At 47.9% G+C, this 138,936-nt stretch overlaps 9 protein-coding genes and 3 non-coding genes across 15 annotated transcripts; 3 read left to right on the top strand and 9 right to left on the bottom strand.

Annotated features, from left to right (window-relative positions):
• Positions 1-10,681: 10,681 nt before the first annotated feature.
• F11R (F11 receptor) lies at positions 10,682-33,479 on the bottom strand. Its single transcript, XM_052637109.1, has 10 exons — positions 33,341-33,479; positions 14,911-14,979; positions 14,653-14,760; positions 14,291-14,437; positions 13,790-13,992; positions 13,342-13,444; positions 13,097-13,204; positions 12,865-12,877; positions 12,511-12,559; positions 10,682-12,370 (listed from the first exon to the last, which is right to left on the bottom strand). The coding sequence occupies exons 1-10, from the start codon at positions 33,399-33,401 to the stop codon at positions 12,335-12,337; spliced, it is 897 nt and encodes a 298-aa protein (XP_052493069.1). The 5' UTR covers positions 33,402-33,479; the 3' UTR covers positions 10,682-12,334.
• On the top strand, positions 19,343-19,415 carry TRNAG-UCC (transfer RNA glycine (anticodon UCC)). Its single transcript has one exon. It is a non-coding gene; the product is annotated as a tRNA-Gly (tRNA).
• Positions 33,480-34,966: 1,487 nt separating the features above from the next.
• Positions 34,967-35,038, bottom strand: TRNAR-ACG (transfer RNA arginine (anticodon ACG)). Its single transcript has one exon. It is a non-coding gene; the product is annotated as a tRNA-Arg (tRNA).
• A 20,799-nt stretch (positions 35,039-55,837) lies between these two features.
• TSTD1 (thiosulfate sulfurtransferase like domain containing 1) lies at positions 55,838-57,279 on the bottom strand. Its single transcript, XM_052637877.1, has 4 exons — positions 57,173-57,279; positions 56,824-56,946; positions 56,107-56,266; positions 55,838-56,019 (listed from the first exon to the last, which is right to left on the bottom strand). Exons 1-4 carry the CDS (start codon positions 57,246-57,248, stop codon positions 55,968-55,970), a joined length of 411 nt encoding a protein of 136 aa, XP_052493837.1. The 5' UTR covers positions 57,249-57,279; the 3' UTR covers positions 55,838-55,967.
• Positions 57,280-57,571: 292 nt separating this feature from the next.
• USF1 (upstream transcription factor 1) lies at positions 57,572-63,311 on the bottom strand. 2 transcript variants are annotated; one of them, XM_052637057.1, is made up of 11 exons: positions 63,201-63,311; positions 61,257-61,349; positions 60,833-60,882; positions 60,555-60,670; positions 60,112-60,213; positions 59,680-59,875; positions 59,344-59,431; positions 59,147-59,205; positions 58,908-59,002; positions 58,527-58,655; positions 57,572-58,306 (listed from the first exon to the last, which is right to left on the bottom strand). In XM_052637057.1, the coding sequence occupies exons 2-11, from the start codon at positions 61,262-61,264 to the stop codon at positions 58,217-58,219; spliced, it is 933 nt and encodes a 310-aa protein (XP_052493017.1). In that variant the 5' UTR covers positions 61,265-61,349; positions 63,201-63,311; the 3' UTR covers positions 57,572-58,216. The 2 variants fall into 2 exon arrangements, with proteins under 2 accessions (XP_052493017.1, XP_052493018.1); XM_052637058.1 differs by lacking the exons at positions 60,833-60,882; positions 61,257-61,349; positions 63,201-63,311 and having other exon boundaries at positions 60,586-60,633.
• Positions 63,312-65,034: 1,723 nt separating this feature from the next.
• ARHGAP30 (Rho GTPase activating protein 30) lies at positions 65,035-79,162 on the bottom strand. Its single transcript, XM_052637435.1, has 12 exons — positions 79,054-79,162; positions 74,438-74,540; positions 72,609-72,753; positions 71,342-71,424; positions 71,115-71,222; positions 70,233-70,360; positions 69,891-70,062; positions 69,708-69,811; positions 69,552-69,629; positions 68,887-69,276; positions 67,400-67,665; positions 65,035-67,307 (listed from the first exon to the last, which is right to left on the bottom strand). The coding sequence occupies exons 1-12, from the start codon at positions 79,148-79,150 to the stop codon at positions 65,700-65,702; spliced, it is 3,282 nt and encodes a 1,093-aa protein (XP_052493395.1). The 5' UTR covers positions 79,151-79,162; the 3' UTR covers positions 65,035-65,699.
• A 2,559-nt stretch (positions 79,163-81,721) lies between these two features.
• NECTIN4 (nectin cell adhesion molecule 4) lies at positions 81,722-96,240 on the bottom strand. Its single transcript, XM_052638007.1, has 9 exons — positions 96,165-96,240; positions 87,304-87,663; positions 85,788-86,078; positions 84,619-84,739; positions 83,549-83,697; positions 83,165-83,321; positions 82,655-82,730; positions 82,282-82,356; positions 81,722-81,946 (listed from the first exon to the last, which is right to left on the bottom strand). Exons 1-9 carry the CDS (start codon positions 96,238-96,240, stop codon positions 81,722-81,724), a joined length of 1,530 nt encoding a protein of 509 aa, XP_052493967.1.
• A 10,528-nt stretch (positions 96,241-106,768) lies between these two features.
• KLHDC9 (kelch domain containing 9) lies at positions 106,769-108,445 on the top strand. Its single transcript, XM_052638175.1, has 4 exons — positions 106,769-107,289; positions 107,562-107,721; positions 107,813-108,011; positions 108,279-108,445. Exons 1-4 carry the CDS (start codon positions 106,769-106,771, stop codon positions 108,443-108,445), a joined length of 1,047 nt encoding a protein of 348 aa, XP_052494135.1.
• Positions 108,446-108,761: 316 nt separating this feature from the next.
• On the bottom strand, positions 108,762-120,647 carry PFDN2 (prefoldin subunit 2). Its single transcript, XM_052637667.1, has 4 exons — positions 120,546-120,647; positions 109,887-109,975; positions 109,662-109,785; positions 108,762-109,057 (listed from the first exon to the last, which is right to left on the bottom strand). The coding sequence occupies exons 1-4, from the start codon at positions 120,618-120,620 to the stop codon at positions 108,881-108,883; spliced, it is 465 nt and encodes a 154-aa protein (XP_052493627.1). The 5' UTR covers positions 120,621-120,647; the 3' UTR covers positions 108,762-108,880.
• Positions 116,877-116,948, bottom strand: TRNAE-UUC (transfer RNA glutamic acid (anticodon UUC)). Its single transcript has one exon. It is a non-coding gene; the product is annotated as a tRNA-Glu (tRNA).
• A 68-nt stretch (positions 120,648-120,715) lies between the features above and the next one.
• NIT1 (nitrilase 1) lies at positions 120,716-123,860 on the top strand. 3 transcript variants are annotated; one of them, XM_052636861.1, is made up of 7 exons: positions 120,716-120,774; positions 121,327-121,425; positions 121,690-121,944; positions 122,056-122,159; positions 122,367-122,500; positions 122,933-123,058; positions 123,325-123,860. In XM_052636861.1, coding segments are annotated over exons 1-7 (987 nt in total). In that variant the 5' UTR covers positions 120,716-120,772; the 3' UTR covers positions 123,592-123,860. The 3 variants fall into 3 exon arrangements, with proteins under 3 accessions (XP_052492821.1, XP_052492820.1, XP_052492822.1); XM_052636860.1 differs by having other exon boundaries at positions 120,720-121,116; XM_052636862.1 differs by lacking the exon at positions 122,056-122,159 and having other exon boundaries at positions 120,720-121,116; positions 121,690-121,907.
• DEDD (death effector domain containing) lies at positions 123,770-134,502 on the bottom strand. The gene is made up of 6 exons (XM_052636864.1): positions 134,395-134,502; positions 132,636-132,668; positions 126,814-127,202; positions 126,509-126,616; positions 126,068-126,214; positions 123,770-125,328 (listed from the first exon to the last, which is right to left on the bottom strand). Exons 3-6 carry the CDS (start codon positions 127,136-127,138, stop codon positions 124,952-124,954), a joined length of 957 nt encoding a protein of 318 aa, XP_052492824.1. The 5' UTR covers positions 127,139-127,202; positions 132,636-132,668; positions 134,395-134,502; the 3' UTR covers positions 123,770-124,951.
• Between the last annotated feature and the right edge of the window lie 4,434 nt (positions 134,503-138,936).

Genomic DNA, 138,936 nt, shown 5'->3' with positions numbered 1-138,936 from the left:
GGACTCTGCACTTCCACTGCACAGGGCACAGGTTAGATTCCCTGGCTGGGGAATTAGGATCCTGCAAGGCACTTGATATGGCCCCCCAAAAAAGATTTCTGAGACATCAATAAATGCTGTCCTTTCCTTCACCACACCGTGTTATCAGTAGACTGGCTTTGCTGCATGGCAGATGAGCAGACAAGTTTTGTTTGAGAACATGTTGGCCAGGTCATATTTTAAATGTATATGTAGTTTTATTATGATATCGACAATGTCAACTAAACAAACATGCACAGCCTGAGAATTAGAGTTGATTTTGATTTGGGGCAAAATAAGGACTGCAACTCAGGAGACAGCACCTCAGATAGCTGAGAAACGGCTCCAAAGAGACAGTGAAGGAAAGCCAATATATATATATGATTTACGGGAAGGGGGCGTTCAAAGCAATCAAGCACTTATCTTACAAAAGGTTTTCTACTAGTCACAAGGAGCTGATGTCATCATGAAGGGATTTAGTGCTTTTCTGGAAATGAGATGCAAGGACTGAGATCATGAAATCATTTCCTGAAAATATCTATCTAAAGACCTGTTCCACCAGTTTCCCTGGAGCGCAAAGCGCCTCTTATTCTCCACCCTGAACTGCCTCCGGGAGTGTTGAAGGTCAATAGCTGCAGCAGCACAGGATTCTGTCTTCACGGAAGCAGACGGCAAATGCCCTCCTTGTTGTTGTTGTTGCTGCTCAGTTGCTGGCAAATGCCCTTGGCAAGCGCCAATCTGTAGTCTACAACAAATTGCCCCCCTTTGATATTCACATCAGCAAGATATGTGTTTGTTTCCCCCACCCTTGATGATCAAGTGTCTTATCAAGTGAAGGGGAGCAGAATATGCCACCCGAACATGTGCCCTTTTGGTATTGAGGAGGAAGAAATTTTCCTCTCCCCTGTTAGCTTTGTCTGGCTAGTTTAAGAAACAAATTGACATGAACCAGATTAACACGAGAAAAGCAAAATTTAATTAATAACATGTATCCAGGGGAGAGACTCAGGAAACTGGGTAACTGACTCAGGAAACTGAGTAACTCAACCAAATGGCCAAACTCTTCACCTTAAATATCATCCTCAGCTAAAGACAAAAGAGAATGTTGAGAATGGGGGCAGTGCATTATGGGACGTTACCAGGAAAAGCACAGTAAAGAAGGGTAATTGTGATGTGGATTTAGGTCATTGCCTTCTCTGTTGATAAGTTTCCAGAGATTTGGTCATCTTCCTCTTAGAGGGACAGAGAAAGCACACCCTTCCAAAAGGAGATTTCCCTCACACATGTAATCATTTCTTACAGGAGGGCAACTCCCACTTGGTTTACAGAGCCCCAGCTGGAGAAGGGATAGACTACCCACTCCAGCATTCTTGGGCTTTTCTTTCACTGGTAAAGAATCTGCCTGCAATATGGGAGACTTGGATTTGATCCCTGGGTTGGGACGATTCCCTGGAGAAGGGAAAGGCTACCCACTCCAGTATTCTGGCCTGGAGAATTCCATGGACTGTAGAGTCCATGGGGTCACAAAGCGTCGAACATGACCGAGCAACTTTCACTTCACCATGTCTGCTGTTTCTCAGAGAATAACCAGCTTAAAACAATGAATATGCCAATGAGAGGGGCTTCCCTGGTAGCTCAGCTGGTAAAGAGTCTGCCTGCAATGCAAGAGACTCCAGTTTGATTCCTGGGTCTGGAAGATCCCCTGGAGAAGGGACAGGCTACTCACTGCAGCCTTCTTGCCTGGAGAATCCCCACGGACAGAGGAGCCTGGTGGGCTACAGTCCACGGGGTCGCAAAGAGTCAGACACGACTGAGCAACTAAGCATGCCAAAGAGACATTGTACAGTGGCAAATTCTGCTCCCCTACAAGTGAAAGAGGAGAGCAGAAAAGTTAGCTTAAAGCTCAACATTCAGAAAACGAAGATCATGGCATCTGGTCCCATCACTTCATGGGAAATAGATAGGGAAACTGGAAACAGTGTCAGACTTTATTTTAGGGGGCTCCAAAATCACTGCAGATGGTGACTGCAGCCATGAAATTAAAAGACGCTTATTCCTTGGAAGAAAAGTTATGACCAACCTAGATAGCATATTCAAGAGCAGAGACATTACTTTGCCGACTAAGGTCTGTCTAGTCAAGGCTATGGTTTTTCCTGTGGTCATGTATGGATGTGAGAGTTGGACTGTGAAGAAGGCTGAGCGCCAAAGAATTGATAAGTTTGAACTGTGGTGTTGGAGAAGACTCTTGAGGGTCCCTTGAACTGCAAGGAGATCCAACCAGTCCATTCTGAAGGAGATCAGCCCTGGGATTTCTTTGGAAGGAATGATGTTAAAGCTGAAGCTCCAGTACTTTGGACACCTCATGCGATGAGTTGACTCATTGGAAAAGACTCTGATGCTGGGAAGGATTGGGGGCAGGAGGAGAAGGGGACGACAGAGGATGAGATGGCTGGATGGCATCACGGACTCGATGCCCATGAGTTTGGGTGAACTCCGGGAGATGGTGATGGACAGGGAGGCCTGGCGTGCTGCGATTCATGGGGTCACAAAGAGTCGGACACAACTGAGCGACTGAAGTGAACTGAACTGAACTGACGTTGACATAAGGATTATCTTGAGCTGATTACTTTTTAAAAGGAGCAAACAGATAAATAAATAAATAAATAAAAACATAGGAAATGTTCTGAAAACCAAGTAGAAGTCAACCTTTCGAAGAGAAATTACAGGGTGTGTGGGGGGTGGGGGGCGGGGGGTGTTGGGCGGATGGGGCAAAAGGGGCAGTTCCTCAACCAAGAACTTAGAAGGGTGGATGCAAAATTCTTTTTCCTCCCCTGTACAAGATTTTAAAATTTTGCCAATCTGATAAGGGAAGTTAGCCATTTTTAATTCCTCATACTTAACTCTATGTCCAGGAAATCATGCCTTTAACATAGCATCAAGTTGAGACTAACCATGACAGAAAGGTCTAGCGCCACCTAGTGGTAGCATGTCTAGTTGCAGGAAAGGTACTGTACCTTTTCTTCAGGGCTATTTGTGCCTTTGTACATTTCCCTACCTCTGTCAACTACAAACTGGCACTTGCCATGGGTGCTTGCCATCTACCTCTACAAGGATTAAATCATGTGCTGCTGCAACTGCTGATTTTCAACACCTCCTGAAAGGAGTTCAGGGTGGATAGCAGAAATGAGACTCTATTTGGGAAAAAACTGGCAGGACAGTTGTTCAGATAGTTAGCTATTTCACGAGCTGATTTAATGAGCACAATTCTTGTATCTCTTCATATCTAGAAAAGCACTAAAATCCTTCAGGGTGATGACTGTTCCTCATGACTAGCATAAGCTTCACAAGACTAGTAGAAACGTTATGGGAAAAAATATGTGCTTGATTGCAAGTATTTCCCCTTCACCAACATCACATATATCACCTTCCTCTTTGGAACAGTTTTTCAGAGCTATCTGAGTTGCTGTCTCCTGGGCTGCAGTCCTCATTTTGCCCCAAATAAAATTTAACAGACATGGGGCTAGCCAATTAAAAATATGCATAAAGTGAGAGTTGCAAGTTAAGTATTATTTGGGGCAGCCTGGGAGACAGCACCTCAAATAGCTCTGAGAGACTGCTCCAAAGAAGTAGTGGGGGAAGGTCAATATGTACGATTTTGGAGAAGGGGGATTTCAATGCAGTCAAGTGCTTTCTCCACAGGATTTTCTGCTAGTCAGGAGGAGCTGATGTGGCCATGAAGGGACTGAGTGCTTTTCTAGATATGAGGAGATGCAAGGACTGGGATCATGAAATCAGCTCCTGAAAATACCTATCTAAAGACCTGTTCCACCGGTTTCCCTGGAACACAGAGAGACTCACTCTCCACCCTGAATTCCCTTCAGGGAATGTTGAAGGTCAGCAGCTGTAATAGCAGGGCTAGAATGCAAACACGCCCTTCTTGTTGGTGTTCAGTTGCTGGCAAATGCCCTTGGCAAGGGCCAATTTGTAGTTGACAGGCTTAACCCTTTTACCAGCTTCATTTCACAAGTATAGCTGCTGTCTTGTCCTTTCATCCACTGAGACCCTTTAAAATATTAGAGGATCCCTTGGTTCATTTAGGCCACTATAACAAAATACTGTTGACTGGGTAGCTTATGAACAATGCTGATTTATTTCTTCAGTTTTGAAGGCTGGAAGTCTGAGATTAGGATGCCGGTATGGTTGGATGAGGGCTCTCTTCCAAATTACAGACGACTTCTGGTATCCTCCCTGGTGGAAGGAGCTAGGGAGTGTTGTGGAGCTTCTTTTCTAAGTGCACCAATCCCATTAATGAAGGCCCCACCCTCATGACTTAAACTTCTGCTAAAGACTCCACCTCCTAATACCATCACCTTTGAAGGTTAGGATTTCAGTATATGAATTTGGGTGGAACTCAAACATTCAGACAGTAGCTGAGGGCAATCTTTAGACCACCTGGACCTTAGGCTTTGTTCTAACATTGAAGGCTAGAGGTTGTCATCACCTGCTTCCCACACTAGCCAACTTCTTTCCCCTCATTCTAATTTCTTCTTTTCTCCTTTTCCTTCTCTCTTCTACATGATCAAGGCCTAGGACTAAAAAAGTTTTCAGTGTATAGGGAAATTTGACCTGCATCCATAAGAAATGCTTTCTTGAAATAGACCTCAGATCCAGGCCTGGATTCTGCAGGCACCACAGGGAGCTACAGGCAAGAGCCCCAGGTTGCATCCTCCTGGTATTGCTTACATTGAATTCCACAAGAGCAGCACCTCTGGCCTGCAGTGTCTCCCAACAAGGCATCTCATATTCTTGAATTTTCCAAAAAGCCTCTGGAGTTGTGTACGGAGTGACAGTGCTGGTGTGGTTTAGGGAAACTTTCCAGTAGCTCTTTTTCATATAGATAATTACATTTCTATAACCTTGGTAGAGGCAGAATAGTGAGTCTTTAGAATTTGGGCTCTGGAGTCTGTCCATCTGGGTCTGCATTCTGGCTCCACTACTTACCCCTATATGACGTTCAGCAAGGCACCTGCCTCAATTCCTCATCTGCAAATATGAATGGTAGACACTACCTTCCTTTTAGATGTGAGGATTAAATGAGCTAGTGCATTCAATGGTTTTAGAACAATGCCTGGCACTGAGGATTCCAGGCCAACTATCATTAGGTAAAGCACTAGAGAAGGCAATGGCACCCCACTCCGGTACTCTTGCCTGGAGAATCCCAGGGACAGGAGAGCCTGGTGGGCTGCAGTCCATGGGGTCGCTAAGAGTCGGACACGACAGAGCGACTTCACTTTTACTTTTCACTTTCATGCATTGGAGAAGGAAATGGCAACCCACTCCAGTGTTCTTGCCTGGAGAATCCCAGGTAAGGGGGAGCCTGGTGGGCTGCCGTCTATGGGGTCACACAGAGTCAGACACGACTGAAGCGACTTAGCAGCAGCAGCAGGCACCTACAGCTTCAGGTCCTGCCCTCCAACCAGATTGCTGCTCCCTAGGGAACAACTTCTGGAGTAGGCAGTGGCAGCCCACTCGTGTTCTTGCCTGGAGAATCCCAGGGATGGCGGAGCCTGGTGGGCTGCTCTCTATGGGGTCGCACAGAGTTGGACACGACTGAAGTGACTTAGTAGCAGCAGCAGCAGGGAACAATTTCAGCTGCATCAGCTCTCCTATGATTCCTAAATGTGTAAAAGCTCCATGAGGGAAAACATAAGGCTGTTTTTCACCTAAATCTGCTTATCTCAGACTCTAAAGAATGCTCATCTTTCTCACACCTTTGTAAAAAAATGTGTGACGTTTCTGCCAACAGTGACATCCCTTTTCAGCATGGACATCTTTAAAAATTTTAACCTGTGTTTCTTGGAGATGCAGATGACACCACTCTAATGGCAGAAAGTGAAGAGGAACTGAAGAGCCTCTTAATGAAGGTGAAAGAGGAGAGTGAAAAAGCTGGCTCAACATTCAAAAAACTAAGATCATGGTATCCAGTTCCATCGCTTCATGGCAAATAGATGGGGAAAAAATGGAAACAGTGACAGACTTTATTTTCTTGGGCTTCAAAATCACTCCAGATGGTGACTGCAACCATGAACTTTGCTGACAAAGGTTCATATAGTCAAAGCTATGGTTTTTCCAGTAGTCATGTATGGATGTCAGAGTTGGACCATAAAGAAAGCTGAGCCCTGAAGAATTGATGCTTTTGAATTGTAGTGTTCTAAAAGACTCGAGAGTCCCTTGGACAGCAGGGAGACCAAACCAGTTAATCCTAAAGAAAATCAACCTTGAATATTTGTTGGAAGGATTGATGCTGAAGCTAAAGCACCAGTACTTTGGCCATCTATGCAAAGAGTTGACTCATTGGAAAAGACCCTGATGATGGGAAAGATTGAAGGCTGGAGGAGAAAGGGCAGAGGATGAGATGGTTGGATGGCATTATCAACTTAATGGACATAAGTTTGAGCAAACTCCAGGAGATAGTGAAGGACAGGGAGGCCTGACATGCTGCAGTTGATGGCATTGCAGAGTGAGACATGACTGAGCAACTGAACATCAACTCCCCTCCAAAAATAGATATTGATGGGTAGCAGAATATGCCACCCCACAATATGCCACTTTGGCATATTGATTATTTCAAGCTGAAGAGACTGAGTAAAAGAGGCTGAAGAAAAGCCCTCTGCCCTTTCCCTATTTGCCTAAAAGCAGGACATAAATTTATTAAGGTGCCCCTCCACCTTTACCAGAAAGGACAGAAGTTAATCACCAGAGACAACTCTAGCCTTTAGCCCAGAGACGGTACAAGAAAAAATCTATATAACAAACCTAACATTCATGTCCCATTAGTTTCTCCCATATACTTGCTGCTGCTAAGTCGCTTGAGCCGTGTCCGACTCTGTGCGACCCCATAGACGGCAGCACACTAGACTCCTGTCTCTGGGATTCTCCAGGCAAGAACACTCGAATGGGTTACCATTGCCTCCTCCGCTCCCATATACTTACTTCCCTACAATTTGCCAATCCTGGAAAGTCTTCTTCCTTTTGTCTGGTCATTTCACTAAAACTTTATTATTCTTTTATTATGTTGTATACGCCCAAGTTGTCTTGTTAGTCTAATGACAGGACCCCAACTGAAGAACCTAGGAGGGTAGTGGGGAAATGACTTTTCTTCCCCTACAAGGTAGACTTCAAGTGTTCTGTGTGTAAACAGACTTAGGTCACAAGTCTCTTGGGAGTGTTGTCAAAATATTAGTGGGAAAAGGTGAGAGAGATACCTGGAGCCTTAGGGGTTGTCCCTGCTCCTTGCTTATCCCTCTGGCCACACTGCTGTTGCCAGGCTCCTTCCAGACCAGGATAAATGGACTTCATTCTCAGCATTCAGCCTTTCCTGTATAGGTTGATGCCTCCCCAAGGAAGGTTTGAATGTGCTCCTTCCTGGCCGCTTCAACACTTAAAACTGTGAGCTGGGCTCAAAGATAGGAAGAGCGCTGAAAACCCAGGAGCCCAGCCGCCTGGGAAGGACTCCATTCAGAGGAAGTGAATGAGGCTGCTCACTGTCTTCTCAGCCCTGTACCCCGTTCCACGGTCTTTACTGCCCACACACCGAGAACAAAATGCATGCTTCAAGGCCTGGGACCCTCTGTCCCCCATCGCTCTTCTGCTTATTTTTATTTGGCTAGCACTTAAAAATCAAGAGGTGAGAATGTTAGAGAAAGAGGACATATGTATACCTATGGCTGATTCATGCTGAGGTTTGACAGAAAACAAGATTCTGTAAAACAATTATCCTTTAATAAAAAATTATTTTCTTTAAAAAGAATGTTGGTGAAAAATCTGGCTTAAAATTCAACATTTTAAAAAATCTGGCTCTCCATTCACTCCTTTCCTGCAGGCTCCAGGGATTTAGCCCTTATTCTAATCCAGATGTTCCCACTTACTCTATTGTCTGAGTTTCTTTCTCCACAGGGATGTCACAGACCTGGACCAAAGAAATGTTAAAAGTCTATGTTCAAAATCAAATGAGGTTAGGTGCTTTAGCTTCTTTTATGATAGCTCAGTTGGTAAAGAATCCGCCTGCAATGCAGGAGATCCCGGTTTCGCTTCCTAAATCAGGAAGATCCGTTGGGGAAGAGATAGGCTACCCACTCCAGTATTCTGGCCTGGTCTGTATAGTCCGTGGGGTCACAAAGAGTGGGACACAACTGAGTGACTTTCACTTTTATGAATAAAATAGGGCTTCTCTGGTGGCTCAGATGGTAAAGAATCTGGCTGCAATGCAAGGAGTTCGATCCCTGGGTCAAGAAGATCCCCTTTAGAAGGAAGTGGCAACCCACTACCGCATCCTTGCCTGGAGAATCTCATGGACAGAGGAGCCTGGAGAGCTACAGTCCATGGGGTCACAACACTATAAGTTTTATTCTCTGGAGGTATCTTTGAGCTCACCAAGTAGACTCTATGAGCCAAGTTCACCTTTCTGATTTGTAAAACAAACAAACAAACAAAAATGTATGGAAGAAAGTTATCACTGAAATTAAACCATGACAGACATGTCCAAAAAACTTTGCAGACATTTGGTCCCTTTGATTCTTGAGGTAGATGAAAATGTGTGGAGACGGCAACTAGTGGGCAACAGAACAGTATCAGAACGGGGTAATACGTATAGCATGATCATGCTGGAGGACTTCCAGCGTTTATGTTGCTGTGTTCACCACAGAAATTGATTGTTTCTTCACATCCTCTCTCCAGCATGTTTTACTATGATATAAAAATCAAGTTGTATATATTTTCTTCCCACTCCAGTATTCCCACCTGGAAAATCCCACAGGCAACGGAACCCGGCGGGCTACAGTCCATGGGGTCACAGAGTCGGACACGACTGAGCAGTCACAAGCACAAGCACACATTTTCCCCACCACGCAACACCCCTTCCTTAAAGCGCTGAAGGGCACATTTTGAATTAGAACCAGTCTTCTTTCTTGGACATTATCCATTGATTCCAATTTTCTCCCTTGAGGCCATCCATCCCGTAATCTTCAAATATCTAACTTTATCTTGCATCAGTCTTTGATTCTTTGGGTTTGACATGGTTTTACAAGTTTCCATATGACAGTTTTAAGTCCCTTCACCATCCATACCACCTTCTATGAAGATATTCTATTTGTTTGTAATCATCATAAAAAGTCTGCCACCTATAACAGAACTTCATATAGGGTTTTAGCACTGTCAGCAACAAGTATCTCTCTGCTTCTAGACATTCTACATTTTTCCAACTTTATACATGAAGAATTGGTTTTGCAAGTCCAAAGATACAATCTTATACTTACTACTACTGAATTTCTAAGATTAAGTTTATCATTCCTGCCCACTGAGATCTTTTTGTATTCTCATTTTGCCAACTAATGAAGTTGCTGTTCTCACTCCTCGTTATCCACAAACATGATGTGCCTGGTTTGCCACTTGGGCCACAGGCAGTGACATTATCTTTCATTCCAGAAGGTGGCACTCACAAGCCCTACATTCTACCAAGAGCTTCATAATTGCTAGTCTCAATCTGTACTGTAGGTACTGTTGGGGTGTCACAATTCAGAGAAATCCCCAAGTGTCATTGCTCTCTCCTAATCCTCACATACACACCTCTAGAGGGAAAGTTAAATTCTGTCTTGAGCTCCTCCTGCTCTTTCTCATGGAGGGTCACTGTGAGAACATATGCTACCCAGCCTCTTCTGAAGCTGTCCTGAATCCCAGATCTACACTTGCCTAGGTTCCTTAGCATTTCTGGGCCTCTTTTTCCCAATCTGTGAAATGGGGATAGTAGTAATATACAGTAACTTTTTGAATGATAGTAATTATTCAACAAGCCGCTGGGAAATTCCCTAGCGGCCCAGTGGTTAGGGCCCAGGCTTTCATTGCCATGGGCCGAGGGTTCAATCCCTGGGTGGGGAACTAAGATTCCACAAGCTCCAGTGTGGCCAAAAAAAGAAAAAAATTACAAATTCCTCTTCTTAGAAAAGTTCCATTTCATACTAGATTTTTACAGCTAGTACCAAGAAAGGGACAATAAATTGCAAGAGTTACAAAATTAGAGATTTTTAAAGTGCAAGTTGTACTCTCTTCATTCGTCTCCTTTACTGATCTGTCCCATGCCCCAGCATGCAGAAATGGACCAGTCCATTTCCCACTTTCCCCATTCCCCACCTTGATCTGCAAATCCTATTAACACAGGGACAATAAACACATCCTTAATGTTCAATCATTTTATCTCTAATCAGGTTGGGTCCATGTCTAAACACTAATCTCTACAGAATCACTCTGTTCTCCAACCCCAAGTCTCCTTTTAATATAGATTATATTCATTCACATTACCATTAAGTACAGTCTAACGGTAAGTTAAAGTGAAAATGAAGTGGCTCAGTCGTGTCTGACTCTCTGCAACCCCATGGACTATAGCCTGCCAGGCTCCTCCATCCATGGGATTTTCCAAGCAAGAATACTGGACTGGGTTGCCATTTCCTTTTCCAATGGTAAGTTAAACTGAAATCTAACCACCAGATTCTGTAGAAGGATATCCCTGATCTCTTAAATAAAAGACTACAGGGAAGATTATTGAATGTCGAGGTCACTCTGGGAGTTCCAATTCTTAAAAGCTAGAACTTCAGGATTTAAACAAAATCAATGTGAAAAATAAACATTTATTAAAAAATTAGTTTTAACATTCTAAAATGAAAGCAGACGAGGTGTTTTCCAACTCAAAGGGGCTGTTGTTAGCTGGAGATGTAAATTCCAAGGCTGGTAATCACTGACTCATACTCCTCACAAGTGACCTAGGGAGTGAGGAACCATTTGCTCCAGACTCGCGAGAGCTGTGATTCACCTCTGCCTCCCTGTGCCCTTTACTCCCTTGACTCCTACCCACCCTGTCTCCCGACCAGGAAACTGAAACACACGTTGAAATTTTCATTCTTACTGAACCGTTTCACAATCTCTACTTTTATTGCCTGATTCGATTTTATTTCCACCTGGAAAGCTTATTTTTTATTGGTGCGTGACAATATGATTTGTTTTTTGTTTTTCCTTCTGGACCCCTGGATGAAAAGAAAACTTAGTTCTGGGAGGGACTGTCAGATAAGGGTACAGAATATGGTGAAACGGTGCACAGTATCCTCCACAAAATTAGCAAAATCAGTCCTAGAAGATCCCTTATTTGCCCTCTTGCTAGATAATAAATAGACTACTTGGGTAAAGGGAGAAATAGATTCAAGGGCAAAGAAGGGTCCAGATGGGATGAGGAAAGCAGGGACAGGCGTGTCTACCCCACTCACTCCTGTTCTCACTTACACCTATCCTCTAATTAAAGTAGTACTACTTTACTACTAAAGAAGTGGTTCTCCGGAGGATTTGAGAAATCCTGCCTCAGGCTCTGGAGCGCTTTTCCTGTAGCCTCTGGGAAGTGTACTAGCACATCTGGGTTGGCAGAGGTGGGAGGGTGGGCTTCTTTCCCTGGGTGAGTCAGATCACGTGGAACCTGGAGCACAGCGTCACTTCAGCCAGGTGCTCCCCTCCCACCCCAAGAGGACTCTGGAACACTTGATTTCAACAGAGAGCTAAGACCACAAACACACACACTCACATGCTCAGCAGAACTGACTGCTACACAAATTTCCATAACCCTGCAGACATATCTTAAAAGGGCAGGTCGAGTTGTTCCAACCAAGAGAAGTGTGATAGCTTGAGCTATCCCCTCCAGCTTTGTTTTCTGCAGACCAGCGTCTTGTTTTCCCTGCAGACACAGTTGTCAGTCTGCTTGTGTTCAGGAAGAGGATGGTGCAGGAGGATCCCAGTGGCACTTCCCATGGAAGACAGAAAACAGTGGCCTGCAGAGGTGGCAGAGACTCGACACCGTTTCCAAACAACCATTTCAGCTGCTCTAGTCTCCACTCGAGAAAGCTGCACAGCAGGAAGGAGGCAAGAAGCCAGGCTCCAGATTCCTATCTGAGAACCACCACATGCAGCGGCAGTGGGTACCCCACTGCTCTTGTGGTCTACTTGCGGTTAGCAGGCATCAGTCAGGACTTCTCTCTGATCCCTTGCAGGGCTGGGACAAGAAGGCTTTAAACAAGTTGCAGGCCACTCAGCCAGTGGTGGGAAAGGAAGGGAGGCAGGAAGGTGCACATGGCTGAAATTATTACAAAACACAACCTAAGGTAATAGTGGGGGCCCCTGAGGGGGCTCGAAGACAAATAAGGCATCCTGTGAAAGTACAGACATCAGGGGCCAGAGTCTGGTAGCACCTGAGTAAGGCAAGCACTGGAGAGAAGCCGGACCAGGGTCACACCAAGAATGACGAGGTCTGTCTGAACTCCCCCTGGAGAAATCAAACATCCAGGTCAGCTCTCGTCAGTGTTCTCTAGCTGCTAGATAATCCCCGGAATGCATGTGAACGCGGGCTGGAAATCCCCGCCTCCAGCCAGGGGGCCCTCCCCACCCCAGGGCAGGCATACTCACTTCACTTCGAGCACTGGGCTGGCTGTAAATTACCTTCTTACTGGAGGTCCTAAAGACAAGCCAGAAGATGGAGACACTCAGCCCCCTCAGTCCCTCTCCTTAACCTCCGCTCACTAATGTTAGAGGCCAGGACTGAGAACTTCACGGGTGCACGGAGCTCTTGGTAGGGAGGTTTGGGTGGAGGGAGAAAGGACAAGCACAGGACTGCAGTGGACGACGGTAGGAATCCAGATGTTCTCCCTACCAGGCTGGCTGCCTCCCCGTCCAACCTCTTCCCCTGGGCACATCTCAGCTTCAAACCATACACAAACACGTTCTCAACCTCAGAGAGCCCCTGGACAGCAGCTCACTCACCCTTTCTTTGCTCCTGAAAGACAAGAAATGGGACCATGAGTGTCAGCAGAGTAGGAGACGGCATGGCACAGGAAGATGGGGACCCCAGTGTGTGGCCCTGAGCCCGGGGTGACCCATGCTTCCCGGGAGGCAACCCAGCACACAAAGGCTCAGTACCAGGTCGGCACTCAGGTGGCACTCAAGAATCAGGCCCTGAAGCAGGGAGGATCCACCTTTGAGGGCAAATACTCACTGTCAAAGTAGCCTCGGTTATAGGCGAACCAGATGCCAAAAATCAAGGCTCCCAGGAGAATGAGCGTTACGAGGACAGCTGCCACGATGCCCCCGACATTGAGCTCCACTATGGGACACAAATGAGAGGTCAGGCGCCTGAATATGCCTTCGCGGCACTGACAGCACCACCAAAGCCAGGACGGAAAGCAGACCCCAATCCGCACCCCAGGTCTGAGAGCAAGCCCCAGCCACACCCTCACTCACCAGCATCCATGTGCACGGTGTCTGACTTCACGGGGGACTGATAGCCATTCTGTGCCTCACAGGTGAAATCTCCAGTATCAGAGGCCGACACGGGATCAAAGATCTAGAGGGCAGAAAATGAATTGGCTTCCTGCTTGAAGAAGCCACTCACCTCTCTTTTATGTCTCCTGACCCTCATGCCAAAGTTACCTTGTTGCTTGCTTTTTCCCCACCTTCAGAGCTTCTATCACACACATCTTTTACCCCAACCCCACTTGCACTGCCTGCGATGCAGGAGACCAAGGTTTGATCCCTGAGTCGGGAAGATCCCCTGGAGAGGGAAATGGCAATCCACTCCAGTATTCTTGCCTGGAGAATTCCATGGACAAAGGAGCCTGGCAGGCTGCAGTTCATGGGGTCGCAAAGAGTCGGACATGACTGAGCAACTAACACACACACACATCCGTACCAACTCCCCTGTCTTGAGGTTCAGGGTATAGGAAGAGTTGCTGAAGGCACGGTTGCTCTTGGGTTCCAGAGGCATCTCTACCCCATCCTTGAACCACCTGTATTCAGATGGTGGGGAACCATCTTTCTCTGAGCAGGTCAGCACAGCTCGGGTTCCAATGGTAACAGAGGAGGGGACATTGATTGTAGGCTTCGATGGAGGCACTGGGGAGGGAGAGAAGGTACTGGTCACAAAGGTGGGAGGGCTGCCTGCAGGCACAGTAGCATGACGCCCCCATCCATCAGCTCTAGCCTTCCACCCTTACTGTGCCCTTAGTTTCCCCCTAACCAGGCTCTTTTCACTCTCTGGCAGCACCAGGACTCTGAATACCCTCCTCCCCGCCCCACCGGCAACCTGCCATGAGCATGCTCACTATCCGTGAGCTCTGACGCTTAGCAGAGCCTGTTAAGGGTTAGGGAAACAACTGACTGCAAACCCACACAGAAGACCTACGGCACGTACCGAGCACGATGAGCTGGACGGTGACCTCCCCATAGGTGTTGCCGCCCTCATCAGAGACCATACAAGTATACATCCCCGTGTCTTTCCGGGTCACAGAATGGAAGGTGATGCCACTATCCGAGAAGGTAACTCGGTTCTCATAGGAAGCTGCCAGGAGAGAGGAAGCCGCGGCAGAGTGAGCTGGAGAGCTGAGAGAAGCTGATGACGGTAGCACCCAAGGCACAGGGGCTTTCTTCTTCCCACCAGCAAGGGCAATGGGAAGGCCCCGGAGACTTGAGCCCCAAGGTGTGCCCCTCCCCTGGAATCCAAGCACAGTCAATCCCTCTACAAGTAGGCGTCAGCAAGGAGATGGAGCGACTCACCTGTGATTTTGTTGTTATAGCAAACGAGACCTCTGATATCACCATGGGTAAACTTCCACTCCACACGGGGCGAGGAGAAGCCCGAGTAGGAGCAGGACAGCTTGGCAGCTGCAGGCAGAATCCAGGTGAGTTGGAGGAAGCAGCAGCAGTAAACGGACCCAAAGCACCACGTGGGTTGGATGTTCCCCAAAGGTCTGCCCCTGCTCGCCTCCCTCTCACCCCAGCCCCCACCATCCCCCACAGCCCCTCCCAACTCACGGTTATTCTCAGGAACTTTGACTACCGGTTCATAGGTTTGCACTGCACCCCTGCCCAATGCCAGGAAGCCTGAGAAGAAGAGAGGTAGGTCCATCAGGAGTGGACAGAGAAATGCCATGGAGAGGGGAGAGCAGTCCCAGCTGATGGAGCATCTCGAACTGGAACCATCCGTGCTGAGATCTCAAGGCCAAGGGATTCAAGAGATCCAAACTCCTCTCAGATTTCACACCCTCTCACCATCTTCTTCAAATGTTTTTTGCTAAACAGCAGGCCATTGTTTAATCAATGGAAATAAAACATTTATTTCTAAGGCAATGTCCTTCATTAAAAAAAAAAAAATTTCCCTCTGTGACTACCAATAATCTAATTAGTTCCTACCAGTCCAAGAACAGTTTCCCAAATGACATTTCATGGTTCAGAGAAAGCGTCTCAGCAAATAATTGTTGTCACTTGTCAGACAATCCTGGCAGGAAGCCAGAAAGCTGGAGGCAAAGGAGGGAAGGAAAGGAAGGAGCAGTTACAGGGTAATAATACTCGGCATTTTGAGGGCATTTTGCTCTTTTTAAGGTGTTTTCACATACATTACTTCGTTTGATCCTTGAAACAAGCATGACAGATCAGCAGGACAAGTATTATCATCCCAGTTTTACATGAGGAACTAAAGTAAAGAAACATGTCTAAGATCACACAGCTGGTTCTGGACCAGAACTGGGCTCGGATCACCTCAATAGAATCTCAATCACTGGGTTGGGAAGATCCCCTGGAAAAAGAAATGGCAACCAACTCCAGTATTATTTCTTGGAAAATCCCATGGTCAGAGGACCCTGGTGGTCTACAGTCCACAGGGCTGCAAAGTCGGACACCACTGAGCAACTTCACTTTCACTTCTGCCCAAAGGAAAAGGGAAAGAAAAAGTGGTGTGTTTGGTGGGGTTGAGAGAGGAGGTGAGAGATAGGCTAATTAAATAACATGGTGGGAGAGAGGCAGCAGGTTCACAGGAGGGGCCGACACTCCAAAACAAGCGCCAGCACAGGACTCTGGGTTATCAACCTGCACTTGCAGAGTTACTCTCAGTTATGCTTTCCAAGCCCAAACTGATGAAGGATGCTTTAGTCAAAATCCTGTCTTTCTTAGATAAATGCAAGCACATCTGTTCAATGCAAACATATTTTTCCTTTATTAAATTACTCATATAACTGAGTATGCAAAAGTAGGAAATCAAGAGATAACAGAGAAGTTTGCCTTGGAGAACAAAATGAAGCAGGGCAAAGGCTAATAGCATTTTGCCAAGAGAACACACTGGTTGTAGCAAACATCCTCTTCCAACAACACAAGAGAGGACTCTACACATGGATATTACCAGATGGTCAATATCGAAATCAGATTGATTATATTCTTTGCAGCCAAGGATGGAGAAGCTCTATACAGTCAGCAAAAACAAGGTTGGGAGCTGACTGTGGCTCAGATCATGAATTCCTTACTGCCAAATTCAGACTTAAATTGAAGAAAGTAGGGAAAACCACTAGACTATTCAGGTATGACCTAAATCAAATCCCTTATGATTATACAGTGAAATTGACAAATAGATTCAAAAGATTAGATCTGATAGACAGACTGCCTGAAGAACTATGGATGGAGGTTCATGACATTGTACAGGAGGCAGGGATCAAGACCAGCCCCAAGAAAAAGAAATGCAAGAAGGCAAAATGGTTGTCTGAGGAGGCCTTACAAATAGCTGAGAAAAGAAGAGAAGCTAAAGGCAAAGGAGAAAAGGAAAGATATACCCATTTGAATCCAGAGTTCCAAAGAATAGCAGGAAGAGATAAGAAAGCCTTCCTCAGTGATCAATGCAAAGAAATAGAGGAAAACAATAGAATGGGAAAGACTAGAGATCTCTTCAAGAAAATTAGAGATACCAAGGGAAAATTTCATGCAAAGATGGGCTCGATAAAGGACAGAAATGGTATGGACCTAACAGAAGCTGAAGACATTAAGAAGAGGTGGCAAGAAGAACTATGCAAAAAAGATCTTCCTGACTCAGATAACCACAATGGTGTGATCACTCACCTAGAGCCAGACATCCTAGAATGTGAAGTCAAGTAGGCCTTAGGAAACATCACTACAAACAAAGCTAGTGGAGGTGATGGAATTCCAGTTGAGCTGTTTCAAATCCTGAATGATGATGCTGTGAAAGTGCTTCACTCAACATGCCAGCAAGTTTGGAAAACTCAGCAGCAGCCACAGGACTGGAAAAGGTAAGTTTTCATCCCAATCCCAAAGAAGGGCAATGCCAAAGTATGTTCAAACTACTGCACAATGGCACTCATCTCACACACTAGTAAAGTAATGCTCAAAATTCTCCAAGCCAGGCTTCAACAGTACGTGAACCATGAACTTCCTGATGTTCAAGCTGGCTTTAGAAAAGGCAGAGGAACCAGAGATCAAATTCCCAATATCCGCTGGATCATGGAAAAAGCAAGAGTTCCAGAAAAACATCTATTTCTGCTTTATTGACTATGCCAAAGCCTTTGACTGTGTGGATCACAATAAACTGTGGAAAATTCTGAAACAGATAGGACTACCAGACCACCTGACCTGCCTCTGTGGTGTTGGAGAAGACTCTTACGAATCCCTTGGACTGCAAGGAGATCAAACCAGTCAACCCTAAAGGAATCAGTACTGAATATTCATTGGAAGGAATGAGGCTGAAGCTGAAACTCCAATACTTTGGCCACCTGATGTGAAGAACAGACTCATTGGAAAAGACCCTGATGCTGGGAAAGATTGAGAGCAGGAGAAGGGGACGACAGAGGATGAGATGATTGGATGGCATCACCGACTCAATGGACATGGGTTTGGGTGGACTCTGAGAGTTGGTAATGAACAGGGAGGCCTGGTGTGCTGCGGTTCATGGGGTCGCAAAGAGTTGGACACAACTGAGTGACTGAACTGAACTGATTACTGAGTATAGTCTCTTGACCCCTGAGGCTCCCTTTTCTCATCTGAAACATGAAGGGTTTGAACTAGATATTCTCTGAAATCCTCTAGGTTCTTTTCCTTGTTTCTTTCTCTTTTTTTACAATAGATGTATTTATATTTGGTTGTGCTGGGTCTTTGTTGCTGCATGCGGATTTTTCTAATTGCTGTGAGCTGGGGCTGCCCTTCACTGTGCACCGCACAGGTTCCGGTTACATGGCTTCTTTCTCTCGGCGTGCAGCACAGGCTCTGGAGTGCAGGCTCAGCAGTTGGGGCACATGGGCTCAGTTGCTCCACCACATCTGGGATCTTTCCAGATCACAGGTCAAATCCACCTCCCCTCTCTTGCCAGAATTCTTATCCATTGTACCACCAAGGAAGCCCCTCTCTTTCTTCCTTTCTTTTCTGGCTTAAATATTCAGAGAGGATTTTTACAGAATTTATTTCAATTTGATACAACAACACTGAATTAGCCAGGCTAAGTAGTCTCTCTCCCATTTTATAGATGAAAAAATTGAATGTCCAAAAGGTTAAGTGGAAGATCCCAGTTTTCATAGCTAGGAAATGACAGAGCTGTGATTAGCATACAGGTTACTCCTATCCCTGCTTTCCTCCCTTATTATACCATACTTTTATACATCATGCTGCTTTTCAGAAAAGCCACTGGCTCAACGGAGGCAGTGCTTCCCAGGTAGCTCAGTGGTAAAGACAGGAGCCTGGAGGGCTACGGTCCGTGGGGTCTCAGAGTCAGACACGACTGAGCACACACGCCTTAATGCAGGCAAACTCTGTACTAAAATATGATTCTTTTAAAAGTCAGGTCCAAAAAAAAAATAATAAAAGTCAGGTCCATTTTGTCTCCAAAGTACTTCTAATCATATTATTTTGTGTCTGTTTATTTGGCACTACATTTCAAAGTCAAACCTATAATCAATTGTAACAACAGGCACAGAAATTAAAGCAAATAACCTTTACTAAACTGAAATCTGAAGACATGGAAGTTCTCTGATTCAGCTCTCATCAAGGATGCTGATAATGAAATGTTTTGATTTTTTGCCGAAGTCAACTTTCTCTGCTTTGATGATGGGAATTTTTTTTTTTTAAAGATCCTTATATTTTACAATTTGCTACCTGTGATGTGCACTGAGATACTCAAAACCAGATCTCTCTTCAGGAATGAAAGACTCGTCCTGGCTGCTGGACTACTGCCAGAAGAAAGCCTGCAGCTGTCATCCCTCTCTGAGGGTAACAAGAACACTTGCCCAGGGATATGCCTTCTACCAGGCAGAACAGGGTCAAGGTACCAGCATCCAATGCCTGATCAAGAGGAGGGGGAGTTAGAATTATGGACTTTCACTGCTGTAGCTTGGATTCAATACATGACTGGGGAACTGAGATCCAGCCAGTCCTGTGGCCAAAAACAGAGAGAATCAGCAAGAAGGGACTTTTGGGGACTTCCCTGGTGGTCCAGTGGTTAAGACACTGTGCTTCCAATGCAGGGGAAGCAGGTTCAATCCCTGGTCAGGGAACTAAGATCCCACATGCCATGTGACCCAAAAACAGTGGGGTGTGGGGAGGACATATAAAGCCCCAGCTCTATCGTCCTACCTCCCCAACTTGGGACAACAATGAAGGGCTATTCCTGCTTCAAAGTTCCCTGTGCAGAAGGCTGAGGCCTTGTTGGGACTACAGTGCAGCTCAACTTCTCCCTCTGCCCAATCCTGCTTCCTTTCCATAGGTGTGGATCCCAAGAGCACTCCCTCATAAATGTCTTAGGACAGTAATTGACATCTCAGAGTCGGCTTCCCAAGAAGCCAACCTATGACACCACCCAAATAAAGAACAGCTTCTAATTAAGCTAAAAACTAGCCCTTGAAATAAAAGGCCACCTAAAAGAAGACAAATAAATAAATCACAGCATATGAATGTGATGATTATTTCTGCCTTACTTCTAACTTTAGCCAAAGTTCTTTATTGAGTCCTCTCAGATCATCAGATCTACAGTGTGTTCAGGAATGGCATGACCACATAGATTCCCAAATATACTGGACAACAGGCATCTTCCCCTTCTCATGAAATCTGACTGCTATTACCTAATCCAGGCTTCTCTTCTCTTATTTAAAATACAGGGCCCTTGGCCTCATGGCCTTCCCACCTTCCTCTGATGCAGGCACTGCTGATGACTTCCCCATGACCTGACTGCAATGCTCAGAGTTCTACTGTGACTGCCTATTGCACCCTGAGTCAAGTCCAGCCACCGGGTCCTTCCTTCCTAGTGACTGCAGGACCCCCAGTCATCCCGATCCATGGTACCCTTCTCATTCCAGAACAAGCCTCTGGAACCAGCCTGCCTGCATTCTAATCCCAGGTCTGTTACTTATAATCTGTGTGACCCGGGCAAGCCATTTTGAACCTCAGTTTACTCATTTGTAAAATGGGGATAATAACAGTTTCGACATCAAAAGGCTGTTGTTGAGAGTTGAACAAATTACTACAAATAAAGGGCTTATAAGAGTGTCTGACCAACAGGAAGCACCCAATAGGTATGATGCCTTATTATCATTATCATCTGCACATAGGTCCTTCTGTACACACTTCTTCTTCTGACTTCAAAATAAGGCATATAAGTAAATGTAAATACTTCTGAAAAAATGCTTATATTCCAGCCCACCAAACCATCTCTCCTCTATCACCGTGACTTAGCCTTAGAAAGGCAGACTCTTTTCTAGAACCACCACGTATAGACCAGCAGAGTTGAGGCAATGGATTTCCACATCCATTCTCCTCATCTATTTTATATTTTCCCTCACCTCATCACAACCTCCCTTTTGCATTTAACCTTGGACCTATACTTGGCATACAGTATGCGTGTTAGTCACTCAGTCATGTCAACTCTCTGTGACCCCGTGGACTATGGCCTGCCAGGCTTCTCTGTCCATGGAATTTTCCAGACAAGAATACTGGAGTTAGCAGCCATTCCCTTCTCCAGGGGATCTTCCCAACCCAGGGATCAAATCTGGGTCTCCCACATTGCAGATCTGTTACCATCTGAGTATACTTGGCATAATGTACATACATAAAAATGTCCTACTATTGATAATTAACATGGTAAACCAGAACAGAAGAAAGCTTCACCTTTTCCATTGTGATGTTTAACTTACCCTTAAGTTCACAACAAGAAAAGTTACAGAGCCAAAGGTATCAATAGATTTTTTGGTGCCTTCCTGTACAGAAAACCTTCACTTAATCTTGCACCCCTCTCTGGTTACAATTTTTTCCTCCCTTCTTCTCCAAACTTCTTAAAGAAGTAATCACACATACTGTTTGCAACCCAATATACATGTTCACTGCTCAGCCTACTTCAGTACATCTTTGGCTCTCAACCTGAAATTAAAATTGCTTTTACTAAGGGCACCAATCATTGTATTCTTTAATTTTAAGATACCCTGATTATAAGATAAAACACTGATTTAGTAAAAACTTCTTGGGGGAAAATTAAATATATACAATAGACTTATATTGGCTGTAAGTCACATCCCAATCTCTAAAACATTAAAATAGTCTTAGAATTAAAATATCCAGTATTTGCTTTTACAGTTACCTTCTGTGCTCTTGGTAAGATGTTTGATCCTGCTAACTACTCCACTTTTAAGTCATCACCATCTTTCCTTCATTCTGGTCAATCAAGCAACAAGCACTACAATGTCATCTCCCAAACCTCCCCAAATTTGGCCCCTCCGCCATTTTTTACTACCATCATCATCTGTTGCTTGTTGTTCAGTCACTAAGTTGTGTTCCGACTCTGCAATTCCATTGAAGGCAGCACGCCAGGCTTCCCTGTCCCTCTCTATCTCTTGGAGTTTGCTCAAACTCATGTCCATTGAGTTGATAATGCCATCAAATCATCTTACGCCCTGTCGCCCCCTTCTCCTTTTGCCCTCAATCTTTCCCAGCATCGGGGTCTTTTCCAGTGAGTCTGCTCTTTATATCAGGTGGCAAAGTATTGGAGCTTCAGCTTCGGCCCCAGTCCTTCCAATGAATATTCAAGATTAATCAATCTTGAATCCTTTAGGATTGACTGGTTTGATCTCCTTGCAATCCAAGGGCCTCTCAAGAATCTTCTCCAGCACCAGAACTCAAAATCATCACCTGGAGAATTGCATTTAGTCTTTCAGTTGTTTTCTCTGCCTTGTTTAACCTTGGCCTACTCACATCCATCCTCCACCCCACTGCTGGAGAAAGCGTTAACATTTATTGAGCATTCACTATATGCCAGGCACTGCTATAAGCACATTACATGGACTACCATTTAATCCCTACAACAATCTTAGGAGCTGGATGATACTGTTATTATCGTCTCTTTTCTACATGGGGAAACTGAGGCCCAGAGCTACAGATCCAAACCAAAGCAGTCCAGTTCCAGAGACTGGGCTACACTATACAGCCTTCTGGAAAGTCCAGATCTCACACTTGCTTCAAGCTTCCAGTGATTCCACATTGCCTGTAAGATAAAATCCAAATTTTTCAGCCAGGCAATAGTTCTAGCAAAACCCAACCTGGTGATGTTTATCATCTTCATCACCCTCTCTGCTCTTGCAATTTTCCCCCCAGCAATACAAAACTACTTAAAATTCCCAGCGAAGAGTTTCACAACCTCTGCTTTTGCTCATACTACTCCGGCTATGCCAATACCCTTTCCCCTCTTTCTTCATCTGGCCAGCAGATATTCATCCACATTATTTTCTGGAAAAAGACTTACCCCACTCCCAATCCTTCCTCCGTCTCCTTCCTAGGCTTCCACTACACCATGCAGAACACTGTCAAAGCACTTCCCATATCATAATGACATCATCTATGTGCCTGTAGGTCTCCCCTATCAAGCAGTAAACTCCCAAAGGAGCAGGAACTATATGTTAATCTATCATTCTTTCTCATCACTTAGCATTAAGTACAAATTGGTACAAACTGACACTGAACAACACAGAACCTTAACAAATCAGGTCAGAGCAAATCATTCACTATAACATCCACTTGTTAAGATAAGACCATTTTTCAAATTGACGGATGAGACACACACCCCGCCCTCCAAGAAAAAAAAAAAACTTGACTCAAAACACTAGCTTTAAAGCTGTAGCTATCTGCCTGCACAATGGTAGAGGCTGGTTTCCCGCATGCAGGAGAAGTGTGCAGAGCCAACAGTGGAAGAAGTGCCAGAAGGTTTCCTAATGCAAGGTCTAAAATGTGGGGAAATGGACAAAAGATGTGAATCCATTTAAACACCCCCAGCTCTTTGAGGAAAACTCAGCTGCTGCTGCAGCAGAGCCTGGAGTTACCTGCTCCTGCTCCCTGACTCTGGTCTCGCCAAGTCTCGCCAAGGAACTAGCCTGCAGGAAGCTCCACAGCCACAGTCGCGGCTTTTGAAGATACAGAAAGACTCCTGTGGAGCCAGAGCTGACAATTCACAGGATTAGAATCCCCCTCACCAGCCGCAAAGTGAAATCTTTGGAGAAGGTATGCGCTGACCTGATCAGAGGCCCAGAGGGAAAGAATCTCAAAGTGTAAGGACGGGTTCGGACGCCTACCAAAACCCTGAGAATAGCTACAAGGAAAACTCCTTGTGGTGAAAGTTTTAATATTTGAGATTGATTCCAGGTGAGGATCCATACGCAACTCAATGACCTGCACAGTCCTGAGATTGTCAAGCAGATCTCTTCCATCAGTACGGAGCTAAAAGTCAAGGTTGATGTCACCATCGCAGAAGCTTACATTAACATTTTCCTAAATATTGATAACCAGTTGTTAAACAAACAAAAAAACCTATTTCTTCCATGATCACAAGAGCAACCCAAGTAAGCCCAAGCCCAAGTCATCTGAGGAGACACCTGGCTAGATCATTGCTCTTTCTGCCAAATCTTCAAAATGGTTTCTGGTGTTTAAGGATTGAATTGTATTCCCTCAAAATTCATATATGAAAGCCCTAACTTCAGAAAGTAACTGTATTTGGAGACAAGCCCTTTAAGGATGATACAATTGTTAAAATGAGGCCCTTAGGACGCGCACATGCCCTAATCCAATGGTGGTGTTCTACAGAGACACTAAGAGTGTTCATGCCAATCCAATCCACATGCCCTAAACCAATGGTGGTGTTCTACAGAGACACTAAGAGTGTTCATGCCACAGAGGGAATGACCAGGTGAAGAGGCAGCAAGAGGGTGGCCACTGTAAGTCAAGGGGAGGTTTCAGAGGAAACCATCCCTACCAGCACCGTGATCCTGGACTTCTGGGCTCCAGAACTGTGAGAAAATAAATTAGCGTTGTTCAAGCTACCTAGTCTTTGGTATTTCGTTATGGTGTCCCAAGCAGACCAACACAAAGGTTCAAATTGGACATCAGCAATGGGCATTCTGGTTGAATCTCCAGTCACTATGGCCTTGACTCAAGTGTGCATGATGACATGAACAGAGAAAGAATCAACATGCTGCACAGCAAAGGAAACCACCAACAAAATGAAAAGGTGGGTCTTGCCTGCAGCGTAAGACTCACGCTTCTAAGACAGGAGGTAAGGGTTTGATCCCTGATCCAGGAACTAAGATCCCATATACCACACAGCATGCCCAAATAAATAAATAAAATTTAAATTTGTTTTTAAAAAAATGCTAAAACCTAGAGAATGGGATAAAATATTTGCAACTCACTTAACTGGTAAGGGATTAATATCTAAAATGTATAAAGAATTCATACAAACCATAGTTAAAAAAAACAAACAAAACACACTTAACCAATCTATTTTAAAAACTGTCAGAGGATCTGCATAGACATTTTTCCAAGGAAGACAGTCATACAGATGGGCAACAGGTACATGAAAAGATGCTCAACATCATTAATTATCAGGGAATGTAAATAAAAAACCATAATGAGATAACACCTCACACTTGTTAGAATGGCTATTTTCAAAAAAGACAAGAAATAGGAGATTTACTGGTAGTCCAGTAGTTAGAGATCTTTGCTTCCACTGCATGGGGCATGGGTTTGATTCTTGATCAAAGAACTAAGATTCCACAAGCTGCACCAGCAAGCTCCCCAACCCCAGAAAAGACAAGAAACAGTGAATGCTGGTGAAGACACGGAGAAAAGGGAACCCTCATGCAAACCTCATGTTGGTGGGACTGTAAATTGATACAGTCACTATAGAAAACAGTATAGTGTTCTTCAAAAAGTTAAATGTAGAAGTATCATATGATCTGGGGCTCTCTCTACCCAGGTGGCAAAGAAGAATCCGCCTGCAGGAGATGCAGGAGAAGCAAGAGGCGCAGCTTTGACCCCTGGGTTGGGAAGATCCCCTGGAGTAGGAAACAGCAACCCACTCCAGTTGTTCTTGCTTAAGAATCTATGGACAGAGGAGACTGATGGGCTACAGTCCATGGGGTCGCAAGAATCAGACATGACTTAGCAACTAACAAATCTAAGGAGAAAACAAGATGCAAGTTACCTTCCTGACAGTTGTTTTCTTCTCAGTCTCTGCCCCAATTCCTGCCCAGTCCTACAAAGACTCAAAGGCTAAGGATCCCTTACCCTCCACACAACTCGGAGCTGGAATCTAGGCTCCCGCACTCACAGACCTTGTCTTGAGTCTCAGCGGCACGTGCTTCTAGTACAGACATCCCCTTTTTCCCTTCACACTGGGGCCAACAGAGTTAGCCGAGGCTTGAGCGCACACATAATACACAATGGAATATCACTGAGTCATTAAAAAGAATGAAATCTTGCCATTTGTAACAACAGGGATGGACTTTAAGGGCATTATGTGAAGTGAATTAAGTCAATCAGAGAAAGTCCAAAGAGGCAAGGAGAGGGTGGGGGGCAAAAATGAGTGAAGAGACTCAAAAGGCACTAACTTCCAGTTACAAAATAACTAAGTCATGGGGATATGATGCACAACACGGTAACTATAGTGAATAATGCTGTACTGCATATTTAGAAGTTGCTAAAAGAGTAAATCTTAAAAATTCTATCACAAGCAAAAAAAATTCCATAACTATATATGACAGATGTACATTTACTGTGGTGATCATTCTTCAATAAATATAATTGTTAAATTATTATTTTGTACATCTGAAACTAAAATAATGTATGCAAAATGTACCTCCGTAAAATAATTTTTTTTAAAAACCAACAGAAATTTTTTTTTTGGAAGGGACCCTGGGGACCCTCTATCCCATCCTTTTCTAAATATCTAATTTTGTTGACTTTTGACTGTGCTGGGTCTTCATTACTGCACAGGCTGTTTTCTAGTCTCGGTGGGCAGGGGCCACTTTGCGGAGCGCAGGCTCGAGGGCTTAGGCCAGCAACTGTGGCCCCTGGGCTTAGCTGCCCCATGGCACGTAGGATCTTCCCAGACCAGGGGTCAAAGCTGGGTCTCCTGCACTGCCAGGTGGATTCTTTACTATTGAGTCACGAGGGAAGCCCAACAAAACTAAACAAGACCTCTGCAAGGTTTGTCCTCTGAAAGATTTAATTATGTCCAAATTCTAGACACATGTTACTGAGCATGACCAAATAAATTAAAAAACAGCATGAATAATAAGATAATAGCAGCTAACATTTCTTGAATACTATGTACCAGATACTCTTCTGAGCCCTTTACAGGTTCCATTTAACCCTTGTAACAATGCTATGAAATAAATTTTATTATTGCTCCCACCTTACATTATGCATTAATTGGAGCACAGAAATAAGTAATTTGCTCAAGGTCTCAAAGCTAGTAGGAGGTAGAGCTAGGATTCTAACCAGGTAACCTGGCTCCAGGGTACAATAAATTATACAACTAAGTAAAAATAAAAACAAACAAATAAAACTAACCATATTGCCAAGCCAAAAGTTAAGGTAGATCAATTTATTCAGAAAAATAATCCTAGTATACACATAAAGGTATGTCTAAGAATAGACTCCAAATCCTTGACAGTGCATATTATCTGAGAGGTGAGAATACAGGCAACTTTTCTATGTTTCCATGTTTTCTACCTTTGTGTAAGGGCCACGTATGTATTAAATATTTTAAGTGAAAGAAAAAAAGAGTGGGAAATGGGAGTTAAAAAGGAAAGAAAAAAAAATCAGATCACAAGAAGTAAAGAAAAATAGAACATAGCCAGAAAGGGGAGGCAAAAAAGCAAAGGCAAAAACAAAGGAAGAATGATCAAGAATAACAAGAACACACCAGGAAGCACAGGATAATGAAATAAGACTTCAAAGGTGAAATGAAGTAACAGATGGGTAAGAAACAGGAGATTACAATCAAGATCCTGTATATGAGTCTGATAAATTTCAAGGAGAGAAAAAAGGCAGGAAGAAATGTGAGCACATGCATTGGATTGTCTCATTAAAAATGTTTCCAGGAGAAAGAAAACAACCCTGGAAAGCAAGTATTAGTGTTATCATCATCCCACTTTATAGATGAGAAGACCGAGGCTTTTTCATACTTGCCCCAGTCACTCAGCTGCAAACGAGGTGGGAATCTTAGGGCGTGCCTGATTCTGAGTCTCCAAAACTACTGTACTACAGCGTTTCCAGCAGAGAAGCCAGGAAACACCACTCATCCTTCAAGATTCTGGGCCAGCGTCCCTTAATCCATTATACCTTTCCCCAGTCAAAATCAATCTCTCTCCAACTTCTAGGAATATAACCTAAGAAAATAATCAAAGGTAAGCTTAAAGATGTATATTCAAGGACAATTTAATGTTATACAGCAAAGAAAAAAAAATGCTCAGCAAAAAGTGAACAATTAAGTAAATTACAGGATAGTCATACAGTATAATACTATAGAACGGATTTTATTTAAAGCATTGTTTGCTGCTAAAAAAAAAAAGGGAAGAAAAAAATACATATATGGTCATGGTTTGCAATAATACACTCCCATCAGAGAACACAGAGAACATTTCTGTTCCTGTCCTGTCATGGAGGTAGTCACCCATTTCATTTAAAACTGATATTCAGTCATTAATAATCTAAATGAGAAGGGCTCTGTAACACAGTTTTCCTTTTTCCCACTAGAATGCCTACCTAATCTGACAAACTGGCCATAGCTCAAAGCAGTTTAGTACACAACTTGGCTTAAACACTGGTATGTATGGATTTGTTGAGCTGGTGTGACCTAAATGAATATCTGCCCACAGGGCCAAGGCTTAAGGAAAAGTCAATGGCATCAAACAGCCACTTCATTTTTTTCCAATATATTTTGCACACGTCAGCTATACCACGTGTTAATCATAGAGGAAAGATTAGAATAAAACCAGCAATCAGTGTTATCTCTAGATAACAGAATGGCATGTGACTTTATTTTCTCTATATCCCTCTGTCTTCCGATTTTCTGCACTGCATATCTATCATTTCTTAACAAAGAATTTATCATTTTGAAAAGTAACCTTTTCTCTATGTTCCCCAAACATTCTGTACTTCCATGACAGCCCCTGACGCATGGTGCTCTGTATTCTACTTAGTAAACACATGTCTGTAGTTCCTTAGAGAACGAGATACATTTGTATCCTCCCCTGTTCTTAGAGCTGTGCTTTGCCACCAAAGCAGTGCTGTGTTAATAAGGTGGTCACAGAGGGTGGAGGCATCCAGCTATCTGACAGAACCCACCAACCTGTCCCTATAAATATAGGTCAAACCCACAACAGAAAAGTTACTTCCTTATACTGCTTTATTAAGAAAACTTTGGTTTCCCCATGCAATCCTGTTAATAATTAGAATTTTCCTTAAGGTGTTTTCATGCAATGAGTTTGTTTTGATCCATTTAAAAACAAACAAACAAAGGAAGGAAGGAAAAGGAGGGAAGCGAGGAAGCCAGCCAGCCAGTCTCTGGTTTTCTCTAAGAATTCATCCAAACTTCCCCTCTAGGCAGATGAGCCTCATAGGACCCACCAGCCTCAGAATAAGCCAAAGCCTCGGAAAGCCCCCAGATACAGCATGCTCACCTCAGCTGTTGGCTAATGGTTACAAATACCTGACTGCCCTCAGAGTTTCTTAATAGCAGAGGTTATTCATTTTTTAATCACTAATCTCAGCGCAGTGCTCAGAACATAGTAAACACCAATGCTTGCTGGATTAACAATTGAATCTGACATTATAGTGCAATTAGAACCTGGACCCAGGGCTTCCACCCCCGGTTTGCTCTTTCCTTCCAACCACTCGCCCTGTAGAGGCTGAACTCACTCCTGGGGGTTGAGGTGGGACAGATAAGGAACGTGTGGGCAAGAGGAAGACTCTGTGAGCCAAAGACAGACTGGGCTAAGTCTAAACAATCAGGCTTGGCTGTACTTTCAGTGATGTGGGTCAACTGACACAGCCCTCTGAGTACAGCAGAAAGTGGTGATGGCTCTGTAGGACAGGAGAGCTTTCACTCCATTGCTCCCTCCAACCCTCTCTCAGCAGAATTTCCAGTTCTACCAGCTCGGCTCTCCTCCCCCACCCACCTACTCATTACACAGCAGGCTGTGCCTGCCTACCCAGGGCTCACTCCAAGGGCCTGACATCAGACTTCAGGCCAAACAGCTGCTTCCTCCCATCTGACCCCCACACTGTAAAACGAATGACACCAGGCGGACTTTAGACAGAAACCCTGCTTATCAGGGAGTTCCAGGCAGATGAACTCTGAGTTTTCAATGCCTGGAAAACCCCAGTGTATATCCACTCACTTTACTTCTCACAACCCTCTGACAACACTGAAACCTCTTCCACAGTTACATTTGACAAGTGGCCATCCAGCTCTTTCCTGAACCTCTAGAGAGGAAGCTGGGCTGAGTTTAGAGATCCCCAAGGTCTCCCCTCAATGCTAACAGAAGTGAAAAACAAGCCCAATTTTTTTCCTAATCTCTCACATAAAATGTACGTAGCTTTTAAATCTGTCCTTGAGCAGGAGTGTCAGCTCTTCTGAATCCACAGAACAGATACCGCTTAACCCAGAGGACTTGGGGAGGAGGTGGGGAGAGGAGTGGAATATTCTAACAGCCAAGGCCACACCAACAATATGAAAAGAAATAAACAAGATATAGGATGGAATAGAATGTATAGAGGGTGCCCCCTTTTGTGTAAGGAAAGGGAAAAGAAAGCAATATATATTTATATATACTGATATCTGTATAAAAAAACACTGGAAAAATACACCGGAAACTAGGGGAGGTGTGAACCAGGTGGGAGTGATAACCCCACTCGTTTAATATTATTTTGATTCTCGAACCATGTTAATGTATTAACCTCTTCTAAACAGACAAACATTGTTGTTTGTTTTTTTAATTATAGCAGCTCCACCCCAAGCCAAAACTAGGCTGGACGCCAGGCAAGCCCAGATCACAGGAAACTGAAGAGAAATGTCATACGGTGAAAGTGTTCTGCAGCAAGGAGAGAAAAACTAATAAGACACTGGAATTCCACTACCACTCACTTCCTTGTTTCACCCTGTTGCGTCACTAGTCTCTAGGTTCCGGTTTCGAGGGAACAATTCTTTCATGGGAGAACCCACCGCAGAGGGAGGGGAAAGGAGTGACTCACCAATCTACAGTTTGAGTCTAACCCTGAATAGGAAAACTGGAAAGGCTTGAGTCCAAAATATCGATATGAAACAGCCAGACTCCCAGGCTGACCCAGACAGGCGCAGGGCAGCAGTTTCTCCCTGCTGAAATGCCTCGGTGCAGACACTTCATGAAGGGGTGTGTATGCAAACACCAGGCTTCCAACCAGGTTTCCACTTCCCCTGCGGTCACAGCAAAAGTCATCCTAGAAATACACCATCTTGCTAAACAGAAATGCCTCTTCCCGCCTAGGAGATAGCTGGAAACCTTTTTTAAGCACAGGCTCTCTAGGGGGAGGGAGGCTAGTATTCTTGGTCACCAGTTTTTCTTTTCCCAGGCCCAGTTCTCCCAGTGTTTACTCTCCAACCCTGTCCCAGCAGGTTCAGGCCTTCTTCTCCACTAGATTCCCCAGGCAGGAGGTGGGCCACTACCTGATCTATTCCTCTCCCTCCCTGATGACAGAGTCCACGTGAGGAGCAAGGACATGCAGGCATCCTATATAAGCTTCCAATATCCCAAGGGCAGAGGACAGACTAGACAGGCAAGAAAGCCCCTACTTTTTCACTCTAGCCATTTGGAATCTAGCAGGGTCCCTCCCTGCTTTCTCTGACCTGCTCTACTATGGGCAGCATTCTTTCACCCTCACAAAATCCAAAGGAGGGTAATAGCTGGCCACTAATAATCGCTTTCATGTATGTCATGTAGCTATTATCCCAGTTGATCCTCAGGATGAGGTTAGGACAAGTATTATTACTCCTGTTAATACTCTTGTATTACAGATGAAAAGACTGAGTTACTAGACTATGGTCACAAATAAGCCAGAAAGTCAAGCCAGAACGCACGTTGGGGGTGGCCTGGCTGTTATTTCCATTCTCACTGTGCTAACCGAATAGCATCTCCCAGGTCTAGCCCTATTTACATGTGACAAGGTCAGTACCTCCATCTCCTGGACATGTTACTTCCCAGGATCCACTGTCCTGTCAAGCTAATACAATATCATCTCACATTCCCTGTAAACCACTGTGTATTGATTCCCTGAGCAGACTAGAGGGTATTCCCAAGCTCAGAAGGGTGATATCACAAGGCTTTCAGTGTCAATCCGTGATAATATATTGTGGGGTTATTCTAGAAAATGAGGGGGAAAGAGGAAAAGGGAGAAGGAAGCAGTTCTAGGAGTCTTATAAGTCTGACAAATACAGTTACTAACTCAGAAATTTCTAGGTTGGGAGGTGGGGGGATGAGTACAAGGGTTGACAGGGTTGTCAAAGTGTTTAGTACTGAGCACCACACCCAACAAGAAAATGACTATGGGTGTCACCAGCAGTTCTAAGATACAGACAGAAGTAAATGGAGAAGAATGGGAGGGAAAGAATGGAAATTGAAGGAAGGGGGAAATGGAGGAGTAGAATGAAAAGGAGAAGTGAGAAAAGAAAGAATCTAGTGAGAAAGAAAAATTGAAAAAGGCAGGTGAGACACAGTGGACTCTGGAGCAGTATCCCAAACTGATGTTTTGATATGCTGGTTCCTGGGTCACAGGCTGCCTGAGACGGGCCCAGGGGTAGAAAACGGAGAAGTCAGTCAGGAGACTTTGGTTCCAGTCCCAGGTCTTTTGGTCAGTCTTATCAAGTCATTTCCCCTCTTTGTACCTGTTTCCTGATCTGCACAATAGGGGGAGGGAGGATCTGACTTGTTACTGGTCCAGTCCATCCCAAGGGTTAATGTTTTTGTGACAAGAAACAAAGGAGTCGTCAATTCATCTGTCTAAGGGCACCCTTCACGCTAAGCAAAATGAATTATCTTGTAACCAGCAATATTGGTCTTAATTGCTCATCTCTTCTACATTTCCTAAAATATCGATCTTGAGGAGGAAATGGAGATTCTTACAGACTCCCTGCCGACACAACTATTCACAGTAGCACACACAGACCCTCAAGAATCAGATAAGGGTACAGGGGCTGACACAGGTAGACTAAGGCACAAACCATAAACTCAGTCAGGCACAAGCACAACTATAGACCAGAGGCCTGCCCCAGCAAGTGAGCCTCATTGTTCCACAGGAAAGGGAGTTTACAAAGGAAACAAAAACTCTCAAACATGGCCAGGGGGGAGGGCAGAGTTCTGGCTCTGAGAAGGAACCAGCCAACCAAAAAACAGGACCTTCCCCTGGGAATGGTATCTCAGTCAACAACATTTACTAAGGATTCCTGAAGTAAGGTATGCTAGAAAGGAACTTGAATGCTGTGCTAAGAAATTTTAAATTTCAATTTTATGTATTTCCTTCCAAAAAAAAAGGTTTTGCAACTGGACACTTCCTGGAGCAACCATGCAACCCAGAAATTCGGGAAAAGCTAAAAAGACCCTTCAGCAACAGCCAGGGAAAGGGACTTCCACTCCAGTCGACCTCCATTAGATTTTCTCTGAGGACCCTTCAGGAGCAAAACATCCCAACAGAGTCAGGGGACAGGAGGCTCCCGACGGATTCCGGATGGTTCGCGGATGTTGGAGGGGCAGGATGGCCCTTCCCAGATGCGTGATCCTGGCTGGGCAGCGCCCCCGAGCCCACCAGCACTCACCAGCAGGTGAAAATGGAGGAAAGGGGAACCAAGCTTTCCCCGTTATTTTTGGTAAAAGCGCGGAAGAGGCAGCTCCCTCCAGGTGGATATAAGAGGGGATCCTTATTCCTAAGTGTGGGGGAGGGGAGCCGGCCACTCACCAGGGGAAGGGGGAAGGGAAAAAAGAGGGATGAGTCTAGGGTGGAAAAGAGGACTAGGAGGGTGAGGCGGACTGATTTCAGAACCCCTCCCTCTCGCGAGCCAGAGGTGTGAGGAGCGCCTCCCTCCAACCTCTGATCAGACGCACAGATTACTCCGAAAACTCCGGGAACTTACACAGGATCATCGACGTGAAGAGGAGCAACTCTGTACCGCCGACTTTCGCCTTTGTACCCATCACGATCAAGATCCCGATGCGACAGCAGTCACTGCGACACTAGAAACACACACAGCTTCGCCTGCAGCCGCGCGGGGACTGAACTCCAGACGCCAGGTTGAGCCCGGCCCGGCCCTTCCCTTCACGCCCGATTGGTCAGCGCCGCTCCTCTGCACTTTCCGATTGGTGGAGGGAGCCGCCGCTCCTCTGAGTGATTCACCGTCGCCAGGTGCAGTCCCGCCCACTATTCCCCGTAAGGCGGATTGGAGCCTTTCCAAGCCCGATCCGCCCCTGATTGGGCTAGGAGACTGTCGCATACGGAGACCCAGGCCTCACCTTCTGCAGGTGAGGACTCTCTGATTGGGCGGCGTTCCTGAAGTAGGGACTTTACGACTGGCTAGGTTCTGAACTGGAGCCGGAAGATTAGAGGAACACCTTGAAGAAGGTGGTCGGGAAGGTAGTTGTTCTGTGAGACGCGAGAGAGAGAGGCCTGCTTTTGTTTGTTCGTTGTAATGCTTTGTTTATTCGGAATGTAAGTTGCAGCTGCAGAAATCTTGGTCCAGTCCTTTATCAAGTGAAAACCACGTGTATTAATTAATATGTGAGGGTCGGGAGAGAAGGCCCTCAAAGTGTGTTCCTCTGTCCACTCCACTGGCAGGATTCAAGGCTGCCTTAGAGGAGGAAAGGGAAAAGAGAGGGGAATGAAGCGCTCAGTTCAGTAGTGGGAAGGGCAGAATCGAATCACCAAACACACCCAGATAATACAAACTGACCTACTGACGCTCTGTAAACATCACTGTGAGTGACTGTGGGTATGTCCTTTACACATGTGTAATCAGTCAGCAGAGGTCTGCATTTCAGTAGTACTTATCTTCTCACTGTGGATAATTGCATGCCTGCTAAACCCTCTTTCTATAGGCTATGTTGATACTGTTAATATTTATATTGTTACATCGTTTTTATTTGAAACCCATTCTCAACAGCTTTACTATTTCTAGTTTCTAATATTTTACAACAATTTTACATTGTGATTGTAATACTTTTTTTTTTTTAACTGTTTGGCTGCGAAAGGCTGGATCTTACTTCCAGATCAGCAATTAAACCCACGCCCCCTGCAGGAAAAAAAATAGGGAAGTCCCTATTTTTTTCTTAGTATATCCAGGTTGCCCGAGGGAAAACTTCCTGAACTTTATCTCACTGCAAGTAAGAAGTCCATAGTGAAGTGAAGTCCTTCAGTCGTGTCCGACTCTTTGCGACCCCATGGATTGTGGCCTACCAGGCTTCTCCGTCCATATGATTTTCCAGGCAAGAGTACTGGAGTGGATTGCCATTTCCTTCTCCAGGGGATGTTCCCCACCCAGGGCTCAAGACCCGTCTCCAGCATTGTAGGCAGATACTTTTACCGTCTGAGCTCCCAGGGAAGTTCATTACATGAACGGGAAGTCCATTACGTGAACATGAAGTCGCTCAGTCATGTCCGACTCTTCGCGAGTCCCCATGGATTGTAGCCTACCAGGCTCCTCTGTCCATGGGATTTTCCAGGCAATAGTACTGGAGTAAATTGCCATTTCCTTCTCCAGGGGACCTTCCCAACCCAGGGATCGAACCCGGGTCTCCTGCATCGTAGACAGACGCTTTACCATCTGAGCCACCAGGGAAGTCCATACTTGTATCCAAAAACAGTGGTATTTTTTGACCTTTTTCTCTGTCATCTTTGTCCCATTCCTTTGGGCCAAAAGTTCTCTTCACGTTTCAGCCAACTTAAAGCAGTGTTTATCAAGCACCTATTGGGTGCTGTGAGGGAATACAAATAAATATAAACCATAATCTGTGACTTCGAATGACTTACAGTTTACTTCCAATACAATACAGGAAACAGGACAGTATGTATCCAAAAAAGAAACTTCCTAAAGTTTCTAAAGAGAAACACTTGCAAAGCTCTGGTCTTTAGCCTCAAGGGAATTTAAAATCTTGGAGAGACATACACATCAAGTTAAATATGACAGTATAGAGAAGAGAGAAGAGCTTAGAGAAGGGATCAGGAACTCGGGACTGTGATTGTCAGAGAAAATCTTAAGATGGGCGAACTTAAGCAGGGATTTTATCTATTTACAAGTACACACTGTTTTGTTGTTGTTTAACCCCTGAGTTGTGTCCAGCTCTTTTGTGACCCCATGGACTATATATAGCCCATCAGGCTCCTCTGTCCATGGGATTTCCCAAGTAAGAATACTGGAGTGGGCTACCATTTCCTTTTCCAGGGGATTGTCCTGACAGAGGGATGGAAGCCGTGTCTCCTGTATTTGCAGGCAGATTCTTTACCACAGAGCCACCAGGGAAGCCCTCACAGTGCTTTATTTATTTATTTTTGGCTGTGCTGGGTCCTTGTTGCTACACACAGGCTTTCTCTAGTTGCAAAGAAAAGGGGCTACTCTCTAGCTGCAGCCCATGGGCTTCTCATTGCAGCAGCTTCTGCCGTCTTGGAGCACAGGCTCTAGGCACACAAGCTTCAGTTGTTGCAGCATGAGGGCTCTAGAGCGTGGGTTCAGTATTGTAGCTCAACCAGTTAGTTGCCCTGTGGCATGTGGAATCCTCCGTCACCAGGGATTGAACCTGTGTCCCCTGCATTGGCAAGCAGATTCATAGCCACTGCGCAGAGGAGTCCCTCAAGCAGGGATTTAAAGGAACTCTGAGACTGATCAGTCTTAAAGGTCATTTAGGTCACTTTCTCACCCTTCTCAGAAAAGAATTCAGTGACAAAGTGATAGGTAGTGTATCTATTTAGGGAGAAACATACTCCACAGTATATGGGCCATCTCAGAAGAGGCCCTGAGATAAAATGTGGTTAGTTTTTATGGGCTGGGTAATTTCATAGGCTAATGACTGGGAGGATTATTTCAATTATTTCAGGGAAGGGGCAGGGATTTCCAGAAATTAGGCCTCTATCCTCTTTTTTGGCCTTTGATGGTTAGCCTCAGAACCCTCATGGTGGGTGTGTCATTTAAATGCTAATATATTACAAAGGCTTCCCTGGTGGCTCAGACAGTAGAGTCTGCCTGCAATGCGGGAGACCAGGGTTCAATCCCTGGGTTGGTAAGATTCCCCTGGAGAAGGAAATGGCAACCCACTCCAGTATTCTTGCCTGGAAAACCCCACGGATGGAGGAGCCTGGCAGGCTACAGTCCACAGTGTTGCAAAGAGCTGGACACAACTGAGCGACTTCATTTCATATTACAAAGAGTGTATAATGGGGCTCAAGGGCTTCCCAGGTGGTGCTCAGTCAGTTCAGTTGCTCAGGCATGGCTGACTCTTTTCAACCCCATGGACTGCAGCATGCCAGGCTCCCATGTCCATCACCAACTCCCGGAGCTTGCTCAAACTCATGTCCGTCGAGTCGGTGATGCCACCCTGTTGTAGCCACATGTTCTGGGAAACAGACTCACTCAGAAGGACAATACAGATAGTGGAGTGCAGTTTATTACACCGGCGGGCCCAAGGAAGAGTCTTCTCATAGTCAAGGACCCCAACCCGGTTTTGTGAAAACCTTCTATACCCTAAGCGTATGTGCCCAAACCCACCTCCCAAAATTCCCTGAAACTAGTCTGAACAAAGGAAAAAATAAAAGATATAATCAAAGTTAACTGTGATTCATATGCCTTAAGCCTAGGTAGTTAACTGTGGACAATTATCAATAGGCTTGTGGCCACACCCCAATAAGCATAATAGAATGTATGATTCTATTCGGTTACACAGATAATTAGGGTATTCTTTTAGGCAATGGGGAGCCCTGGGGCTCTTCCTTCGGGGGCCTGGTTTTCCAGTTGGTCTGTCGTTTCCATCGATATTGGGCATATAGCTCAAAGTCCACATTCGGGTCCAGGCTGGAGTCCTGCTTTCAAGATAGAGCCTGTTCTGTTTCCTCCTTCAATGCAACCATCTTATCCTCTATCATCCCCTTCTCCTGCCTTCAATCTTTCCCAGGTGGTGCTAGCAGTAAAGAATCCGCCTGCCAATGAGGAGACACAAGAGATGCAAGTTCCATCCCTGGGTCGGGAAGATCCCCTGGAGTAGAAAATGGCGCCCCACTCCAGAATTCTTGCCTGGGAAATTCCATGAACAGAGGAGCCTGGGGAACTACAATCCGTGAGTCCACAAAGAGTCGGAGATGACTGAATGACTGAGCACTGTCTACCTGTCTGTAATGGGGCTCAAGGTCCGCTGGAAGCTGAATTTTCCATCTTGGACCTTGTGGGTCCTAATCAGTTTTTGTCAGGGCCGATGTCTATATCATTCTTTTAAAGGTTGTTCCCTGCCCTCTTCCCTCCTGTTTCATTTCAGATAGTCTTCATATTGTTACCCAAAACTGGGTTCGCCTCTTGGTATCACACCCATAGACGGCAAAGCCAATGATCAGGAGAAGGAAGAATTTATTATCACTAGCAGTAAGTAAGGAGAGCACCGGGGATTTTTCCCAAAGTAGCAAAGCAAAATTGGGGCACTTTTAAGCTAAAAGTACACATATATTCAGGAAGGGGCTTGAGGAGAGAACTTAGCATAAAATTGGGGCAAAGGTTGACAGACTCCAAACTTTAGCTGATTGGAGTCAAAAGGGTCAGCAGCATCATTCCATCCTCCACCTGTGCGGAGGTGTTAGTTCCACACAGGACCTAGTATTCTGTATATCCCTTGAGGAGGAACTAGGACTCTGTTCTTTCATCGTACTATTATTTGCCTTTTCTCTGTTAGTGCATTCCTTTGTTCCTTGAGATGATTAATTTCTAAGACCTGTTCAAGGGTAAGCATAGCTCCAGGCTTAGATCACAAAATGTCTTAGGCCAAAATGACTTCTCTGATAACAAGAAAGCCATTAATTGTTCTCTTTCTCCAGAGATTCCCCTAACTAATCTGCTTACAAAATGGCACAGATCCTTATGCCCAATTAATCTCACTCCTCTGGATAACCCCTTGTTTATTATTTTACCAAGAACTGAACCAGGCGCTAGAGAAACTGTCTTTCTAAGGGATAGACAGATCTCAGTTAAAACCCAGTTCCCCAATCTAACTATCTGTCCTTGGCCACCTCACATTTCTCTGAAATTTTCTCCATTTAGAAGGCAGTTATGATGATGGCAATATTGTCCTTTTTCTATTCTAACTACCTAACAATATGATTTACCTTAGGACAGGGAAGCTGGCATGCTGCAGGCCATGGGGTTGCAAAGAATCAGACACAGCTGAGCAACTGAAAAGCAACAATGGCAAAATAAGAATTAAATAATATAATAGATGCACTATGCTTACTTAGCACAGAGCCTGGTACATTTTAAGAACTGCAATGGTAGTTATTTTTCATCACTCTTATTTTCAGTCTAAGAATGCATTTGCAACCCCATACTTATGTCAGTTAATCTACAACAAAGGAGGCAAGAATACATGATGGAGAAAAGACAATCTCTTCAATAAATAGTATAGAAAAAACTGGACAGCTACACATAAAATTAGAACATTTCCTCACACCATATTCAAAAATAAACTAAAAATGGATTAAAGACCTAAACATTAGACCTAGAAGAGAACATAGGCAGAACACTTTTTGATGTAAATCATAGCAATATATTTTAGATCAGTCTCCTAAGGCAAAAGAAATAAAAACAAAAATAAACAAATGGGACCTAACTAAACTTTAAAGCCTTTGCACAGCAAAGTAAAAGATAATCTACTGAATGAGAGAAAATACTTGCTGATGATATGATCAATAAGGGGTTAATATCCAAAATATATAAACACCTCATATAACTTAATATCAATAAACAACCCAGTTTTATTTATTTTTTGTCTGCACTGGGAAGCACGTAGGCTTAGTTGCCTCTAGCACATTGGGTCTTAGCTGCTCCACCAGGGACTGAACCCATGTCCCCTGCTTTGGAAGGCTGATTCTTAACCACTGGACCACCAAAAAATTCCCTATTTTATTTATTTTTAATTGGAGCGTAATTGCTTTAAAATGTTGTGTTGGTTTCTGCCATACAACAATGTGAATCAGCCATAGGTATATATACATCCCCTCCCTCTTGAACCTCCCTCCCTAATCCACCATCCCACCCCTCTAGGTTGTCATAGAGCACCAGGTTGAGCTCCCTACAACTGGGTTTTAAAACAGCCCAGATACACAACCTTCCAAAGAAGACATACACATGGCTGATAAGCACATGAGAAGATACTGAACATCACTAAGTATTCAGTTCAGTTCAGTGGCTCAGTCGTGTCTGACTCTTTGCGACCCCATGAATCGCAGCACACCAGGCCTCCCTGTCCATCACCATCTCCCGGAGTTCACTCAAACTCATGTCCATCGAGTCAGTGATGCCATCCAGCCATCTCATCCTCTGTCGTCCCCTTCTCCTCCTGCCCCCAATCCCTCCCAGCATCAGGGTCTTTTCCAATGAGTCAGCTCTTCGCATGAGGTGGCCAGAGTACTGGAGTTTCAGCTTCAGCATCAGTCCTTCCAATGAACATCCAGGACTGATCTCCTTTAGGATGGACTGGTTGGATCTCCTTGCAGTCCAAGGGACTCTCAAGAGTCTTCTCCAACACCACAGTTCAAAAGCATCAATTCTTCGGCGCTCAGCTTTCTTCACAGTCCAACTCTCACATCCATACATGACCACTGGAAAAACCATAGCCTTGACTAGACGGACCTTTGTTGGCAAAGTAATGTCTCTGCTTTTTAATATGCCATCTAGGTTGGTCATAACTTTTCTTCCAAGGAGTAAGCGTCTTTTAATTTCATGGCTGCAGTCACCATCTGCAGTGATTTTGGAGCCCAAAAAAATAAAGTCTGACACTGTTTCCACTGTTTCCCCATCTATTTCTCATGAAGTGATGGGACCAGATGCTATGATCTTAGTTTTCTGAATGTTGAGCTTTAAGCCAACTTTTTCACTCTCCTCTTTCACTTTCATCAAGAGGCTTTTTAGTTCTAATACTTCACTGAGTATTAGAGAGATGCAAATCAAAATCACAATGAGATCACCTCACACCTGTCATAATGATTATTATTATAATGTCTATAAACAGTCAATGTTGGCAAGGAAGTGCAGGGAAGGGAACCCTTGTATGCCATTGGTGGTAATGTAAATTGGTGCAGCCAGTATGGAAGTTCCTCAAAAAACCAAAAGTAGAACTACCATATGATCCAACAGTTCCACTCCTGAGTGTTTAGCAAAAAAAAATTAATAATAAATACTAATTTGAAGAGATACCTGCATCCCAATATTCACAGTAGCATTATTTACAACAGCCAACATATGGAAGTAGTCTAAGCATCCACCAACAGGTGAGTGGATAAAGCAGATGTGACTGATACACACACACACACACACACAGGAAAAAGAATGAAATTAAATTTAAATTAAACCATGAAAAAGAATGAAATTCTGCCATTTGCAAGGTCTTGGTGGACACAGACATTAAGCTTAATGAAATAACTTAGAAAGACAAATACTGTATGTTATCATTCTATTGTTGTTCAGTTGTTCAGTCGTGTCCAACTCTTTGCAACCCATGGACTGCAGCGTAACAGGCTTCCCTGTCCTTCACCATCTCCTGGAGCTTGCTCAAACTCATGTCCATTGAGTTGGTGATAACATTCAACCATCTCATGCTCTGTTGTCCCCTTCTCCTGCCTTCAATCTTTCCCAGCATCAGGGTCTTTTCCAGTGAGTTAGCTCCTCACACCAAGTGGCCAAAGTATCGGAGCTTCAGCCTCAGCATTAGTCCCTCCAAGGAATATTCAGGATTGACTTCCTTTAGAGTTGACAGTTTGATCTCACTATATATGGAATCTGAAAAAACAAATGCATGTAACAAAACATAAGGGCTTCCCTGGTGACAGCTGATGAAGAACCCGACTGTAATGCAGGAGACCCCGGTTCAGTTCCTGGGTTGGGAAGATTCCCCTGGAGAAGGGATAGGCTACCCACTCCAGTATTCTTGGGCTTCCCTGGTGATTCAGCTGATAAAAAACCCAAGTGCAATGCAGGAGACCCCGGTTCAATTCCTGGGTTCGGAAGATTTCCCTGGAGAAGGGATAGGCTACCCACTCCAGTATTCTTGGGCTTCCCTGGTGGCTCAGATGGTAAAGAATCTGCCTGCAATGTGGGAGACCTGGGCTCCTTCCCTGGGTTGGGAAGATCCTCTGGAAGGGGGCATGGCAACCCACTCCAGTATTCTTACTAGAGAATCCCCATGGACAGAGGAGCCTGGCGGGCTGCAGTCCATGAGGTCACAAAGAGTTAGACACAACTGAGTGACTAAGCACATGTAACAAAACAGACTCACAGATACAGAAAACAAACTAGTAGATACTAGTGGGGAGAGGGAAGAAGGTCACGATAAGGGGTATGGGATTAAGAGATGCAGATTATTAACAGATGCAAAGGATTATGTATAAAATAGATAAGCAATAAAGATATATTGTGCAGCACAGGGAAATATATCCATTTTCTTATAATAACCTTAAATGGAGTATAATCTATAAAAATATTGAATCACTATGCTGTACATCTAAAACTAATACAGTATTGTATATCAACTATACTTCAATTTTAAAAATGCATTTGCAAGTATAATATCTATTAATATTACAGACACCGAAGAATTGATGCTTTTGAACTATGGTGTTGGAGAAGACTCTTGAGAGTCCCTTGGACTGCAAGGAGATCCAACCAGTCCATCCTAAAGATCAGTCCTGGGTGTTCTTTGGAAGGAATGATGCTGAAGCTGAAACTCCAGTACTTTGGCCACCTCATGCAAAGAGTTGACACATTGGAAAAGACTCTGATGCTGGGAGGGATTTGGGGCAGGAGGAGGAGGGGACGACAGAGGATGAGATGGCTGGATGGCATCACTGACTCGATGGACATGAGTCTGAGTGAACTCCGGGAGTTGGTGATGGACAGGGAGGCCTGGCATGCCGCAATTCATGGGGTCGAAAAGAGTCGGACATGACTGAGTGACTGAACTGAACTGAACTGACTGATTAACAAGTAATATTAATGTTATTATAAATACTAATTTATAGTCAATTTACAGCAAACTAAAACCCACAAGCCTCTTATTTTTTACTAATATTTATTTTTATTTATTTGAGCGCACCGGGTCTTAGTTGCAGCATGTGGGATCGAGTTCCCTGACCAGGGATCAAACCCAGCCCTCCTGCATTGGAAGCAAAGAGCCTTAGCCACTGGACCACCAGGGAAGTCCCAGCCTTTTATTTTTGCTTGAACTACTATTAAACGAGATCTCTCACATACTGTCTTTTTACAGTTGTGGGGTTTTGGCCACCCTGTGCAGCGTGCATGGATCTTAGATCCCCAGCCAGGGATCAAACCTGTGCCCAGTGCATTGGGAGCTCAGAGTCTGAAGCACTGGACCACCAGGGAAGTCCCTATACAATTTTTTTTAATATTTAAATTCATTTATTTGATTACATCAGGTCTTGCTTGCGGCATGCGGGACCTAGTTCCCTAACCAGGGATGAATCTAGTTCCCTGACCTGGGCGCCCTGCATCGGGAGCCTGAAGTCCTGCCACTGGAGCACCAGGGAAGTCCCCCTGTGCAATTTTAACCAAAGTACATTTGCAATTATCCCTACTCAATTTTATATTTTTTTGTTTTGAAAATGAACTAATATACAGAAAAGTATACATGTAATAATGTTAATGATTAAAGTAAATACAGTTAATGTGCATTCCAGTTATTTCTATATAAAACATTTATGTGTATATTTACAAATCATAAAGGGGCTCTCCAGGTGGCTCAGGGGTAAAGAATTCACCTGAAAGGCAGGAGACTGCCTGCGATGCAGGAGATGTGGGTTCTATCCCTGGGACAGGAAGAGGCCCTGGAGAAGAATATGGCAGCCCACTCCAGTATTTATGCTTAGGAAATCCCATGAACAGAGGAAGCTGGAAGGCTACAGTCCACAGGGTCAAAAGAAGTTGGACACGACAGCAACTACACCACCACAAAGCATACAAGTAAATTTGGAGCGTCCAAATAATTGTTTTAATTATGTATTTATTTCTGGCTGTGGTGAGGCTTTGCTGCTGCTCACGGGATTTCTCTAGTTGTGGCAAGCCTGGGGGAACTCTCCAGTCTCAGTGCGCAGCCTTCTCACCACGCTGGGTTCTCGTGCTGGAGCTCGGGCTCTAGTAGGGGTGGCACACGGACTCAGTAGTTGTGTCTCTTAGGTCCTACACTCGGGCTCAGTAGTAGTGGTGCGTGGGCTTAAGTTGCTCTGCAGCACGTGGCATCTTCCCAGACAGGGATGGAAACCATGTCCCCTGAATTGGCAGGCGACTTCTCATCCACTGACCACCAGTTCAATTCAGTTCAGTCGCTCCGTTGTGTCCGACTCTTTGCGACCCCATGAACCGCAGTACACCAGGCCTCCATGTCCATTACCAACTCCCGGAGTCCACCCAAACCCATGTCCATTGAGTCGGTGATGCCATCCACCCATCTCATCCTCTGTCGTCCCCTTCTCCTCCTGCCCTCAATCCTTCCCAGCATCAGGGTCTTTTCAAATGAGTCAGCTCTTCGCATCAGGTGGCCAAAGTATTGGAGTTTCAGCTTCAACATCAGTCCTTCCAAAGAACACCCAGGATTGATCTCCTTTAGGATGGACTGGTTGGATCTCCTTGCAGTCCAAGGGACCCTCAAGAGTCTTCTCCAACACCACAGTTCAAAAGCATCAATTCTTCGGCGCTCTGCCTTCTTCACAGTCCAACTCTCACATCCATACATGATCACTGGAAAAACCATAGCCTTGACTAGACGGACCTTTGCTGGCAAAGTAATGTCTCTGCTTTTCAATATGCTATCTAGGTTGGTCATAACGTTCCTTCCAAGGAGGAAGCGTCTTTTAATTTCATGGCTGCAGTCACCATCTGCAGTGATTTTGGAGCCCCAAAAAATAAAGTCAGCCACTGTTTCCACAGTTTCCCCATCTACTTGCCATGAAGTAATGGGACCGGATGCCATGATCTTAGTTTTCCGAATGTTGAGTTTTAAGCCAACTTTTTCACTCTCTTCTTTCACTTTCATCAAGAGGCTCTTTAGTTCTTCACTTTCTGCCATAAGGGTGGTGTCATCTGCATACCTGAGATTACTGACATTTCTCCCGGCAATCTTGATTCCTGCTTGTGCTTCTTCCAGCCCAGCGTTTCTCATGATGTACTCTGCATAGAAGTTAAATAAGCAGGGTGACAATATACAGCCTTGACATACTCCTTTCCCAATTTGGAAGCAGTCTGTTGTTCCATGTCCAGTTCTAACCAATGCTTCCTGACCTGCATATAGGTTTCTCAAAAGGCAGGTCAGGTGGTCTGGTATTCCCATCTCTTTCAGAATTTTCCAGTTTATTGTGATCCACACAGTCAAAGGCTTTGGCATAGTCAATAAAGCAGAAATAGATGTTTTTCTGGAACTCTCTTGCTTTTTCCATGATCCAGCGGATGTTGGCAATTTGATCTCTGGTTCCTCTGCCTTTTCTAAAACCAGCTTGAACATCTGGAAGTTCACAGTTCACGTATTGCTGAAGCCTGGCTTGGAGAATTTTGAGCATTACTTTACTAGCGTGTGAGATGAGTGCAATTGTGTAGTAATTTGAACATTCTTTGGCATTGCCTTTTTTTGGGATTGGGATGAAAACTGACCTTTTCCAGTCCTGTGGCCACTGCTGAGTTTTCCAAATTTGCTGGCATATTGAGTGTAGCACTTTCACAGCATCATCTTTCAGGATTTGAAATAGCTCAACTGGAATTCCATCATCTCCACTAGCTTTGTTCGTAGTGATGCTTCCTAAGGCCCACTTGACTTCACATTCCAGGATGTCTGGCTCTAGGTGAGTGTGAGTGATCACACCATCATGATTATCTGGGTCGTGAATATCTTTCTTGTACAGTTCTTCTGTGTATTCTTGCCACCTCTTCTTAATATCTTCTGCTTCTATTAGGTCTATACCATTTCTGTCCTTTATTGAGCCTATCTTTGCAATAAATGTTTCCTTGGTATCTCTAATTTTCTTGAAGAGATCTCTAGTCTTTCCCATTCTATTGTTTTCCTCTATATCTTTGCATTGATCGCTGAGGGAGGCTTTTTATCTTTCCTTGCTATTTGGAACTCTGCATTCAAATGGGTATCTTTCGCTTTCTCCTTTGCTTTTCACTTCTCTTCTTCTCTCAGCTATTTGTAAGGCCTCCTCAGACAGCCATTTTGCTTTTTTGCATTTCTTTTCCATGGGGATGGTCTTGATCCCTGTCTCCTGTACAATGTCATGAACCTCTGTCCATAGTTCATCAGGCACTCTATCTATCAGATCTAGTCCCTTAAATCTATTTCTCAGTTCCACTGTATAGTCATAAAAGATTTGATTTAGGTCATACCTGAATGGTCTAGTGATTTTCCCCACTTTCTTCAATTTAAGTCTGAATTTGACCATAAGGAGTTCATGATCTGAGCCACAGTCAGCTCCCAACCTTGTTTTTGCTGACTGTATAGAGCTTCTCCATCTTTGGATGCAAAGAATATAATGAATCTGATTTTGGTGTTGACCATCTGGTGATGCCCATGTGTAGAGTCTGCTCTTGTGCTGTTGGAAGAGGGTGTTTGCTATGACCAGTGCATTCTCTTGTCAAAACTCTATTAGCCTTTGCCCTTCATTCCACATTCCAAGGCCAAATTTGCCTGTTACTCCAGGTGTTTCTTGACTTCCCACTTTTGCATTCCAGTCCCCTATAATGAAAAGGACATCATTTTTGGGTGTTAGTTCTAGAAGGTCTTGTAGGTCTTCATAGAACCGTTCAACTTCAGCTTCTTCAGTGTTACCACCAGAGAAGTCCCAAATAATTTGATATTCACCAGGTTCTTTTTCCCTTAAATTGATGAAATAAATAATAAATTTTAAAGTTTTGTTATCATTAACATTTGTTTTCTGTAGTCTTTGAAGAAAAATAGATTTTGTAAACTTCAGATTGGTGAGGTTGTTTGCAAGGTGGAAAATTCCAGAAGAAAATATTAAATATAAATCTTGATTCTGTCATCCAGTATAGTAGCAGTTGAACCTGAATCTGCATTATATGCCAGTTTCATAAGCATGCTGTCTCTGACCCAGTTCAAACAGTTTTTTTAAAAATATGGCCAAAGACAGAGGTGAAAACAGAATCCTTACGTGACCTCCTTCCAAGCTGGCAGAGTACACTGATAGCACTCTGCTGCTGCTAAGTCACTTCAGCTGGTGATAGCGCTCTAACTATTGATATTTCCAGAGGTTCCTGTTGAAAAACGCTGTGCTTCTGTCACATACTGATTGTATAGATACCTTACATTCTACAGCTGATCTTGTTAGTCATTTTGCTTTAATCTCTAGGAAGAGCAAGCCCAAATTTGCAATCCAAATTTAAATACTGACATCCATTCCTCATTGACTTCATCTGACTATGTTATTCAATTTTCTCTTTGCCCCGAGATTTCCTTCCCCTTCTATCCTTTTTGGAATGTAGGGTTTTCTATACATACAAACATGCTGTAGTGATGCTGTGATGTGCTAGTCAGACTCCTCTTCAGAAATGAAGGATGAGTTCCCCAGCTGTTGGCCTCTTTGGGAACTACTTCCACCTGAGAGAGTCACACAAAGGTGTGCCCCCTTCCCAGGGTGGTGGTGGTGGTGTAGTCTTGTCCAACTCTTTCAACCCCAGGGACTGTAGCCCGCCAGGCTCCTCTGTCCATGGGATTTCCCAGGCAAGAATACTGGAGTGGGTTGCCATTTCTTTTTCCAGGGCATCTTCCCAACCCAGGGATGGAACCCAGGTCTCCTGCATAGCAAGTGGATTCTTTACCAACTGAGCCACCAAGGAAGCCTCTTCCCAGGGCAACCTATATCTACTCAAATTCCTGTATATGGTTCCTGGGTCACCTTGAAAGATGTTTCGACAGAGTAGTGGAATAAAACCTGTATGAAGTAGGCTGAGGAGAGAATGTAAACTGAGAAAATATAGACTATGACCACAGACAGTTCAAGAGAGATGTTGCTGAGAAAGGCAGCGGAAAAGAGAAGCGGCAGCTGGAAGGGTGCTGGATGAAGGCAGAGTAGGTATTTTGTTTACATGGAAAGGATTGTTTGCCAATGGCAATGGTCCAGTAGAAAGAAATGCTGTATGAAAGGGGGGTAGTTGCAGAACTATGTTCTTGAGGAGAGAGGAGATGGAATCCACAAGCTGAGGCTCAAAAGAGAGCAGAGATAACCACTATGACTAGCAGGAAGTGTATGGTAGCATTGGAACATTTGTGGCAGGGAGATGATAAAACTTCAGTCTAACTTTTGTTCTCTGGAGTATGAAGTAAAATCATTAGCCAAAAGTACAGAGGAAAAAGGAAAGTTTAGGAGATTGAAGAGTGGGGAGAAGTAGAGACAGAAACTGTATGTACTAGGGAAGTGTATTCGGACTGAGCAATAACAAGTGCCTTCAAGATATTTTAGACATAAATCTGAGGTGAGATCAGTCAAGCTGGTGTGACTTTTACTCCAGCTCTTTGACTATAGAAAAACAGTAAGTGGTTAGTTGGAGGTGACCACAGTTGGGATTTTCCTAAACAAATGGATGGAGAAAGCATCAAGGATGTTAAAGTGGTATTTAAGGGAGTGGCAGTTTACTTAATTCTGTGTTTTCCCAGAGAGTTTTTTTTTTTCGTTTGTTTTTGCTAATATAAGCAAATATAAACATATATGTATTTTACTTTTATTATTTTGCTTTTTTTCTTTTTTACACAAAAGATAGCATACATTTTTTTTTTCACCTGAAAATATGTCTTGGAGAATGCACTTCTCAAATGAATTGTTTCCTCATTCTTTTTTACAGTTGTATAATATTCTATTTGTAAGCTTCCTTGGTGGCTCAGACAGTGAAGAATCTGCTGCAATGCAGGAGACCCGGCTTTGATCCTTGGGTTGGGAAGATCCCCTGGAGAAGGAAATAGCAACCCACTCCAGTGTTCTTGCCTGGAGAATCCCATGGAAAGAGTTTGGCAGGCTCCAGTCCATGGGGTTGCAAAGAACCAGACACGACTGAGCAACCAACACTTTACACTTCTAAGGGCTCTTTATACAGTCCAGGAATTAGCCCTTTGCGTATGCTAAGACTTCAATTTTCCCTTTACTCTGTCTTTTGGCTTGTGTGATGTTTGTTTGTTTGGGGGGCTTTTTTCCTTTTGTTTTGCACTTTGTTTTTCTTTTTTGGCTGTGACACACAGCAGGCAGGATCTGTTACGAGACCAGGGATAGAAACTGCACCCCCTGCAGTCGACTAATGGGGAAGTCCCTATTTGTTTTGCCACCCATAAGCTTGCTTGTTTTGTATTGTTTTTTATTTTATCAGTCTTTTCTTTCATGGGTTCTAAATTTTGACTCAGAGTTAGAGATCTTCCTCACTTTTATTTATGCAATTTGCTTTCTTATAATGAAAACCTTTACTATGTATTCTCTCAGCAACTCTCACATACACAGTACAATATTATTAACTAAGAGTCACCACGCTGTACACTATGTTCTCATCACTTTCTTTAAATTATTTTTTTTTGGAATAGAGTTGTTTTACAATGTTGCAGATGGTGACTGCAGCCATGAAATTAAAAGACGCTTACTCCTTGGAAGAAAAGTTATGACCAACCTAGATAGCATATTGAAAAGCAGACATTACTTTGCCAACAAAGGTCCGTCTAGTCAAGGCTATGGTTTTACCAGTGGTCATGTATGGATGTGAGAGTTGGACTGTGAAGAAGGCTGAGTGCTGAAGAATTGATGCTTTTGAACTGTGGTGTTGGAGAAGACTCTTGAGAGTCCCTTGGATTGCAAGGAGATCCACCCAGTCCATTCTGAAGGAGATCAGCCCTGGGATTTCTTTGGAAGGAACGATCTAAAGCTGAAGCTCCAGTACTTTGGCCACCTCATGCGAGAGTTGACTCATTGGAAAAGACTGTGATGCTGGGAGGGATTGGGGGCAGGAGAAGAAGGGGACGACAGAGGATGAGATGGCTGGATGGCATCACTGACTCGATGGACGTGAGTCTGAGTGAACTCCGGGAGATGGTGACGGACAGGGAGGCCTGGCGTGCTGCGATTCATGGGGTCGCAAGAGGCGGACACGACTGAGCAACTGAACTGAACAATGTTGTGTTAGTTTCTGCTGTGCAGCAGAGTGAATCAGCTATCTATATACCTATATCCTCTCTTTTTTAGGTTTCCTTCCCATTTAGGTCACCGGAGAGCACTGAATAGTGTTCCCTGTGCTATAAGTAGGTTCTCATTAGTTATCTATTTTATACATAGTAGTGTATATGTGTCAGTCCCGATCTCCCAGTTTGTCCCACCTCCCTCTCTCCCTTTGGTATCCATACATTTGTTCTCTACACCTGTGTCTCTATTTTCTGCTTTGCAGATAAATTCACCTGTACCATTTTTCTAGATTCCACATATAAGTGATAGTCTATGATTTTTTTCTTTCTGCCTTACTTCACTCTGTATGACAGTCTGTAGGTCCATCCACATCTCGATAAATGGCACAATTTCATTCCCTTTTATGGCTGAGTAATATTCCATTGTATCTATCTGCCACATCTTTATCCATTCCTTTGTTGATGGACATTAGGTTACTTCCACTTCCTGACTATTGTAAAGTGTTGCAATGAACACTGAGGTTCCCCACTTTTAGATAATGAAATAATTCTTCTTGATAGTTTCCATTTTTACTTTAAATTTTTGATCAATTTGAAACTTATCTTGGTATAGACTGTGCATTTTGGAACCCATGTATCTAATTGCAAACAACCACCTTATTATACATTGTAGTAGCTGGTTAAACTTGCTCTCACTCATGTTCTTTTTTTTCTTCCTGGCTATTCTTAATTTCAACTAAACTGATACATTTATGGAGTTGAGTCTTCCTATCCGAGAATCTTGTTTTTTCTTTCATACAGGTCTTCTTTTAAGGTTTTCATTTTCTTCAATATGTTTTTAATTTTCTTTGCAAGTTTAGTCCCAATTATGCAGAATAATGATGATAATAATAGACACACATGGGATCAACTGGATTAGGAGGAAAATAAGGGCATGAGGAAAATAATAGTGAAACCGAGGTAAGGTCTATTAATTAGAGGACTTGACAGGTTGAGTAATATGATTAGCCCTGGAAAAACTAGGGGAATGAATGAGCTGGAAGGACGTCCCACTGGGAAATACTATCAAGTGTAGGTTCTTTAGATTCTCAGCTTTCCTGACTCCTACTCTCCTTAGAGTCTTCAGCTATTTCACTGATATTTTTCTTTAAACTTAAAAAATTTGCTTCCCTATAGCCCATTTCTTGTGTCTAGCTGTCCTTAGTGTTTTCTTCTTTGGTTAATATGAATTCCAGGAGACATGGCCTATTATTACCAGTAACTGAACATTAACTGAAACGAAACTGGTATAGTTGTAATAACAGCAGATAAAACAGACTTTAAGGTAGAAAGCATCATCAGAGATGAAGAGGATGTGGAAGCACAGCAATTCTAAATCTGGAACATCTAATAACATCAGCTCCAAATATATACATAAAAATGCCAGTAAAAGGAGAGAAAAGACAAATCCAAATCACGATGAAAGATTTAAATATATCTCTGTAAGCAGCTAATAGAATAAGCAGGCAAAAAAAAGAAAAATCAGCAGAAGCTATAGATCTGAACAAAATAATTAATAAACTGGGACTGATATATTAATATATAGAACACTGCACCTCAAAACTGTAAAGTAGATCTTTTTAAGTGTTCATGGAACATATGCAAAAATCAACCACACACTTGGCTATAAAGCAAGTTTCAACATGGTTTAAATGATTCAAATCTCAGTGTATGTTTTCTGAGCAGAAGCAGTGATTAAATGAGTATGTGAAAAGTCATCAAGCTGCACATTTATTTTATCTGACTCTTGCATTAAATATATTTAAAAAAAAAACTTTTCCACTGGCAGTCATAAATTCCCTTCCATCAAGTTTCAGTTATATCTATGCTATTTTATTTACTTTCTTGTGTTTACTGACACATACATCTCTAAATCTACACATTTTGAATGGCAGGTACTTTTCATATGTTTACATATGCTATTCCAGTAAACTTTCAGAACCACCCAAACAGATGAGTCTTTTAACCCCCCTTTTATAGATGAGGAAAGTGAGAACTGGAAAGTAACGTACAGTGACCACTAAGTAGTGCTGAGTCAGAACTGGAACTTAGAACTCTGATTCATAGCCTTGGTTCTTTACATAACATGCTGTAATACCATTCGTGAGTATTATTCCCAACTTTCTCCCCTTGCATTTCCCTCCCTGGATTATTAAACACCTCAGTAAAAAATTCAGCATCTACTGAGTACCTCCTTTAGGCAGTTCTGGTCTCATTGTTGGCCATACAGAAATGGAATAAACAGTCCCTCCCCTTAAAAAGCTCAGTCCAGGACTTCCCTGGTGGTCCAGTGGTTAGGAGTCCACCTGTCAAAGCAAGGGACATAGTTTCCATCTCTGCTCCAGGAAGATCCCACATGCCTCAGGGCAACTAAGCCTGTGCTCCACAACTACTGAACTTGTGAGCCCTAGAGACCACGCTCTGCAGCAAGAGAAGCCCATGAACCGCAACAAGAAAGTAGCCTCTGCTCACCCCAACTAGAAAAAGCCTGCACGCAGCAACGAAGACCCAGCATAGCCCCAAAAAAAAAAAAAAAAAAGAGCTAGGTCCAAGGGGAAGAACCACATAGATTATAATACAGTGTGATAACTGCTACATAGAAGCGTGTACCTTCTCCACCATTCTTCTGATCCCTCTGACCTTCATGAATCAGTTACATAATTTTATCGGGTTATTTTTCTTCCTTTTCCTTCAGTTTAAAAGCCCTCTGGATGAAGATAGCAAGCATCCTGCCAAATACATTCTTCTAATTTTTGTGAAATTCAGAGTGGCACAGAAGAGGCTGGAAGCTTCCCAAACAGGGTAAATGGTGAGTAAAGGCCAGGGTCAGAAGGGAGGAGGATCTACTTAGGCCACTAAAGAAACTAGCCTGATGGGAGCTGGCACTGAAAGATGTGTTTGAAAAGTCAGGGTGCTGCCAGATCCAGACTAAAGACTGCTCGGAATGCCAGGTCAAGACACATGCTTGAGCCACTAAGCAACAAGGACCTATTATAAATGATCAACTCCGACTGATAAGATTAAAATGTTATTTTAAGGTTGTTCAGGCAGCAACGTTTCAGAAAGACTGAAATTAGGAGATTCTGAAAGTTGGGAGGATAGTAAAGCTTAACAAACACCTACTGAGAACTTGAGTCCCACGCAGTGGAGATAAGGAAACGAAAGCCGGTTCCTGCCTTTGAGGAATTCATAATCAATTGAGAGAGAAACAAGCAAAATGTAATGCAATAGATACGATGACACACTCAGTACAAACCTAGGGTAGATAAAGCATGATGAGAGAGAGGAGTCTGATATAGCACGGGGAGAGAAGGCAAGGGAAGACAGCTGGCACACTCAGCTCCTCAGCCTCACCTGGTGACATGGTTAGCTATGAGGAGAGGGAAAGAGAACGTTAAAGGGCAAGGTTGGCACAGCCCAACAAGGTTACGACCCACATAGTTAATGATGGGGAAAGAGGAATGTTCTTTTAGCAATGATCAAGCCAGAGGGCATGGTCAGGTAGTGAGTCAGCTCAGATTACTTCCAGGATTCTCTCTAACCCTCACCAGCTGAACTGAAGAAAGCAAGTATTGGAGGTTGGCAGGCCAGGAAGGAAGCTAGAAAACTAGTTTAGGTGGCAGAAGATAGAAAATCGTTGCCTAAAAAGAGATTAAGGATGGAATTGACTGGTCCCAAAGAAATTTTGGAGATTTCAGTGGGCTTGGTTAGGATGCTTGCTTCAAGTAAGTGTATAACTGTCAAAACTCAATGAAGTGAACACTTAAGAACACTGCATTTTAGGGAATGCCAGGGCAATCCAGTGGTTGGGACTCCGTGCTTCTGCTGCAGAGAGCACGGTTTGGATCCCTAGTCGGGAAGCTAAAATCCCACATGCCATGCCAAAAAAAAAAAGGGCATTTTATTGTAAGTAAATTATGCTTCACTAAAAAAGAAATTATAATTTTATAATTTTATAATCCAATTATAAAATTTGAGAAGGGATAAAAGAAGACTAGAACAGCTGAGACTCAACAAGGGAAATTTGGGACTTCCCTGGTAGTCTAGTGGTTGAGAGTCTGCCTGCCAATGCAGGGTACACGGGTTTGATCCCGGAAGATCTCAGGCTTCCCAGGTGACACTAGTGGTAAAGAACCCATCTGCCAGTGCAGGAGACATAAGAGACGCAGAGTCTATCCCTGGGCTGCGGAGATCCCCTTGAAGAGGGCACAGCAACCCACTCCAGTATTCTTGCCTGGAGAATCCCCACGGACAGAAGAGCCTGGTGGGCTACAGCCCATGGGGTCACAAAGAGTTGGACATTACAGGCGACTTAGCACCCATGCATGCTGGGAAGATCCCACATGCCAAAAGGCAACTGAGCCCACATGATGCAACTATCGAAACTCGAGCACCCCAGAGCCGGTGCTCTGCAAGAGAAGCTACCACCAAGAAAAGCCCAAACACTGCAAAAAAGAGTAGCCCCTGCTCACCGCAACTAAAGAAAGCCCCTGGAAAGCCATGAAGACCCAGCACAGCCAAAAATAAATAAAATTTTTTTAAAAGAGGGAAATTAAAGCCCAGGAAAAATTTCCCAACCAGTTGGAGAACCAAAGGAACTTTGGTACTTGAGCAAAGAGTAACTGACATCTATTATTTGCCAGACCCTAGACTAGACTCTTTCACATATTTCAAGTTTATCTCCAAACCCAACAATGTCCAGCTAAACTCAGTACTGTGACTAGTCCAGGGAGATTGAGATAGGTTTGTGGAAGGAGGTGGAGAGCTCAGATGAATGGAAGATTTTATACAGTGTGCAGTGTAGACTGTGAGGTAAAAGATGTATAAGGGCTGGGTACAGTCCCAAAAGCAAAAGGAGGAGAGGAAGAGGTGAGAGGAAGGCAAGGAAAACAGGAAATGCCTCCAAGGAATTTCTTCAGAAACTTGAAAAAGCAGAAAACTGGGTCCATCTCTAACTCAACCTTCTCTTCCACAAATTAAGTAAAATTTTCTATAATCAGACTTAACACATCAGAACTGAGGGACTTCCCTGGTGATTCAGTGGCTAAGACTCCTGGCTCCCAATGCAGGAGGTTTGGGTTTGATCCTTGGTTAGGGAACTAGATCCCACATGTACTAATTAAGAGTTTGCATGCTTCAATTAAAGATCCTGCATGCCTCAATAAAGATTCAGTACAGCCAAAAAAAAAAAAAAAAAAACTCTGACATTGAAATATTTAATAGGTCTGGAAAGATGCATTAAACCATGAACCATGACAGAGGGAAATTACACACCTACTGTATAGTGTTGCATTCTGCCTCAGTGAGTATGTGCTGTTTCTGTTTTTCTTTTAAACCAATTAGATTTTGTTAAATCTACTGTGGGATCAAGGAACTGTGCTGGTAAAAACTCGGACCTCTTTCTGGTGGCACAGGAGGAGCTCTTCATACCTGTGATCTATGCTTGGGATTAGGGGTGGCATCCATTCCTTCACCCAACTGCCTGGGAGAACCATTTCATTTCCTCAATCCAGTGACAAAGTCTGAGGGAAGTGAGGTTGGGGCTGGGGACCTGAAGACCTAGAGCAAGGGTACACAAACTTTCTGTAAAGGACTAGATACTTCAAAGAATATATAGTTTCTGTTGCAACTATTCTCCCATTTTGGCACAGAAGTAGTCACAGACAATGTGTAAACAAATGGTCATGGTAGCAAGACCAAGTGGGGCCATAGTTTACTGACCTCTGGTCTAGTTCTGGCTCCTGACCGCATATTAGAATTGCTGCTGCTGCTGCTAAGTCACTTTAGTTGTGTCTGACTCTGCGATCCCATAGACAGCAGCCCATCAGGCTCCCCCGTCCCTGGGATTCTCCAGGCAAGAACACTGGAGTGGGTTGCCATTCCCTTCTCCAATGCATGAAAGTGAAAAGTGAAAGTGAAGTCGCTCAGTCGTGGACCTTGTAAAACCAGGTAAAAACCCACCAAATCTGAGATGAGGCCCAAGTTTTTCTGTTTGTTTTTTTTTAAGCTACCAGGTGACTCTGGATTATAGTCTTTCAGCAGACTTCTGGGTGTTTTGGTTTTGGTTGCGGGGCGGGGCAGATGAATGCTGGAAGAAGGACCTAGGGCTGAACTGAAGCCTAGATTATGATTAGAACTGTTTTCAGTTCACCTGACAAATTAAGGGCTTCCAATACTTTGATTAAATGCTCTTTATTTGCTGCTTTTCGTGCACAGCGCTATAAGAAGTTGCTCAACCCAACAAGTCAGCCCCTTCATCACTCTTAGTTAAGGCGGCCACCGGCAGCGGGGAGCATCCAGTATGCCACATTCTACCTAACCTTCTTTCTGGAGCCATTCTCTATAGGCCCCTTCATAGTTCCGAGCCCTGTGAAGAAAAACAGGGGTGAGGGAAGGACAGAGCCCAGGAGGCAGCCCTAGTCACCACCGCCCCGCGCAGTTACCAAGCCCATACCCTTTGTATCCAAGTCTCTGGGCCAACTGGGTAGCCTGCAAACCCCGCTTGCCTATCTGACAGAAGAAAATGAGATTCTCTTCCAGCTTTGGCTTCTCAGCGGAGTACAAAGCCTTGAAAGCAGCTGGCTCCATCTGCAGGGCGCTTTCCAACTCTGACACTGGGAGGAGTCAAGAGGATACAATGGAAAGCCGGCAGTTGGGCAATCTCAGGTTCAGCGGTTGGGTCTGGAAGGACCGGTCCTGTGGTCGAACATATCTCCAAGGGGCCCCAAAACAACACATGGTGAGAACTCCTCCCCCCGCCCCCATCCACTTCGAGGACAGGATACGTCCTACCTGCACTGGTCAGCCAAACCAACTCTGAATGGAAGCCACTTCCCTAGTTTGTGAGGAGGCGCGGGCAAACTCAGGCATCCAGCTTTGGGGAGGTCAAGTGTGTGAATTTGGCCTGCCCCTTCCTCATTGCCTGTTACCCCCTCAAACTGGAAGGGCCAGTTCCGTTGCCAGGATCCGCCTCCCATCAACCCTTCTTAAGGGAAGTTTGGGGGGCGGGAGCCACAGGAATACCGGACCCCTGTAACCAGTGCCTTCCGACATCATCCTAAATGAGGTTCTACTAGCTAAGACCCTCCTAAACTGTCTCCAATCCACCACCAGGGCTTCCCCACCCCCCCCACACCCCCTCACCCCCACCCCACCCCCCTCAATTCCCTACCCGGGATGTTGAGAGCCCCAGGGATGGTTCCAGCCGCCGCCTCCTCCCGGGATCTCACGTCAAAGAGCCGGGCCCGGCCGGAGGCTAGGAGCGAACGGAGTTCAGGGAGCGAGACCGTAGGCTCTGAAGAAGGGGCACGCGAGCTTTGAGGGAAGCAGGACTGCCGCCAGCTCGCCTGCCGCCGGGGCCCCTCACCTGGCAGCGCCCCAACCTGGCGGGGGATGCGTGAGGACCCCTCCGCCACTCCCCTTCGCGCCTCCCTCCGCGTACACCTCCACCGGGGGCGTTCCAAGGGCTCCTAAGGCCACAACTTGCCCTAGACCGGATCCCAGGTCTCCCCTACGGGTACCTCCAGCCATGGTGCGCACCGCAAATGTGAGAATCAGGAACTTGGCCCCAGCCCGCCCCCTGGGAGCGGGCAGCATCTCCCCCGCCCTCCCGAAGCTGCAGCTGAGCTGACACCGACCGGAACCGGAAGCAAAGGCACCGCCTCCCGCACAGCTCCCGCGGCACCTGTTCCCGGTGCTCCTAACGCGCTCGCTAGAGAAATCCTCGCGATTGTGGGCGTGGACGGCCAACGACACGTTGGCCTGGCCCAAGTACTAGGACTCATTGTCGTAACTATAGGAGCTCCGATACCTCACCGAACTTGACCCAACCCTTACTGGTCAAAGCAGTGTGTTCCCTCCCTCCCAGCCTGGAGCGCACAAAGGGAGGAAGACCCAGAGACAGTCATGGCTCTGAACATTTTATCTTACAAAAAAAAAAAAAGAAAAAAAAAAAAAAACCGTCCCCACAACGGGGTAAGGCCCCCAGTGGGCCCTGCCTCCTGTTCTCCCTGGTGCCAGAAACCTGCATAGGCCTCAACTGCTTGCTGGCCAATCTCCTCTTCCTGGAGCAGCAGCCACTGCTAAGCCTCTGATCCCCACTTCCTGCTAAAGCCTGTTCCCCAGAGTCCTGAGGAGCACATTCAAGCTCCAGGGAAAGGAAGAACCAGTGGGAAGCGCCAGTCCTGGGGCAAGCCAGAACACTGCTTGTCAGCAGACCCTCTGCTGGCACTTTAAGCAAGCACGGGGCAAGCCCCCAAGTTTAGTGTCCAGTGTCCAGCATGGAGACAGCACATGCATTGTGCAAGAGGAGCACAAGGGCCCAGGGGCTGCATGGTAGGGCTGGTTGGGCGAGACTGTCGGTGCACACCCATGTGTGTGTTTCACACCACTGCAGGCTGCTAGATCACAGGGCCTTAATTCAAAGATATGCCTTCTGAACTCCCCCCAGTCCCATGCCAAATGTGGGCAGTGAAGGAAAGGGGCACGGGGTTATTGGCCTGTGGCTCCTGGGCTATCTGAAGTTCTTGGAAAGGGGCTGTAGAGCTTAGAGCCCGAGTCCCCAGTTAGTTGCTGTCACTCTTGATGACAACCTCTACTCCGTGGTGCCGCAGCTGAGCTCGCAGCAGCAGATTCTTGTTCTTCAGATCTTCTACCTGGACATGGGAAAGAGCAGCAAGGGAAACAGGTAGAAAAGTTAGCACACCCAAGTCTCTGAACTTATGCAGACACCCACCAATGATGAGGTAAAGATAAAGCTCTCTATGGCAAACAAAATAGGCAGTCCTGAGCTGGGTTGGTGGCTAGGGAGGTCGAGGACAGCTGTCCTGAGGCGGGGGGTGGGGGGGTGGGGGGGTTGGCGGGGGCGGGTCTGACCTGCTGTCGAAGCACATCGTTGTCCAGCTGTAGTTGGTCAAGCCCCTGCAGTTCTTCAGACAACCGGTGGTTACTCTGCCGAAGTTCCTGGATATAATCACAGGCTTTGGATAGAATTCCACCTTTACTCTGTTAAGAAAAAGCCAACACAATAAGGACTAGGATATAAAAATACCTGGCTTGCTTTCCAAAAGCATGTTCCACACTCTGGGCCTCATTTTCCCTTAAAGGATGGTGAAATAACATCTCCCAGGGATTCAGGAACCTCAGAGACAGACAGGAAAGAGCTACCGCCATGTGTGCCCACTGTCTACCATTTCTGGAAGCAACACCAGGAGACAGAATTCAGGCATCCTGCCACTACCAGGGTCTTTCCATGACCTGGCCAGACTTGGTGCTCTCCATGGAGCAGTCTGGGATGATCTTGGACAGCTGTACGATCCAGTTGTTAATCTTGTCTCGGCGGCGGCGCTCCACTGTGGGGCAAGTAGAGGACAAGGTGACTTGGGGAGAAGTCACCAAAGGCCCCAGGGTAAAATCACCTAACCTCTCCCTTCAACATCAGAGACGTCCCCAATCCCACCAGACAGCATCAAGCTTCACATGTGGATCGTGCCTACCTTCATTATGCTGAGCCCTGCGTTTCTCATCCCGAGTTGTCCGGGGAGCTTCTGACTTCCTAACAATAGAGCCCAGGGTGGCCAGAGTGAGGCAAGGTCAAAAACTGAGATTGGAGTCTGGGGTGAGGAACTGCACGAAATCTTTGGAAAGAATCAAGACTATTCCTGGTAACTGAGAAAAAACAAGGGTTACTCACGGGGAATAAGGGTGGGTCCTGGGGGCAATAGAGCGCTGGCTTCCTCCCTGCAACACTTCCTGTGGTGACATCATCACAAAGAACTGACCTGTGAAGATTCAAGGGAGGTTCCGTCAGGACACAGGACTAGGACCCTCACCAAGTTCTAAGGACAAGGCCCTGGGCTCCTTCTCTAAAACAAGACACACTGCTTCCTGCTGGAAGGGCAGCCCCAGACACTGCCTGCCCAGGTCTTAGTGATCATTAAGGGATCACGAGTAAAGGCCCACTGCCCACCAGCCATGTCCCACAGCCTATCCTAGCCCCTCCAGCCAGCATCCTCACATAATATCTCACCAGTGCCAGGAGGGGTCGCCTGCCCCAGTAGTGCCTCTGAGCCCTGGGTAGTAACAACAGCTGCTGTACTCCCCGATGTGGTACCCCCTGCCCCATCTCCCACTGCAGTGCTGGGGAAGTAAGTATAGTGCGTCTCAGCAGCTGTCCCCTCTGTGTCAACTGCATCATCACTCGTGAACGCACCCTGGATCACCGCCTGGGAAGGGGAGCAAGAGAACAGAGACAAGTGACAGTCAGATACTTCCCATGAACTACTCTGCAGCTCTATCTCTTGTGAGGAGACGGAGAAACATCCAGAGAAGAAGAGTCTAGTGCTTTGGGTCAAGGCAGCCCCAGATGTCGCACTATCCCAAGCCACACCCATCCTGTTAGTTCCCTTCTTCATCTTACTATTCAGAGCTCAAGTCCCCTCTGCAGCCCATACCCCTGTACCTGGGTCATGGATTGAGTGGCAGGGTAGCCACTGATGGCACCAGTCCCCTCAGTCTGGCCATCCAGCTGCCCTTCAGACACCTGGATCACCCTGTACATCACCTAGATTCAGAGAAGAAGGGAGGAGGGGAAGAAAGAACAAGAGAGTAAGTGCTAGGGACTCCAGAGCCCCTCATAAAGCTTCTCTTGGATAGGGCCCCCCCAAAAGAATCCTTCAGAGACGTATACTTAGCCATTTCCCATCCTTTTCCCATATAGTGGTTTCAGCATAGCCCCCACCCCATACCGATCTCTACTGTAAATCTCACGTTCCAACTCCCACCCTCCAATTAGTCCACATCTTCACCTCATCCTCCAAACCAAGTCTCCCCATGACAGGTTCAATCACCTCCCTCAATCCCAACCCCAGGTAACACTTGCAGCCACCTGGCGCCCTCCCTTACCTGGCCCCCATTTTCAGTTCGGAAGACGTACTTGACGTTGGGGTCAGGGAAAGTGGCAGCTGACTGGATGCTAGCTATAGCCACACTGGTGGGGTCCTCCCCAGTTGCCACTGCACCTGAATTAAAAGGAAAAAGTCTGTGAGTTACTGCTTTTCTCCCTCTGTTGCACCTGTGTGTCATTTAAAAGGAAAAGGGTACCCAGGTGATAGGCCCATGGGTTGCAGGGCAAGACCACAATGGGCTGTTGGCCTCAGCTAAGTTCTGTTTCTCCCACTCACCTTCCTGAATCTGCACCGTCCCCTCTTCGGTTTCTGCTGTTTTCTGCTGCCTGTTTGTGAAGGGACAAGAGGAAGAATAAGGGAAAAAGTGAATGAAAAGCTCACTGGCCCAGTAACATATGGCTCCCAAACTCATTGGCATTCCCAACAGATGCTAGGGGAGGTTAGAATAACCAGAGCTGGTATTTACTTAGCACTGAGCCAAGCATTTAACAGGCAATATCTTATTTAGTACTGAGAACAGCAATTATGAGTAGGTAGCACTACTTGCATTTTATAAACAGAAAACCAGATCACATAGCTAGGTGATATAGCTGGGACCTAAACTGAGGTCTGCCTGACTCCAGAGCCAGTGCTCCTAGCCATTCTGCATTCTCCCAGGCCTCCCATCTCCCATTCCAGGCCCTACCTCTTCTTCACTCACCCCTTCATCTCTCTGTAAGGGTGCACATCCGAGGAACTGGTCCTTCTCTGGAAATCTTCGTATCTCCTGCCTCACAGGCCTGAGTGCTAAGTCCTGGTAGAAATCAGGGAGTCCAGTGAGTCTAGGAAACTGAAAGCTCTCCTATTTCTAGAACCTAGGCTCCATGAAGACACATCCAGGAACATAACCAATCTTCTGCAGGGGACAACCAGCTTTCTCCATTCGGATGCTGACGGCTGCCTACAATGACTGAAAAAGCAATTCTACAAATAATGTTCCTTGCCTCTCCAATTCTCACTCCATCTTCTGATGGAGAGGGGATAATTATACTGAAAGACTGAAAAACAACATATTTCTGGATGGATCATTATGAAAGCTATTATGATCTGCCATATCGGGATTAGGAAGGGCCATGTTTAGACCACAGCTATCAAAAAATACAGGACCATAGACCCTGATGCTTATTCCAGTTTCTCAGGCACATATACTGAACACCAAGAAATTCCTGTCCTCAGATCTAGGAAAAGAAAACCTCCAGAACCATAAAGGCCAGACTTGGCCCTTGGGCCCCATTCTACTGATCTGGCTGTTGTTTGGGGAAGTCCAGATATAGGTCATTCATTAAAAAGACCTTAAAGCCCTACTGTATCATCTTCAAGCCCCTATTTTATTCACCGAGCCTTCCTGTAGAACAACATAGTTGCTCAAATGTTGCCATGACAACTCCAAATCAACTGAACCCAGCAAGAACGGAGAAAACTCCAGGGTTCGGAAAGAGGAAACAATGGGGGAGGAATCCATCAACAAGGTGCCTGCCTTAAGGCCCTAACGGGGGTGGGGGGGTTTTGGGGTCGGGGGACGGGCTAGGGGTGGGGGGAGACGGCTGGAGGGCGGCGGGAGGTGGGCAGGAAAAACAAAGGAAGGCGCCTCCAGAAGGAAACAGCTATACAGCGTAAAGCAATAAAATAATCTCGACAGGAAAGGGGTAAGGTTTTTGTAAATTCTCTACTCATAAGGTCCCCCAAACCTTTATCTTCAGCGGATGAGTCATGGAAAGCTTGTATCCAAAGTGTTAACCCAAAAAAAAGGAACTGAAAGTGAAACCGTCCAGAGGAAGTAGCGCTGCAAGATCCCAGCCCCTAAGGGGGAAGTAGGACCAGTGTTTCAAGACCACCTACCGCTCCATCCTCAAACCTGCGGAGGAAATGCCCCTCTGAAGCTTGCAGCACTGACAGCAAAAGGAAGCAATCAAACAGAGGGCAGGGTACAAGAGGCGGCTCTTTGCCACAGCTGTCAGCCAGGAGCAGCCCCTGAGGACAATCAGCAACGGGGTCAGGCTACTTATTCAAATCTTAGTTGGACATCCGGAAGCATTTCCTGAGCTTTAGGGGTATGCAACACGGAAAGTGAGCTAGGATGTTGTGGCGTGCACGCTCCGGGAAGGAGGGCCCTGAAAGAGCTTAGCTAAGTCTGGACACAAAGGGAAAAATCAAGTCCGCAAAGAAGTCAAGCATCTAGACCTCGCCTGAGAATGCGGCGTCTCCCTGCGGGCCCACCAACCAGCAGGCGCTCAGCAGCTGAGCTACGGCCAGGCGCGAGCCCAAGGGCCCGCGCGGTGACCCGGCTAGCCCTGCCGGGCTCACCCCCAGCCCGCGCTGCTCCTCAGAGGTGGGGAAGGACGCCGGGGGCTCAGCTAGCCCTGCGGTCTCCGGCCCAGCGGCCCGCGGCTGGCAGCGCAGGAGGGCGGGGATGTGCGCGCCCGGGGGCGGGGAGTGAGTTCGGCCCACAAAGCGGGTAGGAGATAAAGAACTGGGCACGGCCCCCTCCCTCAAAACAAAGACTTCCGCCCCAGGAGTTCCTGAACCTAAAAAACGGAAACAAAATCAAAGCTGCTATGCGTCGCCGGCTCACCCAGTCTCGACTCCCGCTATGTCCTGCACTCACCGGCCAAAGCCGCCGCAGCCGCCGATCTCCCCCGACCGTGTTCTCCCTCTCCGGACTCGGGTATCTCCAGGGACAGCTGATCATGCGCACTCCCGGCCCGCCGCCATGTTGGTGACGGGCGGAAGTGTCTCTCTCGACCCACCCGGCCGTCTCTGCCTCCGAGCAGCCCGACTTCCGTTCCCTCCATGTTGCTGAGGGTTTGGATGCGGGCTTGTGCAGGGCGGTGCTGGTACTGGGAAGAAACCACCCTTGGGGGTCCTGGGAGAAGGACACTGAAGTCCAAGTGGCTTTAGGCAAGAACGGGAGAAGGACGATTAACTTGGTGCTACCATTTATCTGCTGGCCAGGGCCTTTTTAGTTCCAGAAGTGAGCTTATATCAAAAGACGGACATCAGATGGAGGCAGAGGCGCTGTCTTTAAAAAGAGCTATTTGGGAGGGCATCTTGAATCAGGCCACCTATTTGAAGTTTCCTATTGGCTATTGACATACATAAATCTGGATATGCTCATGTGTATTAGTGTTAGCCGGGCTTCCCTAGTGGCTCAGCGGTAATGAATCCTCCGGTGCAGGAGACGTAAGTTCCATCCCATGGTTGAGAAAATCCCCTGGAGAAGGAAATGGCAACCCACTCCAGTGTTCTTGCTTGGGAAATCCCATGGACAGAGGAGCCTGGCAGGCTACAGGTCGTGGGGTCGCCAAGAGTTGACAGGACTTAGCGACTAAACAGCAACATTAGCCTTTGTAGTCACTCAAGACCCCGAAGGCGTCTAGTTTTTGTGTCTCAGTTTCTGTGAAAAGTGTCTTAATTCCCATTCTTTTCAGTCAGGACCTACCGTTAATGGATTTGAGGTAGTGTGGTGTAAGGGAATGAGTTCAGACCCTGAGCCAAACAATTTTGGGTCTCAGACCTACCTCTGCCACGTGTTCGTTCTGAGACCTTTGGCAAACATTTTGACCTGATTAACTTTTGTTTCCTCGCCTGCAAAATGAGATACTAGAGACTTCCCTGGTGGTCCAGTGGCTAACACTTTGTGCTCCCAATGCAGGGGATGCCAGGTTCCATCCTTGGTCAGGGAACTAGATCCCACATGCCACAAGGATGCATTTGCAGGCAGCAACAACAACAAAAAAAGCCCACATGCTGCAACTAAGATGGAAAATCCCACATGCTTCAATTAAGACCCAGTGCAGCCAAATAAAACATTTTTTTTTAACGGAGATAACAGTGCCCACCTTATAGAATTACTAGGTGGACTAAAAATTAAGAGCATAGATTCTATGCAGGTAAGATACCTAGCATTACTGGCATATAAAGAGTATTATGTAAATATAAGTTTCCCTTCCTCATTTCCTGACCACCATGAACCCAGCTCTAGTTTCTAGCTGTAGGTCTCCACCACGACAATTGAGGAAGAACACCCAGACAATCAAAACAGATTCGAACGCAACGTTTGACCAAACATGAAAATATAACTATGCGTGCTAAGTCACCTCAGTCGTGTCTGACTTTGTGACCCTGTGGACTGTAGCCTGCCAGGCTTCTTAGTCTGTTGGATTCGCCAGGCAGAAATACTGGAGTGGTTTGCCATTTCCTCCTGCAGGGGATCTTCCAACCCAGGGATGGAACCCCCATCTCTTACGTATCCTGCATTGCCAGGTGGGTTCTTTAGTACTAGCACCACCTTGGAAGATATGGTATCTGTCATTCAAGACTTTAGTAAAAGGAAAAAGAAATCACACTATTTATCTGTAAAAATACAGCATTTATTCTGAGATATTGCCCCTTGGGACCTGTGGCCCCAACCTGTCCAGAGAAGCAATCCCAGAGCCTGGGTGATGCCATCCCTCTTCCCTAAAATAGGAAGTTATTCCAAAGGAGAAAGAGGCCAGAGAGATCTATATAAGACCTCGGTTCCTAGAGATCCAGGGAGGCAGAGGGTTGGGGAGCTGGGAAGGGAACTGGTCGCACCAACAAATACTGTGTATTCAAAGAGTTTCCTGGACATTTTTCTCCTAATCTGGAGTTAATAGAAGCGGGAGGTATCCAAGGGACCAAGAGTAGAACAAGGATAGGTAACCTCTAAAAGTGTTTGTGTGTAATAGGCTCCAATCTGGCCCTGACCCCGCTTCTACTCTGGACTTCCATGAAGAGTTCATTGCCTCAGAGGAAGGCAGGACCTCAGCTGAAGTTCCCCCTTCATTCTTCACTTTGAGAAACAGTTAAGTTTTCCACCTACTCTTTGTTCCCTTTGGCAAGTGACCCCTCTCTCTGGGGACAGGATCTTGGTGACTTTCTCAGGAATCTCCTAAGGGATAAGTGCTTTGTGTCTGAGACAAGCTCAGGTAAACAGACCAAGACAGTGCTTCCCACAGTCAAAAAGAGAAGCTGGAGGGCCAAAACCTATAGAGTTGGGCACTACAGCTGCCAGGCTGCAGATGAAACAGTCCAAGACCCTGGAGGCAGCTACTGTCCCTTATGCCCAGTGCTCTTGTCCTAATTACAGTCCCTCACCTTTCCCAGAGTTAGCCTGTGTTTCGAATGCATATGATCGTCGCTGAGGGGACATAAGGGGTTCAGGAGGTTGGGGTTCTCTGGGGGGCAGGCTAAACCGACTCCGGGGTCCAGACCCATCTGTGCCCTCAGCTGGGATCTCCAGGCAGCTAAGGGGCCGGGGCGTGTAGGCAGGGATCAAGCCATAGGGGGAGGTTTTGGGGATGAGGCTGTAGTCCCCAGCACCAGTACAAGTCTGGGTCCGCCGAACTGCCTGAGCTTCAGTCCTCTGGCGGTCCCGGGCCAGGGCCACAGCAGCATCAAAGGAAAGACTACCCCCATTCCTCCAAGAGGAGCGGGAGGCTCGGGAGCCCCAGGCCCTGTCCCCATCGAGCCGGCCAGGCTTTGGGCATGGGTTCGCTGGTGCCACGTGGATCTTGCCACACATTGCACTGGGCATCTTGGCAAACTGTGGTTTGGGGGGCACCACGGGCACAGAGCGGACCTGTTGGACCTGAACAAGGGTGGAAGCCAGGCGCATGCCCACACCACCAGCTGAGCCAAGGGGATTGGGCTGCCCCTCAGGATCCATCTCCTCTGGCCGAGGTGGCTGTGGGGCTGCCTGTTCTGTCTCAGAGGACTGGGAGTTGCCCTCTTTGGCACTGTCAACCTCCAGGGCCTCGACCTGTGGCCCTTCAGGGAGGGAACCCTCTTCTCCACGTTCACCTCCAGCTCTCTGGTCTCCCTCAGCTTCTCCGTGTCCACACTCCCGTTCCTTGCTGACCTCCCCCGTTCCTCCTTCAGCTGCTGCTTCTGGGATCCTGCTATCTTCACCATCTCCTTGGTCTTCTCCTGCCTCTTGACCCTCATCTCCCCTTTGTCCTTTGACCTCATCTTCTCTGCCTCCTTCAGCCTCTTGTTTGTGTACAACTTCCCAGCTCTCTTTAGCAATTCGGTTTTCCTCGGCCTCATGCTCTGAGTCCTTTCCAGCTGCTCCCTGGGCTTCGTCTCCTTCCTCAGCACCTTCCTGTCTCTCCGTCTTTCCTTCCTTCCCCTTGTCTTCAGCCTGCTCTCCTCCAGTTTGTCCCACACCCTTAGCTTCCTCCGTTCTCTCACCCTCCTGCTGACCTTTGGACTCCTCTCCTGTGGCCTCTGTCTCCTCTGTCTCTTCCCCACATCCTTCTTTCAAACTGTCAGTCACCTTCTGGCTCCCCTCAGCCTCTGCTCCTTCCTCAGTGGCCTCTCTGCTCTCCACGCCACTCTCTGGCCTCCCCTCAGCCTCCTCGCCGGTGTCCCATCTGCTTCCAGGCTCCCCCTGGTCCTCTCCACCTTCACACGAGGCTTGCTCGCCCTCATCCTGTCCTGAAGCCTCCTGTCTTCCAGACCCTGCCACCTTTTCCTCTTCACTGCCTGGACCCTCCCAGCTTGGGAGTTTGGGCTCCAGAAGGGGACTTAGGTCATCATAGGCACTCAGGAAGACTTCCTCCCCGCTTTCCTCCTCTGTTTCAGGCCTGGGGCCAGGAGAGTCCAGGGAACAGCAGCTGGGAGCCAGGACAAACTGTGCCTCATCCAGGGACAGGTCATCCAGGGGCGGCTCCACAGAGAACTCCTCCACCTGTAAATACAGCATCATGGCTTAGGACTCGGTGGCCCTGTCCACCCTCTGGGTTCCTTAACACCCCCAAACCCAGCACAGCGCCTCCTTACCTGAGGCCCAACTCCCAGGAGCTCCTCCAGGTAGCCCATCCCAGGGTCTTCCTCCCCAGGGGAGAAGGCTGCTCCTGCTGGTCCTGCCTTGGCCACCTCCCCGTCCTCCACCCCCACCCACTCAGGTTCTGAGCTGCTTGAGTCCTCTAGGAAGGAGAAGGAATCCTGCACCTCCTGGGACAGGCAGTCCTCCAGGGCAGGGGCCACGTCCACTGGGCACGAGTCAGCCGAGGGACCTGGGGCTGGACTTGCCTCCAACTTCTCATCTGTTGGGAGAGAGAGAGTCCCAGGAATACTAAGGTCAAGACCAGCTCTGACCATTTCCAAGGTCAGTCTTCCTAGCACTGCTTACAGTATGGGCCCAACATTCCCAGCATAGATGCTTCCTGTGGCTAGTCCTCTCTGACCAGTATCCCTAACTATTGGCTTATGGCCGCCTTTTAGAGCTCCTGCCAGGCGCCAAGCACCATGCTGTATGTTTTATAACGCATTGCTTTATTTTCTCCACAAGACAACTTTATAATGTCAGGTATGTATCCCCATTATATATATGAGGAAGTTGAGACTCAGAGAAATGTGTCCCAGGTCACACAAACAAGTGGCACAGCCCAGATTTGGACCCCAGTCTGCTTTACTCTGCAGTCGGTATCCTTACCCACTACCCAGTGCTGCCTCGGTACTTCTCATTATTGACACTTAGGAACTGGAGTCAGAGCACAGATCAGATTCCAGCTGTGCCACCTCCTACCAAACTGCTTAACATAAGTCTCAGGTTCCACTGCTGTAATGTAAGGACAATAACAATACCTGAGTCAACACTATGAGAAAATGAAACGAGCTAATGCCTTCAGAGTCCTTAACAAAGCATATCATAAGCTCTCAACTAATGTTAGCTATTCTTATTCATGTTGTTATTACTATTTTTGTGATGCACGGGCTTAGTTTCCCTGAACATGTGGAATCTTTCTGGAGCAGGGATTGAACCCATGTCGCCTGTTAATGTGTCTGTGCTCAGTTGTCCAACTCTGTGCAACCCAATGGACTGCAGCCTTCCAGGCTCCTCTGCCCATGGCATTTTCCCAACAAGAATACTGGAGTGGGTTGCCATTTCCTTCTTCAGAGGATCTTCCCAACCCAGGGATCGAACCCAGGTCTCTTGCCTCTCCTGCATTGGCAGGCAGATTCTTTTCCACTGAGCTACCTGGATAGCCAACTATTATATCTTCCTACTTTGTACTTAGTAATCCCTATTGTATATATCTGACACAAGTCCCCATTCTTGGGTGTGTCAGTGATCTAAGGCTGCCAGAGAGCCTTTCTACGTGAAGCTCATACAACCTAATAATATTACTGGATTCCCTCAATCTTGAATTTGAAAAGGCAGCTAAAGATAACTACCCACAGTCCAGGGCAGATTCCCAGCTTCAGAGCCTCAGCCTAGAGTTCTAGTCCCTTCTCCCAGCCCTGGGCAATCCTTGGGTCCTCACCTGGGGGGCCAGGGCCAAGGCCGGGGCCAGGACCGGGGCCAGAGGCAGGGCTTGGCCGAGGCTGTGGGGCAGGGCGTTCAAGACCACGGGCAAGCCCCGCCAAGATGTTGTTTGAGGATATGTTGAGCATATTGCTGATGTGTGCTGGGAGGTTGACATCGTAGGGCTCTGAGATATGAACGCCAGCACGGCGCTCTGCATGGCTGCTGCCCCCAGCACGGACTGCTGACCGCCCAGGTCGTGGTGTGCCTGGCTCGGAGCTCGTGCCACCCAGCGCCTCTGGGTCGGGCTCCTGCTCACACTCTGCCGCTTCCACGGACTCATTCTCCAGGCTTTCCGTCAGCAGTGGGCCTGGCCGAGGACTGTTGGATCCGAGCAGCCCCTCTGGTTCTGTGGGGGAGAGAAAGGTAGGCTATAACCTCAGCCACAAGGGGCCTGGACACACCTCAGAAAGGCTCTGGAGAGTGCCCTCTGTTTTGTCTATAGCCTGGAAGGCACCAGGCGCAGCTTCCCTTAGCCACCACTGCCAACCCTTCACAACCAGATGAGCAGAGATCACCCCACCAACACATACTTAGGAATGCCCTCCCCTCCCTGGAGATGGAGTCACTGGCCATCCCTATCCATCCTCCCCCACACACATACGAGTGCACACCTATACTCACCATCACTAACCCCAGCCACAGCACTGAGTGAGTCCATGCTCTTGGCTGGCCGCAGAGTCCCCTTATCAGATTTGTCCTCTGCAAGACAGGCATGTGCATAGAGCCAGGACCTAGTGCACCCTGAGCAGAACTCCCCCTATATCTCCGCAGACTTACCCCTGTCCTCAGCCCCCCGGGGAAGTTTGCGTTTGGTCTCATGGCCAGAGCGACCCAGGTTGAAGATGGATCTCCACTTCCTGACCTTCAGAGACCCCTTCCTCCTGGAGGGAATGGAGAAATCACTGCAGGTGGAGCCTGACGTTCAATGCAGGGGAGAAGGGCCCAGGAAGAAGGCCTTACTTGTGCTCTGCAATCTCTATGATGGTGTGGTAGGGCCGCATCTGCGGGGGGCCGTCACCAGCCTGCAGGATGCTAGGCAGATTGTAGGGCAGGGACCGTGGCATAAGGTCCTCAGGGCTGCCTGACACCCGGGCCCCTGCAAGTGATCGCCATCCACTTTCCACTTCACTACCTAGGAAAAGAAAGAGGAATTGGCCAGCCCGGAACAGAAAGAGGGCTTCAGGTACCCACCTCCTCACTGCATCCTCCCACTCACTACCTACCAAGGTAGGGTAACTCTCTAACTCTGATGTGACTCCCCAGGCAGAGAGTGGTGATGTGAAGGGTGGGAAGGACACTGACCAGAGAGCGCAGCACCCCCAAAAAGCTGGTCCACATGCGTGAGGATGAACTCGACGACGATGGACTGCACACGCACCTCCATGAAGGCTGCCGTCCCGTTGAAGCCTGAGGCCTCTATGTCCTTAGACCTGTGGAGGTGTGGAGTTATGCCCTGCAGCCCCACCGCATTTCCCCATTCAGATTCTCCCTAAAAATACCTTACACCCTTTCCTCTGAATGCCATTAAACCCATTCCATCTTTTAATCAACATGCATGATTCAAGTCTCAAATGCCCATTTCCTCCGGGAAGCTTTCTTGGACACCCTCCTCAGGATATTAGTCTCTACCTCCTCTGCCCACCAGGGTGCCTGTGCATAACAAATCTCAGGACTTCTCATAGTCTACCGTGCACCACAGGGAGTGACATGCAGGCCACTTCTCCAGGATATTTGCTCAACAAACATTTGACAAGGCCCCCACCTCCCCCCAACCCCCACAGCTCCCACACTCTGCACTGCCCCGTCTCCTGTCCTGCTCCAGCCCCTGAGCTAAATGACCACAGTATAAGAAAACATAAAGGCCCAGAAATTCCCTGGTGCTCCTGTGGTTAGGATTCTACCCTTCCACTGCAGAGGGCACAGATTTGATCCCTGGACGGGGAACAAAGACCCTACATGCTACTCAGTGTGGCCAAAAATAAAGCACAAAGGCCCCGTCCTTAGGGACTTTACTCAAGCTCAGAGAAAGGGCTCCCATAGGTGAGCTCCAGACCACACCGTGTAATCCGGAGCCTTCCTGTTCTAGCTGGGTGAGAGCCCTCTCCAGTACCTCACAGCCACACTCCATCCTCAAGCGGCTCCCCAGGGGCTAGGCTCCGCCAGGACACCCACACACGCACCCACCTCAGCAGGTTGGGGGCCCACACGATGGCCAGGTTGCGCGCGTGCATGTTGGTCTGGGCGCTGAATGAGGCCATGTGCACCAAGTGCCTCATGAGGAACTCCAGGGTCCTGCAGAAAGGAGGCGTCATGGGGCAGAGCTCACACAGGGTGGGGGCCGGAAGAGAAGCGACGAGTCAAGGCCCCAGGTAAAGAGAGAGCCTGGGCTTAGTGGGGGGAGCCCCACACACCTGTAGTTGGGGACCGGAAGTTCTTGAAGCACCTCTAGGATCTTGACCAAGCGCTCAGGTTCCAGTTGTACTGCCACAGCCTCCTGGTTGGGAGCAAGGGGCAGGAGTCGGTGGCCCGGTGCTGCCCCAGCGGCCTCCCCAGAGCTCTGAGCCAAACTCTCAGAAACAATCTGTGCTCAACCCCACACCGTGCCCCAACCCTGGATCTTCGAAGCACACTGGAGTAGCAGACAGAACTTGGGTCCCACAGAGAGCTGTCACTGCCTCTTGGCTAAGCCACTTAGGGCTGTATGACACTGAGCAGCTCCCTGTCACCTCTCTGCCTCAGCGCCCTCATCAGCAGTGTTCTGGTACTGGAAAACACTCGGGGTTTCATCCTGTGGGCGTGCCAGGGGCCATGGTTTATTTCAGGGTGTCCGGGAAGGCCTATGCCCGCTCAGCCTGGTCTATTTGGGCTGAATGGCATGCCCTGGCTGTTCAGGATCTCTACATGATGTCATGCTCAATAAAATGCAACTTAATTTAAAAGCGTTACTCTTAAAAAAAAAAAAAAAAAGCGTTACTCAAGGCAGTTCCCTGCAGTGGTTAGGAAGCTCTCACAATCGAGGGCCCTGTTTCAATCACTGGTCGGAGAACTAAAATCCCATAAGCTAGAAGGTGCAACCAATAAATAAATAAATACTTAAAAAATATAAGTAAAAATGTTACTCAGTTCAAGATAGCGCTTCTGCCATGTATTTTCTTTCCCTTTAAAACATTATTTATGTATTTGGCTGTGCCGGGTCTTAGCTGTGGCATGTGGGATCTAGTTCCTTGACCAGGGATTGAACCCTGGCCTCCTGCATTGGAAGCGGGAGCTCTAGCCACTGGCCCACCAGGGAAGTCCTGTCATGTATTTTTTTTATTCAAGAGATGTTCAACACACAAATCACAGTTCACAGAAGGGCACATTTGAAAAACATTTGGCTTCCTGAAACTGTTCTCATTCTCTGAAATGTAGGGAAGCTCTGGTCTAGGTGATTTCCAAGGGCTTTCCAGTGTCTGCTCTCCCCGTCTGCCCCTGCACTGTGTGCGGTTTGCAGGCCTTGGGGAAAGGAGGGATGGGGGAGGGCGGAGATGGCAGGACCAGGAGACCTATAGGGAAGGGTCTTGTCGTTTCCGTGTGGTCTCCGCCATGCGGGGTCCCTAGGACTCTGTCTGGCGTTAGACTCATCTGGGATGTCGCATCAGAGCGGCCACCCTCAGCCTTCTCTTCCATTCAACTCACAGCAAACTTGTCATAGAGCCGGTAAGTGAGCAGGGGATCTGGCAGCTCCCTGAAGTAGGCCTTGCAGAGGGAGGAGACACAGTGAATGTCCTGAAGGTAGACATCTCGCCGCAGGTCTGGCTTCCGTTCAGCCTCAAATTCCTGCCTGGGGAGGTGCAGAGTAGTCAGGAGTGGCGGGGTCTGGGGCAATGTGGGGAGAGGGGGAGCTACAGAGATGGGCTCCAGGCAGGGTCGAGGGCCAGTGTGTATGAAACTTGGGAGGAAGAGCTTGGGGCGTGTATGCGCATGAGGCAGCAAGCTTAAGGCGTTGTTCTTGTCAACATGCAGAGTGGATGTGAGCTGGGTGAGTGGACCTATGCATGAACAGGGATGCATGTCAGGATGTAGAGAAGGTGTGAGCGGCAGCACAGGGGTATGTAGGAGTCAGTAGAAGTGGAGGAATGAGCCTAAAATCTGTGTTTCTGACTACCTGCCAAGATGGATGCGACTAAGTCTTAGAAGGAAACGTAAGTGTAAATCTTCATGACCTTGGACCTAGGCAACAGTTTCTTGGATATGACACCAAAAGCACAAGCAACCAAGGAAAAAAATAGATAAATTTAACATCAAAGTTACAAACTATTGTGTGAGAAAGGACACTATCAAGAAAATGAAGAAAACCCACAGAACAGGAGAACATAGTTGCAAGTCATAGATTTAGTCAGTATCTAATATTCAGAATTCATAAAGAACTCCTACAACTCAAAACAGACAAATAACCTATTTTTTTAAATGAACAAAGTTTATGAATAGACATTTCTCCAAAGATATACAAATGACTAATAAGCACACAGAAAGTATTTGACATCATTAGCTATTAGGAATATGCAAATATAGATGAAATATCACTTCACACCATTATGGTGGCTATAATCAAAAAGATACACAGTAACAAATGTTGACAGGGATGTGGAGAAATTAGAACCCTCATACACTGCTGGTAGGAATGTAAAATGATGCAACTACTGTGGAAAATAGTTTGACAGTTTCTTTAAAAGTTCAACATAGAGTTACCATACGACCTAGCAATTCTACTTTTAGGTATATACTCAAGAGAATTGAAACCATATGTCCACACAAATACTCGTACACAAAACGTTTATAGCAGCATTAATCATAACAGCCAAAAGGTAGGAACAACCCAAATAGCCATCAACTGATAAATGGGTAAACAAGATGTGATAACACCACACAATGGAATATTTTTCAGCCATAAAAAGAAATGAAGTACTGGTGCATGCAACAACATGTATGAACCCTGAAAACATACTAAGTGAAAAAAAGCCAGCCATAGAAAGCTCCCATTATATGACCTCATTTATGTGTAATGTCCAGAATAGGCAACTCCACAGACAGAAAGTAGACTCGGGGCTGGGGGAGAAGGGGCATGGGACTGTGGGTATAGGGTTTCTTTGGTGTTGATGCTCTGGAATTAGACAGTGGTGGAGGTTGCCCAGCCTTGTAAATATACTAAAAACCATTGGATTTTACGTTTTCAAATGGTAAATTTTATGGCCTGTGAATTATATCTAAAGCTGTCTTTAAAGCTGGGTGGATACACGTGGGAGTGGACGAGTGGGTATATGTGTGCCTGCGCGTGTGCACACACGTGCGTCTGTGCAGGCTAGCCTGTGGGAAGTGTGGGGCATGGTGTCAGCCTTTCCTGAGGAGACTAGAGCTCCTCCCTTGGACAGTACCTATCACCCGTGTTTCCTTCTCCCCAGTTCCCCTCACCCCTCTGGCTTCCTGGCCTCATGGCCGCAGAGCCCTCCCCTCACTGCCTGACTCACCGGAGCTTCTGGATGTTGGAAGAGACCCCTGAGAGGCGGTAGATCCCGTCCACCACGCCATACTCCTCCACAAACTCTGCACAGCTCCTTAGCACCTGGGGCACTGGGGACGCAGAAGGGGAGAGAAAAATCAGAAGGTCTGGGAGATCAGAGATCCCAGAGCGTCTGAGAAATGGACACACCAGGGAAGGGGTTTGGGGAGATAGAAGGCACAACTCATGGAATAAACACTTGTCAGAAAGATTCTTGCAGGATATCAGCTCCAGCCTGCCAACCTGTTATAATCTCTCTGCCCATTGGTTCTAGAGTCTTGGCATAAATTCCCCCAGTGAGGGTGAGATCACTGCCTCCCCAGACTTCCCATTCCCATTAGAATGTTCTGCCTTTATTGACCTGAAATTTCTCTCTCTGTAATTACTAGTTGCTACTACAAAATTTTTAGAGGGACAGCAATGCAGTTGGAAGAGGTAAAAAACTGGTCTTCAAAGTGCATTTACTGACACTCTACAGAAGTGAAAGGAACATTAATTCTTCCAACCAGGATGGAACAGAGCTGGTGGGCATTATTGTGAAGCACCTCCTCTGGTTAGTGAAATGTACAGATGTTAGATCTGTCATAGGAAGGTACATAAAATTGTAACAGACCTTCAAATTGGTCCCTTCAGGAGAAAAGCACCTATGTGCCAAGCACTGTGCATTAGACATGGAAACAGAGGATCAAAGAAGTTATGAGTGCCCCGTATCAACCTGATAGAGCCAGAATTCAAATCCAAGAATGCAAAAAACTGTGTTATTTCCCCCTGCCTTGGAGCCTTCCCCAGTTACTGGACTGTAAGCCCCTTAAGGACAAGATCTAAGTGTGGCCCATCTTGCTTTCCCTCATCTTATCTGTCATGGTGTCTCAATCATGGGAAAACCTCAAAAACCATGCATTGAATCTCATCTCCACAAGGCCACAAAGGTATTTTTCTAAAGCACTTCCATGCTTGAAATCCTTTGCTACATATAGACTCTGCTCCACCCCAATCTTCAATGCTTAGCTTACAAACACAGAATAAAATAAAAACTCCTCAACAGGTATACTGCATGAGACCCTTCACAAACCAGATCCAACTGCCATCCAGCCTTACCAGTTCCAGCCAGCCCCCTCTCCGCACGCCGCCGCCCCCGGCCCCCAGTAAATCCTATGGTCCAGCCCTTTGCTGTTCCTTGAACAAGCCTTGGTACCATCACTCATGTTTTCCCTTGCTTGGAATGCCTTCCTCTCTGTCTCTGCCTGGTGAATCCCTATGCAGTCCTCAAAACACACCTCAGACATCACTTCCAGTTCTGAACTCTTTGCTGATTATCTGTTTTATAGTTCCCACGGTCCTTTGTTTATATCTGTACTATAGTACTTATTGTACTTTGTTATGATTAGTATATTTTGTATCTATACCTTCTGACAAATAGTAACATCCTCCCCAGCATCTAGCACAGTGTTGAAACAGAGCAGGTGCTGAACAGATGTTTATTAAATTACTCAATGAATTAGTCAATGAATTGGAGATTTAATAGAGAATATTGCCTAAGACAAAACACTGGGCCCAATTAACTGAGACTCAGCAGAGAAAATCCTGTCTTGTGTGTGTCAGAAAAAGATGTGCTTCTCCTAAGCCACCTATATTTTTCATGTGGGCGTTATGAATTTTATATCTGATTATGTTTACCTTTTTTTAAGTGTCAGGAAGCCCATATCTTGGAACCATATGGAACTACTTGAAATGCATTTCTGGGCACTGAGCTCACCCTTCTTGTTTTCCCTTCAACTTAATTCCTTCAGTCATTTATTCTTTTTATTTGGCGTTTTGGAAGTCATCCATCCCAAGCTCATTGCGGAATTAAGTAAGTTATAAATACAGAAGAAAATAATAAATCCATCAAACACTATTTTGAACCCTCCTTGTATGACCTGGTGTCCACACCCTTTACCCTCGTGCACCCCAGAATGAGGACTTGGGTAGGAGAAGGAAAGCACCAAGGCTGCACATTTTTTTTGAAGGCTGCAAAATTTAAGGAAGCACTCACTCTTAGGGTCATGCCAGAGCCAGCTGTGCACATAAATGATCTTGAGAGTGAATGCCTCCTTAAGAAAGAGGCACCTAAGGCACTTGCCTGGCCCTGAGCATGAGAGCTTCCTTAAATTTTGTGCCCTAGTCACTTCTCTTGCCTCATCTTAGTCCTGGCCCTGCAGTTCGACATCCATTGCTTCAGGATCTGGGCCCATTTGCCAGGGTCTCCCAACCTCAGGTTCCCAGCATTGAATGCAGAGACGGGGCAGACCCTCCTCATTCAAGCTGTCATTCTTCCCTAATGCTAGCCCAGCTCTTTTAGCCATCACTCTGTTAACTCATAGTTTGCTGTCACCTAAATCCCAAGCTCTTTTCACATGAACTGCAACCAAGTCAGGTCTTCCCCATCCTTCTCTGTTGATTTTTGAACCTCCAGAGGAGGCCGTGAAAGAAGACATTCGAGAGCCTCAGGAGTCAAAGCCATAGGGGAAATGGGTCAAGGAGATGGGGGAGGAGATAACAGGATCAGAGTGATGGGGGAGTCAGGGAGACAGAGATAAGAGAAATGGGGTCAGAGATGAAAGACTCAGAGTTGGGGTGGTAGAGTCAAAGAGAGTGAAAGGGTGGGTCAGGGAGGAGGGCCTTAAGCTTAGCAACCTGGAGAATCAGAAACCTGAGCAAGGTCTCAAAGAGTTAAAGTTTAGAAAAAGGAAGAACTCAACACACATAAGGGCTTAGGAAGGAAGAGACCTATCTGAGGCAAAGAGCTGGGAGAGGCTGCTGAAATGGAGCAGCGCAGCAAGGATTTGGGAACCCAAGATAATCAGGATAAATTAACCAAAAACACAGCTTTCCACTGGCCTGGACTTTCACTTTTGCTGGGTCTTAGCTTAAAGAGAGAAGCCGATTATGGCTTCTCTCTATCCTTCAACTTTCCACTGGTCTGCGCTAGGAGGAGCTGGAGGGATGGAGGAAGGCTGTGCTGCTGCCCTGCAGCCTAAGATTCTCCTCCACTCTTGGTTTCAGATGTGGCTTTGGTGAAGGGCAGGAGGTGCTTCTCTCTCTCTCTCTCTGTGGGATTCATTAGGATCTGGACCCAGCAACCTGTTTGTCCCTTTCAGAGAACATGCCCCGCACCATCTGAGGCCAGGAAGATTACAGGAGTGGGATCTGGGTTGGCTGTGGGGTCAGCGTTTCAACAGGAGGTTGGCAGCGGGTCCACAGGGAAGGACAGTGCCAGGATGAGGAGGCTGAACCGAGGGTTTGCAGAGAACTAGAAGAACATCAGACCCAGCTAAAGCATGTGGCCCTCGGCCAAGAGCCATCTTTCTCAAGATTGTGATTCCACTTGTTAGCTCTGCGCTGGCTGCTGGGCTCTGCCCCGTGAGAAGAGAAAGGTGCAGAGAAACCACTTCGGCTGTTGTACACCCTTCCTGGGGGCCCGGGTTTTCCCTTAAGCGAGGCCTGTGGGGATGGGGGCCTCTAGGGGAGGAGAAAAGGGGAAGGAGGCGTCTGGAGACACAGGGGCGGGCCTAAGAGCAGGAAATGAGCTGGGACCCACTGCAGGCACCACAGCCCAGAGCAGAGAGGAGGACAAAGAGGAAATGACAGATTGGGGTGGGGTTGGGGGGGGGGGTGGGCGATAGAAATCGTGTCCTTCTTTGGGAGGAGCTCAAAGTACCAAAAAACAAGCTGGGCTGGGCAAGTCAGAATATATGCATTCAATTCCAAGTCAAATCCAGAAATGTTTCTGAGTGTCTACTCCACACCAAGCATAGTTGGGGGCCAGTGTTGTTCTGGCCCTGCTGGTTCCCAAGCCCCTCCTAGGCAATCCAGGGAGGGTGCTGTCCCCGGGCGGTCCTCATGCCCACCTTCCTTTGTACCCTCCACCCCCACCTTCAAACCAGGCTCAGGCCATCCCTCTTACTCTTCTGGTGTTCCCCATTTTAGCGGCTTCTCGCCTTACCCTCCACTTTGAACCTGCTTCTCCTTTACACAGGGAAAACCAGAGAATCACAGAGACTGGGGGAGGGGACCACCCCTACCCCACATCTTCACCTGTGGCCCAGCAAGGCTGCAAAGAGACCAAAGGCCCGTAACCTCTTCTCCTCCAACCAGGAAATCCCCATCCTTCCCATGTACCACCCGCACCCCCTCCAGGGGCCCTTCTTTCATTCAGACTCAAGGACTGTCCATGCTCCTCAGCCGCTCATTTTCTGACCCTGTCCCCTCAGCCCTCCCCTCCTGGCCCACAGCTGTCATCTTCTCCCCGCCACTTCTTCTCCCTCCCCTGGGTTTCCAGTCTTTCCACCTTCTCAAGTGTCCTCATTCTTATCCCCAGGCTCTTCACCCTAGGCGGCCCCACGGAAGAGCTCCTCAGTCTTCTTCACCGAGCCACATTTCCGGCTCTGCCTGCGCATCAGCCTCCTGGGGGTGACCCCATGCCTCTGCCCCTTCTCCATGAGCTCCCGGAAAAACTGCTTCTGTACCCTCAAATTCGATCAGGCTGGCGAAGCCCCGTGCCTCTCTGTCCACCCAACAGCAGCTCCGGGCTGGCCTCCTTACCCTCCTGGCCTGAGTGCTGCAGGTGCTCCTGCAAGTCACACCCAAACACCCGCTCCTTTGAGCTGCCCTTCTTCTTTCCTTTCTGCCGAGACTTCATGGCCGGAGCCCCAGGGCCCTGGCCCAGCCACCTCGGTCCCCCAAGACCTTCGCCCTACTAGTCCCCCATGGGATCCCAAGCCAGCCTCTGGGCTTGGCCTGGCCCCAGGGGGGCAGGGCTCAGAACTGGGGGTGGAGGGTGGCCTGGGCAATGGGCAGCAGCTCCTGCCTCTGGGGCCCCGGCCACACGGAAGTAGCTGTGGAAGAGGAAGCTGCTAGGACCCCGGCAAGAAGCTGTGTCTCGTGGCCGAGACTGGCACTCGCCCTTCTCGCCCTGCTCAGCCCTGGGGCGGCAGGAAGCCGTGCAGCTCCTTAAACCCGCTTCCTGTTAGAGCATCTTTGCAACCACAGGGCTGGGGTGGGGGAGGTAGCTGACATTCACATCCTCACCCATTGCTGGGCCTCTGCTCATTGGTCAAGAGGAGGTGATGTCAGAGCCCTTGGGTGGGGTGGTAGCGCCTGGGGCACAAGCAGGTGACTGGCACTCTTAGAGACCAGAATCCTGGGGTCTGAGATTGATACCCCAGAACTGCCTGGGAGCAGAGCAACGCAGGACTGTGCAGGGCACACTAAGGAGGCAGGAGGCCCAGCCTCCGACTCTCACACGCCTGCAGTGTCATTCAAGCCACATGACCGCGCTAAACCTCGGTTTCTACACATATGAAAAAATGAAGAGAAGACTAAGATGACCTGTAAATCCTTCCAACTCTAATATCCTGTGGAACCCATCTGAGTTTTGGGTTCTTTGACCATAAACAATTTACACTGCTGTTTACTTTCCAGGCCTGTTGTAGTAAGACTCCAATAAAAGATGATAGGATATAAAATACTGCCCAACTGAGTTACTGCCTATCCTGGAAGGGGTCTTCCCTTCCACTGTCCTACCTGGGGACTCTCAGAGATGGCTCAAGGTCTTGTGGAGACCATTTCTCTCCCCCTGTCCCTCCCAGTTCCAGGCATCCTAGCTCCTCCCCAACTTGGAACCACAGGGAGGGTGTCCTGAGACCGAAAAGTACTGAGGTTCAGGATTTACACAGTTCAGGGAGCAAGACAGGAACCAGAAAGAACAGGTTTTATCTGTTTATTTAAAAACAGAATATCATTTATGTACAACTATACACATATTTACACAAAATGTACATACTAGAATTCCATATCTTCAGGTCCACATGCAAAGTCCTGGCTGCTGCAGAGCAGGGGATGAGAGACCCTCCTTTGGTCAGAAATCCAGCAGAGTTCAGGCTGAGCAGGGTTTGGTACTAAATCTAGGTATCCTGGTTGAATGTATTTGGGTCAGGCAGGCAAAAATGGACCTCATCTAAGCCCAGCCCCCACCCAGCGAAACTGCTGAAAGAACCCCAAGTTAGTGACCCTGAGACCCCTGGGGAAAAGGGGATATTCTTGCTCCCAGTAGCTCCTTCACCTCACTTGAACTCTTACCCTCCCTGGTTCTATTATCACTATTCTCTCTCCCTTATACCATGACTAAACCAGCCTTGGCACCAAGTCCTAGTGACCCCCTCACCAAGGGACCACAAACACCCGTGCACGCAACTAAGAAAACATGAGCCTAGGGGAAGAGCCGAGGAACCGCGAGGCCAAGGACCTTACTTGTCCTCTTGTTACCAGTAACTGTGGGGCACACGCGCCTCCTCCAGACTCCATCAGATCTTAGTCTGCTTCCCATGAGGCTTTCCAGATTAAGATGCCTCAGAAGGAGCACCTTGAACCATAGGAATTAGCCTCCTGGGGTCGGGCCCGAGCAAGGTCTAGCTTTGCTGGATTCCTGTGTAGGCTGATGACTCTTTAAGCAATCCTTGTAACGATAAACATCCAGATGAGTCCCCAGCTTTTTGAAAAGTCTTTTCTCTTAATGAGTTTGGGGCAATATTCCTTAAAGAAGCTCCCCTGTGCAGGCTTATTTACTTAAAGTATGTACATGCAGCAGGCCCAGAGGCCACCAGAGGGCAGTTTGAGCTTCTGGCGGACCCTGGCCCACCACTTCACACTTGCCCCAGCGGGTCCCAAGTGGTGGGAGCCCTGCTCCCCAACTCAGGAGGCCAGATTCCAGCTCCAGCTATGCCCGCACACCTGGATCTGGCCCAAGTCTCCACCTCCCACCTCGAAGCTCTGCGTCATTAATACTGCTCTGGGGTCTGAGGAAAACACCTGCATTTTACAGGCAAAGGTCCCACAGCTGCACAACACACAAGCACATCCCCGTGACGTACACCCCACATTGCCACCGAACCGGGTGACACACGTACCACAGTTCACTTGTGACAGCATGACGAACGCCACGGGCACAGTCACCCCTGCACGCACACTCAGCACACACTCAAACAAGCACGCATGCACACGCAGCGACCTGAAAACACTGTGGGAGGGACTCAGCCAGCAGAGCCCTTCCGTTTTCCAACGGAAGGACTGGAAGGACTGGAGGTCAAGCAGTCAGTGGGGTGGGGAGCACCTTCCTCAAGAAAAGAGTGTATAGGGAGGCCCCCTGGGGATGAGCTGAAGGCTTCCCTGTCAGCAGAGGGAGCCAGGCTTAGGGGACGGAGGCAAGCCTGGGTCAGACCAGATGCCCCCGCCCGTTGATGTAGATGCCATTGCCCGTGGGCTTGGCCCGCAGGGTCCCGTTCTCCTGAACAAAATGGTTCATGGCCTGCTTGATGCCTTCATCCCGATCCTCCTCCTCCTCTGCCCGCCCAGGGCCTGGAGACGGCAGCTCGGTCTGCGTTTCAATCTCCCTCACTGTGGTCAGCGTGGAGTAACTGCGGCCCTCCGGCTCTTCACTCTGGAGACCAAGGGCAGGGGCCGAGTCAGGAGCCTGGGCAGGGCGGCCACGCTTGAAGGGGCTGGCTGGGGCACGGTGGGGCCAGAGGTCAGGCACAAGCAGGGGTTACGGTTGCTCAGCAGCTCAGCGATGGGCAGGAGTGAATGTTAGGTGTGGGGAAGGGGGGACTGGAGAACGAAGGCGCAAGGGCATAGCTGGGGGTGTCAGGGGAGGCAGGCGGGCAGCATGAATCTCAGCAAGGGGGCTGGTGGAGGGGCTGCTGACGCACCACATCGGGGGCCGGGAGAGGGGCCTGAGCAGAGTGCTGGGGACACCGGTGGGGCCGGGGGCCTCACCATCACAGAGCAGCTACTGTTGTCCTTGAGACTATCGGGGTGGCCCTCGGCTCTCAGCCCTACACTCTCCTCCGGCTGCAGGGCCCGGACACGGGGAGGAGTCAGGATGGGGCTCAGGCGCCTCCCTAGTCACCTTCCCCCGCCCCACAGACGTCCTCATTCCCCCACCCTGACCTTGACCCCACCCTGAAACCAGTGCTAACCATGGCTTCCCCAAGCAACCTTGAGGCCAGTGATGAAGAGGGGTTTCTAAAGGAGCCAGCCCAAAGAAGAGCTGCCCACCCTGCCACCTCCCCCCAGTGCAACCCTCCTACGCTCCTGACCTGCAGAGGGGCCCCGGCCCCACGAACACCCCTGACCCTGGCGCACACACCTGGTTTCTGGGGTCCGAGTGATGGGAATGCAGCCTCCGGATGGAGTTCTCCCTGGTCAGGGTCAGCTCCTCCTCACTGGGAAGACACCCCCTCGTCAGGAGCTGAGGGTAGTGGTAGCCTCCCAAGGCCAACCTAGGCTGGCGGCGCCTCTATGAGCTGGGGCTGGAGGGTGTGGGCACTGGGCCGTCCCTGCAAGTGTGAGCGCGTGGCTGCAGGTAGCAGTGTGACTGCAGAGTGTGTGTGCCTGGTGCCATGTATGTGCCCGTGCGTGTGACACCCTCGAATGTGGATCTGCCCTCACTCGGGCAGTGAGGCTCCCCTCACCCAGCTGTGGTCCAGGCCCCCAGGCCTTTCTCACCTCCCAGGAGACTCTGCCTACCTCTGGTCCACAAGCTCCTCAGACGTGGGGCCACCCAGCCTCCTCTCGCTCCTCAGGCCTGGCCCACCTCCTGCTTGTCTCCTCTCTGCTCCCCGCTGACCTGACCCGCCCAGGAGGGGCCAGTACTCACTATTTCTGGGTCATCTGCTGGGCCTTGCGCCGATGGTATCGGGACATGAGCACCACAACCACCACCAGAAGGCAGAACAAGAGTGCGGCAATTACGCCCACCACTACCACGGAGGCCGACACGAGGTCCACCTGCTTCCCGGCGGCGTCCTCGGGGTCTGCTGTGGGCAGGCCAAGGTCTAAGGCAGACGTCCAGATCTCTGGCCCGCCCCACGCTGTCCTCTCAAAACATACCCCAAACCACCCCCTCAGCCTGACCCTCTGCAAAATACGTGCAGTCCCGCCCCCTCCAAATAAACACTCTCCCAGTTCACTCCCTGTCTTGCTTCCCGTTGCCCCCCACCAGGCCCCTGACCCAGGCCCCAGCCTTTGCCCCAGTGCTTACCAAGAACGTCCACCACCACCTGAGAATCCCTTGAGGAGAGTGCATTGCTAACACGGCAGACGTATGTGCCACTGTGCTCAGTGGTCAGTGTGGGGAAGCCCAGGGTGTCTCCTTCTGCTCGTACCCCACTGGGCAGAGGCCCGTCCAGCCTGGAGGACAGGGAAGCTGATGGGCGGGCTGAGGCTGCCACCATCCAACGTGCCCGGGCGGCTCTCCACCTCTCTCCCCCATGACGTCACCCAGAGCCACCGGCTGTTCCCACGGTGCCCCTCCCTCCTCTAGGCAGGTCTAGGCAGAGGCCCCTTCTCCCTGCCGCCCAGCCTGACCTGGGCACCCCAACACGCACTCGGGGAAGATCCACACGCACATCTCACATGCTCCTGTGGGCATCACGTCACTCAGCACTGAGCACCAGGTCCACATGGTGTAAAGTCCGTATGACAGGACTCTGCATTCCTATTTGGGCTCAGATGTACTTGGCAAACGTGACTGTATGCCCCAATACCCCTGACATTGCAAGGTAGGATTCATGAACAGAGGCCCAGGCACGAGGCCACATACATGGCTCATCTGCTCATATGTGAGAGCATGCCTGTCATGGGCTCACACATATGTGCCCCTGACCCCCTCCCTGACTCTCTGGACATCTCAGACCTTGGAAAAAAGCCAGGGAGCTAGCAGAGACGGGAGGGTGCTTCTAAAGGTGCTGGCGATGTGACAGCGGCTATAGAAGTGTTGCTTTAACAGCAGTCACAGTCAGCTGTATCCTTTTGTCTTATCCACTTCAGGCACTTACATAAAACGTGTTAACATTTAAATACCATATTATATTTCATAATTTTAAAGTTAAGGGGAAAAGCCAAGCACTTATTAGCTAATTCTCTATGCATCGCCATGTATCCCACACTCCCTGGTATAAGCCAATAATAATGTTTGGTGACCATGCATATTCTTGTATTGGTCTGAACATGTGCCCCAATTTATTTGGGGCTCAGAGTATATTGTCCCATTTCATGATGAGTACGTGTTGGTCCCGAGGGAAGGATCCCAGGCTCAAGCTTGGCCCTTACCGTGTCCAGTTGTACGAGGGCGGGGGCTGCCCTTCACTCAAGCACTTGAGCATAGCCCCTTCTCTGCCAACCTGCCACAGCTTTCGGTCTTCAAGGCCCCTCACAGAGGCTTCCGCAAGGACTGGAATGAAAGGTGGGAGGAGAGAGAATGGGAGTGATGCTCTTCCTCGAAGACCCCCAGTCCCAGGCCTCACCCTGCCTGGAATGGCCTCTCCCTGCCCTTCCCTGTCCTGCCCATCTGCAGTCCAACCTAGACCAGCCCCACTCTGCTGACAGCTCCGTCCCCTGCATTCAGAGTCCACGCTGGTTTACCTGTGCAGCGAGCCTATATGTTCCTTTGCATAGCAGCGTGGCAACACCTTTTGAATCCCCTGTGGGCCCTAGCATAGTGCCAGTCAAAAAACAGGTGCTAAGCAAAACCCCTCTCTGATTCTTCAAAGGTTTAACCATCCTCCTAGTTCCTTGATTTCTTTTTTATTTTCCCTAACTGTGCAGCACGGCTTGTGGGGATCCCAGATCAGGGATCGAACCCAGGTCCTCAGCAGGGAAATTGTGCAGTCCTAACCACTGGACAACCAGGGAATTTCCAGCTCGTTCATTTCTTTAACAAACATCTGTTGAGGACCTACTTTGTGCCAAATGCTGTGTTAGTATGAGTAGAAACCAGTGCCATCCCTCACAGAGGCGTGAAGTCTAATGCCAGGAAAACAACATCTGCCATTGACCTGGTATCATCCATACACTAAGTGCCATGTGAGAGGCTTTGCATTTGTCGTTTCTAATTCCCATCAGAACCCTCTAAAGTTGATATAATTACTCTCCTGCTAATGAAGAAAATGAATCTTGACTGAATAACAGCTGGTAAATAGCAACACTAGGGTGCATTCCAAGTCCATCTGTCTTCAAATCCTAAACTATTTCACAAAATCCTTTTAACTCCTTATTTATATCTGACCTCCCTGAAACCTGAAAATCAGGGCAAGCTCCTTTGTAAGCAGGACTCTGAAGGTCAGGGAGTGGTTTGCCAAGGTCATCTGGGAGGGGCTCCAGGTCTTACACGCTGGACTAGTGCTCATGGGCTGTAGGATCCACACTGGTGGGCCTCAGGGTCTCTCAGGGTCGCACCCGTCTTCCTGGAGCCCGTGGGGGTGCCCTACCCAAGTACTCACAGGCCACCTGGAGGATGTGGGTGATCCGTTGGTCCTGCAGCAGGCCAGGGTGGGATACCACGCAGGTAAGTGGCTGTCCGTTCATGCTGCGGCTGGGCACCAGATGGAATTCTGAAGTGACGGCAGCTGAGCGGGAGTGTGTGAAGGAGCGGTGGGATGCTGTGCCCTTGACCTCTGTGTCCCAGGTAACGCTGGGGGCCGGGCTGCCCTCTGCTGTGCAGGAGGCTGCCAGTGTCAGGCCCTGGCCTTCTTCTAGCGCCGGACCAGGATTCAGCGAGGGCAAGGGAGGCACTGCAGGTGAGGGGAGGTGGAGAGCACCAGCTTCACAACCCCCGTGAGGAGGCCCCACCCCATCCCAGTTCAGTCTAGCTTTTTCTTCTTTTATACCATCAACAGAGATGTCAAATGAGTGGTAGAATTTCAACTGACTGTGTGCCTTTCTCCACCGTTTGAATTATTTACAACGAGTACGGGTCATTTTTCTAATAAAAATAGTGAGGCAAGTTAAAAACCAACCAGATAACATCTATATAACAATAATAATAATAATAGCCACTACTTTTAAAGCACTGACTATGTGGCCCAGTACTGTGCTCAACACTTTACAAACATTATTTCTTTTAATCCTGTCAACAAACATGAAGTAGGTATTATTATCCTTATTTCATAGCTGAAGAAACCGAAGCTCAGGGAGGTTAAATGATTCATTCCAGATCATTAGCTATGGGGTGGTGAAGCCAAGATTCACACTCGGGCTTCTCTACCATGGCTGGTATTACTAAATTCCATGTGGATAAAGGAAAACTATAAACGTCTTTATTTTTATCTTCATAACATTAACAGTCCAAGCCCAGCGTGGAAAAGACTGGACTTGACCATAAGCCCAGGGCATCCGTTGACTGTGAGAGCCCACAGTGCCAAGAGGTGGTTTACAAGGCAACTGCGGCTCCCGACCGCATTCACTGAAGGTCCGGATCAGGGCAGGCATGAGCCCCGCTGGTCATGCACAGCCACTCTGGGCAGAGCTGGGCCTGTGTGTCCATGTCTAGGCCCAGTATTTTAAATGGAGCCCAGGAGGATGAGGGAGGCTCTGAATGAGTGTGTCTGGTAGAACTGTTGCAGAAACTAGTAAATTTAGCTTGAAGGAGAGATTTGAGTGAGGCATGACAGAGCGTCACATCTAGTGGAGAGGCTGTCGTGCAGAAGAGAGAAGGCTCGCTGCAGAGGGTGCGAGTAACCAACAGGGAGATGTCAGGTCCACAGAAGGAAGACCAGCCTAATAAATGGATTCTTCCCCAAGGCTGATCAAGCTGTATCAAGCTCTGGGGGTCATCTGAAAAGAATTTCTGGATTGGGGCGGGGGTTGGATGGGCTAAATGAAGCTCTCTCAGTTCCACAGGACCCCATCTCTTCCTGTTTCGACCCCACCCCATTCATCTCTGCATTCCCCTGCTTCTGGCTCTGCCTTCCAAGACCCAGGGCCTGAGGTTCTGGCGTCTCTGGCAACTGGCCTTACCCAGAACGCGGAGCCGCAGCCGCGCCTGGAAGCTTCCGGCAGGGAAGGTGCTGACGCGACACTCGTACTCGCCCTCGTCAGCCTGCACCGCATTGCGCAGCAGTACTGCACCATCCAGGGGGTTCCGTGGGGGCGGCGGCTGTTCCACGCGGCCCTCGTAGGCTGAGCTCACGTGCAGCCCGTATTTGGAGTTCAGCAGTGCCAGTTCCCGGCCGCCCTCGCCCGCATCCACGCGAGCCCATGCCACCTGCTCCACCTGCTCGCCCGGATCCCCTCGATAGAAGCAGGGCAGCCTGGCATCCTGGCCCAGCACCACGGTCACCAGGTCCGAGGTCTCCAGCTCACCAGCAAGGCACTGACCTGCAGGGGGCAGACAGAAGCAGCCAGGACTAGGGGCGCTGCCAGAGCTGGGGAACACTTATTCATAATGATAATGTCAGCAAAGGCAGCCCAGAACTCCTGGAGCATTTTATGCTTGCAAAGCGCGTTCAGTCCATTACCTCATTAGATCCACAAACCATTCCCAAGAGGTAGGTGTTATTATCGCCCTTTAACAGATGAGGAAACTGAGACCCAGAGAGAGGAAGTGACTTGCCTAAGGCCACACAGATGGTGTATGGAAGAGTCACAACCCTCTCTCAGCCCTGGATCCTATCCTGAGCAATTGTAAGGTAGGCAGCTATAACAGGAGAAGAGACCCAGCCTCTGCCCTCTGGGAGCTCAGGGAAATGGATTTTATGCCACAAAGACCTGGAAGCCATGGACAGACTTTAACAGAAGGCTTAACCTACCAAGAGAGGGAAAGAGAATGCTTTCAGAAAGTGGTCTGGAGCCAAGGCAAGGGTCAAGAAGAGTTGGTGTCTGGGATGCGGCATGTGGTGTAGGAAAGGTCCATGCCAACAGGCCCTTTGGAACATTCTTTTCATGGTTTGAAGATAAGAGGATGAGAGACCTGGGTTCCCAGAGAGAAGAAGGTATGCTATGTGGGAGGAATGGCATGAACCAAGACTCAGAGACAGGAATGAGCAAGTCACTGAAGATAGAAAGGCCCAGGGTCAGAGGCCAAGAGAGGAGAGGTCAGGACAGATATATAACAGGGTTAGAACCATGAACCAGAAGCAGAGGACTGGAGGTGGGGACCAGTGTTGAAAGGTGAGTGCTATGTCCATTGATAAGGAACAGTATGAAGCCCTCAGGGAGATCTATCATGTAGCCTTATCAGCAAAGAAGGATGCATGTCCTGCACTTACAGAATCTGAGATCTTCTGGGAAAGAGATATGTATGGAAACATCTATGGAAATATGTGTGATGGTTTATTTAGTGGTTACTGGTGTCTTGCACGTTAGTTATGGGATAGGCTAGTCACAGTGGTCCTGATTCAGGTAGGAGGGCCTCATGCATGCAGTGGGTAGAATCAGGAGGGGGTGAGACCTGGAAAGGGATCCCAGGTAAGGGCCCAAGGTGGGCAAACCCCAGGGAGGTGGAGTCTGGCTGGTTCAGGAAGCCAAGAGGAGAGGACACAACTAAGGCAAGGGGTGTGTGTTGAGTGGGAGTGAGACATCTGGCCACAGCAAAATCATCCAGGACCTTCCACACCAGGCAAAGGAATTCAGATTTGGCCAGGGGAAATACGGAGTCACTAGAGCATTGAGCCAGTGGTCGTGTGCCCTCTGACTGGAAAGCAGGGCCTGCGGCAGGAGACACACTAGGACCCTGCTGCCATCCTGCACTGTGCTGCCAAGAGGAGGGGAAAGTTCCAGGGGAAGCTTGGCAGGACCTGGTCACTGACCAGAAAGAGGAAAGACTCAAAGACCACTCCTAGGTTTCTAGGATGAGTAACTTATGAGGGAGGCAGGGCTAGAGAAGCTCAAGGCTGGAAAGAAAGAGATTTGAAGTTGTGGAATAAACTGTATGAAACAGGGCTGGGGGCAGAGGGCTGCGGGCAGAATGAAGGCTCTCTGGAATGGTGAGAGCGCCTTGCCTGGGGATGCATGTCCAGTAATTCCCAAAAGTTCAAAGCTCCTACCTCTGGCCAGCATTTCACACACCCTGCTGGCCTTCACCTTGCTCATACTGTGATCCTGCCTGGAACGCCCTCCTCCCTATGTCTGGTAGCTCCTACTCATCACTGTCTGGGTAACTCCTACTCATCCTTAAAGACTCTGCTTAGACATCACTTCCTCCCGGAGTCCTCCCTTCCCCCACCCCCACCTGAGGCAGGGTGAGGTGCCCTTCCTCTGTTCTCCCTCTAGCATCCTGCGTTGACCCATCACAGACTGCATTTGTTGATACCACAGATTGTATTTGCTGTTTTCTCATTTGCCTCTTCCACCAGACTGAGAACCTCAAGGGTATAAACTGGATCTCACATCACATATGCAAACATGGCTTCAGATTCAGTGCTCAGTGGTCTGCATTCCTGGCATATAACTGGTACTCAATTATTATTGATTGACTGAGTGAATGAGTGGATGAATGAATGAATGTGAGAGACAGGCAGAAGAAGGAAAGGGTAGAACGAGGAGGAATGTGCAGTCTTTGGTTGGGCTGGGCAGGGAGGGGGTTAGCATGGCAACCTTAGGGTGGAGACACAATAGGCTGGCTAGCTGGGTTCTCTGCCAAAGGGAGTACCTCCAGACTGGACCTAGGGTGAAAGTAGGGGGTGGAGGAAATCAGACGTGGGGGGAGAAAGTGAAGCCCCACTAGAGTGGCCAGAGGGTCCCAGTAAGGCAGAGCATGGGACAGAGGAAGGGGATCCCACGGCCCTGCAAACGGGAAGAGGGAGGGAGGACGCTGTTGGGAGCCGGGAGGGCCCAAATGGGACGGGACAGACCTGCAGGGCCAGATACCAGGGCCCTGACCTGCCCAAGCTGATGTTGGACCCACCCAGCCCAGCCAAGGAGTCCAGCTAACCACCTGTCACCCCTCCCAGGCACCTCCTCCTGGCACCAGAGGGAGCAGGGCTGCCAAGGGCTGAAGGTGGGCTTGAGATTGGGGCTTCCTGGTACTTCCTCTGCTTTTAATCCCAGGGTCCATGCAGGTCACAGGGAATCCAAGCCCTGCTCCACTGGGAGACACTCAAACCCTTCCAAAGCCTATTTCTGGAACAATGTCAGATGGCATCCTCATTCCTGTACTTGTCAAGCAACTGGCCCTTCCCCACCACTAATCACATTTCCCCACCAAAAATACCTTCTTAGCGTACAACATGCATCAAGTCCCTAGCACATGTCTGAGTCCGATCCTCCACATCCCTACCTGTGGCTCCATGATCCTCATGATACCAAGTGATAGACCCAAACTTTGCAGGATGAGGAACCCAGTTAAACCGGAAAGTCCCTTCTGGGTCTCTCCCACATCTCCCCATTGTCCTAAATTCACTATTTACTGGGAGCATCTCAGCTTGAGCAACACCCTCCTTCACTTACACACACACACACACACACACACACACACACACACACACACACACACACAGGCTGCAAGAGAAGGAAAAGAGAACTTGGGCCTAGTAGGCAGACCCAGAAGCTGAGACTCCCAGGGTAGGGCAGACCAGGACTGCCTCCTCCTTCTCTCCCCCACCCAGTGCCCGCCCGGCGTCAGCATGATGATGTCACCAGAGCAAAGGAGACACACCGCCTGCCTGGTGAGGTCACCCTGCGGGCATGTAGTGGCCAGGCCAAGCCCACGGACCCTTCTGCTGCAGACTGGTTGCTGAGGCTGGTGGACTCTGCTGGCTGAGTGCCCCTCCCTCTAACCCTCCCCTCCCCTCCTCCTGGGAGCACCAGGACGCTGGTCAGGAACCTTGGTGATTCAGCTGCTGCTGCACAGCCAGCCTAGCCACAGCCACCACCAGCCACCACCTTGCGCAAGGCAGAGAACAGGCCCGACTGGCCGGACGGGATCCCTGCCCTGGTCCTCCCCCACCCCTGGCCAGGCCCCCACGGGCCTCTTTGGGGCCCTGCCCTCTGTGTACCCCATCTACTCCCAGACAGGCCTTCCGTTCCCGGCCTGGGCTGGCTGCCTTCTCCCTACCCTGTGCCCCAACTCTCCTCTCTGCACAAGGCCTGGCCTCTGATCTCTGGAGGGGAGACTGAGGCTGGCAGTGGCAGATGACGGCATCTCTCAGGCAGGAGGCTTTTCTTTCTGTGGAGCCTTTCTCCGTCAGCATCCACTGCTAGTGCTTCTAGGGGCACACAATGGGGTCCTGGAGGTGGGTCTCTGAGGAGGAGGAAGGGGGGCGGTGTGAGCTCCGTGTGTCTGCGTGCCCGTCTTTGGGTGAGGGCCTGGTGTGTCTCAGTGCTGGCTCGCATGCAGGAGAGGCTGCCTTTCTGCATGAACCTGGGGGTGTTCCCCACATACATGTGTCCACTTTTTCTCTTCAGGAGTGCATGTGTGCATGTCAGCATCAGAGCAAGCCATGGAAAGGCATGTCTGTGAATGTACACACACAGTAAATATTTTGATATTGGTTTCTCTTAGCTTCCGCATAGTTATCTGTCTCAGCTGCCTTTGGTCAGGGCTGTGTGGCTCGGGGCCTCTGTCTCTGCACCCACTGGAGTGTCGCCCAGGCACCCCTCCCCTCCTCACCCCAGACTTGAGGCAGATTCATCTCAGGCAGAGGGACCCAGAGATGAGGTCACTGTCCCTCTGGAGTGATGGGAAATTGTCATCAAGGACCACCCCACAGAACAAAACAAAAGCTCTCTCTACCCTTGCTCCTCAGGTTCCTACTGGAAGGACCCCCACCTTTCTCAGCCACCCCCCCCCACCCCCCCCAGTACCTCTGGCCCCTCAAGGAGGCCTCTCCCTGGGAATCTCTGTCAGGTCTCTGCTGCTGCTGCCACCAGAAAAACCAGCTCTCGCTGCAGGCCTGGGGTGAGGGTTGTCTGGTGGAAGTTTGCTGGGAAGGAGGAGGGGGATCCTACCTGAGGCTAGGGGGAGGGGGCTGAGCTGTCTAGGGTCTCATTCTCCTTTGTTAACTCTTGCCTCCCCTCACCCCACAGCAGCAGCCTCCCCAAGAAAGAGCTGGAATGTGTGGGTGAGTTTGGGGTAAGAAAGAACCTGGGAAGGGACCCCTGAAGCCCCTTACTCAGGACAGGTGATATAAACAACCCAACTGTTTTTCTTTCCATCCGTCCCTCTCCCCCTGTAACCTTGGCCTTGGAGTGCTAACGAACTTTGAAAACCAGCAGATTCTCTCTCTGCCTTCCTCCACCTCCCTCACTTACCCTCCATTGTCCTAAGCCCCTCAGCTTAGTGAGAGCTTCCCAACCCGGGCAAAGCGCCCACCACAGATTAGTGTCTGGGGAGGGGGGCCACACCAATCACAAAGGGAGGTGAGAACAATGGGGGAGGACAGGCCTTGAGGCAGCCCCAGCTCCGGCCCAGACACGGCTCCCAGCACAGATAAGTCCCCTAAACCCCCCGGAGCCAGAGTCTGAGCCTGGCTGAGTCACCACAACAGCCACACTGTGGGTGGGAGACCCAGAATTCAACTTCTCCCAAACCCCTGGGATCCTAACCCCCTCCCCAATCCTGCCAGCCAGCCACCCCTCCCCAACCTCTGCAAGTGTGGCCAGCTCTGCCCCACCCCAAATCACAGCCTCAACCCAGCTCTCAGGACAGCCAACCAGTTTTAAAGGCAAAGGGGTGTGTGTGGGGGGGGGGGGGGGTGGCCTGAGAACTGTGGGGAAAGCGTCTGAAGCCTGAGGCTCCCGTCCAGTTAAAGAGTGATCTTGTCCCCTCCCCCTCAGGCAGAGCCCTCCTCCTCCAGCTCTGTGGCTGGACCCCAGTTCTGAGCTTGACCTTCTCAGTTTAGATTCTGATCCCAGATTCAGCCCCTAGGCTTCTCTCCTCCCTTCCCTCCTGACTCAGCTCCTCACCCCACCCCATCCCTTCTGTCTGCCTAGACTTTGGTCAGCAGAAGGGCAAGTTTGGGAGTCCAGACCAGGCATTCTCTCTTCACTAGGCTTGCTCCTACCGTGGCTGACCTCCCTTCACTTTGCCTGGAGGGCCCTAGGATCCCAAGACTGAGGTCTAGAGGCTGGGACCGTGGACTCCACTATGAATTCCTTACTGCCATCTCTGTGGCTGGGGTCCCCTTGGCACAGCTCCGTGAAACATTGGGGTTGGACTAAGGTCACTGGGGGCCACAGGGCTTCCCTGGGATCCTCCTAGCGCTCCCTACCTTGGGCAGGGATGCTTGCCTCCCTTTCTGGTCTTCCCCCAGGGTTTGGGTAGGTCCTTCAGAGAAGGGCCTGCCCCCACCTCTGTAAATAGGAGTAGAGATGCAGGGATGAGGTCCCTCCCTTTCTAAAAAACTAACTTTAGACAGAAAGCTAATCCTAACCCTCAGAGGCCAGACTTCAGAATTCAGAGAACCCCGTGTTCTCTGGGGTCCTGCAGGGCTCAGTTGGACGCAAAGATTAGGAACCAGGACCCTACTGGCAGGGTGTCTACAGATATGGGTCCTTCAGCCCCAGGGCAGGAGATGGGAAGGAGAAGGGAGGAGACCTCACCCGGAAATTCATCCCATTAAGGAGAGACAAAGAGCTGTGGTTGTTGGGGTGCCTCCCCAGCCTGGGCTCCTCTCCCTAACAGGGGTGGGGCAGGGCCCTGGGGCTCAGAGCACTAATGACCCAGGACTTGGTGGGGACTCAAATCTGCAGCAGTGCAGGGGCAGAAGGCAGTATCTAGGGTAAAGCTACCCCTGGTCCCTGCTGAGAAAGGGGGTCAGGACCTTTCCCCCTTCTGTCGCCATAGCCAGATGGACTGTGTCTTCCAGCACCCAGCACCCTCCTTCAGTCAGGGGCTGGACGTTCAGGGAGCCACAGGCTCTCAGAGCTAGAAGGCCCATACAGATCATCTGGTCCTACTTCTTGGTCTCCTGAAGTCTAGATTCTTAGTTGCCCAAGGTCATGTAACAAATTAACTGCAGAAATGGGGCCAGAACCCCAAACTCCTGATTTCCCAAGGTTCCTGTCCAAGGCTTTCTCAGAGACAAGAACACTCCAGTTTCCTGGGGGCCATTGAGGAGATGCCCACGGGAGCCAGAATGGGGGAGGCAGTTAGGTGGGCCCACATGTTCCTCGGGCTGGGAACCCGGGGTCTGACTTCTGGCCCTCCGAGCACTCTGTGCAGGTTATAGCAGCTGAGTGCGGCTCCCTGGGTGCCAGCTTCCCTGGAGCCAGGCTGCCTCCCTGGCCATGGCACCCGTCCATTAGGCACAGGACAAGGTGGGGGTGATGCCCTAACTAGAAGGGGTCTCCTCTCCCTGCCATGGGCTTCTCTGAGAAAGAACAGCTTTGTGTCCTGGAAAAAGAAGGCAGGGACTATGTCTTGCTAAGTGCTGTGTGTCCAGCATCCAGTGCCCTGGCTATCCCCAGTGAGCACTCAGAGGTGTTATGCTCCGATGAATTAGGGGTTGGAAGACCAAGACGCTAACCCCGATTATGCTTCTAACACTGAGTAATCTTGAGATCTCGCTGGCCTTTCTATTTCTTTCAGTTTTCCCTGGAAACTTCCCTGAGGGAGTTGGATCTCTTTGATCCCTTCCGAGTCCTGAGACATCATGGCTCCACTCTCTAGATGTGGGTAGATCCTTTAGGTGTGGGTAGATCCTACAGGGAAGTGACTGCCGAGTTCCCTGGCCCCAGCAACCAGGCCCCACCCTCTTGGCCTAAGCAAGTGAGAAGGGTTGTCTGGAAGATGGGAATTAAGATGAGGGGTGGGGGGGAGGAGGGAGAGATGGCAGGACTCGGAACTCAGTATCCTGCAGCTGGAGGCTGGGCCAACGACCCTTCTATTAGAAGGTCAGAGCAAGTCTGACTCTCCCTGACAGCTTTAGGTGGGGATGGAGGTTGGGGAAAATCATTGCTGGACAACTGCGGCTCCGTCACCACTGCTCCTGGGACTTGGAATCAAACTGTTGTATGTAGGTGAGGCCCTGTCTTTCTAAGGAGGAAGATATCTCAGTTGTCCATTACCTTGGGAACAGCCTAAGGAATCCTACCCTGGTCTCATTGTGCATATGCACCCTTACACACACACACACACAAACACTCTCTCTCTCTCTCTCTCTCCTCCACTCTGAAGATTACAAGTTCCTATAATTTCTAATCTTCTGTAAAACAGTGCTAGATGGGAGTGATACAAGACATCTAGTTGAGAAAATAGGACAAGGGACAAAGGAAAGAGGACCATGCCCTCTCTAGACCCCCCGCTCATGGAAGTAGCCATCTTACTTTGGAATAGCAGCCCCCATAGCGTGCTCAGAGATGGGGGGCCAGAGTGAAAAGAGCTTCCAGCTCCCCGACAGTCCCCCAACGGGTTTCACAGAACTGGTATTCTAGGCCATCATGTGGAGAGGAGGTGAGAGAAAGACCCTGTCCATTCTCTGGACATCAGGCTTCCTACACCCTGATGACTGGGGAAACCAGCTCAGCCCTGAGTCAGCTGCAGCCCCAGTCAGCAATTCTGAAGCCCAGGGGGTAGGCGAGGGAATCTCTACGAAGGGGTGAAAGGGTCCCCACCAGTTCCACCTCCCCGGCCACCTGTACTGGATTACCACATCTCTTTCCCCAGAGGCAGCTCCAGCCTTTTGGCTAAGGTGGTCAGGGAGCCCAGACCCAGAGACCTGGCCTGGGGCTAGAAAGGGGCATGAAACAGAAGAGCTCCGGTGGCTCTCCTGAGGGCACTGGTAGCAGCTGGAGATGTGAGCGGGAGGCCGATTCCTCAGCTCAGAGCACAGGAAAGGGAATGTGTATGTGTGCATGCGTGTGCATGCGTGTGGATGCGTGTGTGTGTGTGTGCCTGGTCGGCTTGGGCTCAGGAACAAGGGTCCTGAAGCAAGTCCTACCTGTAAATGATGCCAGGAGCAGCAGCAGCAGCCAGGCCACAGGACCCCACATCTCGGCTCCCAGGGACACAGGCATTGGTCGGGAGGCAGAGCTGCCCAGTGTTTCTGAAGTTCCACCGAGTTCTCCCTGGGAGCCGCTCGAGAGCTGGATAGGGATCGACCCAGACGGTAGGCAGTCACAGAGTCCTCGGGCAGGAACGCACCTGCCTGCCCCCCTGGGGTCTCCGCTAGGGGACCCAGCCCCCTTCCACCCACCCAACTGTAGCTACCCCCGAGAAGCCGTGATCGGGAGCGCCGAGCTCCCACAGAGCTGCTTCCCACGCCGTGGCCAACAACGAAGGCAGAAACTTGGGAACCTGCTCAGCAGGTCAGAACAGGTGCGTCTCCGGGGGCTGGGCCTGGCACGGAGACTAGGCAGCCGCCGCCCCCACGGCCCAGGCTGGCTAATGGGCGCCAGAGAGGGAGGGGATAAGGGAAGGACCTGGGGGGGTGTGGGATCCCATCATCAGCTGCAGCTTTTACCTGGCAGTGTGTGGAAGGGGCTGTGACGGGAGGGGCTGGGTGGGGGGAGGGGTAGGAAAGGCCCAGGATGGCTCAAAGAGGGAGGCACCTGGCCAGGAGGAACCAGGGCAAGGCCCTTGTGGGTGGAAAGCAAGCCAGCAGTCCCGCACCCCGGCCGGTCTTGCTGCCTTCCCTTGGGTTTTGCTGAGTTCCCCAACTTCCCAGAGGGGCTCAGCTTTGGAGCCAGAATCAGAGAAGACCAGAACAGAGGACAGTACTGCCCAAATACCTCACCCACCAGATGAGAAAACAGAGGCCCAGAGTGGGGAAGGGGCTTGCTGGAGGACACAGCTTTGGTAGTATGAGACATCTCTACCTTTGAGGTAGGGAGTTAGATCAAAGGCAAGAATACTGGTAGCCATTCCCTTCTTCAGGGGATCTTTCCACCTCAGGGATCAAACCCAGGTCTTCTGCATTGCAGGCAGTTCTTTACCGTGTGAGCCACCAGGAAAGCCCCAGAGACCCCTCAGAAGGAACTTAAGTGACCCCCTCCCCCAAGCCTCCCCCCTTGACATAGGAGAAGCCAAGAGATTGACCAAAGCATTAACCCCACAGATTGCTGGCCTCCCTAGCAGGACTCTCCATCAGCATCAACACCTTCTCACTACTGGTTAGGAGACCCCACACCGCGCCAACACCACTGAAGCGGAAAGGGGCTCCTTTCCACCATCTGTGGTTGCTTTAACCATTTACCCCATGGTTACTGAACAAAGCCACATGCCTGGACTTCGCAAGGACAATCGATTTCAAATACTCTGTCCTTGTATTCCTATAAGTATACTCTTACCGGTCAGACCATCTATTTCCATGTTGCCTATAATGTAACTGCCAAGTTACATGAAACCTTACTGACCTATCTGGGATAGCCAGAGGAGGGGGCAAACTCAACTCCGTGAAAACAAAGGGAAGGGGAGGCACAAGATCATTGACATACTGGAGCTAAAATATATATATACATACAGACAGACAGGAGAGAGAAGGAAATATATACGGGTTAAAATCTTGCAGCAGGATCTTTTGTCTGGAGAGGGGCAGGCAGGAGGAGCCAAGGACAGCAAGGTGCGGGGGTGGGGGTCATTTCATGTAGAATATTTCACACACACATACACAAAGACACTCCTGATTCCACCTGTCAAAATGTTACTCATCTTTCAAAGCTGACCTCAGATGCCACATTTTCCATGAAGCCTTCTCCGTTCCTCCCACCTAAAATTAATCTCTCTCCCTTCTGTTCTTCCTCAGCCTCTGCTAGTCCCTTTATTATAGCTTGCGTACTCATAATTTGTGCACATCTTATCTCCTTAACTAAATTGTAAGCTTCAATTCAAGAAGCATCGATTGAAGCCTGCTGTGTGCCAAGGATTCAGTAAATGTGTTAAATGAGGGACAGGATGAGAACTGTAGTCTGTGAACTCCTGGAAAGTCAGGCTTCTTTTGTAATCTTGCCTCAATCATCCATGCTAGCACAGTCCACAGCACTTAACGGGGACTGGATGCACTTTTGTTGAAGGCATGACATTATGGATAGAAAAGGTGGTCAGGTGCGGAGTGGAGATCCTGACTCTCCTGAGCCTGATCAGCGACCCAGACTTTAACCCTGCCTCTGGACCATAAGCCCAACTCTGGACCATGACTCCAGGGGCTCTAGATCCCGAATCTCACAATGTTCATGGCAGTGACCTCTTCTTAGAGAACTGTTTCCCACGAGGACCAGGCTGAATGCCAAAGCTCCTGTTTCTCTCCACCTCTGCCAGGGTGAACCCCTTCCCCTCTTCTGGACTCACCTGTGCCAGGGGAGCAACCCCACCCCGATGTTGCTTTGAGATCCACAGTGGCAGGGGTGGGGTAAAGCCGGGGGGAATAAGAGGGAGGAGCACCCTGTGTTATAATTATAATTATCACACTTCGGATCCTATCGCACGATTTCAGAGGAGCTCCTTTCCTTCCCACGGATGCACCCCTCCTGGTCCAGGAAACCCCAGGAGAAACTGAGGCACAGTGGTGGGAAAGCAGGGTGATCACAAGGTGGGTACCCAGCCCCTATATCCCTCTGACCTTTTCCGTTCACAGTGCATCCACGGTGTGGCCGGTCAAGATGTCTAGGACCCTCAATCACTCACCTGCAGTTCCAGTCAGACGGAACACTGGGCTCCCGCTGGACTTACCAGGGCTGTCAAGGCCAGGCTGTGCCAAATATTTTTTCATGGGTATGTTGAGGTCCTAGTAAACACCAGAGGTGGCCTTGGAAGGAGGACTAAGGCTACCACTGGGCCTGAAAGGGAGCACTGGGGCCAGGAAGTCATTTCAGGCCTCTGCTGGAGGTAGGGATCTTTCTCCTCCAAGTCCCTCTTCCCGCTGTGCCCTCAGTCCTGTATATTTCACATAGGCCATGCTCTTGGGGAACACGCCCTCATTCTTAGGCCTTGCCTGCACTCTTCTGGGATGAAGCTTGCAACAGGCAAATTCCAGGATTAGGACCAGAAGGAAATATTTTTTGGAGAAGACTTTGCAAACAAGTGCGTGGTCTCTTGAGTTCTGTTCTCTCTCCCTCATTGAATCCCCATTCTCCTCGTGCCTCACTACCTACCCTCCTCCCACCCACATTCTGGGCCCTAAGAATGGGAATAATTCAAGTCAAGGTGGCCTCCTCAGGATGTGTATTGTTCTAGTGGCATCACTGCAGGCATGCCTGCATGCCTGAGTTCATTCAACAGACATTTAGTGAGCACCTCCTCACGCCAGGCCACAGGCAGAGGATAGAGATGCATGATACACATGGTCCCTGCCTCAAGGAGCCCTCAGTTAGGAGAGACAGATGCATAATAACATGCCAGACCCCTCCATCATGCGTTCCCTGCACGTCTCTGTATGTCCATGCCCAGAGCTTTTTCTGTGTGTCTAACTTCAGATGTTCATCATCTAATGCATCCAAGCATCCGCTTGTAACCTGTGTCTGTCTCCACAGAAGAGACAGACTCCACAGAAGGCTGCACACCTCAGCCAAACCGGTTGGAGTGGGTTGTGCTGAAATTTTTGTTTGTGTCAATGGGACTTGGAGGTGAGTCAGGGAAGACCAAGGCTGGGTGGGGTGGTGTGGGGGAGAAGCAGAGTGAGAGTGAGGGTCAGATTGACTGAGCAGGGGAAGGAGGGAGTGGGTCAGGATGGGAGGGGCTGGAGGTGGCGTATTAGGAGGATGGGTTGGGGGAAGGAGGAGATGAGAGAGCCTCTTAGTGAGTAATATCCTGTTTGTCTGAGGTGAGATCCCAGGTCAGAGTCAGAGGTTGGCAGGGAGACCCTTGGGCTTTGCGAGAGACGAAAGCAGATAATAAAGCCGAGCAGAACTAGTTGGAAGCATGGGGGCGGGCGAAATATCTACAAACCATTTCTATACAGCTTTGTTACTTTGTGTGATATTCAGCTATTCCTAATTAAGCTATTCACTGCCTTGGTTTCTGCGATTTGTACAGAGAAGTGTCAGGGGGTTAACTGAGGCTGTAGTGGAAGATTACTGATAGGGCACTTGATTCCATCCCTCAGGACCAAAGCTATTTCCAGTAGAAGCTTCAAGATCCCTCTTCCTGCTCCTCCCTGGGACTCTCTTCACCCACAGAAGGCTGAACAGTGACCCCGATACTCTGGCAGCTTTTCCTCCACTGAAAAGCACCTTTGCTCCCCTCCAGCTGAAGCTTCACTGTGCCCAGTATCAGGATGACGGCGTCCTGCTTCCTAAGAGGTTTCCTGTAAACACTGCCATGTGCTGTGCAGTTCCTATCTGGCTATCCTGCGAGTCCATTGATTCCCCAGCACCCAGCCCCATCCTTTCCTGTTGCCCAACAACAACCACACTTTCCTGTTGCCCAACAACATCCCTTAGAGCTTAGGGGGCTGGATTTGCTTGTTCCTGAAAAGCCCTGAAGCTGAGTGAGGAAGTAGCTGAGCATAAGGCAAATTTGGGTCCTGTTTCTCAGGAGGATGATGTGTGCAGAGCCCCCTCCTCCTTGCGTTCATCCCAGGACCTCCCCAAGCTTCTGTAAATGCATAATCACAGAGCCAAGGACCACGGTGTGGGTAAAGAGAGAGAGGCCTTTATTCTTTGACACTCTTTGGTCTCTGGGTGCTCCTGCCCAGTCGCTCAGTCACGTCTGACTCTTGTGACCCCATGGACTGTCGCCGGCCAGGCTCCCCTGTCCATAAGATTTTCCAGGCAACAATACTGGAGTGGGTTGCCATTTCCTCCTCCAGGGCATTTTTCCTCACCCAGCGATCGAACCCACGTCTCCTGCATTGGCAGGCGGGTTCTTTACTGTGGAGCCCCTGGGGAAGCCCTGGTCTCTGGGTGGGCTAGCACTTTTGGAAGGTTCTGGAAATAGGTCCTGACTGGCCAAGGACAAGAGTGGGAGCCCTTGTGGAAATCAGAGTCTTCCAAGTGCTGACAAGAGCAGGAAAAGATGGCAGTGGTTTAAAGGGCAAAGCTTAGGTGGAGACCAAAGAGTCTGGTGAGAGAATGGATTCTAGTGATGGCCCCAAACTGTGCTTCCCTGCATTTCCCCATCCCTGTCCCCACCCCCAACCACAGAAAGAACCAGGCTCCTCCCAGGAAGCCCACCGGTTAGAAAACATGCAGACAGCTCCCAGGGACCAGCCCCACCTGCAGAGCCTATACCACCAGGGCATCTTCAGGTAACACCTGGCCTCTTAGTTTCTCAAACTCGTCCCAGGTACCCAGCTTAGATACTGAGGGTGTGGCTCCTCTCTGCACCAAAGAGACTGCCACTTCCCAGCCATCAGCCTGCGTTTCTGACACCACCTAGCTTGGCTTCCCCAGAGGAAAGCCTTCTGAGGCCCTGAGATATAGCATCACCCTAGGACCAGGCCCTGGGGGTGGCAGGACAGCTGCAGAGCAGAATATGGGGCTGTGGATGGAGAAAAACTTCATGAGACCCAGGAAGCCTGAAAGGCCTGGGAGATTGGAGGGAAGGGCCTAAGGGGAGAGGCCGGTTGTTAGAGGAGAGGGGCAGAAGCTGAGAGGACATGAGCAGGAGGTGGGAATCAGGGGAACTGGTAGGATCTGGGGATTCCTGCAATTGGAGGATGGATTTTAGGATGACATTTGTTAGCAGAGTCCTCCTTCCGTATGGTCCAGGAGTACTCACCTTTCTCTCACCTCAATTTGAATCCCCTCCTTCCCATGTGCGTGCTAAGTTACTGCAGTCATGTCCGACTCTTTGCGACCCTACGGACTGTAGCCCACCAGGTTCCTCTGTCCGCGGGGTTCTCCAGGCAAGAGTACTGGAGTGAGTTGCCATGCCCTCCTCCAGGGGATCTTCCCAACCCAGGGATGGAACCTATGACCCTTACATCCAGCACTGGCAGCTGGGTTCTTTACCACTAGTGCCACCTCGGGAGCCCTTTCTCTCCACACCAGGACCCAAAATTATGTCAGACCTGCAGCTCCACCTGTTTCCACCATCCATGCTCAGCCCTCAGCAGGCAGGCAACGCTGCCCTGGTCAGAGGCCAGGATGCCATGCAGCTGTGGAGAGGCCCTAGTCTAAGTGCCCTGGTTCTCGCCCGGCCTGGTCCTGGAAAGCAGGGACTGGGTCCTTCAGGTTCCAAGACACCCCCAGAGCCCCACTGCACCAGGACTAGTTCTTGGTCTCGCTCCCACTGCACTCAGGGACTCGGGGCTGTCCTGCATCCGTTATCAGTCCCAGAGATAGCCAGGCGGGGAGCTTTTGAGCTGAGGAAGGAGGAGGTAAGTCCCAGTGGCAGGAGAAGCAAGAGAGGAAGCCCAGGTAGACCATGCCCCTGACTCTCTCCTGAGCATCTTCCACCACACATTCCAAGTACTTAAGGCTGTCTGTGAAGAAATCCCTAGTTACTGCCCTCCAGCCTCATCTTAAAGCCCTCCTGCTGACCCTCAGCTCTTCCTTCAACTCCAGAAGTGGCACAGAAGGGCTGGGGATCAAGAAAGAGAGCAAGACTCCCTTGCCTGGGATAACCAGTGAGACCAGGAGGCGCTGGGCCATGGGCTATATGGAGAGGCAGAGGAAGAAGGACTAGAGTCTAATCTCCCCATTCTAGCCGGCTTCTCTCCCCGGGCCCAGGCCTCCACACTCGAAGGTCCTCTGTGGAGAAATACGACTCCCTGAACAGGCCCCATATACTGAAGCTCACTTAGGTCCTCGTCAGTGATCAACACCCTATGACTGTGTCCAGGGACCCCAGACTGCTTCTACATTTCTAGCATACAGCCAAAGGGGAGAAACCTGGTCCCTCCTAGAAGGTTCCAGAGCTCCTTGCAGAAAAGTCAGATGGTTGGCTCTGTTCAGCAGCAGAGAGAGGGCAGGGGGACAAAAGACAGAAATCCAGAGGGAAAAACACAAAGTAGAAATGGTGAGAGAGACCTCAAGGCACAGTGATACAGGCTGAAACTTAGAGAGACAAAGAAACAGAGGGAGAAACACACAAGTTATCGAAGAGGGGTAATTCAAAGGGACAACAAGCGGAGACAAGATCTGAAACAGGCAGAAAGACCTAAAGAGACACTTACTGCTGGGATCACTCAGGTACTTCCCTCTTCCCCCCTCAATTTCCACCACTCAGTATGACCCACTGATACTTTCCTACTCAGGATCACCGTGGCTCAGGTTCTTCCCCATCCTTACCCCTCCGCTCCATCATTCTCTAACTCACCTGATGCTCACTCCCCTCCACCCCAAGTCTGCTTACAGTTCTGCTTTTCTCTCAAACTCCTTTCAGCTCACGTCTCAGTCACGACTCAAGATCTGGCCTCTTGAAGCCTCTTGTCCCGCTCGTTCCTCCGGCCTTCTGTCTGCCCATGTCCTTATTCTGGCTGAGCTGAGTCAGTGGGGCCAAGAAGGCATGGGGACAGGAAATCAACTAGCCAGAATTAACTGTGGGGAAAATGCAGAAAGGTCAGAGGACAAAAAAGGGAGAGACAGAGAGACCGCCAGAAGGATAGGACAGCCTGGGAGATGTAGGTAGAGGAAATTGAGAGGGTCCTGACAGTGTGACTAAGACCCCAAGGGTCGAATTGTTGGCTTTCCGTGTGACCGGACAATGCTGAGAACCAGGGATGGTTCCAGGGGCAGAAAATGGGGTTATGGAAAGGTGAAGATAGACTAAGAGTTTTGTGAAGGTTTGAGACAAGCGGGTGTAGATTTAAGGCTGGGACAGATATGAGACTAAAAAGCTGAGCTGCAGGGATTCCTTGCTTGCCAGAAACAGCCAGCTGAGGAGACTGAAGTCATAGGGTCACATCAGGATTCTGAGACTTTCAGGATGATCAGCCCCTCCCCCTACTCCTGGACAGAGGTTGTCCCTGCATATTATTAGCAGGTGGAAAGCAGGTCCAGAGAAGGAGAAGCCCTGGTAGCCCTTCTCCCTAATTTCTCATGATTCTCTCACAGGTGTGCCCTTCACTTTATCTTAATACCTTTTCAGGTTTTTACCATTGATGGAGTCATTGATGCTGCCCTGGAGTGTCAAGTGTGTGTCAGACAAGTACAAATTGGTTTATTTTCTTCCTCTCTTCTCTCCTTCTTCTTCCCCTCTTTTCCCCTCTCCAGGTTTGTTTTTTTTCTTTTTTTCTTCCTCCAAAATACAGGCTTGATTCAGACTAACCAGGGGAGGAAGGAGTCCTCCCCCAGGTCTATGTTTGGAATGCCAATGGACATGTCAGACACCTCTGACTACTAGGTGGAACTGGAAGAGGTACAGAAGTGGCAGGGAACAGCTAAGGAGCACGTGAGGTTCAGGCTGCACGTTCAAGTGAGATGCCGACTGCTGAGGACCCAGAGTGGCAGCTGGGAGGAGAAGGAAAACAAAGCTGGGAGAGAGGAGCTGGAAAGGCCCCTGGGGTGGGGAGTTCCCTCTTCTGTCCAGGAGAGGCAGAAAATGAGTCTGGCAGAACCGCCACAGACTTAAGCAAAAGCAAGAGCCTAAAATGGGCATATAGGCCAGGACGGTTAAAGCAAAAAGACACCACCCCCAAGGCAGCTCCTCACTGAAATCTTAGGAGTCCTCAGTGAAATCTTAGGACAGATTTGAATCCAGCATTTGGGAGATTAGCCAGTTAGAAGCCTTAGGGAAAAGACTGACTTTCAGATTTCAGCCAAGGATGTTAGTAATGATTTTTTTTTTCTTTAACCACGATCTGAAAAACTGAGGATCCCCTTTGCCAAAATCAGGGAAAGCTATAGTTGGGTGGGCAGGGACTTTCAAAGCTACTAATGGGTCTCAGCTTAAAGGTATAGGTAAGGAACAGGTCCTCATACTTTCCTGCCCATACCGTCTTCATGCTATTTTCTCTAAGGACCACAAGTTAGGATCTGGAGTGGGAAAAGCCCTGCTGTGCTGTCCCTGAATGATACCTCCATCCCTACTGTAGCTCGAGTCACTCTCTAAGGCCTCAGTTTTTGGGACATGCTGGGGACCAAGCTGATGCCATAGAAACCAAAGGCAAAAGTAAGCAGTCATAATTCCCATTTACAGCCCAGCCCCGGTGGACACAAGGCCTGTTTCTGTCCCACCTCAGCGATGCTGGAAGTAGAAATCTGCCTGCATTTTCACCTGTAGCTAAAATTAGTCAGTGTGGATCTGGGCCCCTTCATTCTTCACTGGGTCTTGCAGGGAGGAGTTAAGAAGCAGCTCAGGGACCTAGCTTGAATAAAAGGCCGATACCAGGGAGGGGCAGGAGTCTGTTCTTCTCACTCCTCCCCCCTCTCCCCTCTATCCAGCGTCTAAGGCTGGGCAGCTTCTGCCCTGGATCTTATCAGGAGAAACTCCCTGCCCTTAATTCTGAGTTCCAGATGCCACAGTACCTGTTTCCTTGTGCTGTATGAGTTCATGAGACAAGATGAAATCAGGAATTACTCTTCCTAGGACTCAATAGTGAAAAGTTCTCCAAAGTTCCAGGTCTCTTCCCTCACCCCAACCCAATCTCCCCTCTCGCCCTCGCCCCCTCCCCCGCGCCCCCCGCACAGTACCCTGAGACTGGGCTCTACTACCCTCTAGTGGCCAGAGAGGAAAGGGCTGTCCCACCCAGTCAAGACCTTCAGATCTTTGCCACAGATCTCGCTTGTAACACAACTGAGATTGGAGAAGGAAATGGCAACCCACTCCAGTATTCTTGCCTGGAGAATCCCATGGACGGAGGAGCTGGGTGGGCTACAGTCCACGGGTCGCAAAGGGTCGGACACGACTGAGCGACTTCACTTTTCACTTTAAGAGATTAGCCAGAGATGTTTTATAAATGAGAAAGAAAAGGCCAGGAGAAAAACAATCACCTTGAGAGTCAGGATATAGTTGGAACCAGAACCCAGGTCTCCTTACTCCCAGGTCGGTGCTTGGTCTACTTTCACTGTCTGCCCTCTGACTTTTGTCTCTTCTTCCTAACTCATGCCTGGGGAAATCAGAACCAATCAGGAAAATGCCAAAGCGAATTTCCCCGGCTGCCCGGTGGTTAAGACGCCAGGCTTCCACTGCCTCGGGCGAGCGTTGGATCCCTGTTGCGGATCCCTTCTGGAGAACTAAGATCCCGCATGCCTAGTAGCAGGCCTGTTCCCCCTCCGCCCCCCCCTCCCCAAAGTACGCTAAAGTCAAAAGGACATGGTTGCTCCTCAGTCTTTGCTGAGCAACACCGGCACCTGAAACGTCGTAGGCCCAAGTGAATTCGCAGCTTAAACAACAGGGGTCTTTCTGAAGAACTGGCTCTTCTCGGGCTGAGTTCAACACTTCATGTTCATTGACCTAGCACAGCTCCTGTTGCCATGGTGACAACACTGCTTTCCGGTAGCTCCCCAGGCCTCCTGTCTCCACGGTAACCAGTGCTTTGCGGCCTTCAATTTGCAGCGTCGTGCTGCAGCTGCGGCAGCGGTTGCTGGGTGACGGCGGAGAGAGCGGGTGCCTTGAGGTGGGGACCTGGAGGGGCTTCCGGTAGGGGCGGTTCCGGAGAAGCTTGGGCCCCCATATAGCTAGGCTCCGGGCCGCCGGCCCCGCAGCTCGGCTCTACCGAGTCCCATGGCGGGGGCTGTGGGCGAGGCGCGGGGCTTGGGCTGGACCTGGCGGCCGGTGGCGCGGGACCCGCTGCTGGCGCGGGCCTTCCATTCATGCACTGAACTGCAGGGACGGTTCTATCTGGTGGGGGGGCTCCTAGCTGGAGGAGCGAGAGAGCCGAGCAGCGAAACGGTGGTCTTCGATCCGGCTCGGGGCCAGGCCGTGCGGGCGGCAGCACGGGGCGGCCCGAGGCGCAGCCACCACGACGCGGCGCCGGTGGGCGGTCGCTGGCTCTGCGTGGTGGGCGGCTGGGACGGGTCGCGCCGCTCGGCCACTGTGACCGCTTTGGACACGGACCGCGGTGTGTGGGAGGAGTGGACCGCCGGCTCCGGCAGCTGCCCCCCCGCCGGCCTCAGTAGTCACACCTGTACCCGAATCTCCGACCGAGAGCTGCGGGTAGCAGGCCGGGAGGGCGGGACCCGCACTCAGCGTCGTTACGGAAGCGTCTACACGTTAAGGCTGGACCCAGGCGCCCGCACCTATTGGTATGACCTCCTCTGCCTTAAAATTTTCACCCTTCCTTCACCTGCACTCTGGAAAAACAGATTCGCAGGCAGCTTATCTAACATCCTCACCCTAGCACCATTCTTCCCTGGGAACCTTCCATGTCTAAGAGTTTAACTCCCTTTCATCTCAACTTAACCACATGTGGCCCTTTCCCATGTCTCCCTTCAATCGTTGGCGAGGGGAATGGGGAAAAGGCAGTATACAGCACTTACATTTTCCAAAAAACCCAACTCAGGCCTGAATTTCACAGCTATAAGGAAGAAGGCTGCCACACTGTTTCACGCTCGGGTCACTGTGCTGCTTTGCTCCAAAGTCCTGGGCCCCACCCAGGTCACCAGCTATTACTCTTTGGGGGCTGCAACTCAGCTGAACCAGAAGTAGCTGGGCATTGGAGTCATGGGAAGATTAAGGTATTGTCTACTCACATCTCGCTAAGGGTAGAGCGCGACCAAAGTTTGGATGCCCAAATCCCTCCAGTCCGTCCCTTCTTTCTCCCTCAAGGAGGAACCACCTGTTGCCCCCCATTTGATGGAAAAGCTTTCAAGGCTCGTGAGCAGCAGGCAGGGGTCCCGGCAGGGGCCTCGAGGCCTGCGCCATCACTCATGTTCCGTGGTTGGTCCCTTTGCTGTCCTGTTCGGTGGAGAAACTTTGAACAGAGCCAGAGACACCATCTGCAATGACCTCTACATCTATGATACCCGTAAGAGCCAGCTTAATGGTTGAGAAGGGGAAAAGGTGGGAAGACAGGAGAACCTGAAGACTACAGAGAGAGTAAGGATGGAGTAAAGGGGTAGGGAGGAGGAAGAATTAGTCGACAACTGAAAGGAATACACAGAATATAAAATTTAGGAGAGGCGTGCAAATCACGGGAGGAGGAAAACAATGAGCAAGGCTTTGGTCTTCTTGAGCCCCATGGGGTCCAGAGTGCTGCTGCCTCAATAACCACCCTCTGCCCTTTGCCTAACAGGAAAGTCTCCTCCTCTGTGGTTCCACTTCCCCTGTGCCGACCGTGGACTAAAACGCGTGGGTCATCGCACCTGCCTTTGGAATGATCAGCTCTACCTGGTTGGGGGTTTTGGTGAGGATGGCAGGACAGCTAGTCCACAGGTTTGCATTCTAGACATCTTTATCTAAAGAATAGTGCCAAGATACACCGCCAAGCCTCTGTTTTGTTGCAAACTCAAAGCATTATCACAGAGCTATCTTCATTTCAAATGCTGATTAAATTGCAACCTGAGAGTCAACACTGTCTCTGAATCTTTTGGTGGGGAGGGAAGTAAATAAGGAGATGCATCTTTATTTGCAAAGGAAAGGATAAAATATAAGACCTAGTCTGATACTGTCAGCCATTAACCTGATAGAACCAAAACCACAAATCATATGGTTATCCATGCCCCATGCAAATTCTACCCATCATATTGGGTTGAAAGGTTGAGGCTAGAGCTACGCATTCTGACCAAAACATTTAATTAACAAAAAAATATTACAATAGCAGAGAAAATAATAATAACAATAAGGAGAAATTAGAAGTGGGAATCAGGGTAGAAAACAAAGAGAAGCCTTTGGTTTCTAGGAGACCAACACGCCAGCGGAGCTGGCCTTAGCCCCAGCGCCTTCTGAGTTTTCCTTGGCTGCTGGCTTCTCATCTTCCCCCATGAGACGAATGTTGTGCTTTTCCCGGAATTCATTTAGTTCTTTTCCCTTTGCCTGAAGCTGTTGTGTCAATGTCTCAATGATCTTCTGTATCTAGAGGGCAAGCAACAGGGATTATGTAAGGATTTCAGGACTCCCTTCCCCCATCTGTTAAAGACAGTGGTTGGGGGAAGTGAAGGACAGATGATACCTCTAACCTCATCTTTAACCAAATATTAATAGTAGAGCCCAGACACTAAAAGGATTCCTTTCTTTAAAACAATGGTTTAAAAACTTTAGTATACATAAGAATCACCTTGGCTGATTATTTTTAAAATGCTCTTCGTGGCTCCCATCCCCAGCAGTTTTGAATCAGTGGGTACAGGAGAGGGTCTGGGAAGCTGCAATTTAAATTAGTCCTCCAGGTGATCTGGATGCAGGTACCCATGGACTACCCTGTGAAAAACTCCACTCTAACCACCTTCCTTCTCCTAGCTCAGCCAGGTCACAGAGCCCATGGTGAGAGGCACAGTCAGCAACTCCTTCGTCTAAGGAGTTAGACTTAGCATAACATAAAGAGCATAGGCCAACAGGCTATTTATGCTGTCTTCAATGTGAGTCCCTACCCACGCTTTCCTCCCCACATTCCCTAAAGCCCGAGCCTCCCCTTCCTTACGCCTTGGTTGCTCAGAGCATCTATATGGGGATTCTTGCTCACCTGCTCCTTGTTGTTCTCCAGGGCAGGCAGCACCTCTTTGACGGTCCGCTCCACCAGCACCCCTCCAACCATGCGGTAGCACTTGCGGGTTTCATCGACCTCCTTCAGAGTATCAATCACTAGGCTGAGGCAGGAGGACAAAGCAAGGTCTGAGAACTCAGTCCCACTCTGCTGCAACCCTCGTACAAAGCGGCCCTTCCAACTCTCCTACTGTTTGCTCCTCACCTGTGCTCATTCAATTCCATCTCCAGCTCAGCTGCTTTGGATGCCAGGCCCCGCTGTTCCTGCCTAAGACGGTTGAAGCCAGCAATTACCTAAGAAGATGGGAAAGAGATAAGGTGAGAGAGGGGCAGTGGAAATGGCAGAGGGTCAACATACAACCGACTGACTGGAAAAGACCCTGACACTAGGGAAGATTGAAGGCAAAAGGAGAAGAGGACCGCAGTGGATGAAATGGTTAGACAGCATCACCAACTCAATGAAAATTAATCTGAGCAAACTCCAGGAAACACTAGAGGAGAGAGAAGCCTGGCACTCTGGAGTCCATGGTGTCGCAAAGAGTTGGACATGACTTAGCCACTGGACAACAACATACAACACAGCATGGCAGGCTTTACAAAGATGCAGTAGTAGGCACCTACCTGGCAAAAGGAATACAACATGGTCTGCAATTTGTAACTTATGTCTGTCTGGAACTCCATTCAACCAACACTGAGTGCCAGCTAAGTGGCTAGGCCAGCTTCCAACTTAGTTTGGTGAGGCCTAGGCATTTGTTAGCCTCTTGATGAAAGTGAAAGAAGAGAGTGAAAAAGTTGGCTTAAAGCTCAACATTCAGAAAACTAAGATCATGGCATCTGGTCCCATCACTTCATGGGAAATAGATGGGGAAACAGTAGAAACTGTCAGACTTTATTTTCTGGGGCTCCAAAATCACTGCAGATGGTGATTGCAGCCAGGAAATTTTTAATTTCTTACTCCTTGCAAGGAAAGTTATGACCAACCTAGATACCATATTAAAAAGCAGAGACATTACTTTGCCAACAAAGGTTCATCTAGTCAAGGCTATGGTTTGTCCAGTGGTCATGTTTGGATGTGAGAGTTGGATGGAAGAAAGCTGAGTGCCGAAGAATTGATGCTTTTGAACTGTGGTGTTGGAGAAGACTCTTGTGAGTCCCTTGGACCGCAAGGAGATCCAACCAGTCCATCCTAAAGGAGACCAGTCCTGGGTGTTCATTGGAAGGACTGATGCTGAAGCTGAAACTCCAATAGTTTGGCCACCTGATGCGAAGAGTTGACTCATTGGAAAAGACTCTGATGCTGGGAGGGATTGGGGGCAGGAGGAGAAGGGGACGACAGAGGATGAGATGGCTGGATGGCATCACCGACTCGATGCACATTAAGTCTGGGTGAACTCTGGGAGATGGGGATAGACAGGGAGGCCTGGTGTGCTGCGATTCATGGGGTCGCAAAGAGTCTGACACGACTGAGCAACTGAACTGAACTGAGGCATTTGTTGTAAGAATGGAAATGGAGAGCTACTGGAACACCTACAGGGGAGCTTAAACTTGCAGGTAAAGGAAAGGCTTTGTAGTGAGCAGTTCTTGTTTGGGTCTGCCCAGCATCCCTCTCATTAGGGATCTGCCCCTCCTAATTCACTGGGGTTCTTGTGGGGCTACTAATTACAGGACCCTTGCTCCCTGACCACAGGGACAGTAACCTATTCTATACTAGAGTCTCTCTACAGGAGAGACAACAAGTACAAAATGCAGCTGGAGCTAAGACACCTATGTGAGTATTCAGTCGCCTCTGATATTTTGCGACCTGATGGACTGTAGCCCAGCAGGCTCTTCTGTCTATGCGATTTTCCAGGCAAGAATACTGGAGTGAGTTGCCATTTCCTCCTCCAAGGAATCTTCCCGGCCCAGGTAACGAACCACCATTTCCTGTGTCTCCTGCATTGCAGACAAATTCTTTACCATCTGAGCCACCAGGGAAGCCCCAACACTGACCGTTGTCCTGTAAAGATTATCCTCTATTCCTTTCCTGGAATCCCTGAAGCTGCCCTAGCTCTTGGACTTTGTGTGGCCTAGATGAGTAATGTGTCTTTTCACTATGTTCAAGTCTGTGTTCAGTTCTACCACCATCCTTCTAAAACAGTCCTTTAAAAAAATAAGTGGCCCAAAGCCCATATCTGCAGCCTGTAAATCCTAACTGATAATAGGTTTCTGGAGAGAGAATGCCTTAACTGAAGCCTGAAGAAATTGGGGGTGAGGGCGGGGTGCGTAGTGGTGCAAAAGAAGCATAATAACATACTTAAAGGCCCAGAGAAGTGATTACGACCAGCTGCTTCTTCCCCAGAAACTGAGCAGAGAATTAAAACAGACTGAAAGTCAGCCTGGGTACTAATACCACCGGCAGCAACACATCTAGTATAGCGCTCTGCTGACTGTATTTGGAAAGAAATAGCAGACGAAAGGCAAAAGACTAGGTTTCAGGTTTTGTCTCTGTCACATATTGGTTCTAGGAACTGTGACAGTTTTAGCCCTATTTGTTTAACCCTGGCTACAAGTGAGGATCAGGGGACCAGTTTTAAAGCATGAATAGTGGAACCTCAGAGCAGCTACACAGCCACTGGGAGTGAGGCTCTGGCCTCAGTATTTCAGAGATCTCCCATGAAATTATGTGCAGCCAGAACTGAAAACCACTGGGTTAATCTCTCTGAGCCTAGTTTTCTTACCTGTGATATGCAGGTGATACCTACTTCACAGGGCTGTTCTATCACATGAATGAATGAATGTGGAACAGTTTTGTAAGCAGTGAAGTACATTAATTACCATCATGACCTCTCTCCGAACGGAATGTCCCTTGGACCCTCATGGTCAGCTGAGAGCAACAGGCCCACTCATTCAAACCATTACAGATCTCTCACGGTCCCTTCCATCATCTCCATGCTCACTGCCATCGATGACTAAGCACCTCATCTTCACTAGGATCCCTTCTTCCTAGCTCTCTCTCTGCAAGATTCATATGCAGCCAGTATCATGCTGTGCGTACCACCTCTGCACCCTTCTAAGGCCCAATAAACGAAGGAATAGATTTGGTGAGGAACTTGTCATTCCAGCAGCTTGTTTCCCTCTCCAAGCCACCATCCTTTCATCTCAATCTGCTTCATCCACTCACTTCAGCAGATGCGTCGGAAATCTCACTCATCTACAAGCTGTTTTTCCTTCACCTTCATTACCTATGTCGAAACTATTCCATTTATAATTAGCATTTTCTCCACTGTCAATGTAACTTCAAAATACTTTCATCTAAGAAAATTTCACAACTAAGCTAGATTCCAGATGCCCTCCTAGCATCTGAATGATATCCATTCTTCTGGATATATGTTGTATAATATTTTGTATTGTTGTATAACAACAATTGTTTTTTTGTATTGTTTTTGTATTGTTGTATAATGTATAATATACATTAATGAAGTCAGCTTAAATGTCTAAAATTTCTGAGACCTGAAATTATTTTTAGTATAATAATTAGTAGGAATCTACTTTTCAACCACCAGTTTAACGCCACTGAAGGCAAAGAAATTTTTTTAGATTCCAACTTTTCTTCAAACATTCTTGCTGATTAACAACACTATATTTCAACCCTATACTTAACAACCCTAGAATAAGCAGAGATGGCCAGGCCACTGTTGACTCCCTCAGCCCTATTAAATCATCTCACACATAAACACTCCTCCTGAAAAAGAATCCAATCAAAATACCAACTCTTTTTCCGTTTTTTTTTTTTGCCGTGAGGTATAGCAGGATGTTAGTTTCCTGATCAGGAATCTAACCCACAACCGCTGTAATGCAAAGGCAGAGTGCAAACCACTGGATCACCAGGGAAGTCCCTACTGTTCCTATTCTAAAGTAACTTCAAGCCTGACAACTATACAGAGCGCTCACATTCTCATAACTGGCATGTAGAAATAATTTTACAGGACATGATCATCTTTTTTTGTTTGTTAGTTCCCAGTTTTCTTCAAATATAATTGATAGGAGACTTCCCTGGTAAACCAGTGGTTAGGACTCAGCTTCCACTGCAGGGGTCCTGGGTTTGATCCCTGTTTGGGGAACTAAGCTCCCACAAGACACACAGTGCTCCCCAAAACAAAGATAATTCACACAGAGCACTGTGTAAGTTTAAGGTATATAACATTATGATTTTATATATATATTTGGAAATGATTAGCACAATAATATTAGTTAAAATATCCATCACCTCAGTTACTTCTGTGATGAGAACTTTTAAGATTTCTGCTCACAGCAACTTTCAAGTATACAACACAGTACTGTTAACCACAGTTGTCATGCTATACATTAGATCCCCAGAACTCATTCATGTTATAACTCCAATTTTGTTACCTTTTGACCCCCCCTTCACTCATTCCCCCTCTTCGCACTCCAAAGCACCAATCTATTCTGTTTCTATGAGTTCAATTTTGTGTTTTTTATTCCACATATAAATGAGATCATTAAGTACTTTTCTTTCTTTGACTTATTTTCACTGAACATAATACCTTCAGGGTTCATTCATTTTGTCACAAATAGCAGAATTTCCTTCTTTTTTACAAGTGAATAATATTCTCCTGTGTGTGTATATATGTGTGTGTGACATTTTATGTACTCATCTACAGGACATGGTATTCTAATTTTTAAGGGCTATATAGCATTTAAACCTTATTGATAATTTCTTTTAATACATAAACCATCTAACTATTCTCTTATTGGGACATTTAGGTTATTTCCAATTTTTCTGTAATAAATAGCACTAATTTTACATATCTGGACAAACAGTACAAAAACTTTACAGTCATTTCTCTTGAATCATACTCCCCTAAGTAAGACTGAGTCAAAAGGGTATTAACATTATTATAATTTCTACTGTATGTTGCTATAAACTTCTCCAAGATGACCAGATGACTTTACAGTGCTAACAGCAATGTCACGAGGTAGCTTATATTACCTATGTTAATTTAGTAGTTTTTAGAGCAGGAAGAGATCTTAATTCCAGAAGCCTTGGAATCATCCTCAACTCACTATCCACCCTCAATTAACTTCTAAATCATATCCATCTACTGAATACCTCAAATCCATCCACTATCATCTCTCATCTGTACTTCGGAGCCTCCTAGGTGAGTTCCACACTTGCCTCCTTCAATCCATTCCCCACACTTCAGCACAAGTAACCTTAAATTTAAATCTAACCATCCTATGCCTAAACCTTCAATTATTCCCACTGCTCATGGGATAAAACCCAAACTCCTGAAGACAGCAGAAAAAAAGTCCTACAGGCCTGGTCCTTGCTACCTCTTGCAATCAGTCCTCTCACCTCTTAACACTCAGCCCTGTCAGGTCTCCCGTACTGCAGGCAGATTCTTTACCCTGTGAGCCACCAGGGAAGCCCATGGCCCAGCAGAACCACTTGCAATTCCCCTATCATTTACCTTCAGGCATTTGCAGAGAATCCACACCCTACCTAGTTCAGTTCAGTTCAGTCGCTCAGTCGTGTCCGACTCTTTGCGACCCCATGAATCGCAGCACACCAGGCCTCCCTGTCCATCACCAACTCCCGGAGTTCACTCAGACTCACGTCCATCGAGTCAGTGATGCCATCCAGCCATCTCATCCTTGGTCATCCCTTTCTCCTCCTGCCCCCAATCCCCCCCAGCATCAGAGTCTTTTCCAATAAGTCAACTCTTCGCATGAGGTGTCCAAAGTACTGGAGCTTTAGCATCATTCCTTCCAAAGAAATCCCAGGGCTGATCTCCTTCAGAATGGACTGGTTGGATCTCCTTGCAGTCCAAGGGACTCTCAAGAGTCTTCTCTAACACCACAGTTCAAAAGCATCAATTCTTCGGCGCTCAGCCTTCTTCACAGTCCAACTCTCACATCCATACATGACCAAAGGAAAAACCATAGCCTTGACTAGACGGGCCTTAGTCAGCAAAGTAATGTCTCTGCTTTTGAATATACTATCTAGGTTGGTCATAACTTTTCTTCCAAGGAGTACACTTACCCAAACCTTTCTCATCGCATTTGTCTCTGCCTAACTCTAATTTGTTCTTCACGTTTCAACATAGATTCTTCTAGGAAACAGTTCTTGCCACCCCCTCGCCCCATAATAACTCCTTGTATGTACTCACATATAAGCACCTATCAATTTATTACACTTTTTGATAGAAAACTTTTTCTATTTTCACATACTATGTTCTTTATTTTTCATCATACTGGCTACCTCTAAACTTTATTGTTATCTTCTTTGAAAATTTAAAATATGTAAATATAACTTCTTTTAAAACACCTGTATTTTTTATAGCCCTACAATAACCTGCCTTCCTTCCACCACAGTTTGCACAGTAAGGGTGCATTATTATGTGCCAGGTACTTTGCTGGACTCTTTATTTCATTTAATTCTAAAACAAACAACAAAAGCAACAAAAAACATTATAAGACATGTACCTTCATTATAAGACATTTTACCTTCTGTAAAATACAGATCATGAAACCAAGGCTGGTGGAATGTGGGGGTGGATAAAATAACACAGTGGACTGTAGGACTGCTACTTTTACCATGGTCTAACTCTAAGAATTCATTTTCTATTAATGTATTATTCCTGGCTTGTAACATAATAATCTCTTAATGAGTCAAACTATTTCCATTTGATTTGTTTTCTTTCTTTTTTGTTTGATACCATATACTTTTGATAAGTATGGGGAAAATCTATAATCATTATATTTATCACCCCAAGGTCTTATCTACATGATATTTACTCTTAACTGGGTTTAATGGAATAATAAAAGAGGTAGAGAATTATGACTGGATGCATCTGGAAAAGCATTTTCTGGGCTGTCACTGTACTTAGTATCTTCTTTTTAGTTCAGTGCCCCCTTTTCTGACTAACATGTGCTGTGTGCTTAGTTGCACAGTCACATCTGACTCTGTGATTCCCTGGACTATAGCCTGCCAGGTGCCTCTGTCCATGGGGATTCTCCAGGCAAACATTTAACTCTAAAAATTTTTCTGAGCTTATCAAATGATGATTCTCATCCTTTCTCTTCATCAAAGTTTTTAGGACCAGTCTATACTCACTGCCTCCACTTCCTCACCTCCTAATTCACTTTATTTATTTAAATGTTTGGCCACACCATGAGGCTTGTGGAATCTTAGTTCCCTGACCAGGGATCGAACCTGGGCCATGGCAGGGAAAGCACCAAGTCCTAACCACTGGACCATCAGAGAATTCCCAAGTCATGTCTTTTTTGAATCTAAGTTTTTTCACCAAAAAATTAGAGGTATCTATCTCATACAATGTTGTGCTGCTGCTGCTGCTGCTGCTGCTAAGTCACTTCAGTCGTGTCTGACTCTGTGCAACTCCATAGATGGCAGCCCACCAGGCTCCCCTGTCCCTGGGATTCTCCAGGCAAGAACACTGGAGTGGGTTGCCATTTCCTTCTCCAATGCATGAAAGTGAAAAGTGAAAGTGAAGTCGCTCAGTCGTGTCCGACCCTTAGCGACCCCATGGACTGCAACCTACCAGGCTCCTCCGTCCATGGGATTTTCCAGGCAAGAGTACTGGAGTGGGGTGCCACTGCCTTCAGAGGATTCATTAATTACATCAAGGACTTAGGACATTACCCAACATACAACAGATTCTCAATAAACAGTACCTGCTATTATAAAACAGCCCCACCTAAATGTCCTATAGATACCTTAAACTCAGGTCATTCAAAGCTGAACTTTCTTTTACTCCTTTTTTTTTTCCCCTTTTCTGGCAACTCAAACAGGGGGATCCTAGTTCCCTGACCATGGTTCAGACCCGCACGGCCTGCACTGGAAGCTCAGAGTCTTAACCCCTGGACCACCAGGGAGAAGTCCTTTTACTCCATTTTAAACTGCTCTTCTTCTTGTCTCCCTCTTTCTGCTAATGACACAACTCTAGACTGGTAGGAAACCCTGGTTTCATTTTTGAACACACTCTTATCCCATCAACTGCCAAATTTATTGCCTCCACCTTAGCAATTTTTCTTAGGCTTACTGACATTGGTCATGCCAATTTAAGGCCTCATTACCTCTTGTCTGAGGTACTGCAACAGTCGTTTAGATTACCTCCCCATTTCTGGACTCTCCAAATCCATCCTATACATTGCTGCTAATTTAATTCTTCTAGCACTTGGATGACACAGAAAAATATTCATGATATAGTATTAAGCTTAAAAGCAGATTATGCAATAGCAAATAACTATATTTAGAATACTACATAAAATTAAAGATGCAAATGTGTAAAATACACATGTACAAAAACATAAAGAAGGGGGAAAAACCTCTCAAAGGATACATTTCAAAATGGTAAGAATAGTTATCTCTGGATAGTAGGGCCATGGGTAATTTATTTATCTTGTACTTTTTCTTGTGTTTTCTACAATGAATGTGTATTATTTTATGTAATAATAAAAAAAAATCAATGGTATAACATTTATCCTTCTATGAGTTCTTCACTGCTTACATTAAAAAGTCCTGAATTCTTTGCCATGCAAAGACTCAGTATACTTTAAGGATTATATCTTTATAACTTATAACTCATGATTTAGCTAAACAAAGTAGTCACTGCACTTCATGTCAATCTATACTTTCTCTAAATCTCCTCTTACCCTATTCTCTATATTCTGTTTCTACTGCCATCTGTTCAAATTTATCCAATCCTTCAGGCTCAGCTCAAATATCTCTAATAGGATCATGGTATAAGCAGGAAAAAATAGGTCTGATTCTCAAGTCTCTCAATTAAAAACTCTCCCAGTCTGAGTAAGTTAAAGCCTCTGAAACTCAAACATTCTGAGGACAACACTGCTACTTCAAATGGCAGTAATTAAGTAACAGAAGATAAAACAAGTAAAGCGCCCAGCACAATGTGCCACTTGCCTCCATCCTGTCTATATGGCTCAGATTTGAAGCAGTGATAAATATAGTTTACCCAGTGTTCTGTATGGAACACAAACAAAGGTCAGAGAATGTTAAGCAAGGACAGCCTCAGAACTCAATTACCACAATTCTTCAGTCTGTTCTGACAGCCTCTTTTTCTCTATCATCCCTTAAAAGTGGTTTCACGGTATTCTACTCCTTTTTTCACTTTCTGTACAAACCTTAGGTGATTTCACCCACAACCATGGCTTTATCTACCATTCATAAATGTGTAATTCTCTGGATCTCCAACTCAGATTTCTTTCTGTAACCTGACATTATGAATCAAACTATCTACTAAATGTCTCTACCTGTATGTCCCACAAGAAACTCAAATTCAAACTTATTTTCCCCCCAAACCTGTACATCTTCCTACATTCCCTAAAGGCACCATCCAAGGCAGAAACCTGAAGGACATCCAAGATTCCTCTTTTGTCCCCTTTTCTCCACTTTCAAGTCTTGCAGTAATCCATTCCAAACTTTAAGTCCATCTGCATCCCAAACATATCAGGAAGTTTCATGCCACAGTGTTTTTAAACACATTATTCCCTCTACCTAGAAAATCCTCCAGTTTCTTCTTTGCTTGACTAACTTCTCTCATCCTTTAGAACTGAGCTGAAAGATGATCTTTTTTACAAAACAAAATAATTAACATTTATTATGCACATCAGGTACTTTGGCCACCTGATGCGAAGAGCTGACTCATCTGAAAAGACCCTGATGCTGGGAAAGATTCAAGGCAGGAGGAGAAGGGGGACGACAGAGGATGACATGGCTGGATGGCATCACCGACTCAATGGACAGGAGTTTGAGTAAACTCTGGGAGTTGGTAATGGACAGGGTGGCCTGGCATGCTGCAGTCCATGGGGTTGCAAAGTGTCACACGACTGAGCGACTGAACTGAAGCACATAGTATATTTTGTTTTATATCACTGTGCAAAACACTGTATACATTGTCTAAAAACTGTTCTCCCCTCCCCCCAAATTCCATAACATTTCGTATCTCTCATACATATACTTCTGCCTCATATTAGCATTTTCTGTATGTCTTATTTTTCTCACCAGACTAAAAGCTCTTTGATTGCAGGAGTCAGTTTTAAAAATCTTTATGCAGAATACCTCTGCCTACAGTAACTGTTCAACAAATAACTGATAGACAAACCTATAATTAAAAGAGCTATTGTTTTAATTACGTTTTCCTATTACACGGATTTCTTTCCACCCGTTAACAAACACTAGCCCCACTATCAGCAAACCACGGTTCCCAAGCCACAAACGGCCTTCTGATTAACTTATCAAACGTTTCCCGGTGCTAGGCACTGGGAGAAATGCACGCTCAAATTTTTAGTAAAGGATTTCTGGCGTCTAAATTCAATCCAGTAATGACTCTCGAAACAGTATGAAACACTAGGCTGTTCGAGTATGAGAGTCACGTGGCTCTGCAGTGACGATTTTCAGCGTGGCTTCAGGGTCAAGTAACAGCCTCCACTATCCGTCCGTCGACTAACCCCCTACCTCACCTAGCTCATCCTCATGACCTACCTCACCTAGCTAGATCCTGTTCCAAGGTGCGGAGGCAAAGTGGGGAAAGTGGCCACCCATTTTCCCTCACACCTGCGCATCCTCCCAGCCCCTGCTTCCCCGAGACGTTCTCTCGCCTAAGCTCACCCAACCCTCCGAGGGGGCGTGGCTCTCACCCGCCAATCCGCCTACTCTCTCCCCGGGGGCTCGGCTAGCTTCTCGAAGGGCCCTCCCCTCTCTGGATGGCCACGCAAATGCGGGACTGAGTAAAGGTCTGCACAGCCACAGGTTTTCCCCCCTCCTCTCACAACGACTCTGGACCCAGCCAGCTCGCCCTACTTCACGTTCCCGGGTCCTCACCTGCTCTGCAGACACCGCCCCCTTCCCCGTGCCGCTCCCGAGGCTCTTGCCGGCGCGACCGCCGTTCTCCGCCATCTTCACCGCTTGCTAGGCTTCCGGCCTTCGCGGCTCAGCCCCCTGCCCTGCGTCACGTCCGGTCTCGGAGTTACCGCCCACTCGCCCCTGGCACTTCCACCTCCAGGCCGCAGTTTTGCTCGGTTCCCGCGGATGACTTTGGCCATATCTTAATGTAGGACCTACTACCTATCCCGCCCACCCGGATGAATTCCACCTCTGGTGCTTTAACTTGTGCAAGAGACACTGCCCCTGGGAGGCGCGGGAAAGAAAGGGTTAACTGGAGAGTGGGGCGCTAGTTGAAATCTGGGTGCCAGTGCCCCCCTGCCCACCACTGGGTGGTGAGAAACGAGGGAGGGTGAACTTCCCTCAGAGATTTTTGTGGGGAAATATGCTTTGCGTCAATAAAACTGACTGTGCAGCTCAAGAAGAGAAGCTGGGAAGACCAAGGAAGTATCTCGGAGATGGCTTTCGAATTGCGGAAATATTTGTCTGAGGAAAAAGGCTTTAATTTAATGTGAGATCAAAGACCTTTCCTCCATCTTCCCCCTTTATGATCTCTTCCGGTAGCCCATAATTACCTATGATAAAGAATGTTTTGACGATTTGAGAGGTTTTACAGGGAGGGTCCTGATTCAGACTCACAGTATGAAGAGAGAAGTCAGGGGATCTTAAAAATGTATTGCTTGAGAAAGGGGTTGGTGTCCTGATTTCTCACTTTCTTCAGGCTGGGCTTCATCATCAGGCCTCCTCACCAACTCCTGTCCCTTCTTTCGTGTCCTGGACTCCGGATACCTCGATTTTCAGTACTTTGTGCTCCACTCAGGTAACATGTTTTGTGCTCAGTTGCCTGGCACATAATAGATACTCAGTAAATGTTTGTTAAATGTATGGATGGTGGGAAACACTGGGGCACCAACCATCCACAGAAATATCTGATTAGTGGGTCATTATGCCGTGGGTCATTGTGCCCTTTAAGAGTAAAATTAAAGGAAAGGCCAGCTTTCCTGTCTCCCTATTTTAGCCTCTTATCCTTAAACTTAGGCTTCCCCATGCTAGTCAGTCTGAGGCCTGCCTATGCCATTTACAGACTCAGAACTATGGCCGTCTCATCTTCTTCCTGGGAACTGCCCCTGGTGGCTGTGTGCCAGGTAACATCGACCCCAGACAAGGAGCAGAACTTTAAAACATGTGCTGAGCTGATTCGGGAGGCTGCCAGGCTGGGCGCTTGCCTGGCTTTCCTGCCTGAGGCATTTGACTTCATTGCACGGGACCCTGAAGAGACACAACGCCTGTCTGAGCCACTGGGTGGGAATCTTTTGGAAGAATATACCCAGCTTGCCAGGTATCAAGGAAAGGGGGAGGGAGAGGTAGTTTCTTTCTGAGTAATGTCCTAGGATTGCCAGATATGAGGGTAGAACCTTGAGAAGAGTTGCCAGTGTCCCCTCCCCCTCAGGGAATGTGGACTCTGGCTGTCCTTGGGTGGTTTCCATGAGCGTGGCCAGGACTGGGAGCAGACTCAGAAAATCTACAACTGTCATGTGATTCTGAACAACATGGGTGAGACTCTTTAGCCTGCCTCCTCAGGCAATTATACCTAAGATTCTCCAGAATTCTATTTTCTCAACTGTTTCCTTGGCCAGGGGTTTTTGGGGGTGTTTGTACTTCTGTTCCTAGCCTATAAGCTATCGCCTCTTTGGGAGGAGAGGATCTAAGCTGGCTTTCTAGGGCACTAGCACTGAGTATTCTTTTTCCCTCTTACTCTAGGGTCAGTAGTGGCCACCTACAGGAAGACGCATCTGTGTGATGTAGAGATTCCAGGACAGGGGCCTATGCGTGAAAGCAACTCTACCATACCTGGGCCCAGTCTTGAGTCTCCCATCAGCACACCAGCAGGCAAGGTGGGCACTGTGAAAGGATGAGGGTAGGAGAGGAACAAGAGGGAAGAGAACAGGAATCCCTGAAAGCGGTGATAGAGAACAGAAAGCTCTAAGGAGTTGGGTAGCAGGGTTATGACCAAATGCTGACATAAGGGCTGCTGCTGCTGCTGCCGCTAAGTCATTTCAGTTGTGTCCGACTCTGTGCGACCCCATAGATGGCAGCCCACCAGGCTCCCCCGTCCCTGGGATTCTCCAGGCAAGAGCACTGGAGTGGGTTGCCATTTCTTTCTCCAATGCATGAAAGTGACAAGTGCAACTGAAGTCGCTCAGTCGTGCCTGACTCCTAGCGACCCCATGGACTGCAGCCTACCAGGCTCCTCCGTCCATGGGATTTTCCAGGCAAGAGTACTGGAGTGGGGTGAGGGGGGCTAAATAGGTTGTTTTTCATTCCAGATTGGTCTAGCTATCTGCTATGACATGCGGTTCCCTGAACTCTCTCTGGCATTGGTTCAGGCAGGAGCAGAAATACTTACCTACCCTTCGGCTTTTGGATCTGTTACAGGCCCAGCCCATTGGGAGGTAAGAGAATACTTCTTCAGAATGTAAGGGCCTTTCTTACTTCATTCTCCTTCCTTGGTTCTACCAGTTAAAAGATTTTCTTTCTCCTTCCCACCTAATGGGAAAATTCACTTCCCCAGATTGTTGCCTCTCAGAGTAATAAATCATTCACAGGCAATTATCAGGATGGTCACAATGGATAGATTGGGCTGTAATGTCCATGGCTTATCACTTCCCTACCAGCTGCTACATGTACTTAAGTGAACAGCCATCTCCTCCATCCCTAGGTGTTGTTGCGGGCCCGTGCCATTGAAACCCAGTGCTACGTAGTGGCGGCAGCACAGTGTGGACGCCACCATGAGAAGAGAGCAAGTTATGGACATAGCATGGTGGTAGATCCCTGGGGAACAGTGGTGGCCCGCTGCTCCGAAGGACCAGGCCTTTGCCTTGCCCGAATTGACCTCAACTATCTGCAGCAGTTACGCAAACAACTGCCTGTGTTCCAGCACCGCAGGCCTGACCTCTACGGCAATCTGGGTCACCCACTGTCTTAAGACTTTTGACTTCTGTCCACTGAGACCTCCATCGTGAGCTGGTGTTGTTGTGACTTGTAGGCAGGACCCAGGCGCAGCTCCCCTCACTTGGAGAACCTTGTCTCTTAATGGAACACAGGCTCAGCTTCTTGGAAAAGAAGAAACTTTCACCTGAGCTCAGATTTCAGTTTCAGAAAGGTGGAATTTAATATAGTCACTTTATTTCATGAAAACTGAAGTTATGCTGAGGGCTGAGCAGCACTGGCATTGAAAAAAATATATATAATCATCATAAAGTCTGTGTCTGAATATCTCTTTTGGGAACTGAAAGGGGAGGTGGTATTGTACCAGCTGGACTAGGCTCCAGTTCTAGGCCTCCTGGCTTATTCAACATGCCTCCCTACCTAAAGAAAAGTGCAACACTCAGTGCATGTCCCAGCCCCATGCTCCCAAGCTTGGGAGTGGGAGGGTAGAGGATGAGGAAAGAAAAAGAAGAAAGGCATTGCTACCGCATCACTTCATTCTCACCTATGATGGCCTTTGCCCAAGCCAGAAGAAAGCAAAAGGGGAAAGGGCTGCAGGGTACATTATTTATTTTCACTTGAACATGGAAAGAAAGTGTCACACTCCCCCTTCCCCTTTCCAGGGGGAGTGTATTTTAACTAGCAACCGCTTCTCCATCCACCCTGTGTGTGTGTGCGGGTACACACACACCACAGTTGGGACTGACTAGGCTGACCTAGTCCTCTTACCTATTATTCCTTTGAAGAGGGTTTGACAGAGAGGGAAAAGGAAGGAGCCACACCAGGCAGAGGTTTCAAGCCATGGAATGGAGGAAACAAGGCAGAGAGGAGCAGCACCAGAGGCCAGGAGAGAGTGGAAAGGGCCACAGCTTCTTTTTTAAAAATTCTATAATTTGGGAGAGGGTGGTGATTAATTTCCAAAATACAGTTCAGAGTCCCACCTTCCACACAGCTCCCTACTGACAGCCCTTTGGTTTTTCAGACAAAGTTTAAGAGCCCTCATAAAGCCAGAAGTACTGATAACCCCTCAATGCACCCAAAAGCAGTGATCACTTCAATCCCTTACAAAGACTATGACCTATAGACTTTGCTTCTCCCTACACATTTGTCTTACGGCTCAGTGGCAAGGTGACTGTAGACACACATGAGGGGGTAAGTGGAAAAGGGGAACAAAGGGAAGCCAGGCACATGGGTGCAGGGAGGGGTGGGGGACACCACTTCCATTTTTGTCTTTTCCTTTAAAAAAAAAAAGGCAGGGGTGTGATCGGTTGGAAGGGTAGAGAACAAACCCCAGAACAGTATATAAGCTCCAGAGGTGGGTGGTGAGAAGTCCCCAGAGAAGTGAGAAGGGGAAAAGGTCAGGGCAATGCTTGCAGCATCAAGTTCCTCAGGAGTTTCTGTCGGCCCAGCTCATAGTCCTCCTCGTCCACGTTCACCAGCAGCTTGATGGCTTCATGGCCCACAGCCTGCTTGAGGGAGTCTGTGATAAAGACACCTTTAAGTGCCTCTAGTAACGAGCCGTTGATGTAGTCGCGCCAGAATGCATCGAGGTAGGTGAGCTCAGAGAACTTGATGTCACAGATGATGGAGCCCAGGTCCCGGGACTTGAGGATGGTGTTGGCCTGGTTAAAGCGCTCAAACTGGCGCTCGAGTGGGTCCTGCTTGTTGGAGAAGACGTTGCCCTGCAGAGCGCTCTCGTGCTGGCAGTACTCAGCCCGGACCCGCAGCCTGATGTCTGTGGGGAAAGACGACGCACAGGAGAGACTGCGTGAGAGCTGAGCTTACGCCCAGGTTCTGAAAAGTTGAGAAGGGCAGAGGAACACAGCTGGGAACAGCACCTGACAGCTTCTCTACCTCTTCCCAGGACTCGCTCTTTTCTATGAAGCTCTGAAATCCTTGCCTCAATTCAAGAGGTTCCCTTAAATGGGACATGCCCAGGTCAGATTATTTCCATCACTCCCAACTAGCACCTTGATTCTAAGAGACATTTTCCTAATTAACAGAAGTTCACTTTAATATTCTATCATGACTTGAGTCATACTACAATAAGGATGTCATAACAGCATCCCTTTCATCTAGTTATTACTTAGAAAGAGTTGCCACAAAGAGTTACTCTGCCACAAAGACAGAGTTCTCCACCCAGAGACTGTAACATTCAACCTCACTGTGCAACAGCAATCAAAGTGAGCCTCGCTCTAAATAGCGTAAGCTGACCATGTTCCGAGGCTTCCCAGGTGGCGCTGGGGGGAAAGAACCCACCTGCCACTGCAGGAGACACTAAGAGACAGGGATTGGGAAGATTCCCTGGAGAAGGAAATGGCAACCCACTCCAGTATTCCTGCCTGGAGAATCCCATGGACAGAGGAGCTTGCAAGGAGTCAGATGCGACTAAAGCAACTCAACATGCCCAGTATTCCAGCAGTTCTATTTCCCCTCCAGTGTACTCCGCCTCTAGAGCCCCTGAACTTCCTCACCGCATGTCTGCTTTTCCTTGGGATCTGGTGTCACTGACTTCCGGCGTTTCCGCTGGCTCCCAAGTGTGGCTCTCCCTCGAGCTGGCCGCTTGCTACACATCTGAGGGCCCGAAGTAGGGCAGCACACCACAGGATAGTGGGGAGGCACTGACCAGAGGGAAACAGGGAGGCATAGCAGGGGAAAAGCAGAAATGGAGACAATTCACTTGGAATGTGGAGGAATCATTCAGACTCAGCACTACAGCAGTATCAATAATGGGACTTGAAAGGTAGACACAATATGGGGACCATTATAGGACCTAGATGAAGCATTAACGCCTCATCTGATTTGGAAGGAGGGGCAGATATGGGAGGGACAGTGTCCTTTCATTTAGGCTGGCAAAAGATGGGTCCAGCGTCCTCTTTCTTGATTATGGAAATTAGGGAGAGTTAACATCTCACCTGTTTTAGGGGGGTGGGGAGGCCTCGGTTCTGGGTCGCTGAGGGCTCTGGGTGTCACATAGCGAACTGATGTCTCCTCCAGGTATTTGTCTACAAGATCAGGGCACACTGTAGGGGGAGAGGGACTCACTCAGGAAAAGATACACCCTTCCCTTCTGGTCCAATCCTCCAATGCACCTCAAAAGGTTCTTCTCAGGACTCGCCAGAGTCAGTGCCTGCTTCTGCCTGGACGCCTGCACTGCTGACTCAGGGCCGCCCACAGCTCTCCCCTGACCCCAGGGTCCCAGCCCCAAGTGCACCCTCACCAGCCCGTCTCCGCTTGAGAGTGACGTAGGGCAGCAGGTCATGGCGAGTGATGATGCGCAGCAGCTGCAGCACCTGGCGGAAGTTACTCTCATCACAGCGGCCCTGGCGCTCCAGCGCCAGTAGGAAGTCACGTCCATTTCGGATGAGGCCACGCTCGTGGTCATCAATGACGTCAACAAAGAGAAAGGAAAGAACGCGCACGTCTCTGTGTGTCAGGTGGGTGCCCACGATGTCAAACATGCGGTGCAGGCTGTACAGCCCGTGCTCCTGCTCACCGTGCTCTTCGGGCCACACCTGGCTTGCCCTCCGCTTTAGGCCCGCCATGCTGGGGGCTCAGGTACACACTGCTTTCCAGAATCCCTGCTCAGCAGCTGCAATCCCCACTATACTGTAAGGACAAGAAAAGAACCTGTGAACCACTCAATGTCAGGAACTAGTCTTAGCCGATCCTATATTCTCAGAGCCTAACACAATGCCTGGCGCTGTGTAGTGCTTAATAAGCATTTAACTTTTACAAAGTTGTTGATTTTTTTGGCTCACTGTGCAGCACATGGGATCTTACTTCCCTTGATCAGGGATCGAACCCGCATCCCTTGCATTGGAAGCATGGACCCTTAACCACTGGACTGCGAGGAAAGTGCCTATAAAATATTTATTAAAAAATAAAGCATAGAGCTCTCTATATTCAGCAGATGCTGCCCTAAGTCCAGATCTTACTAGAGAAAGATAGTCATATCCGCTGAGGAAGACTCACTAATTTGCAAGTTTAGTGCTACATATTCAGCAGACATTGTCCTGATTTTTCCTCTGGCCTCCAAAATACTGCTTTTGGTCCTGTGTGCTCTCCCTGACAGTGTCCCCAATCAATTCATCCCTTAAATGAAAGCAAAGTGAAGAGAAGTAGAAAATTCACTCTCAATTCTAACACAGAAGCTTTTTCAGATAAACTTAGGGGCTGACAGCAGGGAAACTGAAAGTCTGAACTAGTTTTAATTCTGCCCATATTGTCAACAAACTGTAGCTACGTGACCTTAAGTAAGTCACTTAACTTGAAAGCCTCAGTGTCCCCATCTTCAAAACAAGGAGGAAAAAAACTACTCCTCGGAGTTATTAAGAATCCAGTGAGAAAATGCACATGAAATCACTGTAAAACTTTTCTAACTGGTTAGGAGATTTCAAAGAGACAAGCATCCTTGGCCTCTACAGCCCAGACTCATCCCTCCACAGACCTATCCTCATTTCTCCTACAATCAAACCAAGTCCAGGAGAATCACTGCTGAGAAAGTTACTCACACTGAGCATTCGAGGAGTTCTCCTGCGCTACCTGTGCTCTCTGATGGTCACACACCATTTGGATCTATGCCGCTTTCTAACCTTTCCTCACGGTTGTCGTTTACCAATCCTCTGTCAATGACCAAGCACCGTCCTACGTTTATTATGTGTTTTGGCATTTGATTCACAAATTTCCTCCATCATTGTGGGTAATGTCAGTGACCCAGCTAATAACCAATCCTCAAATCAAACAGCTTTCATCTCCTCTCCAGCCACTCATATTTACTAAGCTACCAAGTACCACCCAATACTACTACACCCTCTGACCACAACCTCCAATCACCCAAACAAGTATAAATTCCTGTTGATACTACTTTCTATTTCTTAAATTTGCCTCACCTTCAGGTCCCAATAATCTCTCACCTGGATTACTGCAGAAGCCTCTTTAAGGCTCTCCTTACAACCAATCTTAACCTGTCTAAACCCATCCCCTACATCCAGCTGAATTATCGAAAATGCACAACTGACCACATCACTTTTCATCTTAACACCTCTCCACAATTCTCTCCTTGAGTTTCCCAGGCAGTGCTAGTGGTAAAGAACCCACCTGTCAATGCAGGAGACATAAGAGATGTGGGTTTGCTCTCTGGATCAGGAAGATCCCCTGGAGCAGGGCACAGCAACCCACTCCAGTATTCTTGCCTGGAGAACCCCATGGACAGAGGAGCCTGGTGGGCTACAGTCCACAGGGTTACAAAGAGTCAGACACGACTGAAGTGAATTCGCATGCACAATCCTCTCCTTACCAATAAGAACACTCCAGATTCCTTACCCAACACACCAAACCATCCAAGATCAGGCCTTTGTCACTTTTTATTTCTCTAACATTAATCATTTGTCTACAGTTCACATACATCACACAATTCACTTCTCTGTAACTATCTTTAGACTATTCTCTTTGCCCAAATGGCCCCTCCCTTCTTTTCCATATGCCCCATTACACCTTTTTTCAGATGGCTAACTCCTACTCATCCTTTAAGAATCAGTTCAGGGACTTCCCTGGTGGTCCCATGGTTAAGAATCTGCCTTCCAAAGCTGGGGACACAGGTTCAATCCCTGGTGGAGAACCAAGATCCCACATGCCACAGGGCAAGTAAGCCCATGTGCCGCAACAGAGGATCCTGTGTGCCTCAGCTAAGACCCCATGCAGCCAAAAATGAAATAAATAAATACTAAAAAAATATAATAAATAAATAGTAAAAAAAAAAAAAAAATCAGTCCCGATGCTATCTTGAAATTCATTCTCCACACCCGTTCTTGGGTTTAAGTAGTCCTCTTCTGTGCTCTTATGGAACACTGTACATATATTTCCCTTAAACCATTTATCAGAGGATACTAAAATTACCTGTACACCTATCATATCTTAAGCAACTCAATAGAGGGACTAGGTCATATTCATCTTTATATCTATAGTACCGAGCAACAGACGGGGGTTGGCATATACTAGGAGCAACCTGCTGTTGAACTGAACTGAACCTTCAAGAGACCACCACAAGCAATACCAATTAAGAATAAACTCACATAAGTCCAAGAGTGAGAGGACCCCATTAAGAGTACATGCAGCTCAGGTAACATGCATATTCTCTAGCGTTGCCCATACTGTAAAACTACCCCTACCACAGCAACCTACTCAACAACAATACAGGCTGTTCTGTCCATTTTATACTGCAAGAAACTGAGGCTATGTTAAAAGGAAGAATCAAATGATAAACTACTTCAGAAGAGTCAAGCAACTGGGGACTCAGAAAACTGAAGAGCAAGTAGGACCTGATCTCTTTTAATCCTGAAACGAACGCACAGAGAGACTCATACCCTTAAGAAAACTAGGAGGTCCAACCTGGAATTACGTAGCCCCATAACAAGGGTTCAGAATGTGGACAGGAAACATAGCCCATATCTAGTTATGAGAGCCAGATATCCCACCCAAAGCATGGGAAACAACTGGGATTATAGCTACTCAACTACTGACTGGTTTTCCTCGCCTCTTCCTCTCTTGTTTCACCTGCTACAGTCACTGGCTACAAACAGAGGGGACTGAAGGAAAACAACTTCTTGCTCATAACAGCCACATGAGAAAACTGAGCCTCCTTAGAGCCCCTACAACTTCGCCTTGTTCCTATCCCACCTGTTCCCCTTGGCCAGCTGTCCATTATGTGGATCCCAGAAAAAAAACAGATGGGCAGGTTTCACATTCAACCAATCAGAAGAGTAGGTTGCTCCAAAGTTCCCGAATTCAAAGTGTCTTGACTATAAACCCCAGGAAATTAGGAAGTACTGTCCCCACATACCTGGTCACTGGAAAATGAAGCACAATACAGGAAAGCACTGTGGTCCTAACTATGTATCAATGGATGCAGTTCTACAATAGGCCTCTGTTCTGAGGGTTACCTCCCTAGATCTGAGGGGGAAACAGCCACCATTAAGTCATAGATCCTGCTGGGTCAAAGTGACAGGATTTATCAGAGCTTCTAGGTCAGTGGTTCTCAATCAGGGCAATTTTGCCCAGCAATATCTGGAGGCTTTTTAGATTGTCGTGACTGGGGCGTGGGAAGTGAGGGTGGTAACGGAAGGCGCTACTGGCATGCAATGAGTAAATGCAATGGATAATGCTAGACATCCTATAAAGCACAGGACGGCCTCTTACAACAAAGAATTATCTGATCCAAAATATCAATAATGCTAAAGATGAGAAATCCTATTCTAGCTGGAACATGAGGAAGGGTCAAAAGAAGAGACAGCACTGTCACTTGCCATCTTATATCTGGAGAAGGAAGTCATCTGGTCCCTCCAACCAAAACCCATCAAACAATATTCCAAAAGAAGAGCCAGTCAGACAAAGACTCGTTTAACTTGACTAAGGAGTTTCATCCTGCTCCAGCTTTGGCTTCTCTCTCACCTGCTGCTGCCATTTAGGTGAACAGCAGGGACAGGGCTACACTCCTTCCACCCCATCCCAGGAGGTATAATCTGACCTAATTCAATCTAAATTGCTGTGAAGATTAGAGAAATGCCATCCTCTGAAAGACAGAAAGGATCCTGCACTGAAACCTTGCAACCATCTTTAACGTCCCAAAATGACACCAAGAGCAGACCCTTTACAGCACTTATGCAATAAAGCAAAACGTAGAAGAGGGAGAAGTTTCCCAAGGCCATGCTTGTCCTTGGGAGAAATGTCAAGAGGCTGGCATGCAGGCTAATAGGCAGCCCTCCCCACTTAATTATCATCTATGATGGCAAGTTCACTCACTCAGCAATCCACATGCGGGTTCCAAGAACCTAACTTCAGCACTGAAAGAACGTGGCCAACTTCCTCTTAAACCAAAATATATTCAGCTTACTGTGGCAGTGAATCGAGGGAACTACCCAGAAATTATACAGAGATTCTAGAAGAAAGGTATCAGAGCAGTGAGGAGAATGTACACCCTCCAAACAGAAGATGAGAAAGAACTTCAGAATCTTGGTGCCTGAAATATTGCCAGACACCAAGAGAGAACACTCCAGTAAACAAGAGTCCTGATCCTGCAGGCTGGCTTGGGTCTATCTGAGAGCCTAGCATGTAGATCACCCCTAAGGGGTTCCCAAGACTAATCCTGTATTCTGATGAACTGCTGCATTTCCTGGCACTGTAGGAGTTTTTACTGTTTGTTTTCTTTAGGTAGGCACAAGCCAGCCAAGGGCCAACGTCTATACGTATCCACAGGCCTTCCTCTCGATGAATTGTCGTCTGGTAGGTTTCTACTAAAGCCTAGTCTCATTCCAACCAGGAATGAGAGCTGTAGTTTTTGAGGTATTTGATTCTCTCAGAAGCCCTTGGAAGTCATGTGGAAGAAATTAAAGAGAGTGATGTCTTAAAATGAAAACAACAGTATAGTTTCATCCCAACAGAACTGGAGGTGTCTGACTCTCACAAGCCCTTTCCAGAGGGAAAATCTGAAAAAGGGTGATGTCTTAAAATGTAAAGGATATGGAAAACGTTAAAAAATGACGAAGGCTACATAAAGAAAGAGCTTTCTTGCTGGTAGGACCCAGAAAATGTAACCAAATATCTGGAAGTCAGAATTACAAAGTATGTTTTCAAAATGAAACTTCCAGAACAACTAGGAGAAAGAGTAAGCTGGAAGAAAAGCCTGCCCGCAGCAGCCCGCAGCGGGTCTCAGGGATCCTCCAAGGGCAACATTTGGGAGACATTGTTCTAGAGTACAAAATTCCACATGTTTACAAATGTTTCTCTCAGAGCTGACCAAGATGACTAGACAGTAACAAAACAGGGCTGGAGGCTTGTCCTAAGACACCTAATTTCTGTTCTCTTTTCCCTCCGATCAGTTTCCAGTGACCTAAGAGACAATGACTGTAACAAATCTTATGTACGTGGTTGGGTGACTGAAAACCCATTTTCCCTGTCATCTACTCCATTACTACACTCAACCCTCAATATGTCATTTCCATTCCCTTTCATTGTTTGAAAACAAACAAAAAGTTCCAGACTTACCTCTGCAGGAAACTTAATTTCCCAGGTCTCTTCCTAGCACAAGGTTCAAAGCCAGCAGCAAAACAAAAACAAATAAGGGGGGAAAGTGTCAATTTTCAAGCTTTACTTTGACACCTCAAAGGCCCAAAGAGTCAATCTCAGCTGCAAAAATATACAGACAAGCCTAAAGCTATTTCAACTGTAATGATACACTCTAAGCTAAATGGGAGAACTCACTTCCAACAAAGTCCCCAGGTTTCGCTAACCTTCTATTACCCAATTCACTAAACAATACCAACTCTGAGAATGTCCCGTCTCAGTGGCTTTACGGCAAAAAAAAGTCCCAAATTTAACAACTTGCGGGGGGGAACCAATTATTCTCTGACACCTCACTCCTCAATCTCTTGTGAGGCCCACCTACTTTGTTACACTATCAACACTGACTTCATCTTCAGATGAACCAGGAGGAAAGTGGTTACAGCGAAAGAAGGCACCTTCTTTTCATCACTTCACTTGAGAGACCGTAGCTATCCTCCAAATTCTGTCTTCACTCTTTCCCTTACCTAGTACACAGTGAGAACGAAATATCCACTGGGGCAGCATCTACTCAAACATCTACATTTCACTGGGAACATTTTTTTTATACACGGGTACTGACCTTCCCTCCAGCAAAATAAAGAGTCTGGAAACTAAAGCGCTCATTTAATTAGCCTAGATGCCGTCCTGAGTTTTCTGCTCCCTTTCTCAGACTTCAGAGCCTTGACTTCAGCATACAGAAAACACAGCATGCATGTTTCCCCATTCCGACATTGATAATTACTTAAAACTAGGCAAGTCCTTTACTCCTTCCACACAACAGCGATACCAGGGTCCTCCTTTCCCCTTCTTTTCGTAACCAGGAAAAACAAGGGTGCTTTTGGAAATCCAGCTGAACCCTCATCAACCCCAATTCTCTAAACCCACAAGACCATTCTCTTCTGCACGTCCCACCCTAGGAAAAGCTAAAAGGCCTGGCAATTAGAATTGGCTGCAACTGATGCTGCTTAACTCTGCTCTCTCTTCCTTTCCACAGGGGAAAGGGAAGCCCCTGAACCTCTATCATTCGTGCAGCTCCACTGTCCTATCTCCCATCCCATTCCCCTTCCTCCCAAACTTTCCTCCTAGTCTCTCACTTTCTCCATTACCTCGCTACACCGACACGCTCTCCAGTCCCCAAACCTCCGTGTTCTCCTTTTCCACCCAAATTCTCCCCTAGGCCCTTCCCCCTCGCACCTCCAATCTAACACTTTCAGAACCTCCCCCCAAATGTCTCAAACCCAATCCTCACCTCTCGCCTCTCCACTACAGCCCTTACGTGAGTCCAGTTCTCCCCACCACTTGCCCCAAGCCCCCTTCTCCTTCACTCCTTCACACCCTCACCCCCGCCCTCCCGCTCCCACCCCCGTGGCCCGGCGGGCCCGCAGCCCCACTCCCCACCTCGGCCTCTCTAACACCCCCAGCCCGGCCCAGCCTCGGCCCTTGTTTACGCCCCTCCCCTGCCCCACTCCTCCGCCCGGACCCTGCCTTCCCGCACAGTTGCCACCTCCCCCGCACGCCCCCTGGGCTGCTCCCCTCCCCCACCTCGCAGCGTCCCGTCACCTCCCTCTCCTGAGGTTCTCAAGCTGGACGCCGCCACCGCCTCCCCCTCCACTTTCCTTCCCCAAGCCCTTCGCGGCCCCGCCCGGCCCCGCCCCGTCCCGCTCGACTCCCCCTCCCCACTCCGGCCGCCCCGCCGCCTCACTCTGGGCTCAGGTTCGGCGCCGCCATGTTGGATCCATCCGCGCCGCGCTCCCGGGCCCGTCTCACGGCGCCGCATCCGGGCTCCAGCCGCCGCCGCCGCCGCCGCCACCGCGGGCGTGGGGGAGGGGAGAGGCGGGCGGGGGTGGCTGCATCCTGAACACCGCCTCCCGGAACCTGGCCGGTTAGTGGCGGCTTCGAGACCATAGTGAGGCATGAGCCGGAGTAGCCATGCTAGGTGAGGGCAGCCTGGCAGCGGCATTAAACAGGGAGTGGATAGCTTCACTTTGGTACCGGAGACTAGAGATTGGCAGCCATCTTGCTTTGGGGCAAGCTGGCAACGCACGTTTTTCTTCTGTACGGCTTTAGGGCGGTAGTAAGGTCTGTGAGAGGTTGCATTCTCTAGTGTGGAAGCGTTGGTGGGACCCGAGCTGGCTGGTGTCGACTTCAAGATCCACTGACAGACTGCGACAGGCAGCCATGACGCAGAAGGGCGGACTATTACGAGGGTCCGATTCCCCTACGAACTTGGGGGAAGGGTCACGATCTGGGTTTGACCTTTGCCCTGAGCTTCCTGGTAACCCGGACGTTCCGTAAACTTGGGTCCGGAACAGAAATCACTGGTCAGTTGCCCTCTCGGATTTCACTTTTTGAGCATTTGCTCTTTGAGCGCCCGCTTCCTGAAGGAAGTGTCACCTGAGCTGAACCCCGGACTGTTGGGAATTGGGGGTGGGAGACTGGGTACCTTCTGGAGCTGCCAGCAGCGTGGTATGGCTAAGGAGGGGTAAATAGATGAGTTCTGTGAGGTTGGGAGGGGCCGGTTTACGCAAGGCCACGTAAATTATTTTTTCCTAAGGGTAATGAATAGGTTTTGAAGAGTCTTAGCAGAGGTGTAAACAAATATATTTGCATTTTAAAAGATCAGTGGTAGCAATGGGCAGAATGAATTGGAGGGGGCGAAGTTAGAGGCAAGAACAGTTAGGACGCTCTTACCCCGAAAAGAGACCACAGTGGTCTGGCCTGCAGCAGGGTGTGTACAGATGGTGGGGGAATGATCGGAAATATATATGAGGCCGAGAGAGGAATCCAAGGTATTTCCCGGTGTTCTGGCTTGGGCACCTAGGGACTAATGATGCCATTTTCATTATTTGAGGTCGGGGAAGGTGGGGAGAGAATGAGTTTTAAGTGCCTGTGGGATATCCGTTAGACAATGGAATGTTACATAATGTGGGTTGGGAATCCAAAAGGAGTTTACAGTGTGTGTTGTTGAAACCATGGAAGTGGATAAGATGGCCTAGAAAGAGGAATAACTGCGTTTAAGAGATGAGGTGAGGAAAGAGCGAAAAAGAGGACACCGAGAAGGGACAAGTATAAAGAAGAAACCAGAAATATCAAGGAAATTGGTTAGTATTAAAACAGATTTAAAAAAATCACGTTAAGATGTGGACTACAATGTGTCCCTTGGATTTTGCAACAAGTAAGTCATTTAGTAACTTTGGCGAAAGCTGTTTCAAAAATATGGTGGGGTAGAAACAACGAGGTAAATTGAGTTACTGGAAAGGCACAATATATAATGACAATTTTCTTCACGATGTTAATGGTAAAAGGAGGATAGCAGTAGGGTATAGCATATGGGAGAATTTCGCAGAAAGGGAAGGAATTTTAGATAGCTGTGGGACAGCCAGATAGAGATGTCCAAATGACAGCTGAATGTACGAATCTAAAACATGGGAGAAAGTTATATTAAGTTGAGAAAAAAAAGCGAATACACGTGTATTTATACAAGTATTAGAAAATTAGTTAGGAAGAGTGGGCCTGGGAGGGATGAAACATACTTTTTATTTAGGATTCATCTTTACTGTTGGAATTTGTTTTACTGTGTACATAACATACATTACTTTTATAGAAAGCTGCTTTTTAAAAACTTCAATAATGTATAGGCCAGAAATTCTGAATCATGGATATTTCAGTGGTTGTTGAAGCCATAGATTTGAATACGCTCCCCCAGAGAGCAGCAGAGGGCTAGGCAGAGTCCTTGGCGAAGTCTAGCACTGAAGGCCTAAGTAGACGAGCCCTTGGAGAATCTTTGAAAGGAAACAGCCAGTGAGGAAGAAAAATCCCTGGTTCCTGGTTGTCACAGAATCAGAAGGAAGAGAGTGTGTCAAGAGGAGAGACGTTGTCGATATCCCCAGAAAGGCAGCTAACAGGGAAAGTTAAAAGCTAGCTCCAAACTCAGGTTTCCTGGAAACTTGGCATAAAGGTAAAATCCATATCTTGACCCTTCACTAAATATTATTGCAATTCAACCTCTATGCTATTCCATCATTATATGTCACAGCTGACAACCCCAGTCTTTCAATGTGTCTTCAAGTAAATACCAGTCAATTCTTGCCCCATGAATGTTTTCAGATTTAAGAATGCTTCCTCTCCCATTCTTTATTAAAGCCCTTAGGCTGCCATCAAGGAAAACTTGTGTTGCCAGAAATGGTAAAGTTAAGGAATTGACAGTAGGAATATAGGTTGAGAAGGCCAAGAACTAACTACTGATCACATGGATTTTCCTAAAACCACCCAGATAGGAGGGCTTCCCAGGTGGCGCTAGTGGTAAAGAACCTGCCTGCCGATGCAGGAGACATAAGAGACACAGGTTAGAAACCTGGGTCAGAAGATCCTCTGGAGGAGGGCATGGCAACCCACTCCAGTATTCTTACCTAGAGAATCCCATGGACAGAGGAGTCTGGCTGCTACAGCCCATAGGGTCTCAAAGAGTCGGACAACTTAAGTGACTTAGCACATCCATACACATACCCAGTCTGGCACAGAGGGATTATTTAATAGGCACAGGAGTTTTCAGTAAGCGGGAGGGATAAAGGACAATAGAGTCAAATGATATAAGCTTCAGAGAAGGAGTTTTTACAGGAGGATGAGAGCATGATCATCTGAAAGTAGCAGTGAACTGTAAAAAGAAGGATGATCCCCTGCCCTGGTTTCCTGCAGGACTGGGAAGAATAAACAGTCTCTACTTTACCAGGTTGAAAGGAAGAGATATCCATTAGAAAAAGCCAAAACTGTCTCTCCCCCCTTCACCACCACCCCATACTGGAACTCCTCCGTTGTGAACAGCCTGTACTCCATCCTCATTTTCTTCAGATAACTCTCTTTCCTAGAGGAAGAGTCATCAGGGCAGAGGTTGCTACCTGTAATGCATGGAATGGGGATGTGCCCTCACCCACATAAGCTCATAAAAGAGACAGGCACTACTTATAATTGAATCGTATTCTCTCCCTATCCATATTAGGAAGTGGTTTGATGCCCAGCAATCTTGACATCGTGGTGGGAATTCCTTTCCAGGAGCCCATCTCTCTTCCAAACTTAAGCCAACTCCATTTAGAGGATTAGAGAGGAGAGGCCTTCTCTAGTGGTGTGGTGTATTATCTGCTCAGTGCAGCCTCTGGGGAGATGACCTATCACCCTCTTCGATCACAATGGAAAGATAAAGAAAGGACTAGAATTTTTCTTCATTAGGCCTGCAAAGTAATCCCTCTTCCTCTATAGGACTATACCTAATCCTTTTCCCTGGGGCCAAACCTTAACTAAATTTTACAGATTCCAGACATTAAGACAATCCCCTGGCCAGCTGTTCCTAAGTTAGTCCATTCATGACTGCATTCATGACTGTAGGAATGTTTTCTTTTGGGAGTGGGAGCTGGAAATACACTCTTACAACATGAAGACTTGGGAATTCCCTGGTGGTCTAGTGGTTAGGACTCCACACTTCCACTGCAGGGGGCACAGTTTCAATCCTTGGTCAGGGAACTTAATATCCCACATACTGCACTGCATGGCCCCAAACAAAAAACATGAATCCTCAGGACTTTCCTGGTGGTCCAGTGGCTAAGAGATCATAATGCCCTCAGCAGAGAGCTAAGCAGATTTCCTGAGGTGAAATGGAATAAATGCTAACCAAACCAAGGAGACTGGCATTTGTGCCCAGCACTGAGAAAGAAATGCTTCAAACACTAAGATTTTTTTTGTTCAATTCAGTCGCTCAGTGATGTCAGAGTCTTTGCAACCCCATGGACTGGAGCATGCCAGGCCTCCCTGTCCATCACCAACTCCCGGAGCTTACTCAAACTCATGTCCATTAAGTTGGTGATGCCATCCCACCATCTCATCCTGTGTTGTCCCCTTCTCCTCCCACCTTCAATCTTTCCCAGCATCAGGGTCTTTTCAAATGAGTCAGTTCTTCGCATCAGGTGGCCAATGTACTGGAGTTTCTGCTTCAGCATCAGTCCTTCCAATGAGTATTCAGGACTGATTTCCTTTAGGATGGACTTTTGTTGTTGTTAGTTGTAGCTAAACAGTTGTTTCCCTTTTGCTTGAAGTGTATGTCATCTCTACAGTTAAAGCAAAAACTTCATCTCTTGTCTAATGTTCTTTTTCCACCCTCTCCTTACTTCAACTAAAAACTCAAACAAACTCTCTGAGAAGATTGAGAACCCTGTATAGGACTCTCTTGTTCCTCCTCCTTTCATGTCCCTTTCTT

Source organism: Budorcas taxicolor, chromosome 3 (assembly GCF_023091745.1).
Source record: "Budorcas taxicolor isolate Tak-1 chromosome 3, Takin1.1, whole genome shotgun sequence".
Taxonomy (NCBI): domain Eukaryota; kingdom Metazoa; phylum Chordata; class Mammalia; order Artiodactyla; family Bovidae; genus Budorcas; species Budorcas taxicolor.
This window is presented reverse-complemented; position numbering and strand designations above follow the sequence as displayed.

Coding starts and splice junctions, on each gene's coding strand:
- F11R (XM_052637109.1), bottom strand. CDS start 33,401: ATGGGTACAAAGGCGAAAGTCGGCGGTACAGAGTTGCTCCTCTTCACG. Junction 14,980..33,340: donor CTTCACGTCGATGATCCTGT/GTAAGTTCCCGG, acceptor TCTTCTTCTCAG/GCTTCCTGGCATTGGGCAGG. Junction 14,761..14,910: donor CAAAGTTCCTGAGAATAACC/GTGAGTTGGGAG, acceptor TTCTGCCTGCAG/CTGCCAAGCTGTCCTGCTCC.
- TSTD1 (XM_052637877.1), bottom strand. CDS start 57,248: ATGCTGCCCGCTCCCAGGGGGCGGGCTGGGGCCAAGTTCCTGATTCTC. Junction 56,947..57,172: donor GGTGCGCACCATGGCTGGAG/GTACCCGTAGGG, acceptor CCCCTTCTTCAG/AGCCTACGGTCTCGCTCCCT. Junction 56,267..56,823: donor TGGGGCTCTCAACATCCCGG/GTAGGGAATTGA, acceptor GACTCCTCCCAG/TGTCAGAGTTGGAAAGCGCC.
- USF1 (XM_052637057.1), bottom strand. Junction 59,206..59,343: donor AGGACCCACCCTTATTCCCC/GTGAGTAACCCT, acceptor CTCTATTGTTAG/GAAGTCAGAAGCTCCCCGGA. Junction 58,656..58,907: donor AGAGCACCAAGTCTGGCCAG/GTCATGGAAAGA, acceptor TTTTCTTAACAG/AGTAAAGGTGGAATTCTATC.
- ARHGAP30 (XM_052637435.1), bottom strand. CDS start 79,150: ATGAAGTCTCGGCAGAAAGGAAAGAAGAAGGGCAGCTCAAAGGAGCGG. Junction 71,223..71,341: donor CTTCCGGTCCCCAACTACAG/GTGTGTGGGGCT, acceptor TCCTTTCTGCAG/GACCCTGGAGTTCCTCATGA. Junction 69,812..69,890: donor ATAGAGATTGCAGAGCACAA/GTAAGGCCTTCT, acceptor CATTCCCTCCAG/GAGGAAGGGGTCTCTGAAGG.
- NECTIN4 (XM_052638007.1), bottom strand. CDS start 96,240: ATGCCTGTGTCCCTGGGAGCCGAGATGTGGGGTCCTGTGGCCTGGCTG. Junction 86,079..87,303: donor GCTGCGGCTCCGCGTTCTGG/GTAAGGCCAGTT, acceptor CCTCACCTGCAG/TGCCTCCCTTGCCCTCGCTG. Junction 81,947..82,281: donor ACAGTAGCTGCTCTGTGATG/GTGAGGCCCCCG, acceptor CTTGGTCTCCAG/AGTGAAGAGCCGGAGGGCCG.
- KLHDC9 (XM_052638175.1), top strand. CDS start 106,769: ATGGCGGGGGCTGTGGGCGAGGCGCGGGGCTTGGGCTGGACCTGGCGG. Junction 107,722..107,812: donor GGAGTCATGGGAAGATTAAG/GTATTGTCTACT, acceptor TTCTCCCTCAAG/GAGGAACCACCTGTTGCCCC. Junction 108,012..108,278: donor CCTCTACATCTATGATACCC/GTAAGAGCCAGC, acceptor TTTGCCTAACAG/GAAAGTCTCCTCCTCTGTGG.
- PFDN2 (XM_052637667.1), bottom strand. CDS start 120,620: ATGGCGGAGAACGGCGGTCGCGCCGGCAAGAGCCTCGGGAGCGGCACG. Junction 109,786..109,886: donor ATGGAATTGAATGAGCACAG/GTGAGGAGCAAA, acceptor CTCCTGCCTCAG/CCTAGTGATTGATACTCTGA. Junction 109,058..109,661: donor TGGAGAACAACAAGGAGCAG/GTGAGCAAGAAT, acceptor CTTGCCCTCTAG/ATACAGAAGATCATTGAGAC.
- NIT1 (XM_052636860.1), top strand. CDS start 121,064: ATGGCTTTCGAATTGCGGAAATATTTGTCTGAGGAAAAAGGCTTTAAT. Junction 121,426..121,689: donor GTACTTTGTGCTCCACTCAG/GTAACATGTTTT, acceptor TGCCATTTACAG/ACTCAGAACTATGGCCGTCT. Junction 122,160..122,366: donor TGTGATTCTGAACAACATGG/GTGAGACTCTTT, acceptor CTCTTACTCTAG/GGTCAGTAGTGGCCACCTAC.
- DEDD (XM_052636864.1), bottom strand. CDS start 127,138: ATGGCGGGCCTAAAGCGGAGGGCAAGCCAGGTGTGGCCCGAAGAGCAC. Junction 126,617..126,813: donor TCTCAAGCGGAGACGGGCTG/GTGAGGGTGCAC, acceptor CTCCCCCTACAG/TGTGCCCTGATCTTGTAGAC. Junction 125,329..126,067: donor CAAGGAAAAGCAGACATGCG/GTGAGGAAGTTC, acceptor CTTTCCCCACAG/ACATCAGGCTGCGGGTCCGG.